The sequence below is a fragment of the Serinus canaria genome, chromosome 3, assembly GCF_022539315.1.
Source record: "Serinus canaria isolate serCan28SL12 chromosome 3, serCan2020, whole genome shotgun sequence".
Classification (NCBI taxonomy): Eukaryota; Metazoa; Chordata; class Aves; order Passeriformes; family Fringillidae; genus Serinus; species Serinus canaria.
Genome location: NC_066316.1, coordinates 7,219,011 through 7,338,913, shown reverse-complemented (window position 1 = coordinate 7,338,913; position 119,903 = coordinate 7,219,011). Strand labels below are relative to the sequence as shown.

The following is a 119,903-nucleotide window of genomic DNA, read 5'->3' as shown; positions in this document are numbered from 1 at the left end:
TTTCCTAGGACCTTGCAGAAGCAATGTTGGCAGACCCACAAGTGGCTCCTGTGCCTTGCAATGAGCAAGCTGAACAGCAGAACTTGCTTTGCTGTAAGTCTTTTGATTAAAGAGTACAGTTTCCAAAAGCTGTGCCAGACTACTTACACAAGGTTGCTGCTTCAAAGTCACTTTCCTGCTCTTAGTCCAACAGGAGTAGGGCAGCCTGCAGTCTGTAGCATTGATGTTATCACCTGTTGAACCTCATCATTAAATAAGGAATGAACATCTTTAAGCTCTGCTGTGGCATGCCACTGCATCTGACAGAAGAATAAATGTCAGGGAGGCAGAGGTGAGCCACTGACCTCAGCCTCTGACAGTGGCCACTTGCCATGACCAGATCCACGTCTCAACTCCTGGAGACCTTTGCTCACTGAGCTCACCAGAGGAGTTCTGAGACACACAGCTGGAATTCTCAACTGTTCCAACTGACCTCTGGTTCCAGGGAGGAAGCCCTGCCCTGGTCTGAAGCATGGAGCTCTGCAAGCAGACACAGATGCACCCACTTAGCACGTTCATGTTGGGAACAGACAGGTTCCACAGCAAATGGGGAATGCCAGAGGCAAGGGTTGTTCTGAAAGAGGAGTTTACCCACGCCTGTCCTGTGGGAAAACTAATGCCTAGTACAATCAGACTCCAGGATGCATTACTTACTCCACTTAAGCAGCTCCAGATAATTGAGGGCAGGGAGCATTAAAATACATGCAAGCACATTTATTCTGAGCACTGCAGGTTATTCTAAAAGCCCTGAAGATTCAGAGCTCTGCACAATGTTACTGCAACTAAAATACTTGGGTGACAGTTAAAATTCCTGACTGATTTCACATAAAGGAGATGTTTTCCAGACTGACTGAATGTCCAGATGTTTCCAAACTGAATGGAACAAACCCCAATAAACAAGTAGAAACACAAAAGTTAACTTGTTCCATCTGAATAGATTTAGAAAAAACAACTGGGTTAACTGTCAGGGTTCTTGATGCTCTTTAGGTTTAATTTGTTCTTCACCAGTTAGTCTAAGTTCCCTCCAACTTCCAGATAAAATGTTTCAAAACATATAATTATACTAACAGCTTTCTGCCAGGTATGTTTTAATTGTATTAATGAAAACTATTTGAGTCCTTCAAACAATAACTAGATGGTCCATGTGTGTTTTTTTCAAAAAATGTTAGCATTTCATGTTTCTGTGTTATGCCTTTGGAGCAAACACCATGACACAGAACTTAAATTCATTGTTCATTTAGAATACATCAAACCAGTCAAGTAGGGCCAGGTGATCCTAATTACTTTTACCAGTGGTTCAGAAATGCTTCTGTTCTTTAGGGAGGAAACTATTCTGGTTACCTTTCAAATGATCTGCTTTTGGCAGTTCTTAATACTGAAGTTGGCTGCTAAGGCTTTTTATGTATTACACAGGAATGCTGTGCCTGAGAAGGGGAGCTACCAAGGCTGCAAAAATCAGACCATTGTTTAGATCCAAACTTCAATCTCACTAGCGCAGATTAACCTAATACACTAAATTGTTCTCCAGTAGGTAGCCAGCAGCAGAGGTTTCAGAAAGATTATGGCAAGCACAGGATCTCCCTCAGAATTTTGCACCATTCAGTACCTCCTGAAGGGAAAATAATGTATTTATAATTTGAGTTGGAACAGAAAATCATTGTCAGAACACCTTAAAACAACAATTGCAATTTTAAACAAGAAAGATGGCAACTTCAGCCCTGCTTAAAAGCAGGAATTCCATTAAGTAGGTAACTAAGACAACTAACTATAAAACTTTTACTCTGAACTCTGCTTATGTTAAATATTCATGTAAGATAACTGAATTTCTTAACTTCAGCTCTTAGCCATAAAACTTTGTAGACACTTTCCATCCGTCATCCAGCTATGAATAAATCATCAACACCAAAGATAATTTTACAAACAAAGAGTGATATTAAATGGTTTAAAAAGAAACTGGTTTGCAACTTCTTAAGCCTTTACAAGTATTTCAACCCAAGTCAGTTTTCCTCTGCATAGGCAGGAAAGGCAATTATTCTTCACAGGTCATCTGTATCACCATTCCATAGAAGGGTCTCAAATCTGCTTTAGAAATACAAAATTTCTCTAAAGCTTAAGTTTTGAATCAAAAATTCACCCAGTATTACTTTAAGCTTTTCTTTTTAATTACATGTAAAAATACTGGACAAAGTCTATTTTGACATTACACTCCACCCTGAGCAACACACTGGCTACCTCACAGGTTGTGAGCATAATGAAGTCACCCTGTAGGTGGCTGGCAGACTTTCATAGCACTTCTATTGTTTAGCCACAGATAAGGGCCCACACTTAAACAAAACACACATTAAAGCAGCACCACAGTCCAGACCAAGTTAAGATATACCAGTAAAATCTTTTCAGGCACTCACCTTTTCAAAACAAACAAACACCCAAAAAACCACCCCGAAATACAGGAGTTGAAGGCATCTAAAATTGAGTTACAGCAGCTACAACTTCCACCTTCCTCAAATTCCATCTTTCAGATTTCATGAAGGACATAGCACAGAGCCACCATTTGAGATTTAAGGGTGATTTGTAGCCAGGTTTGACTGCTTAAAGCCAAGAAGGCAAATCTACTGTGCTGAGGTATTCTTCACTGCCCAGCATGTCTATCTGTTCCAAATGAAAAATTTCCTAGGCAGGAAGTTTGATAACACCACTTCTCACCACATTTTAATATATAAGAAAGATAAGTATTTATGGAGGGTATTGTAGGTTTAGGGGGGAAAAAACCAAACAAGATTATTTAACAACTTTTCTGTGTACACAAATGACTAATGTGCTAACAGGCAGTATTGTCAGTGGTTGTAACTAGACTTGTTTGCCAAAATAGTGTATAAAAGCCAAATTTTCCAGTGAGTGTAAATATTTATATTTGAAGCCACAGTAACAGGGTAATAATTTTTCTTCAAATATCAGAAAACCCCCAAACTCTATAAGATTTTTCCAACATGAAATCCCACATCAGGTATATTAAGTTACCTAAACGCCACCTGCTCACTCTACATGCCAACAGAAGCAGCTCAGGCAGTAGGTGGGACCCTTGGAGTTGACAATTCCCCACCTTTTTTTTTTTTAATAAAGAAGTCACAGAAGCCATCTCAAAGATACCACTTTCATTCTGATAGATTGCTCCTTTAAGGAACTCTCGTTAGAAAAGTTGGAACTTTAAAGCATTGCTTCAAATGACATATTTAAACAAAAGCAGACTGAACATTCTGAACATTTCTGTGCAAATTTAGTTCTTCCAACCATCAGTCTGGAAACATTTTCAACAGAATGTTTAAGTTAACAAATCATGTTAGTTTAGAATTAACAGGTAAGTACAGCATTTTAAAACTAGTCATCTAAATAGCATGTTGAGGGCAGTATAATACATTGAGAACTTTTAAACTGTTATGAGTCAGACAGATATTTTATATAGATTTAACACCTACCAAAGTAAATTCTGTAACAAAGTGATTTTGCATTATGCATATAACACTGATCCTTAGGCAAACAGACATTAAACCAACAAATCTGAGGACTGTGAGGAATGTTATAGCTGGTTGGAGTCTGCTACAAAATCCTTAAAGATGCATTGCTATGTTGCTGTACATCTTAATTCAAGACACAGGTGAACAGCTTTAGCAGGAAACCTTTATACCAGCCACTTTAAAGCAAGCAGACATTTCCAAGTTTTTTGGTTGCCAGAAGTTTAATCTTGCTTCACTTCACCCTTTAATTGCCTTTTCATGCGTGAATATGGGCTGATTGTGTCATCCATCACGAAGTCATACAGTACTTTTATCCAAGAGTTATACTGGGGCAGGTTGTCATAGTATTCAGCTGCTATTTTCTTCACCTGAAGGAGAGATACGAGGTTTATTTACTGGTTATGTTAACATCGGTTATGACAACTTATAGCCCTCAGTGTGTAACCTGGTAATGTGTAACAGCACAGGAAGTTTCATTCCAGAAGTTAGATCCTCCAGGAAAGGTCACTCATGCCACACTGCAAACATTCCTTGAAGGAAAAAGCAATTCCCTAGTTATTAAGTAAATCTACTGTGAAGGTTTTGGAGCTGCCAGAACAAACTCTGCTAACTTTCCAAAGTCCCTGCACTCTGCTACCTACAGGGTGATGGAGCTTTTCAAAGCAAATGGTTTGGTTGCTATTGAAAGTGTGTGACTCAGTTCAGTGCTGACTCACAGATATACAACTAACAGTAAAAAGGATGTTTCATATTCTAGGAAGAGCTGTTTAACACAGCTATTTTTATATATAGTTTCAAATCTCAGTACTCAGAAGAAAAAAGGCATTTTATTTCTGAAGAATATTTTGTTTCTGAAGACAGACTTCAAAGCATGAATTTAAACTGCTTCCAAAGACTCTGTTCTCAGTTCCACATGTTAACTAGACCACTGTTCAAATTGAGAGCAGCAGGTTCAGTTAGGTGCCCATATTGCTATTTAGGGCCAGCCACTTAAAGCCTTAAAAACATGAACAGAACAAAAAGGATTTTTCACAAAATTCCACATCAATCTGTACAAGCAACAAACAAACCCGAGGTATTTACATGGCTGGTTTGAAGGCAAAGCTTGTTTGACCCCTCACACCTATAAAACAGTGCACCTAGGCAATGTACTTTTATTCAACAGTAATAACTCTCACCTCAGCAGTGCTGAGGAATCAAGTGTTCAGTACTTAGGGATCTTTAGCACACACCACAGCAGTCCAATCCAATCCAATCAACTGCACTATTCCAAAAGAAGGCTTTGTTTTCTTATCAGAGCTGTGGATTATAAGTCCTGCAGCAGAACTGGGTGTCTACCCCTAGAATTACATACCTGGAAAAATTCATAGCCTACTTACAGCTAAAGTACCTATCCAAGAAATGAAATGCTGGTTCACAGCACAGACCCAAGTATCAAAGATGAGTTAAAGCAACTTTCACTGCATTTAGATTAAAATCTATTAATAAAGTAATCATCTAGCTTAAAAAAAAATTTACAAACCACTACACAAAGCCTCAGCAAACAAACCGCATGATCTACCTGCCCTGCTGTAAGTGCTAGTGTAGTTATTTCAGCTGCAGTTCCACCACTGACAACAGAAATACCAGTCAAGTCTGGACTTCACCAGAGGGATGATCTTACAAGGTCTCCCTATTGCCAAATGCAATCACAAAGCTCTAAGACAAACACCACAGCTGCTGTCAAATTGCAGATTCAGTATCTGATGAAAAACTGAAGATTCAGGTGTAACCCTGAAACCTGTGTTCCCATTCTTCAACTGGGAAACATAGATACAGTGAGAAAGAAGCTCCTGCCTATAAGAAGCAAAGGTTGAAGTAGAAGAAACTTCACCTCTGCTACTCATGCAGGCATGACAGGTCTAAGTCCTGGCTTCAGACTCCTAATTCTGCCTGTCCTACACTGCCAACACACAGCTGATACTTATTTAGGGTTCAAAGGCTCTTGCCAGAGGAAACTGAAGTGCTGCAGTCTAGAGAAGTTATTAAACGTTTGTCAACAGTACAACAAACATTAACAGTACCTCAAACCCTCTCTCTTCCTCCCCCAGAGGATGTCCCTGGTAGAAGAGACTGAAGGACAAGCACAGATTACAATATGTCCTTAACATTTCAATGACAGAGATAACAAATCTCCAGAGTTAACTACAACCTCTTAACTAGTTTCTTGCATACTTAAAAACAAGAATTCAGAAGGCAGGCTGTAATTATAGAAAGCTAAAGTTAGTGCAAAGCATAAGATTTGTGTTTCCCCCCCCCTTCTTTTATGGAAGAGGACTGAGCAGTAGTAAACTGGAAGCTTGTTCAGGCTATCACTAAAATGCTAAATAATTACCTCCTTTATCACTCAATGTATATTGTGAGCTTTTGTTTTTTTATCTCCCAACTTGCATTCTTGTTAGTGTTCTACCTTATTTTCATGTTAAACTAGGTCTTAATTTAAGAAAAAGTAATAACCTTAGAAGTCAACTTACCAGTGGAAGGCTCTTGCCAGGAATATTGGGGAAGTCATGATGTTCATTGTGATAGCCAACATTAAAAGTGAGCAAATTAAGTGGCCCATAGTAGGAATAGGTCTCATGTCCTTTTAAAAACATGTAGTGTTCAGCTATAAAGTGTCCCGAAATTGGGTGCAAGCCAAGACCAAGTACTGAACCAGCAAGCATGTAAAAAATGGATTTGACTCCCCATAAATAATATATTGCCACATCAAAGGCGAGCTGAGCCAATAAATTGATTATTTCAAGTCGACTAATGGGTTTAGGATTAATGCAGAGAGGTCTAATGGCATAGAAAAAAGGCTGAAGAACAATCCATATGAACTTCCTAAAGCGGGTGCAGAAAAACCAGCCCTCGAAGTTGGTAGGAATGTCCACATCGATGCCGTCACCGCCGAGGTATCGATGGTGATCCATGTGGTATCTCTTGAAGGAGATGGAGTAGGGGAGACCAAGAGGGAGGTTGGCAAATATTCCAAACCAACGATTCCACATGGCTTTGCAGTTGCCAAAGGCACTGTTGTGAGAGATCTCGTGAATAGCCAGAGTCATGGAGTGACTAATGCAGCTTCCAAAAACGTAAGCCCAGAAGACCACCCATTTCCAATCCAAGTCTTTAACCAGGTAGAATGCAGTCAGCTGCGCCAGAACCATCAGCACAACCACCCAGATCAGATTGTAGTCTGGCTTCATCAATGCTTTTATCTCTGGATGTTTAGCTAGATGGGAAAAAAATAAGTTATTTCAAAGCTCTCCTCATAGCCAACTATCCCAATTAGATTACAATTTTTCCTCCCTTTGTCCCAATTAGGAACTGTCTGCACAGATAATGAAAACGCGTGACCTTTCCACTTGTGATACTTACTGCTATAATGAATCATTTGCAATCAAGTAATTTTAGCACTTTTACGTTGCTCAGCAACTAGACACGTACATGGCAAGCACCAGTACCACATCCAGCCTCCTCAGGAAGGAAATGGCTCTGAGCCGACAACCCACCAGTAATTCAGAAGGGCTTACGAAGGCTCAGCCCCGATTTCAGCGCCGCACTCGACGCCGCTATCCGCCAGCTCCGGCCGCGACTCGGGTGCCGCGGTGACCTCTGCGCACAGCGGCCCCGACACCGCCGTACCGCCCGTCCCGCTGGCAGGGCGCGGGCGGGGAGCGGCCCGGGGCCGCCGGGGAACCCGCGCTCCCATTCCGCCGCTCGGGATGGCAGCCCGGGCCGCCGCCGCTCCGCGCCTCGGGCTCGGCCCCCGCAGGCGGCCGCCCCCCCGCTCCTTTCCCCGCTCCTTCCCTTCCCCTCCCCCGCCAGCGCCGCCAAGGCGGCGGCTCCCGCCTCCACGTACGAGGGCCCGGCCCGGCTCCAGCCGCCCCGCCGGGAGGCTCCGGGGGCCCGCGGCGCCCCCCGACAAGGGCGGCCATCTTGTGGGGTGCCCGTGTGCGTCCCCCCCCGCGCCGCCACGCAGCCGGCGGCTCCTCACCCAGGATCTCCTTGCGGCGGTCGGCGTGCGGCTGGTCCGTATAGACCCACTCGAAATCTTCTCTAGCCACGGTGTTCCCCATGGCGGCAGCGCGAAACCCCCTTACCAGCTGGCCGCCCGCTGCACCGCGCCCCCGCTACCGCACTTTATAGCGCGGCGGAGGCGGGCTGGGGCCACGCCCCCCGCGCCCCGCCCTCGCCGCCCATTGGCTGCCGCCGGCTGCTGGGCGCGCTCCCGCCTCAGCGGCGCCCCCTGCCGGCGGGGCGGGGCGGACCCTGAGGGGCTCGGGGAGCGAGGAAAGAGCAGCCCTGAGGGTGGACAGGAGGAGCCCTAAAAGCGGAGGAAAACAGCCTTCAGAGCGGGACAAGAGCAGCCCTAAAGGCGGACAGGAGGAGCCCTAAAAGCGGAGGAAAACAGCCTTCAGAGCGGGACAAGAGCAGCCCTAAAGGCGGACAGAAGCTGCCCTCAGGGCGGAAAGGAGCAGCCCTCAGAGAGGACAGGAGCCCTCAGACAGGACAGAAGGAGCCCTCAGAGCGGGGAGGGAGCAGCGATCCGCCGTCCTAAACCCGCGTTCCCTTGAGCTGCTGTCCTGGTCTGACCCCGTGCTCCCAGACCTCTGCCTAAAGGTACTGAACTGCAACTCCAAACGCCTGTAGCAAAGTCCCCGTTTCCTTCCCTTTTTGTGGTAAGATATTTGAAGAACTTATTTGACAAACTCCTCTGTAAGAACTTACCTCCATTTAATCTGTCACTGCATGTATTTGTCGTAAAACACTGACTGTGGGCAGTTCACTGAGAAAGATTAGCCTGTGTAGAAGCTGAGATACTGATTGCTTGGAATTTTAGTTGTCCGCTCATAATAATCTACATCAGTAGATCAAAAATCCACTCAAACTAATCTAAATCAGCAGTAGTGATAAAAACAATGGAGGCTATTATCACAAAGTAAATTATGCCTTATCTCTTCAGGTAGTATTAGTATCTCAAGGTTATGATTCATCACTTAAGATTTATTAGTAATAACGAGTACAAAAGGGTCATGCCCACAAGCTCCTGGAAGACCCACATGCAACAGGGCTATTGGAGGGAAAATTCAATCCCTACTTGGAAATGTCAGCAATTCTGTGAAGCAGTGGGCAAAGCACTACTTTTTTATCTATAAAACATAGCACTTTTCTGAATAGTTTGGTTTGCCTGCATTTTAATTAGAGCACATTAGGGTGGGATTTAGAAGTGGAAAATGCAGCAAGGAGGTGAGACACGGGAAAGGTTTTGCTCAGCCTTTCCCTCCTCAGTCACAGAATCTGAACTGTGCAGACTGGTGCAGCATAAGAGGCAAAGCAGATGTCTAGATTTCATCGAGGCTCTGTGCCCTTGCCAGGTTTACTTTTTGGTCAGTGACCATTTCACAATAAACCAGGAAGCTCTGGGGTTGCCAGCGCAGCAGCTGACTGCAGAATTGCCGGGGTCACAAGAGTTTCACTCAGCTGCACTCCAAACACCACATGTAACGTTTCTGACAGCGTTCCCTTCTGGTTGGAGTTCAAATATTAGCCCTGCTAATCATTGTGCTAAGGACCTCCTCATCCATAGGAAGGATCCAGGTGACAAGAGCATTGGAGGAGTGACAGCACATCAGGAATTCAGTACACAGAGGCAGGTTTACAGCACCACAGGTTTGTAAATGGCCACCAATTTCAGTAGGGCAATTAAACAGAAGATCCCAGGTTTATAAACGAAACATTCCAGAGCGTTAAACAAGGTTTAAACAACTAAAAAAAAATATTAAAGCTTTGGACAATTTAATTGCCCAAGTGTACTGGAGAGCAAAGTGTCTTCCATATTTATTCACTGCATTTGATCAGTTTGGGTAACATATCCAGATTTATTAGGTCTTCAGCAAGCCAAGAGTTTTTGTATTTGATGTTTTCCATTCCACAGACCGTGAGATCCAGTACCTACTGTGTCTTCAGCTGGCACAAAGCTTGAACAAAAATCCTGGCATGTTCACTTACATGTGAACCAAAGCCAGGATTGCATCCTTGGAACAGGGAAGGTGAGATCCAGGCAGGAGAACTGCAGGAGTGGAGAGCACACAGACAGGCAAGCTGGCCCAGGTACAGTGCAAAGTAGCACAGAAGTGCAACTTGAATTGAACAAATAGTTCACAACTAGCAGACATGTCACTGTAAAATAGTCCAAACTGAATTTAGTAGTTCATGAAGTAGCAATCACTGAAATTTGCTAATTACCCTCTTAAAAGCATCAGGAACACCAAGGAATCAGATAATCCTCTCCTGTGCTGAGACACATTCTACTCTATCCTACATCATCCTATTTTCATGAGGCTCTTGATGCTGAAAATTCCTTTGGCAGCCCTAGTGCTCCCCACAATTCACTGTTAGAAGATCTGAGTAAGAGTAACCAAGTTTCTGTTCAATTCTGTCTTACCTTTTGCATTAAGAAGTTAAACACAGGCATCCTTTGTAGCATTAATGAATATTAACATGCAATGCTGAGTACCAGGAACTGACCAAGTTCCATTTGTTTCCATCTGTTCTTTAATCTGTGAAATTTGCAGGTACTCTTTCTTCCTTCAGCACTTCCACCTGTTACATCCATTAGCCCAGGTCGGGAGGATCCTTACATACTGCAGCTACACAGAAGCTGCTCAGTCTGGGAAGCAAGACCTTGTCACAAACAGCTTTTCCTTCAAAAAAGTACCACTATGGTATCTTTTGATCTTATTTTTACCATGTTCACTAGGTTTACAAATTCATTTAAAAAATCCCCAACCTTGCTATGAAACAAAAAGCAGTTTCTAAGTAAGTGCTATTTTTAGAAAAGCAGTAAAGCTGGCCTCAGTAGTTTTAAGTTATTTTAAGAAACCAGACATAAGACACTTCAAATTGCTTTCCCTGACAGCTCTGACTTTTCTTTCAGTTGTAGCCCTTGACACAAGTACTAAAACTGAAAAGTGGATGCAAATAAATCAATTTTTCATGTAATTTTGCAAACTACATCTCAGTCTCACTGTGTTAAGACTCTCCTGTGAACAGATGATACAATCACTAATCACTACCAACACTACTTCGAGGCTGATACACCAACTCACATAAACATGCACAGGCATTGAGAGTGAAAAGAGATAGTTTTACTTCAGGTGATTCATCAGCTTGTTCAAATATTGCAAAATTTATCCTTTTTATTTAACAAGGGACAATATGGTGTCAGAAATCAATGTTCCAGCTATTTTGTCCAAACAATTACTTCATTCTGTTTTTTTCCATGTGTATATTTTTCTGGTGTACATTCCAGCCAAGAGCCATCTGATGTTTCCCTCTCTGGGATGTAAAATACAAAACACTGGTGTACGTTCATTGTGGAATTTCTTGTAACCATCCCCTCTACCCCTTAAAGTTTCATGGGCCTCGTTCCATTTCACTGGCAGCACACGGAGGAGCAGGATGCACCTGCAATCCTGGAGCACATGATACTTCCTTGAGCTGAAGGGTCCAAGCTGGCACAGTTCCCAGAGAACACTTCCCATAACAATTGGCTGTTGTTGTCCAGCTCAGTTTAGGAACAGCAAGAGATTCCCCAACACATCCAGAAATGCTACTCTGGAGTAACCTGAAACAATTTGTACACTGGGATGGTGGGGAGGGGGAAATTGTCTGCATATTCTAGAAATTAATAAAGAAACTGAAGTGAAAAATATTCAAAATGTATGAATACACCCTTTCAGTAAATGAAATTACCAAGTTTATACTTGTTTGGAAGCATTTAACCACAAGCTGGTAATTAGTCCATTACAGGAATTTTTTTATCACAAATAACCATTCAATTAATTTGTATCACACAGTAATTCTAGCTATCATGCTGACCCTTTGACTCAAAATTGCTTTTTAGAAGTTAAGGTATATGCCAATATTTTTAAGCTGAATAGCAGGTATCTATCTCCAAGACAGAGTTACCTGTAGAAAACATTCTGAGCTGTATAAACCAGTAAAAGCAAATGCTCCTTCAACAGTTTAAGTCTGCTCTCAGACAGCCTTTTATAATTTCCTTGATTATTGAGAAAAATGCCTTTTTTTTTTGGAAAGGACTCAAACTACTCAAGAAGTTTATCTGAAAGCTAAATGTCTGTCAAATATTAGGCATTTGTAATGTTACTTCTGGTACAAGCTACTATGTTTTAGAAGTAAAAACTGTAGCTGAAGTTTCAGGAAAAATGTCAGTTTGCCACAATTATATAACATCTGACCAGACAACTTCTGATTTGTTTGGTGCTTTAAACACAGCCACTAGGTTATGCTGACAGCCATACAAAATGAACTTGCACTTTAACCCACAGCAGTAATTTCAAGATTGTGAACAGCTACAAAATGCAGCATTTGCATTTTCAGTGCCATACCAAGTTGAATTCAGAACCACCTAAAGACAAAGCAGCAGCTGGTTAAAAAAAGAAAACATAAGTCAAATTATAAAGCTACATAGTTTAGTACATTAAAACAAAACCAAGGACAATGGTATTTGTATAAGATTCCAAAAATATACAGATGGCAGGGGGGGGAAGAATCACTGTACACAACTCTGAGGTGGTTAAAGTGACCAGAGAGACTGAACAGTGCAAGACATGCTTTTCCAGTTACAAGCTCAAAACAGAAGTGCAAAAGAAATTAAAGCTCTGTCTGAAGTGATTTACCTTTTAGGATAAGGAAAGCTTAGAATATTGTCATCAGTGTTACAGAGAAATTTCCACCCCAACCCCAACACAGACACACAAAATAGTTTAAGTTTTACCATAATACAGCATTTCACTCCAATGATGTCCCCAGAGCTTGGTGACTCCAGGGACAGCTGGTAGGTGTTCGGTGTTGGCCCATGACCCAAGTGATGCACAGGCAGCCTCTCCACTCTCCAGCTTTGGCTAAAATAGATCCCTGCCCTCCAGGCAGGGCGAGAGCAGCCACACAGCCCGGGCTCCCCAGCCCGCCTCGCTGCGAGGAAGCCACTGTGCTGAAAGCAGAGACTGACTTATGGCTGAGGAACAAAGGAATTGCTTGACAGGTCTCTGTGCTCTCTCCCAGAGTTTGGAACAGTTTCAGGCAAGTGCTTTTGGCAGGCTGACTAAGCTGTACATGCATCTATCCATGCAAATGTAGAATATGGCTCCCAAGACCTAGAACCAGGGTGTGTGCATGTGAAAACTGGATAGAAGGCCCTTCCGTGGAAGTTTACAAAAATATATAGCCAATACTGTAGCTTAAGAAGTCAGTTTTACTCGTTACAGAAACCCCAAAAAGTATTAACTACTTTTCAGACATTCCAGACAAGGTCACTTGTAACAAAAAAGGTCAAGTTCTCAAAAACAAGGTTTTAAAAGCGGATCTTCCCTTCAAGTGAACAGGACATCTGTTTTTACTCTTAACCATTAAGTCAGTTAAGACAATTTATTTAAGATTTCATGTGAACATATGCATAAACACAAATAAGTTTACTTTAAAACACATCTGCACGGAAAAAAAGGTTAACCCTTCAAAACATAACAGAGCAGGTCTGGTTAGTACGTAGCTATTGCAAATCTTAAAGATTCTGTGCATTAGGCCCACCCATATAGAAAGCAGGGGAAAAGTCAATGAAAGAAAATCACTGTTCAAGTCTAAGTGGTGTTTTGAAGAGCCAGCAGCCTAAGTGACACCATGAAGCTGGTCACAGTATCCAAACAAACAGGCCTGCTTGGGCTACTAGAGCAGTGTATCCTCCTGAAGGCGCCATTTCCTCCCCAGTTATTTTCTGTTCCGAAGGCGTTTAGATTTCCTAGGACAGTCTGTGGAATCCACCGCCTTCCTCCTTTTCCTGGGAGATTGTTCATTGGAGCCGGAACCCGAAGAATTCCCTACTGTGCTCTCCATCACCTCCCGCAGCTTGCGCTCCAGCTCGGCCAAGCGGGCGTTCTGTTCCCCAATGATTTGGGTCTGCTCAAGCAGTTTCTGGTCTTGATCCTGGAGCTGCTTCTGCTGCTCCTGCACCTTGACGCGCAGCTCCGAGATCTCCCGCTTCAGCGCCGTCAGGCCCGTGCCGTTGGCTTTCACCTGCTGCTGCAGCTTGGTGACTTCCTGCCTGGAAGGGCTCTGCTTGGAGAACAGCTGCATTGTTGTCAGTGCTGCAGAAGGCCCTGGAACTTCAGAGAGAGCTGTGATTAACTTACAGGTACAAATGGTGTCCCAGTGTTCGTACTGTGCTTATCCCTACTCCCCACACATCAATCTGAATCCCCACTGCAAGTTATAGATTTACAGTCACTTAAGTGTCTAACAAGAACACATGGTAATCTCAGAGCACGACCAGTTTAATTTAAAATACTTACAGCTTTTCAGTAGTCAGGAAAAAAGTTCATAATTCATTTCCTGTATATAAGCCCCCCTCCTTTTGCTGCATCAAAAACTGTGTACAACTACTGTGTTGTCATCTAGACTTAGTGTCACAGATGTTAAGACAAATTCTTACAAAAAAAATTACTTAATATGGAATAGCTAAGACTGAATTAATATCTTTCATTAGACCAGCAAAATTATGCTGTCTTAGCTGCAGCTAAAGCTCTAAAAAATTGTAGTTTGGAACTTAACAAGGTATTTCAGTATAACTTACATTTTAGAAGAAAGGAATTTATTTTCCATGCTTCTTTAGAATCACTCCTCCTAAGCACTAAAACCATACTGGAATCTGAGCTTGGAACTGTTGATTCTAATAAAGTTCCTGCAAATCAAGGAGACTAACAGCTACTGTATAATTTCTTTCACTTTTTCTGCCATAAAAGGTATCTATCACTTTTTCTGTCATTATACTCTTCTAGCAATGCTGTGCAATTAAGGTGCAACTTTAAGTGCTCTACAGACAGAAGAGTCTGGAACAGTCATCCTCCTTTTTTTCCATTAGAATGGCAGCACAGCTACCACTATGGGACACTAAGGGGTTGCTATTGGAGAGGTTATGCCTTTCCCTGAACAAGAGAGAGGCATTTTATGCACCACAAAGCCTTGGCCTTTAAGTTAATTGATATCAACTGTGGGTCTGGGCAATACTTCCTCAGCTGAGAGGCTCAGTATATACTAACATACATAATTAAAAAAAAAATTAAACCCATATATAATTTTAAAAAAGGTATATAATTATAAAAATTGAAGTACAACTAGCAGGATATACTAAAGGCGGCATACACACTTAGGGCTAAAAGGATGGACTAGACATACAAGAAACAAAAGCATCTGCAGTTAGGCCTATTGTTTTTACTTTAAATGTATTTTTTTCCCCCAGTTATCCTAGAGAGTTACATTTCACAGTTCCTAAAATGTGAACATATCCTGTATACTGAAAATTCTACAATTTTACCAATCTTTTGCCTTTTACCATTAGGATAACTTCAGCCAAGAGGCAACTACCTTAGAGTTTGGTTCACAAAAGCTCTGGAAAGTCTGACAGAGTATTTGAAGGACCAGTTTAATGGCTTGTTTATAGACTGTTATTTTAATTGCCTTTCCACTATTACCTGTAACTATTTTGCTTGTTAGTGCATAAACTAGTACCCCCAGTAAAGTGTGAAAAGCCCATTCCAGCCCTCTATGTACTACTACAGCTTAGGCAAATTCATTTGCAGCTTGTCCTAAAAATAAAAGGCATCAAATTGTCATCTCATGTGCCAAATTTCAACCAAAAGCAGCGATAAAGTCTCATTCATTGGTGGCACAAAAGCATTTGTTTAATGAATACACACTATGCATAATTCTAACATACATTCAAGTGACTGTTCTTTTAGTAGCACAAAGGCTCCTTAACTTTCAAAGCAAATGAATTTCAGTTAGCATTCTTAAGAAACAAGTATCATCAATATTTATGTAATAAAGCTCCCATTTAAGGGAGGGAGCTTAGAAAACATACAGTGCTGTGATGTTTTAAAGAACAACTAAATAAAACTTAACTATACGTTGGAATTAATACCTGGGGCAGTTCCTATTAGACGTCCCGATACATCTGACCCAGGCATCTTTCTTTTCAGTATTGGAACAATCTTCTCATCAAAATATTCCATAGCCATGGAGGAAATGTCCCTTAGTTCTTGAAGAACTTCATGAGCTCTCTGAGGAGCTCTTGTAGAGTTTACATATCTTAGCACTCGATAAATTTCATCTATTACCTAAAACATTTAAGAAGAATTAGGATTTTCTGATAAAGGCAAGATTATTTCAGTTTGTTCTAGGAATTCTGGCATATTTAGGGGTTTTTAACCACATAACAGTTGCACACCACTGTGTGTTTTAGTTCCAGATCAGCTTTTTGAAGTGTTGCTCATGATGTATCAGAGAAGCTATTCATTTAATCTATCACAACAGCTCTCTTCAAAGTCATGAAATAATGCTCATTAGGTGAAATTTGAAGTACAGCCATAGTTGGCTTGCAAGTTACATAATCTATACTCAGCAAAGCATGATCATTTCCTTCAGGAGAACCTGAAGCAAGAAGCCCTAAAGCAGAGCAGTCACTACCCCTGCCAGTCATGAAACGAAATTGGAGTAGCAAGAATTAGCATTATATCAGCCTGAAGAGCTGTAAATATTTACTTGAGTCCGCTTCCATACACACAAAATATTGCAAATTCAGATTAAGTCCAAAATATATTCATTTACAAAACATCAATTCACTATTGACAGAGAACAAAACTCTCTTGACAGGTTTGGAAAACAAAGCCCTTTAGTTAGAAGAGATACAGAGAGATGAAGGGAGTCTTACTAATTTATGAATTAAAATCTGAAGCAAGGTCAAGATAGGAGTGCTGGTCTCTAAGCCAAAGCTATACAGGTATTTTGCACAGGATTAAGAATGTTTGAAGAACTCACATAATAAGGACCTTGTAATACAGTTGCACCTTCTGCTCTGATAAAGGAAGCTTAGCTAAAAGTCCCAAAAGCTAGACAAGACCTAAGTTTCTCATCAAGCAACAAACAACAAATGACTGCTCTAATTTCATCCACTTTATATCCTGTTAGCAACAACATCCTCAACATAAAACCTTGCAGCAGTGCTCTGCTATCACACAGAATGCTGAACTTCAAACCAGGATTTGCATACTCTAACACAAATTCACTTCCTGGCAGTTCTATGGTGAAATTTCCTGAGGGAAGCAAAGCAGGTGGGAGGGAAACCACATACACTAAGTGAACACAAGACACAAGTGAACACTAAGCCTTGAGTCTGATTGACCAAAATATTAATTAATGGGTGAGCTGGTAACTGTGCTGAGAGTGCAGCAGTGCTAGCAAACTCACACACTAAGTAAATAACTAAAAAAAACCTGCCACCACCAACTTTTTAGGAGTTGTATCAAAATAAAACCAAGGTGCTTCCAAGCTGGTGCCCACAAGGAAAAGCAAGCTCACCTGCCCAACTCCTGCACACCCCTGGGCAAGGATGAGTAATGCCATTCCCTCTACTCTTCAGAACAGTAAAGCAACATTTTTTTTTTAAGTATCCCATTTACCATGTAAGTATCAGGGACTTAAGTTCATTTGATTTCATTATATAATTTTTTAAAAAATACATGCTATATAAAAGCATAATGTAAAGACATACAAGGATATAATTTAAAATGAATTAAAATCCAGTCATCAACAGAAGCAGAAATAGTTACTTCTTCAAGATAGGAACACATTCCATGCCCACAGTTTATCCTACCACTGTATACATGAATGCCTGCATGCTTCCCCAGAATCCAAGAGATAACTCTTCCATTCATCTCACTGCAATTCAGTTCTCTGCCCACAAAAAAGTAACATCAACATATCTGAACCTTCCATGGGAAGATCAATGAATAGAGCATTAGGATAATGTTCACTGATCTCATTTAATCCCTGAGCTGTATCAGTCTTCCTTTGAGCAGGATTTTGTCAATTCCCCTGTGCACTGGTGATTTCACAGCTTATAAAACATCGGTATCTCCAAGGTACATCTTGCCTGCATAATTTATATTTAATGCTAGGCTGCTATTCTAAAACACCAGAACTGTTCAGTAATGTTCCCATTTAACACACTTTACATTTAAAACTAATTCCACCTACTGTACAAAAATATACCATTCACTGTAATATTGAACAGTGTTTTGACATACTAAATACCTTAATTCAATTAACCTGAAGTACTCAAACCCTTAAGAAGGTGCCTAAAATCATGACTGACTGAGTACCTAGTGTTACATGTAATCTAAATTACTACATTTTCAGATGGCCTGATCACATATTTTTTTCTAAAAGGTTGTAGAAGATGAGTATACCACAAGTCAAACATCAGAATCAAGAGAGAATCTAAGGGCAAATAGAAATCTAATTTAAAATAATTAATATTTAAATACAGCCTGGTTTATTCAATTCAGGCTGCCTGGTAAAACAGAGTATTGGCTTGCAGGTTTATTCGCAAGTATATATATATATTATATATACACACACACAAATATCAATTTTCCCCAGCTGTGCCAGGATAAGTTACACAATCCTATTTTTTAAACACAGATACATATTCACATAATATAGTCTGCATTTTACCTTTCCAGGTATGAAGCAACAGAGATTGGAATCCACATACTTCATGAAAGTCATATTTAGGAGAGAGAGTCTCGTTTCCACAGCAGCGAGGATGTCTGCATGGCGAGCTAATGAATGGTTTCTCCTTTCTGACTCCCGTCTGGAAAACAGACCACAAGGTGACACTCACTTAACAAGGAGTCAAAAAATCTAACTGTAACACTTGTCAAGTTAATTTCAAGTTAAAATCCAACTGTAACTCTTGTCAAGTTAATTTCAAGTTAAAATCCAACTGTAACACTTGTCAAGTTAATTTCACCCTTAAAACCCTGTAACCACTGACATTAGTCTTCACAGAAATAATAGATACTGAGACCCAGCTAGTAACAGCATACTACATTTTCTTAGACAAAATTTGTTCTCTAAGTAATTAGTATATCTTATGTGCTCCAAAAATTTTGTATGTAATTGAGGACTGTTTAAGAACAAGGCTGCAATACTGACTAGCAGCAGACACTGAGTCAGAGGGAATGTATTTATCCCACTCACTCATATGGTCAGTACTTCATTGCAATTGAAATAATAAAAGTAATATATTAGTAGTGAAGTTTACATAGTGAAGAACTACTATGAAATTTAGGTTTGAGCCAGAAACCCTTTTGATAAAGGATCTCTATGCTAAGTAGCATTTAGTTTCTTCACTCTGGCTGGGAAATCTGATAGGACACAGCAGCAGCTGCTCTTATTCAGTGGAAAGAGGAAGAAAGACATTGCTTTAGTGGGAAACCAGTTCCCAGTAATGCTCACATGTCAAATCCCTCTTCCTTGTTCCCACTTAATCCTTGCCAGTGAAAAACCCTGCCTGTGTTTTAAAGCAGAATATTTGATAAATCATCAGTGAAGGCAGTTTTTCTTGAAAAGGAATGGCATTTATTCATTCCCAGGAGTCCTCATTTGATTTGCCAGAAGAGTTGAGTAATACAGAACCCAGACTTCTCTGTTTGAAATACCAGACACACTTCTCACACCACTATTCTGTAATTAAATCTTAAGTTCAAGGTGCTTTTAGAAAAAAAAAATTAAATAAAGGCAAATGTGACTCAAATTTTCAAAATATATAAGAGAATTAGCCAGAAAGGAATTTCTTTTCAATAATCTGCTTAAATGAAGCTAACACAATTAAATTTAATTCCAGTGTTAACGGGTACATACCTTGGAAGTTGAGCTTTAACTTGCTTTTGACACAAGTTGTGGTATCTTTCCACTTTCAGAAATCCCTGATTTAACATTCTCTGGCAAACCAAGTCCATTCGCTTACAAACCTGTATTTAAGTAAAAAGAAATCTTAAGGCTCAATTAAGGCCACAACTGACTTTTACTACTATCTTATCCCTACTTGCCAGGTAGCAAAAGATTCTCTTACTGTTTTTTGCTCCATTACAACAAGCAAAAACTGCAGCTGAGACTAGGGCATTCCCATCTCCACCAAAGATCACAATACTCCAAAAAGGAGTAGCTATGTTTCACACAGTTCAAAATATATCTGTTGATTTTGCCTAACAAGAGACAGCAGGCTGAATGCCACCTATTAGAAAAAAATACAATTTCCTTTGATTTTAATGGAAGTTGCAAATGCCCACATCTGGCTTTCAGCGGTCTTCACAGTCTCAAAAACAGAAACCTTTAAAGACAAGAAATCACAGTGGTTTTCTTCCAGTGTTTAAGCCTTATGTTTTTTAAGTAAACCACAATTAAATTTAAAAACACATGGAAAACATTGCACATGGAACAAGATTCTCCTTTTTGCATAAGAAAGTCTTTTCTCCTCTGTTTAAAGGATTCCTTTATTTGCTGTTGGACACCAGTAGTCTCAGGGTTTTTTGCCCCACAGAGTTAGGAAGAAGGACACACATGAAGAGCACATGAAGAGCTGCAGAAGATATAATAAACTGCTAAAGTTAAACCTTCACAAAGTTACCAGTTACAGGACAAAGCCAACTCATACAAATTTAAAGGAATTGCTGTTCAATTCTGAAGATACAAGAATTTAGTGACCCAACTGTTCTCTGAAATAGTTTTGATTTTGTTGGGATTTTTTAGGTACTGAAGTCCACAGCTCTCACTGTGACCCCACTTGCCAAAAAATACGTTGTCTTTTTTTTAAATAAACACTCCTTTCCTCCATACACTCATCATTTCATAACTTCCAAGTCTATGTAAGTTTATACCTTGAGGAAAAAGATTCTCACCTCTCCAAGAAAAACCTGCAATTACTTTGTGTAATGCCTTCTGTATAAAAAGAAGGAAGTTCTGCTTTGTGTCCCAAGTTCTGTGAGAACTGACCACTTTCAGACAGCCCATTAAGCAGTGACTGTGGATCTGTCTGTGCTCCTTGGTATTACGTCCTTCTGCTTAACCAAGAAGGATCAGACAGGCAAACAGCAGAGGGAGAGTCTAGCACACTCTGCCCCACACTCAGTGATCCAGTTAAATCATCTCCTGTGTATAAGGAAAAATGCTGGCCTTTCCTACAGGAAGGAGAAAATCGTTCTTTCTTCCCTGAGTTCGTAGCAGATTTAAATCGTTTACGTGCAGCTCCAATGGCACCGAATCCCTGAAGCAGGAACCGGGACCTGCACAGGGCTGCGTCAGCTCTGCAGTCACCGGGCACCAGAGGAAAACATCTCCAGGCACGCTCGGCTCCGCGCTCGGAGGCGGCAGAGAGGGCTTTAACCTCGCGCACAGTGACATCTGCCGGCAGAGAGGCCCCCCCGGGGAGCTGCAGCCCACCTCACGGACCGCACTGGGGTTTTGAACCTTCCTCCTCTGCTTGCCCTACACAGCAGGAAGGATTCTTTGCTCCAATTTCTCGACGTAACCCATATTTAGCCAATAATCAGTCCAAATCCCAAACTTCGGGACCACCAGAAATCGAAAGCGTTTGTTTGCAACTTATGTTACCAATCATCTGGTAATTCTCAGCTAGTTCACCACCTGAACCATAGAGCACCTGGATTCATAGCAACAATGTACCTCTTCTGGACCGCACAGTCACATGCAAAGTAGCTTCATTACACTTTTAGGTGTCCATAGCAGTCCAAGTCAGTTTGATATTATGTATTTGACAGATTATAAACTGAATTTCCTTATCTTGTATTTGCAATTTTGGTGAATGTTTTCTTATTTTAGTCACAGGCTGCCTTTCCTCAAAGGTCAAGTCCAACCAGACCCTGTGTTCAATTTTCAGCGTTAGAAAGGTGTTCCAAATCCATGTAAAAAGCAGAAGGAGAGGTTGCTTCTTCATGTGCTGACTTTTATGTGAAAGCAGCTTCCTATGATCCTATAAACGATAAACTAAATTTCCATTTCATTTGTAAACAAACTGACACAATCTACTAACTTCCTTAAAAAACATGTTTTATTTCTTCCAAGCTTCATTACCAGATAACCAACTCCAAAACAAATATAAAATATCCTGGAGTATTTAGATTCAATACATGTTATTTTTCCTAGACAGTACACTGACACCATGCTCCATAAAAATGCCTTTTTTAGGGTAAAGTGGCAAAACGTTTATAACTTCATCAAGAAACCTTAAAATAGAAATGCCTGTAAGTACAGACTGACTGAAACTGGGATTATTAAAGCCATGTCCAAAGGCTATCAGTCCTTACTTGTGCTGTGCAGGAAATAAGCACAAGTTTGCTGCAGAACCTCAGTGATTCTGATGTGTGTCAGAATCCAAGGTAACCTTCTCAGAGTATTCATGGAAGGAGGTTGTGAACTGTGTGATTTTAGTCATGCTTGTTGTAGTAATAGCCTGAATGGAAGTGCCTTTCCAAGCTCAGACACGTGACTGAAAAAGAAACTGGAATCTAAGAATTTCATTATTATCCCACTGAGGTAAAAATTTCAAAGCTTCTGCAAGTCACTAAAAATATCCCTGTAAAAGGAGCCTTCAAAAGCTGGAAGATAGTGAGCTTGCCTGTCAGCATGCACAGTAGGCTTGTACAAAGCATTACAGCTTCAGACATTGGCATCCTTGGGGTTTTCTGTTTCTCTCATGGGGATCATCAGAGGAAGGAGATGAAGTAAATACTCAAAAGGGCTGAAAGCAAAATGCTGCTGCTTTTCCTCTCATTCACTTTGTCTGAACAAAAGTTTGAGGGCTCAAGATTTCCCTCATTTCAGACATGAGTGCTCTCTGAATACCTATTGTTTAGTCTCTGTTCCTTGGATCTACTTCACTGCTTAACCTGTAGGTGCTTCATTTCTGCTTTCACACACAGTGACCCCTGGAATAGCAGAAAGCATTATGCTCAGGAAAGCAAGTGCTTTTTGCACAATGAGGGGCCCACAGCCTTGCCTTGCCTGATGGCAATCATCACAAGCAGGAAACATTCTTTACCTCATCCTTTGGGGACAGAAAAAGACCTCTGGATCTTATGCCTGAGATTATGCTCCTCATTATGCTCTACATAAACAATGCACATTCCTATCTCTATTTCAATCTGAAAACATTCTGGTGCTCTATGTCCTCCCACCCAGCCAACTCCTCAGTCTGCTGTTTTGTATACACTGTAGATCCAAACCCAGCTCAATCCAGAGTTTGGGGTTTTTTATGGATCACTGAGCTAACGTGATCCAAAATAAAAAACACATTAAGACATCCATTCCCTCTGTGCTGGGATCCAGAAAACACATCAAAATTATTGGTTTAAGGAATCTACATATTTTTGTCTAAACATGTATGATCAAACTTTGTCTAGGTCGATTGATGTCCTGGACTTTCCTGCCTTCCTCAAGATGCTTTATCCCATGGAATCCCACATTCTAAGGGGTAATGAGGCTGCTTTTGGGCATGTTTCCAATATGCATGAGACCTGAGCAATTTCATATCTGTCATTCAATTAATGCACTCCTGCAATGTATCTTTAGCACAATACTACTTATTATAAGATACACTCATTCATCTTTGATAAGCAGCTCAAGTCAGTCCTCACAGAAAACAAAAATCTACTGTTTGTGCAAGGCAGCTCTTAGAGCAGGAACAAGCAAGTCTTTCCAAAGGCTATTCACCACCTTGAAAAATCCCAAAGTAATGAAATTTCATTCTGAATTTATGCCTGGGCACTACTGTTTTTAAAGGCTACCTTAATTCTCTGACAAAAGCACCTGGAGCTATGAAGAACATTCAGTGTCTGCCTCTCAGTGAACTGCCAAAAGAACACCTTCAGCTCTGAACAGCCACCTGAAAGACCCAGCTGATCAAGCTTATGGGCTCAAACCAGAAAGGCTTTGATTCTTTACGTTACTGCTGGTTAACAAAAGGCTACTTTCTTCTCAGAAGAATGCTCATAATGCCTTCTGATGTGCTTAAGGGAACAGTTAGGAATTTGATGGGGATTAATTTTCTTGGCTGTCACTGACTCAAAAACTCAAAGTAGGGAAAGACCAACTGAATAGTTTCCTTCATTTTACACCCAGTATTGTTCTACAGGTGTTTCAAAGTTGGTATTTATCAAGTACCACATCTTTTTTACAGATCCACTACCTACTCTCACAGAAAAAGCTGAAGTCTTCAGACTGACAGCAGACTCTAGAAATATTTAGGAACTGGTCTGCTGGAGCAGTATAAATGAGAACAGATTTTCTGCTTGAAAAGCTTTTGGTTTATAGTTACAGTCAGGATGCAACACTTCAGGTTGCTGTTCCAGGACACAGGCAGTCCAGTTTCCTGCAGAAATACACTTGTAATATTATCCAGTTTAGATTAATCGAGTTCTTAAAATAGGAAGGGTACAGTGCATTCAGGTTTACTGAGAGTTACATAAGCTGTGCATTAATTCCCTCACTATTGTTCCATTTACAACCTCGTAAGAGATTCAGTAAGACAGCAGCTTATCGTAATATGACATGGTTTACATCAGGCTCCTTATGCAGACAGTTAAATATTGATATACATTGATTCCCTCGCTGACAGCTCTGGGGTTTTTTGGCATTATGAAGTTCAGAGGTGCAGATACTATATGTTATTAATTACACATCCACTAAGACTGGAAGAAGCAAGCAGTTTTTTTGGCTGTTTTTTTTTTTTTTTTTTACATCTTCTTTTTTGACCCACATTTCTAGATAGGGGAGGATTCTTGGAGCAGCAGGCTCACCACCTCCTACACTTGTAGGCTTAAGCCCTATAAGCAAAAATAAACACACAAATGAGACACAATAGACTACCCACCCCAACCAGTCACTGGGCGAAACGAGCCGCCAGCAGCCCGGTGCTTTCTCACAGAGCGTGAAAGGAATGAAAGAAGTAAGAGCCGGTATAAAGAGCTTTAGGAATGCGCGTATGGAAGCGCACACGGAGAGCGGAGAAGGGATAAAGCCCCATCCCACCCCACCTCATCCAGCCCCTTCCCCAGCGAGCGCAGCAGCCCGGCGGGGGGCGCCGGGGCCGCCGCCACCGCGGCCCCTGCCCCGGGCCAGGCGGGCTGAGCCCGGCCCCGGCCGCAGCCCCGGGGCCCGCGCCCCGCCGCCTCCCCTACCAAGCGCAGCTGGCTCGTCTCATCGTAGGACAGGAAGCTGAGGATGCTCTCGATAGCCACGATGGGCAGCCCCATCAGCGTGTTGCTCTGAGGCGGCGGCTCCATGGGCGCCAGCGGCTCGGCGGCCTCCGGCAGCGGGGCCGGGGAGAGCCGCGCCGAGCCCGGGGCGCCGCCTTCGCCCTCCGACACGAGCCGCTCCTCCGGCGCCGCCATCTTGCAGCCCGTCCTTCCTCCGCGGGGGGACGGCACCGCCTCTCTGTGACGCCTCTTCCGCAGCCGTCACGGCGGGCCCGCCCCGGCATTCCCGCAGGGAGTGAGGGAATTGGAACCCCCAGAGCTGCTGCGGTGCCCGAGGGCACGGGTCGCTAGCCTTGCCCGGGGAGCCGTTCGCGGGCGGGCGGCAGAGGCACGGTGTCCGACTGTCGTCGGTGGTGCCCGAGACAGGACGAGAAGCAAGGGCTGTAGACTAAAACACGAGAAGTTCACCAACCCGAGGGAGAATTTTTTAAGCTGAGGGTGGTAGAGCACTGGCACAGCTGCCTAGGGAGCCCATGGAGACCCCACCTGGACACGTTCCTGTGTCGCCTGCTGCAGGTGACTCTGCCTTGGCGGGCGGTTGGACTGGTGATCTCCAAAGGTCCCTTCCAAACCTAGTGATTCTGTGACTCCAGTGCAGGGTTCCTACTCTCTCCGTGAGGAATTTCTCTAATACACAACCTGAACTTCCCCCGAGGCGGCTGTACGGCATCCCTTCGTGTTCTACGGCTGGAGGCCGGAGAGGAGGGATGAGTGCCTCCCTCTCCATGCCCCTCTGAGGAAATGCCGTGGGAAGGACCTCCCAAACCTGCCTGGGTGCTGCTGCTCAGGAGTCCGGCCGTGCTCTGCCCGCACAGGCACAGTGATCTACCGGGAGAATCTGCTTGGATTACAGTGAGGCAGCTGCACGGTGGAAAATACCTCTGTAGAGCCTAAGCGAGACAAAACCACATCCTCAGTACCAAGTAATCCAGCCTGCTGAGTTTTACCTATGGATAGGCGAGCAGCCCTTCAGTGGTTGGTGTCCATGCTGCCTCTACTCCGGTGGCAGGGGGAGCCACAGCAGGCAGGGCCTTTGGGATCAGAGCCAGCTGGCAAAACCCTCTGCAGCCCAAAAACCACTGCCTGGAACCAGCCATAATCGAGCAGGCAGAACACCCAGAATAAAGCAAACTCTGCTCCTTTATTGCCCCTTTATCCTGTGTGTTAAGGAGGTTTCTGGATCAGATTGCTGGGACAACAGAGGGATGGGACCAAGAGCTGTTTCTAGAACATTCCATGGTGCTTCTGAGAAGAGGCACTCCTCAATTTCATAAGCATTTTAGCCTGAGAGGAGTTGGCACAGCCTTTGAAAAGTATGGTGCCAGTCTCCTCAGTGCCTTCAGCTGCTGCTGCTTTGTTTCTCATCAGGCAGAGTTGGGTGTCTGTGCTTGACTGGGGAACTGGTGCTGCTGAAGACCGACTTGCCAGAGGAAAATCACTAAACAAGTGCCAAGAGTGATGGTAGCAAAGTGTGTGGGAAAAGGATATCAAATATTTAGGGAGAATGAGACCACTTCTTTCAGTACCTGCAGCAAGGTAGTGCTCCTTGAAATATTACAGGACAAAAGAATTAGCTGCCAGCAGCCCCTCTGTACATTTTTTTGTCAGCCATGCTTCCTCTCTTTGAAGTTTTATCCTAACCCATTTCTTTCACTCCCCCCTCTCCTCAGAAACTCATCTGCAACCTCTTTCTTAAAATAAACAAACAAACAAAAACCCAAAACCAAAAAGAGGCATCTGGAAAAGAATTAACTTGGGACCAGGGCAAATGCAAGGGTAAGGCTTTATGTGTGTCATCCTAATGGCACTCCAAAAATGTGTGCTGAAATTAATATTTCCTTTTTAGGAGCAGAACACTGTGTGCCTTGTATGGATCTGGAAGTGTTTTGCTCCCTCAACTCATCATTGCTGCTGTCTTGCAGCAAGGGTTTTATTCTTGTGCATGGTTTTCAGACCTGATCTCCTTTCACATGCACCATCAGCAGTTTGAAACTCACTCAGGAGAATTCTTTATGAACTTGTGACTTGGCACGTGAAGTTTGGGCTGGTAGTGGGTTGATGCTTTAAAAGGAAGTAGGATTTTTCATGATACCTAAGCATATAAAATTCCACATTGTTTCAAGAGAGAGTTTCTCTTTTTTTTGGTCATATAATTTAGATAATTTCAGTTTTTTAGATACAGCTCTATGTTCAATAAATATAAGCTGTATGTTTTTCATATCACCAAACAGAATAAATACAATGAACAATATACATAGCTTAACAGTTAATAAGTCTATTTCAGTAAGTTGGGTAATTCTGCTCCCTTCCAGGTTCTGACTCATGTCCTTCCCCAGTGTATCTGGTGTCATTTTTCTGAGCACGCATCACTTTGCATTAATTTGGAAAAACACAGTTCTCATGCACTTTCACAAAACCCCTATTACAGACTCTCCAGTGGATGAACTTTTCAGTTATTTTGGGATGCTGTGAAGCCAGAAAACTTGATAATACTTTCTGAAAGGGATAAAATAAAGTTATGTAGAATCTGTTTGCATATTACATGTCATGTCATGTATCATCTTGAAATAGTCATCGTTTTTATTTAATCATGTTAGAATTATGAGCATAGTTGGATTGATTTTTTTTTTTTACTTCTCAATGACTCACAAGAAGGTGTTCAGGGAAATGAATTTTTTCACTCCTTTCATGCAAAAATCCACATAATATTTTGATTTATGTTTGGGGGAATGAAATTTGGATATCTCCATACTCTGGGTTACATATTGTGCTCTCAACTGACTGGAGTGTGATGTGTTTTCAGGCTGTGAAATTTTACTGAAATTGTGTGGAATGTTTTGGTTGGGCTTTGTATGGAAGCAAGCCACCCCAAGAACTGGGATAGAGAGAAAGGAGCCTGGCTCAAACACAAGTCAACTTGTATCTATAAGATCTGAGAAAGGAGGAGAAATTAAAAAAAGGGAAGAGAGAGAGACAGAGAAGCAGGAACTAACAAGCAGACATCTGGGAAGATGGGAGTGGTGGAAAAAATTTAGCAGCAAGGGTTGGAGGTGAAGGAAAGTGTGTAAGTAGGTCAGAACTGTCATGTTGATTAGGAATATTGGAGCAAAGAGGAGTAACGTGCTCAGAAACTGATGGTAAGAGCAGAAGTTGGGTGGGAGGAGAACAGATTTGTTTTATTAAGTCAGTGTAATCAATAGAAAAATAAAAAAGCCTTTCCCACACGATATGTTTTCTTCTCAGGGGCAGCAGCATTTTGCTCACTTCATGGATATTAGGAATTTTTTTAAGGAGATGGTAAATTTGAACAAAGTCTGGTCTATTCACACAGCTGAACTTTCATTCAGGCTGCTGGACATTAAGGCAGAGTAAAGCCTTTCTTGCTTAAAGATCTTTTTGTGAAAGGCATTAAAAATGGGAAAAAAGTAATATTTAAATTTCCCTTGAGTGTGTTGTTAATAAACACAGCAGTGTAAATTTGAACACATTAATCTTTCACAGCTGAAACTTTTAATCCTCTAATAGGTAAATGAGTAAATATTGTGGTATGGAGTCAGCTTCAGATATGAATGTAATCCCAGTTTAATTAAATCCATATAAATATTTAACTGGATCCTTTGCAGTTTAATCAGTTTTGGACCCAGTAGTGCTACATGGTGCATAAAAATCTGGTTGAGAAACTGACTCTAAAATCTACATCCACCCCTAATTTACTTGTACTACTGTATATCAGGTATCTGAGAGTAATCATGTGTTGATGTTGAGAGGCAGAAGAATATGATGCTCCATGGGAGGTGAGAGGTAGAAGCAAAAGGAAAACAGATAGAAGACAGGAAAGCAGAAAATACAGTCTCTCTAGAAAATACAGTCTCTCCAGATTTTTCTGAACTGAAAGTGTGGGGACCAGACTAGTCTTGAGTGGTTTATGTAGGCCAGGCATGTTGCACAGTCAAATATATATATTTCATCAAATATATTTTTCTATTTCAAATTTCAAGAAAAAACATAAAATGTTTACATATCCACAGGAAAAAGGGCATTTGTAGACACATACTATATTAATTCCATACTACTAATTAATCACAAATCAGATAAACTGATGTACTTGGGGAATAAAAAAGACAAGGGTTCAGACAAAGACCTTTTCTATTTCCTTGTAGTCAAAATACCTCCCCCAAGGAGGGCTGCAGAATTAGCTCCTGATGGTTACACATCCTCCCTCACACAGCAGTACTCAGCATAACTTTGGTCAACAAGCTTAGATAAAAAAATGAGAGGCTTTCATTAGATAACATGACTTCTGCTAATTCTCTGTATTATTCTCTTGTAGGATGTTTGCCATCCCTAGGGCACAGAATTAGTTATCACCATGAGGAAGGGCTCAGTTGTGATATAAGTTCCAAGGAATTCCTTTAATTTCAGTTTACTAGCACATATTTACACTATGATAAAGATAATTCAGGGAAGACATCAGTAATGTCTCTGTGTCTCAGAGATATCAGCTCAGCTTGGTAAAATACCATAGATACAACAAACTGCACAAGTAGTTTTGATGTCCCCAGGTCTGCCAGGGTTATCTCAAGCAGAGTTTGATATTCTGAGGCACAGGACTATAGCTCTGTGTGAGAAAGTGCAAAAAGATAGATAAATTAACCATAAGAAAAGGTTTACAAAAACATGGTCTGCTCAAATATGATATTGTTGAGGGCCTGATCGTGAAATAGATGTATATTTTCTGAAATCCTTGTGGTTTAATTCTCTCTTGACTCCAGAGGGGCTGCTAGCATGAGCTCAGTCTGGCTTCTTGGCAGCTGAGCAATAGGGATGAGGCAACAGTAAAATGGCAGTGTTCCTTTAACTCTCCATATCCTCCAAACATCCAGCTGGGATGAAGGTCCAGAGTCACTGGGTGGCTGATCAGTGTCTTAAAGTTTCTGGGAAGGAATGGGATTTTGATCACAGAACTTCTGTTTCCAGCAGCTGAATATATTTGTGCTTAATGAGCTCGTGTTTCAGTTCCTTCCCTGTTTTTCCTCTCTGGCCAGCTCCCTTGTGGGGCTGGATGAGTGGCTGCAGGCAGATAAAGCTTTCCCAAAGCACTGTAATTGCCCTAAACAGACGTTTTGTTACAGAGGGTCTTCTGTCAGGATCTGTGCTCAGATAAATTGACAGGAATCCAGAGTGAGTGTAGTGAATATAATTTGGTTATTGAGAAGAATGGCAGCTGTGTGTGATGCATACAAAACACTAATTTGTGCCAGCCTACATTTTGTTGAAGGATGCTGGGGTCTAATGGAAGAGGAAGTTTCTTTCTCCTCTTTTGAAGACATTGCAGACTTGCTTTAGCTGGCTGGTTGTTCAATTACCTGTGAGGGGAAAAAACCCACACAGAATTTAAATTACATAAAAAAGACTTTTGAGTGAGGAAATTAGAATTTTCTTCCAGCAAGTAACTTGAGAAGTTGGAGGAGCTTTAGTTAAATAATTCCTTGTTGATCTGGAAGAAATTGAATACTTCTCTTTAAAGTGAGTGATGCTTGTGATATTAATGACGCTTTCTATTTTTAGAGAATCATCCTTTGAAACTGTATTTAAATGATCAGCTTAAGGCCTGAATAGGTTGCAGCAAAATTGATGCAAATTTCTGAAGTATTTTCTGAAGTATTTTCTGAGTGCTGCTGGCTCTGTACACTTATTAGTTTACTGACTAACATGATTATGTACTTTAAGCAGTGGGTGCATGTGGGATTGTCACAACTTAGATAATGGGGTTAGTTTACAGAGAGGATGCAAGTTAAGCAAGATATAATTTTTAACTAACTTTAAAGTTACAGAGTCTGAACTTTGGTTGTCTGGTGTGATTGCTTATATGCATGACTAGTTCCTACATAGAGTGGCCAATGATGATTATATTTACTTTGTGTAGTAGTAAGTGCTATCACAAAGCACCATCTCTTATGGCCCTGAGTGAGGTAAATGTAACTCAGCTGTTCCTCATGTTGGGAAAATCTAGATTTTGTTTCAGCTGTGGTGCAGGGATGTGACAGAATACAGTTATTTGTTTAGATTTTAAATGGATTTAATCTGAGTGTGAATAAGGAAGTATATGTCCTAACCAAAATGGACCTGGTGTGAGCACAAAGCACACACCATCCAAGGAGGGCCCTGATGATGATGTTGATATTCTGCATTAAGCAGAAGCCCTGATGTGATAAACTCCCTAAAGAGGCTCATTTCAGCTTCCAGACCCAAGTTTAGAGAAGTGGCTTATCTCCAAGAGGAAGCTATGTCTGCTGTATAGCTCCTCAATGTCCAAGAAAACTTTACACTTAGAGAACAGGCTGACAGAAGTTGTGGCAAGCCACTGAGTCTTAATTTAAAGTTTACACTTGTTAAATGCTTCTTGATGTGCTGCTTTGAATGTAGCATGGACCAAAAGCTTTTTCTTTGGAAGCAGCCACTAGAACAACATGGGATGTCCTAGCTGATGTTGTTAGCAAATTTCTGAAAAGATTTCAGAAATCTTACCTGCAGACTTTGGAGCTTGGTCAAGCACTGGAACAGGCTGCCCAGGAAAGTGATGGAATCACTGCCCCAGAAGTGTTCAAAAATGTACAGTTGTGAAGGACCTGGCAATGTTGGGTTAATGGTTGGACTCGATGACTTTAGAGGTCTTTCCCAACCTTAATGATTCTGTGGTTCTATGAACTAGGGCACTTTGTTTTCCAGCTAGGAGATAGACTCAGTCATTGCTGTGTGTATTCCCCCAAACTGTTTCTGCTCTAAGGTCTGTTATCTGATGTTTTGAAAACAAATTAAATTGTAGGAAGGCAGCATTAAATAGTGGAAATGAATCTGACAACAACAAGAAGGCAGCTGGTGGATTGGCAGAACTGTATGTAGGTGCTGAAAGTGTTAAACCATCTGTTTTCTCTTCTTTAGCTGCATTTTCTCTTTGTGAGGAAGTTTGACAACATGGACTAATCGAGGCCTTTGTGTTGAATCACTGCCTGGAAAAGCCTTATCTTGAGCTGAAGAGTAGCTGTCTAAATTAGGTGCCAGAATTTCAACATTGATGGAAAGAATCCAAACTTATGAAGCTGCTGTGCCACAGCCCAATGAGTTTAGCTGAGCAATTCTCTTGGAATGTCCTTTTTCTTTTTTTTTTTTTTTCTTTTTTTTTTTAATTTTCTCCACAGCAATCTCAATTCCAAAGCTTTTCCTTCCTTCTGGACTCTTAAATCATATCCTTGGGGAATTAAGAGCTCAGAAGTCTGACTTGGTGGAGTTTTAACAGTAGGTGGCAGTGGACAGCAAATCTAACCCAGCTGCCCTCCTGTACCTCTTCTGTTGCGGCTGCTCACTTGATTTATGTCAAACACCTTCTGAAATTACTGCCTTGGAAGCAGTCTAAGAAACATATTCAGCTTTTTGCTGAAGAATTGAAGGGTTTATTAAAACCAACCGAAAGGTAAAGTTTTTTGGTTTTTTTTTTTCCCCTTTAAATACTTATGAGTTCTTGCAAAAGGAATGTCACCTGCTAATCCTCCAAATTTTTGTCAGGACTGTAAAAGGGGACTTGTCTGGTCTGCAAGAGGTTCTGGGCAGTCTGATAGAGCAGAGGATGTGAAGTTACTATTAAAATTGCTTGGATACAGCACAGAAGGAATTATGTGGAGTTTTTGAGTTCTAAGTAGTGTGCTGAGAGCATGAAATACAGCAGGGTTTTTCCAGCCCTGTCCTACAGATCCCATTGTATGGGAAGACTAATGACAAGAAGAGATGATGTTGTTTATTTCTAATGATTATCATTACCAATAATGTCTGTAATGTCTCTGCTACTGCAGGTTTCTGTGCTTCAGATCAAGCTGATCTCCTCTGGAAAGAATAATAATTCTGCTACATTTCTGTTTAGTGGTTTTGTGGACTTTTTTTTCCTTTTCTTGGATAATTTTCAAGCCATTCTAGGAGTATGAACTTCCCTTGAGCTGGTGTAGGGGGATACAGTATGGGTAAATGAAGGTGGTATAGAAGGTAATCTTACCCCCCAATGAGTTGCAGCTGGACCAATTACTAAAGATTAGAAGCAGGCCTGACCTTAACAGGCCACAGCTGTGGCCAATAAGAACCAGTGGTATAAAAGAGTGGATTGGTGGGGGCTGCAGTCAGATGGCTGCTGCAAGGACCAGGAACAGTCAGTGTTTGGAGGAGCTGCCTGTGAGGAGCATCAAGGAGGTATGGAGCTCTGGGGATATGAAATCCTTATGCTGTAATGATGTTAGAACTCCTGCTAAGACAACAAGCTGATTCCTTATGAAGACTGACCTAGAAGAAAGACTAGATGGAGTTAAAGAATAGAGCAGGTATTTATTAAAAGGCCTCAATGGATCCACCTTGGGCAGCACAAAAGCCCACCCAGGGCTATACCCCAGATGAATCCAAAATGGACAAGCAGTCATGAGGTCTCTCACTTTTATGAGTTCTGGTCCATTTGCATATTGGAATTAATTATCTAATTACAGCTCCAGCCCGTGAAGTCCCATCCTTTTTGTTTTTCTCTCTTCATTCTGCCCTTGTTTTATGCTCTTGGGCCTGGGATTTGGATCATTTTTCCTTGGTCCCAAGCTAGAGAAGGAATTGTTTTGTCTACCTACTCTGTGAAGAGAGCTTACTGTCCCCTAATATGAAGCTCAGAACTACACACTAAAACAGGACAGAATCTGAAAAATATAAAAGCTAAAACCTGAAGCATCAGAACCTTTGCTGTGATCACTTCTAGGGATCTGCATGTGGCCTTAGTCAAATGCAGCATGCTCTGCTTAGGCCACCAAAGGAAGTGGGAGCCAGGGAAGAAGTGCAGAGCTCCAGCTGTCCATGCCTTTGGCTCCAGATCCTGTGGATCTTCTCTTCCTTTTTCTGACAGCTCTCTGTAGGCAGGACTGGGAACTGCTGCCCCTTGCCAATGCTCCTGTGCATGACTCAGTTATCTCCAACTGCTGACACTCTGGAGGTTGAACCTGTGGTCAGAAACCCTCCCATATTTCTGCCCTCTCTGGGGGAACCATCATCTCTCTGCTGATAAACCAAAATGTCTGTCCTGGAATTAATAGCCTGTTGTGAGAAATTCATGCCATGCTTCTCTAGTGAAATCATGTCTGAGTAGCTGTGAGAGGCAGGAATGAGAGGTGCTGTAGGGAGGGCAAGCAGTGCTGCTGAGATAGGCATGGGTACAAGTGGTTTTACCTGCAAACCTGGCCAGCACTCTCCCCTCTGCTGGAGAGGAGCTGGGATCTTCAGTGCGAGGCCAGATGGCATTGAGAGCCCTCATTGCAGTGTATGAGTCACAGAGCCTGCACAGAACTGGAAATAAATACCTGTGCACCCCTTGGAGCTTCATTTCCTTAGCAGGGATGGAGTTCTGTGTGAAAGATGTCCAAGTTAAACTTGAGCCAAAAGAGACTTCTGTGGATTGGCCTGCAAGAAGCTTATGTTAGCAAAATGTGGCTACCTCACACACACACTCATCTGAAACACCTTTTCTGCTTGATTTTTACCTAAGCATTTCCAGGTTTATTTTTCAGGCTTAAAATTGTTATTTTAATATTCAAATTATTAGAATTATTTGTGTCTGTATTTAGGAGTACATTTAAAGATCACACTCCTGATTTTATCCCTTATCAGCTACTTGCTTCTGAAAATTCAGCAGGGATTTGCAGAATCCTTAGCTGGAGTGTGTCCAAAGAAGGACAACAAAGCTGGTGAAGGGTCTGGAGCACCAAGGCTTCTGAGGTGGGACTGGGGGGTGTTTAGCCTGGAGAAAAGGATAATCAGGGAGACCTCATTGTGCTCTACAGCTCCCTGAAAGGAGTTTGTAGCCAGGTGGGAGTCAGTCTTTTCTCCCAAGTAACAAGTGAGAGGGTAAGAGGACAAGGCCTCAAGTTGCACCAGGAGAGGCTTAGATGGGGTATTAGGAAAAATGTCTTTACTGAAATGTCTTAACTCAAAGGTTGCCCGGGGAAGTGAGGGAGTCACCCTGACTAGCAGTGTTTGGAGGACATGGATATCAGGTGCTCAGGGATGTGGTTTAGTGGCAAACGTGGCACTGTTGGGTTAATGATTGAACTTGGTGATCTTCCAAACTCAGTGATTCTACTACTCTGCGATTTTAAGAATTTCAGTTCTCTGTTGCCGCTTGCTTTGACCTGTAACATTTTTATCCTGTAATATAAATCTAAAGTCTGAGTTTCAAAAATTCTAGCAAATGAAAACTTTGGCTTTCATAAATGGCTTTGTAAACCTCCTGTGTGTAGGCTGATCCATGCATGCGGGCACTGGAGAAGCGAATAGGGAAAGAGCTGGAATTCACAGATCCCGCTCAGCCGGGGGGGAATACCCGCGGGGTTTGGGAGCAGCAGTGCGGCTCTGTGCCCGCGGTCCGTCCGAGGCAGCAGCCCCAGGGAAACGCGCGTTTTCCGCCGGGATAAGCGGGGGAGCCGCTGCCCGGGACGCGGCCGGGGCGGGGCCGTGACGTCACGACGTTGCCAGGAGACACCGCGCTGTGTTCGTGAGGCGCCCAATGGGCGCCCGAGGAGGTGACGTCATGCCGGGGCGGCGCCTCCTCATTGGCCGGCCGTGGTGCGTGGGCGAGGACCGCGCGGAGTGGGGGGCATGCGGGAGCGGCCCCGGGATCGGGACAAGCACGGCCGGGCTCGGCCGGGGTTTTATCCCTCCTGCAGCAATATTGTATCAAACAGTGCTTGCCTACCACCTGGGAGTTCCTGGGGAAAGGGGCTCTCAAAGCTCCTTTAATGCTCTCAAAGTTTCTTTACTGCTTTAAAAAAATAGATGTTTGTATACAAATTAGGTTCGTGTTTTGCTCTTCCTTCATCGGGGAACTTCTAATCCCCTCCGCTTTTATCCTGCTTAATTGCTGCGATGATTTTAATACGAGTAGGAAAAAGAGAGGGGGCTGGTTTTCCTGGCCAGAGAGCCCTGTAACGGTGCCGATTGAATATACTTTTTTTTTTCTAAGCCTTTCGTGAGCTTCTGAAGTGATGCTAGCAAAGTGCCTGGGTTTGAAATGGGTGTCCTGCACACTGCCCCAAAGAAGGGAGAACTTTTTCCCCCCACCTCTTAAGTGGGTGCAAAAGATTCGTTCGGATGTTTTTGGACAGCCCAACTAAGACTTTGTCATCTCAGTGAGGTCTGACTTGATCGGCTCACCAGGTCCAACCAAAAATAACAAAAAAAAAATAAAACGTGCCTCGGGCAGGGATGCTCCATTGACTGCGTACATGAGGAGCTAAAAGGGTCCGTCTGAGGCACAGGGATGGCAGGGGCTCGCAGATCAGGTTAGGGAAGGCTCTGCTGTGACCTTGGCCGGTGGCTTTCACCCCCGCTGCTGATCCCTGCCCTCGGTGGGGCCCCGAAACCCGCGCGTTCCGGAGCGGCGTGCGGGAGGAGGTGACCCCGTGGGGGCTCCCAGGGATCTCGGCTGGTCACAGCCCCCGCGGAGTGCCGAGCCTCGGGAGCTCTGACCTCCCTCGTGGAGCTCCGGGCCGGCGGGGGCAGGAGGTGGGCCGGCCCCTCCCGGGGGTGGGCGGCGGGCGGGGCGCGGCGGCTCCTCCTCGCCGGGCCGGGGTTAGTTTCGGAGCGGAGCCGGGGGTGGAGGCGGCCGTGGGAGAGCGGCTCCCGGTGGGAACAAAGCGGAGGGCAGGCGGTGAGGCTGGGCCGAGCCGGGTGCCTACCGCAACAGGTCGTCCCGGCGGCAGCAGCAGCGCAGCCACTCCGCCCCCCGGGCCGCCGCTCCCCGCTCCGGGTGGCGGGGCCGGCACCGGCCGCCCTCATGCGGTTCGGCTCCAAGATGATGCCGGTGAGTCCCGGGCCGCGGCGAGCGGAAAGTTGGAGCGGGGCAGCGGGAGGGAAAATGGATCCTGCGGCCGTGGAGGGGGGCGGGAGGCGACTCTCCTTCCCTCCGGCATTCCCTGCCCGCCTTCCCCCTCTCCGTCCGGGCTCTGCGGCCGCGCAGGGGCTTCCCCTCCCCCTCCCAGGTTTTCCTTTTCTTCCTCTTTTCACGCCGGGATCAACTTGTTAGACGGGCCCGCTGGAGCCGAGCCAGGGCCGGGGGGGCCGCGGGGCCCCGGCAGCAGCGCGGGGCCGAGGGGGGCCCGCAGCGCCCGGGGCTTTTCCTTCGCCCCGCTGCTGGGGGATACGGCTGGGATAAGGCTTCCTCGCCCTCCCGCGGGCTACTGGGCACTTCGTCTGGATCCTGCTTTCTTCTTTTTCTTTTTTTGTTTGGTCGGTTGGGTGAGTTTTTTAAATTTGTTTTTAATGGTACGAAGTTCTTAAAGTTGGTTTGAGCCGTGCTGCTTCTGGGGGTTTGGGTGGCTTTGCCTGGCAGTGCCCGGGCTGCCAGAGGAAGATGGTGCCCGCGTTGTTTGCGGTTCAGAGTGCCTGCAGCTCCCGGGGCAGGTAGTCCCGACCTCGGCCGGCAGAGTTTCGGGAGCTGTTGGCGGCGGTGTGTGCTAAACCTGCCCGGCTCTGGGAGGTGTCTCTGTTCTAACACTTTCAAAGGGCACACGGAGCACCGCCTCCTCCAAGGAGTTTTACCATAAATTTTAAAACTGCACCGTTTTTTTCAGTTGCAGTTGGATGAAAGCAAAGCCCGGCAGTTTTTCCTTAGTTTCCAGCGGAATATATGGAAAAGCAGTGACGTAAAATAGTTTCCTTTGAAGGTACACCTGCAGGGATGCCCCGTGAAATCCATATTCTGTTGTTCTGATAGACTGGAGTATGTCCAGAAAATCCTGACAAGCTTAATACCTATTTAGTCCGAGCTGAGGGTGCTTTCAAGTGCTCTCTGTGCCGTCCTCCCCCGGGCGATGTGGCCTGTCTTACCGAGTAGCTTTGCACGCATAGGTGGTTCTTTCAACAGCATTCTTGTATTAAAGATTATTTCTAGTTTAACTCTTCAAGGAACTGACTGAAGTAATCAAAAAAGGAGCTGTACTGAGAGGTGAAACTGGGAATCCATGCTGGAAGGATGTGGGTGTTTCAGGGAAGCTTGTTTTGCTATAGGTGTGAGGTTCTTCCTCTGCAATTAGGAGGAAATAATGAGTGATAATTTGATCTCGCCGAGCACTAGAGAAGGCTGGGTGACGATTGCTCTAGCTAATGAGCGAGGAACAGACAGAATATGAACCCATCTAGATTAAATAGCCAATGTGTTGTGCAACAGTGGTGTTGTCTGCCTGTAAAAACAGAAAAAACAAGCAGTAAATATAATAAGGTGTTGATTCAATCCATGTCAAAACTGAGCTAGGTAAGCGCCCTCATATATCACTGAAATCTTCAAGAGATACTGTTGCTGGTGAGTTCCTTGTCACTGAGTTCAAATAAAGGAGAAAACAAACAGGTGCAGATTATCCCATCAGCATTTGCAGGTGACAAGTTCCAGAGTATGCATTGCCCCGGTGGCTCCGACTTCTTTTTGGTTGATGACTCAACTCATTGGGGATTCTGGTTTTTCACACGTAAATAAAGGGATGAAAACGGCCTTTACACATTGTGTTTACTGCGAATAATGAAAGGATTGTGAAGGTTGAAAGTGGCTTAAGGAATAAAAATATAAGTATTTTGAGTATTAGAACTTTTAATTCAGCTTAGAAAGCTTTTCTTCAGATTTCCTCATTGTCTTTTAGGTAATAATAATAATAAAAAAAACCCCTCAATTATTTTTTCACAAAAAAGTTAAAAGTTTGAGGTGGGCAGAGAAGGAGGGAGTGAACAGGACATGAGGGCTCTTTTATTTGTTCAGTAGTGCAGTGTTCATAACTTCAGTATCTTCTTCACTGTTTGAATGAGAAGTAGTAGGCTGGCCCTAAACCATCTACAAAACGTTTTGTTTCTTAAAAGTTTAAGATGTCTTCTTCTTTTCCCCACCTAAATTCATCTGTATATGATTTTTAACTCTCAGCTCCAGGTCCATCTCCTGTGCTCCAGAAGAGAGCGTGGGCAAAGGAGTAAACAACACAGTTTGTTCCCCAAGTGGGAAATGCAGGCAACGTGAGCCCAGCCAGGAATTCACCTCTGAGCAGCTGCCAGGGAAAAGCTGGGAAATTGCTGTAGCAGCATAACTACTCATGCTCTTGGGAGACTACCCTGAATTGGGAATGTTTTCCTTGTGGTAATGACAGATAGGAGCTCAAATGCTGCTGTAACCATATGTCAGGGCAGTGGGATTGAAAGCCTGCACGAGGGTGTGCTAAGAAGTAATTTGTGTGTAGCTGTACTGATGAAGGTAATAACAGGGTTAATGCTGGCAAGCTGTGTGAGGTTGTCTCACCTTTCATCTGTGAAGGCTTGTGGGAGTGTGACTGGTACTGTTAAGCAGTGAAAAGGAGCTGGGAACACTTTCTAAAATAGCATATTTTTCCACAGCATAATTGCTATCTCTCCTTTTATTTTTCATTATTACCCTAAAAGGAGCATGTATTGAGAAATAATTTAGGTCATTATGCATGCTGGATAAATGTTTGGGGTTTTTTTTTTTTTTTTTTTCTGTATAAATGTGGGATGTGGTAGATTGAGCTGCCCTTTAGTACCCAGAGAACTTTTTAAAGATCAACCCCACCTTGATCTAGATAATGATTAATTTCTCAATTTGAGTTATGTGCATTGGTTCCCAGGGGCCTCTTGAAATTGGGATGGATCCAGACCCACAGCTGTATTGTTAGGGACTAACTTGGCAAACTGGAGAGCACTTTAATTCCTTAGTTTTGCTTTCTGTCATCAGAAATGACTGAAATGTCTGACACCCAAGTTCTTGATAACCATGTGTACTTTTCTAATCAGGTTAAGCTTTCAAGAATAACACTACAACTTTGATACCACAATGAGTAGTGCTTTCCTTCTAAAGTCTAACATCTTGTCCCAAGGGATCTTCTTGGAGTTGCCACATCCAGTGAGCACTTCCAGTACATATTTTCATTGCAGAATGCTCACTACTTTGTGGATATCTCTACATTTTCACCTTTTAAAAACCCTTACAATTAAAGCTATTTTGCAGTTAATTAGAGCTGCTGCATGGATTCTGAGTTACTGAGGTAGTCTGTCTCTGGGAATTTTTGTAGGAAGCACTTCCCTGGAAGTTTAACTAAAGAACTTTTAGCAGAAGTGAATCTCTTGCGCTTTGTAATATAAACAGCTGTAAGTTTGTAAACAAACTGACCCCCAGCAGAGTTTATGAGAGGAATAAGTGAGCTGTAGGATCTCAGTGCTGTTCCTGTGGTCTTTTAATTATTTATCTCTGGTCAGGTTTATCAGTCATTAACACTGTTTTCCTTGGCCCCTTTCATGGATTTCAGTGCAGGGATGGGGTTTCAGACTGAGCTCTTCAAAGAGTATGCTGTATATCTTCATCTAATTGCAGGATTTAGTTTATTAAGTGTTCTTTTAACTGAATATCCACTTAATGTTAATAATTTAAAAGTTTTAATACTGTATTCAAACACTTTAATGTGGTACTTAGTGTTTAAGTATTCTGTCTAGAATGCTAAATAAAGCTTAGATGATTGTTCTGCTGTGCTGTCTTAGCTCTAAACTTCTCAAACCTCTTGCACTTCTCTTACAGACTCTGACCTGTTATGCAAAATAGAAAACACTGCCTTTAGGTTCCCAGAGTGCCCTTTTTCTTTTTCCCCTCCCTTTGCTTCATGATATTTTTTACTTTTTTTTTTAATTCACTGAATAATTGTTCCAGGAGTAGCTTTAAATTCATTTATTTTCTCCTATGTCTTTTTAAATACTATAACACTCTACCTGCAATTTGTGTTATATTACACAGCAGTGTGTTAATATCTTTGTTTCTTTGTGTGGCTTTTATCAGACATGGGGGAAGGGCAATATTACAAATTCATACCAGATCAAGCTGTGGTGACCATGGGAATAGTTAATTATGCCTCTTCTGATCTGCTGAACAGTTCAGGGGCTGAGTGCCTCGTGGGGCTCTTGCATTTACACTTTTGAGGGCTAATATGCTGTCATGAAGTTTGGGATGGATGGATAAATCACAGAATCTTGTTTTGTCTTCTCCTTCCTAGTGTTGTCAAATGGAATCTCTGCTTTTTTGGTGAGCAGATTTGCTTTGTGGGATTAATTTACATGCAAGTCAGTTGGACTTTAAAAGAGGCAGGTATAAAGGTTATTTCCACAGAATTAACTAGTGGCATGGCAGTGTGCCTAGCATTCCTTTCAAATTATTGATGGAGAAACAGTCTTGAAAGTGCTCTGTTTGCCTGGCCCCTGTCCTTGTCAGCAGCCTGCCTTGGGGACTGCTTTCTCTTCCTGTGTGTGTTTTGGAGTTGGTTTACTCACTGCACAGTCCTGCCTTGCTGCCACACAGCCTCCCTGGTGGGTAACCCTGACAAGACTGGCTTGAGCTGCCTCCTATGGCTTGGTGGCACAGCTGAAGGAGAACTTCTTGCTTCCTTGTGCCTTCCTTCCCACTGACAACAAAGGAACAGCCAAGATCCTTTTAATGTCTGGGCTTTCACCATCCTGTGAAGTGTAAAACTTACTCAGTGCTCTGGAAACTGGAGAATGCTCCTATTCAGGAGGTAAGGAGCAGATAAAACTTCTCTTTGCTCTCAGTTTTATTATCTTGAGGCCTGGTTTCTGTCAGCTTAGTCACTTGTGAGTCAGGCAGAGTCTTTTTGATGTTCAGTTCCCAAACAGTGGGATGATACTGTGAGTAAAGGTCACCAGAAATCCTGGACATCACGTGAAGTGTACTCAATTATCTTAGTCACTACTGCTTCGCTGGTTTAGAGGTTTCAGACTTTTCTGTGGAACATGAAAGACCTGAAAAATTGTTCAAAACAGTGTTAGATAACTTGCTGCAGTTTGGGATAAGTGTTCATGGAGAGGGAACAGTGAGCTGGGACAGAACAGCAACTGTGACTCTGATGTGTTAAAGGGCACAAAGTTGTCTTCTGTTGCTGTTTGCATTTAGTTAATCATTAATATCCAGGATCTTGCTGCTGCTGTTTAGGGTTAGTCATGCACTTGTACTCATTGGGTATTTCACCAGAGGGATGGTATTACATGGATGTTGACCCCACTGGTGTCTTAGGGGTGAACCCTTTGGGGTTTGTGTCTGTGGTGTTAATACCAAGAATTTTTTTGCTGAGCTGGTAACATAGATTCTGTACAAATTGATTCTGTAGTGCTGTGATGCTTCCTGGTCTTAATCTGATATGAACCTTTGATAGATGGCTGTGTGCAGTGCCCTACCTTTTACTGGTGTTTATTTTAAAGAGGAAGATTAGGGGAAAACTTGGTGCATTTGTCGAGGGTTTTGCATTGTTTTAAAACCCTATTCATATGTTTATTTGATGCTTCTGCAAAGGAAAGCATAGACATTTTAAAATTAAGCTTGTACTGCAGTTATCACTTATTCTATGTGGTTCTCTGGATAAGAGAATTGATTCTTAAAAGCCTTTATCTGCAGTGTAGCTGGGTGATAATACCCAAACTCATGTAAAAACATGGTCATGTTCCCACAGAATTGACAAGAAGATGACTTTAAAGGTTCTGACATTATTGAGTTATTCTGTATCAAACATTTGATCTATAAAATGCAAACTGCTATGGATCATAACTTTGAATAAAGTGAGCAGAAGCTGCAGGGAGGTCAAGCCATTTGTTAGAGGTCAGTGAGCTCAGCCTGGGAGGTGGAGGACCTGTAGAGTCAAACCAACTGATGCATTGTGGTGCAGCTGCAATACAGGTCTGTCATATCCAACATCAGCATTTAAATGATTTGTGGGGTTAATCACAAATGGGGAGAGAGCTCTGGTGGTGATTCATTGTGTTCCGTGCTTGAGAATGGGCCCTGAAAGAGATGCTTCTTCACAAATCCTATAAAATAAATGTTCTTGTTTCACTGTTTAGGATGATTCTTGGATAAGAAGCAATGTGTGAGGTTCCTTTTGGTTTTTTGTTGAATAAGTTAGGAGATTTTCCTTGTCATTTGACAGTTCAATTTTGTGAAATTTAACTACTTAAGGAGCAGTTTAGATCTAAGTTTAGTTTACTGGTTTTCCTCTATTTCATTAGGATGTTAAATCCCATTGTTTCTTTCAATTGAAAGGTAAGGGTAAGTCTCTAGAATTGTGTATTTTTCTCACTTAATTTTCCTTCTGTTATTTAAAAGAGTAAAATCCTTTTTTTTTTCTGTTTTTTGTTTAATATATTTGAGCTGTACCAAACCACAGTAGCTCCAGTGTAGCAGCAGCCTGTGAGTGTGTGAACAAGGAGCTGGAAGGCTCCACATAAGCACTGCTGTAGTTTACCCTTGTATTCTCAAGGTGTGGAGGCTTCACCTTCTACAAGGTGACTGTCCCCTTCCTGAATTTCAGTAGCCACAAGCCTCTTCAGCAAGACACAGGAATCTCACCTTCCTATTCCTTAGTTTTGCTGAACAAAGCTGAAGTTGTGCAACTTGGCTAAGCTAGCAAATAATGTGAATTTAGAGGAGGGCTTTTACTCCCTGTTGCTGGGTCTTTTACTCAGCTGTTTCTGTCATACCTGTGCACAGTTATAACTTGCTAATTTCCCTGCTGCCTGAGGGTAGTGGCTTGTCTAGTGCACTTTCTCTCTCTTTTTTCAGGAGTGTGCACAGACCTTTTTTCAGTCTGCTCTCTCAGTAGGTATTTTCTGTCCTGAATGCAGAATCTTACCTAGGTCACTATCTGAATCACACAGAGCAGTGATTGTTAGCTCCTGCCTGATTTCTCCAGACAAGTGAAACCCTTTTCTGCCATCTTTGGATATCCTAAACCAGGGAAGACCCTCTAAAGGATGGCATTTGTTAGAGCTTCTCTGGTCTCAGCTCTAGTACAGCTGTGTGTCTCTCAACATAAGCAAGTGTTCAGGAGAATCTCATTCCATAGCAGGGAATGACTGATTTCTGGCTGTAGTGGAGTTGAGGGAGTTGTCACTGAGTCTGAAAGACAGAGTGCAAGAGACCAGGCCAAGTGGATCAGACCTCCCAGGAGAATGGCAGGGAGCTGTCCTGTGAAATACCAAGGTGGCAAAGGGACTCTGCCATGGCTCATGTCCAGGCTGTGTTCCTGAAGAGTGTCACTGTCCTGTCATGCTGCCCTGTGGCCTCTCCATGCTGCATCTTCCAGCCTTTTGAGAACGTTGTGCTGCAAGGAAGGGTCTGTGCAGGGAAGCCATGGACACAGCACTCTGTGCTTCTTGCCTCTACACTCTTGTGCCTCTGTGCTGTCTGTAGGTCTTGCCCACAAGGCCCTTCTCAGAGTGATTTACCAGCGTTGCACAAAAAACATTGTCATTTAGGGTGCTTCTCTTGCAAATAGTATTTAGCAGCCTTGGCTAAGAGAAGGTTTTCTACCTCCAGGGAAGCTGAATGAGCAGCCAAGTAGCACCAGGCTGAAAGGGACAACTTCTGAAGCTCTTGAAGCGAGAGGAGCCTGGCATAATATGAATGTTATTTGTTTAAACTCTGCTCTGTTTAATTCATTTAAAATAGGTGTGACATCACCTAAGCAACCACCATTCTGTACAACACTGTCTTGTTCACTGTCATGACTTTGGTAACAACCTATAAAGCCAAAAGCCACCCAGCAAGCTCTGCTGCCTTGCCCTGCTGAACTGTTCTCCCTTCACTTCTCAGCTGGTGTGTCTGCACAGAGCCAGCTATTGCCTGGAGTGAGCAGCACTTAAATAAAACCTGTCAGACTGTGATCAGCTCTACAATCTGCCACCCTTCTGCAGTGTCTGGTGGAGTGCCTGAATGTTTGGGATACAAGTTAAAATGTGTAGAGCTCCACAGGAGCAAAGGTTGGAACCAGCAGGTTGCTTGGGCTCATGGGCTGACTGAAGGGGATAAGATTTCTCCTTCCCAGTTCTGCTGTAGTTTTACATATCCTGTTACTGTAAAGTGGTTGGCTGAGACAGTCTGGCCATTCATCATTTCTCATGTTGGACTAGCCCCACTGATCCCTTTTAACCTGAAAATAACAACAAAGATCCATCTGTCTTGTTGCAAATGCTCAGTGTGTCCTCTGTGCCAACTGAATGGCTGCTGCTTTAGTTACTCGTGACTTCCTCTGTGTTGCAGCCCAGAAGCAGGACAAAACCCCTCCTTTGTGGCTTTGAATAATAATATTAATAAAATCTGCTGTTGTCAAATAGGTGGGATCACCAAGCACAGGCATTTTGTGCTGGCCATCTTTGGCATGGTTGGTGGCTTTGTTGGTTGCCTGCAGTGCTGTGTGTCCTGGCAGTGACCTGCATGTGACAAGTGAAGGTCATTCCCGTGCAGCAGGAGTGTGTCCCACCCAGAGCTGGTGTTGACTTGGGAAGGGCTGCCCTTCTGCAAAGGTGTGGTGTGGCATTACACCTAATGGATTTAATAGTAGGATGCTGCTCAAATGGATGGTCTTGTTCCTTTGCTTTCCATCCACACCCAAAGCCACGTGTCTTTCATAGCTTCCCCTTGAATTTAGTAAGGACTTGAGTGATGGTTTGTAGCAAATAAAGGCAAAAAGGAGCTAAAAACTTCCATGGTGGAAGTGATTTGTCATGGGGCTGTGCAATCAGAAATAACAGGTGGATTTGGGAGGATCATGGTTGTGCCTCAGCTCTCCATTTAGGAGCTGTCAGATGATACCTTATCCTCTTCCTGGATATGGTATTTGCAGGGAATGCCCCAACAAAGCAGGAATGAAGCATCTGACTCCATGTTCTCAGAAGGCTAATTTATTATTTTACTTTATGATACTATATTATATTAAAGAATACTATACTAAAGAATACAGAAAGGATACTTAATGAATGCTAAAAAGATAATAATGAAAACTCATGACTCTTTCCAGAGTCTCGACACAGCTTGGCCCCAATTTGCCAGAGTCAAAACAACTCACACACCAGAATCCAATGGAACAATCACCTGTGGGTAAACAATCTCCAAACACATTCCACATGTGAGCACAACACAGGAGAAGCAAATGAGCTAAGAATTATTTTCCTTTTCTATGAGGCTTCTCAGCTTCCCAGGAGAAAAATCCTGGGTGAAGGAATTTTTTCAGAGAATGTGAATGCCAGATACCCTCCCTTGAGAGTTGGTAATAAGGGGAATTTCTCCACCATCTTTGTGTATTGTCACTCACTGCAGGGATGAGGTTGGACTAACAAAAATATATCATTTACTCTGGAGGTATTTAGAAGATGTAACAAGGAAGCCTCTACATTGTAACAGCAAACATGTAGGAAGACGGAGCAGGTTTTGAAAGTGATAAATAGGCACACTATTGTGCTCTGTGGTCTGAAATTCCTAGTTTGGGTTAGTTTGGTTTGTTTTTTGCTTGTCCTGCAGGTAGATGGCTGAAGTGCACATTCTGGAATTAGAGCATAAAGGAGATGTCAACCCAGGCTGTGATGTGCTAAAATGCCTCTGAATTTGCCATTGTAGTAATGCATTTTAGGGTACCAGACTGGTCAGCTTGCATCACAGAACAGCCCAGTGTGTCCTGTGACTTTTCCTGCACTAGAATTAATCTGTGTGGTTAAATATGTCATTGTTTCAGATGCCAGAAATGGTGTTGGTCCTCTGACCTACCTGTGTGTGTCATGAGTGTTTTGGTTTGGAGTGTTTTATGGAGGTAGGACACAGGTTTTGACAGCTGTTTTCCTGGAGGAGTGACTAATACAATGTGTTTTCAAAAGTGTTTGGCACAGAGCTCTGTGAAGTTGCTGGGTTTGGAGTAAATAAGCGTTCTACACTTTTTTTTTTCTGACTTGCTACATGATTTGTTTTATGTTGCTATTACATCACAAATCTTCTGCTGTCTTGTTATTTTTTTAAATACTATTTTAGATACATTGACTCACAAAAAAAGAAATTCTTCTCCTCTACTTCCATACCCTGCCCTCCCCCATGGGTGCTCCCACCAGCACAGCCCCTGATACCAGTAAATGGAATTTAAGTAATAAATGTGCTTGATGTATGGGCAGGCACTTGCTGTATGATAAATGTGACTTTGCCTTGTGTGTTCTGGTGGGCTGAGGTGGAGCTGCTTCCTGGTGTGAATGCTGATTGTCTTTTTATTGGTGAGATTATTATGCCTTGGCTGAAAAAGCAGAAAAGGAGAGTTTTTAAACCCAGGAAGAGTTGGTGTCTTAGGCAGTGGGAGGTGTGGTGTGGGTGGGAAAGGTGCCAGATCCTGTGATAGCCTGTGTTGTTTAGGTGTAGGTGGTGTTAAATATGCTTTTATCACTGATGCACATCTATTTTTGCTTTTCTCCAGGAAGAGTCTTGTCTTGTACAGAATCTTTTTTTATTACCAGAAAAACATGGGGCTTTCTTTTCCTTGTGAGGAAGTACCTGCATTTTAAAGGACTGTCTTGAGATGTGTAATTCTCCTGAGTCCCCACAGGGAGCACTTACTGAGGCCTTTTTTTGGCCTCTGGCCATGTAGGAGGCTGAAGGAACCATAACACTTATTCCCAATGGGGAGAAGCTCTATTACAGCAAGAACAGCCTGCTTTCTTTTTTATTTTCCTTTATGAAGTTATTACTAACTTTTTTTTCTTTTGTACAAAGACTTCCTGTGAGTTTGACGTAAGTAGAGAAAATTGAGATGATTCAGGCTTAAGCTTGAGTTTATAACCCCACTCATTATGCTTGGATGCTGCCTTGGCTTTAGGATCATTGGGAGCAGCCCATGTTTAGATACTGAAGAATGGGAGGAGGAGCAACTGGAACTCCCCCTGTGATTATGTTGTATGAGTTGGACTGGTCCCTTTTTTTGTAGTATCTATCTGTTGTAAGAATTACATGGTATAATTTTTTATCTGCTTGAAAATAACATCAATTTCATTCTGTATGAAATGTTTATAACTTGGTGCTGAATGCAGAAGATGAGGCAGAGTCTGCCTGAAGGGGCAAACCTCCAAAGATCCAATTCTCCTTTGCTGGCTCCGGGAGGAGGAGGAGCAAGCTGCAAGTAGGACACCAAGAGTACAAGCCCAAACACCATGTGTGGGCTTGCTTTTCTGACAGTCAGCTTGCAGGAGTTAATGATGAAGTGTCCAGCAGTGCAAAAGTCGTGTCTTTGAGGAGCCACGAGGAAGGATTTGGGGAGAAAGGGAAAGATTATTTTGGGGTGGAAGGGAATATGTTGAAGGAGAGGAGCTACACAGATGGCAGTGACAGGGATCTGTGAATGTGCTGCTGTGTGGTATAATATGAAGAATTTATGCAGGGTTTGTTTACTCTGGGTTTCTGCAGTTGTTTAAATACATTGGTGCAAATTCAAGTGGATCCAGACCTGAGCAGAGCGAGCTGTAGATGATTGGTGTTGGCAAATGTGGGTGCTCAGTAAAAGGCTGTGGTTTCCTACATGTGTTACTGAAACAAATATATTTTATATTCTTACAGGCCAATTTGCTTGGTTTTTATCCTTGTATTGGGTTTGTATAGCCAGGTTTTGGTGGGGAGGGGGCTACACAGGTGGCTTCTGTGGGAAACTTCCAGAAGCTTCCTCCATGTCCAACAGAGGCAATTCCAGCCAGCTCCAAGATGGACCTGCTGCTGGCCAAGGCTGGACCAGTCAGAAATGGTGGCAGCTCCTCTGGGATAACATTTAGGAGGAAGGTAAAAAAAGATATCATGCAGATATAGTTATGGCTGGAGAAGAGCAGAGTGAGAACAGGTGAGAGAAACAACTCTGCAGACACCAAGGTCAGCTCAGGAGGAGGAGGAGGTGCTCCAGGCACTGGAAGTGAGATTCCCTGACAGCCTGTGGTGAGGCAGCTGTGCCCCTGCAGCTCTTGGAGGTCCATGGGGATGCAGAGATCCACCTGCAGCCCATGGAGGAGACCCCCACTGGAGCCAGGGGGATGAAGGAGAGGCTGTGAATGGGCTCTGAACCTGTGGGAGACCCATGGTGGAAGAGGCTCCAAGAAGAGACCTTCAGACCTGTGGAGAGAGGAGCCCTTGCTCTGGAGCAGGTTTCCTGGTAGGATCTGTGGCCCTGTGGGAGACTCACACTGGAGCAGGCTGTGCCTCTGAAGCACTGAATCTGGAAGAGTGTTTGTGGAGAACTCTTCTCCTGGGGTGGACTCACACTGGAGAAGTTCATGGAGATCTTTATCCCGTGGGAGGGACCTTTCACTGTGGCAGGGGAAGGACTCCTATCCCTGAGCAGCAGCAGGAACAACATGGGATGAACCGACCACAATCCCTATTCCCATCTCCCTTCACTGCTGGGGGGAAAGAGCTAGAGCTGGAAAGGTGGGGGAAAGGTCTTATTGTACTTCTTATTTTCCTGTTCTGAGTTTTTAAAACATAAATCCAATTAATATCCCTAATATGAATTTGTTTTGCCTGTGACATTATTTGGGGAGTGATCTCCAGCTTCTTATCTGAATGTATGAATCCTTCATTATGTTTTGTCTCCCTCATTCATTTGCAGAGGGGAGTGATAGAGAGGCTTTGGTGGCAGCCTGGCATCTGGCCAGGGTCAACCCACTACAAAGTTTTGGATTTTTTTTTTTCCTACTGAATGCTGGTGTTGCAATAGACACTTGGAGTATAAAAGTATGGGTGGCTTTAAAAGCCACCTTTGTTTGAGATTTTCTTGCCTTGTGTGATACGTGGTGGCTCAGCCAAGGAATGGGGAGTTGGGTTGCTCCTGTGCTGAGTGTTCATCCAAAACAGTGAGCTTTATTTGCATAGACCTTTCTGGTGTCTGGCTTGTGGGAGGACTTCTGCTTTCTTGTGTATGAAAATGCCTGAAGAAAAATGTCAAGCTGGAAAACGTAATTTGGGTTCAAAGTAAAAGTCTCTGTTTGGAAAGCTCTCTGAAAGACTGGGTGCATAATGCTCAGCTGAAAGAAGAGGGGATGTAGGTCAGGAACAGGAATCCTGTGTTTACCAGTCCTGATAGACTTCACAAAATCAAAATTGCTAATCTAAGATAATGATTTTCTACAAGATTTGGCAGGAAAATTGTTATTGCATATTCCTCATTAGTAAGTCTGAGCTGCAGTGCTGAGTTCTGTTGTTGAGGTTGCAGTCCATGAAGTAGAATGAGAGCAAACATCCATCCATCCATTAATTTCAGACAGTAACAATACTTGGCCAGAACTTGGGCTGTTTCCCTTGCAGCTCTTCAGATTCCCATCAGGATGATTCAGATGCATGATAGTGAGATGTAATGTGGCATTTGTGCTACAGCCTTTGCCCAGCTGAACTAGCATATACCATAAACAGATGGCTTTCATTCTGTTCTCTCTACACTAAGGATAAGAGGGAGGAGAAAAAAAAAAAGGAAGGGGAAAGCTTTCTCTTTGCTGCTTGCAGCTCATTTTCCCCATCCCTTCCTCAAAGTGCACATAGATGTACGTTGTATTTTAAGTCCTGGAAAAAATTGACATTTTTGCTAAAGATAAAATACAAATGCATAACAAACTTATTGTTTAAAGTAGAAACTACCACGCCATTGAGAGTAAAAGCTCAGTCTTGTTTTCTGCTGTGATACAATGAAAAGGGAAAAGGGCTGTGCTTTATATAGACTGGGAATAATCTGAACAATCCCATGGTGCTTCCTACTGTACTCCACCTACCTTGCATCATAACTTCCTTTCTCGTATTTATGGCCCAAAGCCAGTGCAAAATAAATCGAGTGGTGTGTGAGGAGATGGCAAGAGCTGAACTCCGTGCGTTCGGGCGTGGCTGGAGGCAAGCACTAAACTTTACTCTGCATTTCTCTTGAACCCTTTATTGAACAGGATCAGGGATAGCAGCCATCCCATGTGCCTGTGTTCTAGTAAGTCTATTATTATCTTTGCTTACCTTAATCTTTTGCTTACCTTAATCTTTAGGCACAATAAGGGAGGATGTTGCCTGTGGAAGAAGGGTTTTCAGGGTCTGAGGAACTTCATGCAGAAGAATCACTGAATTACTCTGTTGTTGTGGTATAGTTTGCACTGAATGGAGAGCTGTAACCATGCACCAGCTCTGACTGCTGCTTCTCAGAACAGGAAAATGTGCTGCTGTGCAGGCTGTCTTCTGTTGTTTAGAAAGTTGCATCAAGTCAGCAAAAAATATCTGTTTTAGCCACTGATTTCTTTGTAGCTATCTGGGAAGGTGCAGCATCATTGCTCCCACTAGGTAAGATGCAAGATTTAAATTTAAAACTCTCTGTGTGGAGGGGTTTTGTATTTATCAGGGAAGACTTAGTAGTAGTTTAAATTGTGGGTAAAAGCAGTTATTTCTCTCACCTGTACTTGAAATGTGATAGTTAATCTATTAATTCTAAAATTTGTGTTGCTAGTTTTTCAGTTAACTAAAACTAGCTTCTAAAATTACATTTTAGTTCAGGATTTAAATTTAGAGAAAAGGATGTAAATTAATTGAAAAGACCTAAAAGAACGTCTTTTAATGCCTCCTTAAAAATGAGAGCTGAGAAAATTTGTTATGCAAGCTAAAATCATTACAGCTGTGTTATGGAAATTATAAAAACCTTCAAAACAGGTAATGAGTTCTTGAAGGGATTAGGTTTCAGTCTGAAATGTAGCTAATAAAGAATGTGGTACAGGATGATGTTATTAGCTCTAATGCAAAGTAACAAAATGAATCAAATTTTCCAGAGGCAGTATGCTTGTTTGGCTATCAAATATGGGATTGGCTCTGCTGTTGCCTCCTAGTGTGCCTCAGTTTCCCTGCCTGTAAAGTAGGAAACTGCTTGCTTGTGTCATGACTTCCTGGCCATAAAGTGCTTTGAAGCTGAAGAATATTGTGTGAATAGATGCCATGGTTTGTGTTGTATAGTTCATGCTGTGCAGGAAGCCTCCATAAAGTTAGGAATCCAGACAATAGTGAAAAAAAGCATTAAGTTGTTATTTTTTCAATATATTCTCTTCTTGATTATATTTTATAAGGGACTGAGTTTTGCTGATTGTTGCCCATTGCTGATGTTTTGTGATCAGAGTTGGATCTTTCCCTAGGAATGTGGGGAGGGGGAAAATGTGTCCCTTTTAACTCAGGTAGTTTCAGGAATTAATTAAGTGTATTTTAATTTACATCATGCCCCATATAAGAGTGTTCTTCTGAATATTTGAAACCTGAATGCTTGAATGCTATTAGTGTATGAATTAGAAAGTATCCAATTTAGCACCCTTTTAATTCCAAAGATGTGTGACATCAGCTTTATAATAACTAAGGAATAAGAGAAGTCTGATCCTTGCAGAAACATCATCAAAGCTGAAAAGTAAATTGCATTTCTATTCCCCCCCCACTTTAATCAATAATTGAGGCCTTCTGATCTAAGGAGAAGAGTGATTCCAGGCCTTTGATGTGAAATGATATCTTGTTGGATGGATGGGAATTATAAGACTTGTGTTTGCTCAGGTTAGTTTTTGGAAATGGTTTCTTCTGGTTTTGGATTTTTTTAAAAAATAATTTTGTTTTTAATTTTTGTTTTGTGTGGCAGCAAAGCAGGAGCCAAAATAGAGTGTGGTCATAGCCTAGCACTTTTAACAGAGCTAGCCATTCTTAAATATTTTACTTTCAGTTAAAAATGTATTTGCAGCTGTGGAGACCCTTTGTATTTAATATGAGTGTAATTGTATGAAATGATCCCATTGAGCTCAGCAATGAATAGGTCAGATTTGCAGGCAAAGGTAAGGCTGTTTGTGCAGGAGAGAGATGGAGGATTATAAAATGGCCCATGATTTGCTTTAATTGATGCCCTCTTCTGTTCTTCTGTTTGGTTGTTTTTCTTACTAAGCTCCCTTCCTGTTCCTGGGTGTGTTTCAATCCTGACTTGGTGGCTGTAGTTGGAGATCATTCATAAATAATAGGAGTTGAAGCAAAATGATAGATTTCGTGCTGGGGCTGCTCAAATTGTACTTCACACCAGTGTAAATTTTTGTAATATTTGTGGCTGAAGTGGCAGGCTTTTTTGAGACACGAGGTCCTTTATGTTCAGTACTCTGCTTTTCCATCCAGTTGTTTGTAAGTCAAGCACTGCAGTCATTCCTTGCAAAAACTCTCCCTTGCTTTATCTCGTGTGACCTTGGGCTTCCCTCTGATGTCCTTGGTGCAGCCGATCGAAGTGCCTCATTTGGTGGCTCCATAACTGCAAACTTCTATTTTCTAAGCTGGAGCAGAGTCAGCTGGAATCTCTGATGGGATTTTAAAAGGAACTGCTTCGGTAGATACACAACACCCCTGGTTTCTCCCAGAGTATGCCAAAGTACTGCAGTGCTTTTGTATTTTAAAGCTTTTTGGTACCTGTAGTGAGCATGGGAAAAGGGAGGGCAATATTTTAGTTGAGACCTTACTTTAGGGATCTGAGTCCTGTTCAGAAAATGCTTGGTGTGTGTGCTGGGCATTCATAAAACTCAGTTTTTGTAAAGGAGGAAAAAACCATCATCCAAGGCTATATGGAATTGTCAGATGTTTCAGTAATTGCTTTCATGCTGTCTTTAAAAAAAATACAAGGTCTGGTTAAAATTCATCTTATTTCTTTTAATCAAGTGCTTCATTTATGCCTAATCTGAAACTGAATTTGTTGCATGTTGGGGTTTTTTTCCCCTCTGACATTGCTGGATGTTTATACAACTGTCTTGACATCTTCAGTTTCAGGGAGGAGGGAGAAATTGTTTTGTGCTCTAGGTGAATGTGAGGATTCCAGCTTATGAACGAAGTGTCCTGAGAGCTCTCATTTCCTTTGTTTCTTGTTGTCATGCAGCAATAAAACAGTGATACAAACTAACTGGTGAGGTGGTTAATCAATGTCACAGTTGAACCATTCCCAAGGGAAGCATGAGGGAGTCCTGGGGATCCCAGGTTGAGGTGGTGCCAGCCCCAGCAGCCACCGAAGGTGATGAGCAGCACTGGGAAATCACAGAAGGCATTTGGTTCACATCAGTTTCTTCACCTCCCTGGGAAGAGGCATCTCTGTGATGGATAGTCTCTGGTCAGCTTGCCCTAGGCTCCAGTGTGTCCAGGTGGGCAGCAGGGTACCTCAGGTGGCCTTGCAGGTGAGCAGGCAGTGGTGGTGACAAATGTGACACCGTTTGGGGTGAGAATAGCACGACTGCTTACAGAACTGGATCATCTCAGCATTGCCCCTGGAGCTGAAGGGAAGCAGGAGGAGATAACATCAGTATCATAACATTTTAGTTACTTTCAAGTCTTTAAGAGTCTAAAGCATGTTTTTTAGGGAATTTTCAGTTTGGTTGCTTTTCCTTTCCTTAGTTCCTAGAGTGTGTGGGCTAGAGGTAATGCAGACACTCCCAAGTCCCAGCAATGGCCCCCACACAGCAGGTCTGAGTGCTCTTGGCTTAATGTATTAGTAATTATCCTGAGCATTGTGGATGGAAATGGCAACTCGTGATCCTTCCTGTGTAGTTGTCTGTATTGCTAAATCCTAAGGATTAACAACTGGATAGAGACAGGCACACTGAAGAGTGAACAGCCCAGCTAGGGTCAAATTAGGTCTGCTTTGTATATAATGCCATGGTTTGTATAATTTTCTTAATTCCCATCTGTGAGCTCATTTTTTGAATTAACAAATGTTATTGCAGACACACAGCCTGTGCCATTTCTCAGTGGCATTCCTGTTCTGAATACAAGGTTTGTATTAAATGTGGAAGGTTGATAAGTTTTACACACCTACATAACCCTGCTGTAAATCTATTTGGGAACTTCCTTTTTATTTTATATTTTTCTGCCCCAGTAATTGTGATGAAGAGGTATTCTTACCTGGCTACACCTGACATCCTTCACTGCCAGGCTTCTCTAGGGGAGTCAGAGACACTGCATCTGAAAGGTAGCATGTTCTGTGACAAAAAAATTAAAGCCAAATGTCAGAGTTCCTGCTTGGAAAGCTTTGTCCCTTAATTTAGGTCACTACCTCCTTGTGCTGTTGACAGCAGAACCTGTTGTGCTCCTCTTCACTATACAATAAATGTGTGTGGTAAACTGATCTTACCTACCTCCACATTGTCTCTCCTAGTTTCCTTCCTTACAAGCTCCAAGTTTGGCTTTTTTGTTTGGTTTTCTTCTTGATTTCTTGTTTTTTTTCCCCTCCATAAAGTGACAAAGAACTGGGTGGAGGAATGGAGCCATCAGGCAGTTTTGAGCTCACTTTCAGCATGCTTTTCCCTCTCTGTGAATATTTGTAGAAGTACTCAAGAATTTATCAGAAACCCTTGTCTTGGGGAGCTGGGCAAAACCAGTGGTCAGAAATTCTGTGTTCTTGGTGTAGTGCCAGGCCCCAAAACCACAGTTTGCAAGTGTTTACACTGCCAGGAGTGGGCCAAATACTTGCAGTCTGTGTAACAAGATGTGCAGAGTCTGGAGTGTTTTTGTTAAAGCTTTTGAAAGAGTGAAGGCAGTCTCTCATACAGGGTTGAAGGGGATCTTGGCACTCAGAATAGCCCTGGAAAGGCTTTGGAGACATCAGGAATGTGCATGTGCAAGGTTGTATTCCCTGAGAATCCCCAGCAGTGGATTCCTAAAGCTGTGAAACAGATGGGGCTGAATTTCTCTTTGCAAAGGCAGAAAAAACTCTAATTCCATAGTATTTACACAAAATCACAAAAATAGTGCATGTAGGTTTTGTTACTTTTAAAAAATGATTATTTAAATTCATTTAGAAGGGGTTTTATACCTCTTCCCCCCTTGTTTGATTTGGCCTCCTTTTTCTCCTCTTTGACCTTTTAAACCATTGCTCCTAAGGATGTATATCCACTTCACCCTTTAGAAATGAGGACAGGCAAGGATTTGTGTATGTTCTTGAGAAAGCACCTTTTCCATCTATGAAAAATCCTCAATTGTATAGGTTGCTGTTGCTTCAAATGCTTAGTGGAGATACTGAAATGCTTTCTGGAGATATTTGACTGATTTTTTTTTTTTTTTTTTTGCTTTGCTGGAGGCCATGTGACTAACAGCCAGTTGAGACTGAGGTTGAGAATTGGTCTCAAGAGAACTGACATTAATTGTTAGCTAGCAGCTAAACTTTGATAGCAATTTAATATTAATAGCATGTAGCTAGATGGTGCTCAGAGGCAGTAATCATAATTTTCTATCAAATATGGCAACTAACTTTAGAGTGCTTGTTTAGTAGTTGTGGCAGGAGAGACACGAGCAAGAACATCTGTGTGGTGTGTGTAAACAGATAAACCAAGGATCAAGGAGCCTTCTGCAGCTGTGAAGAGGAGGCCAAGTAAAATATCCTTGATTTCCTGGATAATGGGGTTTGGGGGGTGACCTTGTATTCAGGCTGAGACTAAGAGCACATCAAGTTGACTTATGTTTCTAGGAACCTTTCTATGAAATATGTTACAGAAATGCAAATTGTGCTTCCACTTCACTACCTATGTGGTAAACTCTGGTGTTTTTTTATACCAGATGTAATTACCATTGTTTTTCCCTCCTGCTGAACTCTAGTTGACTGTTTCTCCTGCTGTGTCAAATGATTGCAGGATACATACACACGTAGTAAGGTGGGAGGAGTTCTGACACATCACCTGAAGAGGGAAGGAAGGAGCACCAGATCCAGATTTAAAACCGAGTAATCCTCTGACACTGTTGAGTCAGGGATGGATGAAATGACTCCATGTTTCAAAAGGTGAAAAAGAGAGACTTTATTAAGAGGTGGCATCCTTTTATAGCCAGGATTGCTAAGGTGAAACCTGATAGGTTTTTACTTGGAGACCATTCACACCACTGGTGAACCATGAATAGCACACTCTGAAGGTACCTATCTATAAACAACACAAACAGAGAGAGAGATCATTGTTTTCATTCTTCCTCTCTAAGTTTCCCAGGCCTGAAGCCTGGGAGAATTCTCTTTGACTGAACTGAGAATGTCCCAATACTCCAGCAATGCGATTTAGTTGAGCAGGGGATGACTTCTACAGCATCTCTCTTGCTTATACCTTAAAGAAATTCGGGCTTGTTTAGAAAATTGTGGCCACTGTAGTTGATAAGATGTTATCTGTGGGAAAGAATGCATTTAACAGCAGGTTGTGACTCCAGGGTGCAGCCTGTCTTTGTGTTGGAAAGTAACCTTGTGCTGTTGCCTTTGTCTCCTGCAGATGTTTCTGACCGTGTACCTCAGTAACAACGAGCAGCACTTCACAGAGGTGCCAGTCACCCCCGAGACAACCTGCAGGGATGTGGTGGAGCTGTGCAAGGAGCCTGGGGAGAGCGAGTGCCACCTGGCTGAGGTGTGGTGTGGCTCAGGTAGGTCAGGCTGGCAGCTGCTGAACTGCTGGACGTTCTCTGCTCCTGGGAAGGTGGCACATGGAGACCTGACAGATGTGACCCTGTCCCAGAGAGTTTCTGCGTTGCCATTTCATTTGTTTCATTTCATCAGACTGGCTGTGTGATAACCCACCTGCAAGAAGGCTCACATGTGCAAAACTGAGTGAAAAGCAAAAGGGAGTTTAAATGTGCAGATGTTTCTGTGTCTGTGCTGCCCTTCTCTGACTCAGATGAGTCTGAGGGGTGTGAGAGTATTTTTCTCTTCCTCCTCCCCACAGTGGGATCCCAGCAGCCTTTATGGGGGTTTTGAGGTACTAGGTATTGGTAGTTCTGTGACCACTCCAAAATAATTTCTTTAACCCCACAGCCATTTCCACTTGCAGTGCCAAAATAAGGTTCCTTTTTCTGATGACACCTTCAGTGTTACCAATTGCATTGAGTGTGGATGGGGAAGGGGTGTGTTAGCAGAAGGAGTGGGAGTTACCTGCTGTGAAGTGCTCTAAAGAAAGTGGGTGACAGAGAGGGTGGAGAAGCTACTTCTGACTGTCCTTCCAAGCCTGTGGAAGAGGGGTTTGTGCATGTGGCTCATTGTAACTTTTTTTTCTTTTTCTATGTTCTTCTGATCTTGGGAGTCCAAATCTCCCAAACTTGCCGTGCTCCATGGGAACTGGAGAATATATCAACAAATAAACTCTAAAATATTACTAATGTCACATGGCTGAAATGGGAAAGGGCTCTGGACTATCTCCTGTCTCCATGGTATTCATTGGATACTGGGAGCCATCCAGAGGCATAAGATAGATGAATCCCTGGCAGGATTTTGAGTAATGAAAAATAATTATGTCTAAGCCAACCTTTTCGAGATGCTTCAACAAGATTATAACAGAACCAGATGATAAGAGCTTATATTTCTCTCTTCCTCTGCTGTTATCTCAGTCTCACATCTGTTAAAAGAAGTCTTTGGTGAGATGGATGTTTGTTTAATGCTATGAGATACCTGAGTTGTCTCTTGATATTTACTTGCTTCTGACAGGGATGTAATGTTTCTAATATTTCTAAGTCTAAAAAACGGAGCAGATTTTTTTCTTCTCCTTAGAAATAAAGAAGCTTTGCTTCATCAATGATAATAAAATCAACAGTTAATCACAGAAAGAGATCTTCTAGGTATGTATTTTAATTGTACATCTTTGTCTGAATCAACACAATACTGAAGTCTACAGTGAAAGAGAAGTAAAATAAAGGTTTAGGTAAAACTGAATTTATAGTTAGTCTTAATGCCCACACCCTGTTAAAGAGCACAAGTGGCTGTGGTGAAGGACAAGGTTCTCCTGTTGGTACTAAAGCTGGGGCTGTGCTAGAGTAGGGAGCTCCTCTCATGTTTCCTGAACCTGGATTCTTGCTGGTGATGTAGTGTTTGCTATAAAGGGCAGTGAGATTGTCCTGAAATCAAAGGAGAGCAGCTACAGGAGGAGGTAAGTCATGTCTGCCAGTACTTAGTGCCCAAACATTCTGGTTAAGCTGAAAAGGGAACTTCTGTGTGAGTGGGACAATAAAGTATGTGGTGTTTTATTTATACCATCCAATTATCTGCCTCTCTGCTAGTCAAGGAGGTGTCAGAAAATACAGAAACATAAAGTGAAGCAGAGAATTTTTTCTGAGATGAGTCTTTGCAGAGACATCATGAGACACACAGGAACAGATATCTAAGACAAAACAAGTTTTGTCCATTTTTACAGTGAAAACCTTGACAAGATCATTGAGCCCAGCCTTTGCCAGAACACCACCGTGCCAACTAGACCATGGCACTAAGTGCTATGTCCAGTTATCACCTGAACATTTCCAGGGATGGTGACTCCACCACCTCCCTGGGAAGCCTGTTCAAATGCTTAACCAACCTTCAAGTGGAGAAATTTTTCCTGCTGTCCAACCTGAACCTCCCCTGGTGCAGTTTGAGGCTGTTTCCTCTTGTGTCACTTGTTACCTGGGAGAAGAGGCTGCAATCCCCCCCGGCTGCAAGCTCCTTTCAGGGAATTGTAGAGAGTGATCAGGTCTCCCCTGAGCCTTCTCTTCTCCAGGCTGAACAGCCCCAGCTCTCCCTCAGCTGCTCCTCACCAGACTCATGCTCCAGCCCCTTCCCCAGCTCCATGGCCCTTCTCTCTCCAGCACCTCCATGTCCTTCTTGCAGTGATGACCCAGAACTGGACCCAGCTCTCGAGGTGTGGCCTCAGCAGTGTTGAGCACAGGAGGACAATCCCTGCCCTGCTCCTGCTGCCCTCATTATTGCTGACACAGCATCTCAGTGGCCTGCTTGGACACGCTGGCTCATGTTCAGCTGCTGTTGACCAGCACCCCCAGGTCCTTTTCCACTGGGCAGCTTTCCAGCCCCTCTGCCCCCAGACAGTAGCACTGTTTGGGGTTGTTGTGACCCAAGGGCAGGGCTCAGCAGTTGGCCTTGCTGGAGTTCCAAATACAGTTCCCAGTTGTACTTGCTAACAAAAATGCAGTTATCTCAATAGCATTAAAAGATTTGAGTACTGCATTCATGCCTGTTGTTTTGGATAAAATATGCCTTTAGCATCTGTGTAGCATCCAGCAGCAAGCATTTGCAAGATGTTTACATATATATTCTGGATTTTTTTTGGTGAGGGGAGGAGGCAGTGGGGAGAGAAATACTTTTAGCTAATCTCATTTACAATGTCAATAAAGTTTTCCATCTTGTTCTGCCAGGATTAGCCACGATTTCTGTTTTGTTTGCATGTTACACTGAACAAATTCAACTGCTTTAAAACAAACATGGTGCAGGACAGCTAACCTCTGGGGGTAAAACAAAAGATTTGTGTTGGAAAATGACTTCTCAGACTTCAGTTATTGGGATCCTTCTTATTTCACTTGTTTCTTTCTTTTTCTGACACTTGCTCAGGAATTTTAGCTTCTATTGTCAGATCTTATTAAGCCTACTTTGAAAGATTGCTGCATGTGTGCTTGAGGCACTTTGCTCCCTGACGGGGGCAAGTTTACCACTCTTCCTGACCTCCTAGTTTTGCTTGAAATTTGGTAAATATCAAGGCAAAATTTCTTGACCTTCCTGTTATTATCAGAATTCTGTTAGGCAGTTACCTTGCCTGCAGTGGAAAGCAGTTAAAAGGAGTGCATCTATAAAGATCTCCTTTTTTTCTGCTATGAGACAGGGAAAAAAAAAAGAAAACTGATTGTCCATTCTTCTTGAGCTTTCCAAATGTACATTTGTTTGGTATTTGAAAATCTCTTTGACCTTCCTTTGAAGCCAGTGAGTGGTATTGACAGAATCCTTGTGTAAAGGGCATCTCCCTTGATTATAGAGTTACTGCTGAAGTATTGCTGAGCTGCTAGAAATCTGCCTCATAAGCCTGCTGTATAGCCTTCAAGACAAAACTCTGCCAGTGGTGCTGTTGATTGTTGTTGTTGGTTTTTTTTCCTTTTCCTTGAATTAAGGTTTAGCAGATGAGGAACGTTTTTCGCTGTCTAGACAAGTAACCGCCGAGAGACGGCATTTTCTGTAACAGTGACCTACTTGCTTATTCTGTAAAGCTAATCTCTTTTGACAGTCACTCCAGAAATTCTCCTTCCTAGATTGCTTGAGCACAGCTGCAGCATTTTCATTTAAAGAAACACTTCTGTGTTGAAAAGAGCTTTTCACATACTGCAAACATGTTAGCAGCTCCTTTTTTAATGGAACTGAAAACATTTATACTTAACGCCAACAATTTTTCCTGCTGAAAAGATGATTTCATGTTAAGACAGTGACTTTTTGAAAGACTTTATTGAATATGAATGAACTACTCTGATTTCTCTTTTCTATCTTTCCCTTCCCCTTACTTAAAAAAATGAAAAGAAACTGCCAACAAAAGCAATGTCAGGAAAAATGAAACTGGTGCAAAAATGGTGGTATTTAATTTCATTCTTTGTCTGCTTGTCTTATTTCTCAGGCCAGGAGCAATATCTTCTGCTTGTCTGGCATCCAGCACAAATGGGTCCAGCATGATCATGAGCCCCAATGCTGTTAGAAGATACTGTGACAGTATCCTGGCTATGTAAATTCACTACTGTGATATATTAACCACACTGTTGCCAACATGTTTAAAATAGGCAAAAAAAATGATGGCCAAATGTCTGGAATAACAAAACAAACTGCTTTTGTGTAAAGATTTAGAGGCTAATAAGTAATTCTAGTTATATTCTGGCTGTGAGTGCCTGGTTGTGATATGTGTAAATTTTTAAAGAATGGTAATGCAGAAAGGGAGGAGTAGTGGTAGATTTGGACTCACACTGGGTTTTTCTATTATCAAAAGGCAGCAAGTAATGCTTAAAAATTACTTATGTGACTGAATCCTGAGCTTGGGGATAGAAGCAGGAAAAGAAATTCAGTGGAATTTGTGCATGTAACTTTTTCATCACAGTTATTTGAAAGGAAATGGCAAGTTCTTCCTGGGCTCACTTTTCACTGTCTGATCCTTTTTTTATTTTGAGCTGTGAATCCAAAGTAGTTCAGCTTTTCAAGGTTTATCAGAAATAGGGCTTTCAAAATGCATCTCGTCTGAAGTTCATGAAATTTGCTGTCCAAAGCAATGAGCTGGGTCTGTGTCTGACAGGAGCTGTGGGAGAACACTTGAAGTGACAGGAGCTGTGCTGGCACACTGAGCATCAGGCCTGCTGGGTACTGCCAAGGAGCCTCTCCAGGCTGCTGAGTGCTCCTGCCTGAGCTTGAATGCAAGGGCTGCCATCCAGCGTTAGGAGAAGAATTCCTCTTCCCTGAGAGTTTATCTTTGCAGCTCTCTTTGTTCTCCTTGGAGTTAGAAAGTAAAGGTGTCCCTGTAGGAATTGTGGCAGCAGTGCTCTTGAGGAGGGGATGGGAGTGCCTAAGGGATGAGTTTGTCTGAGGTGCCACAGAAGAGGAGTGAAAGGTACAACAGCACTCCTGTAAGGTGATCTGCACATACCAAATGAGGACACTAGAACTGAAAGCTCTAAATTCCCTGTTTGTTTTCCCTCAGGCTTTGCCTCAGCTTTTTCCCTTCAGGGGTGGACTTTTCCAGGGCTCCCGTTCTAAGGTGTTGGTTTAGTTTCAGAAGCAAGGAGCGATGCAGTGGCTTCTTGAAAGAAAAGTAGAAGTCTCTTGGGTGAGGGCAAGTGTTGTGTGCACTCACTACACCTGTGCACTCAGTGTTTAAGTGAAAGATGGACAGACATTTTTGGTTTGGTGTTGGATGTTCCAGTTCACTGTTCTTGTATTTGGGTTGCCCCCCAGATGAAGGCAGGAATGATGCATCTGACTCCATGCTCTCAGAAGGCTAATTTATTACTTTATAATACTATAATATATCAAAGAATACTAAACCTAAAGAATACAGAAAGGATACTTACAGAAGGCTAAAAAGATAATAATGAAAACTGGTGACTCTTTCCAGAGCCCTGACACAGCTTGGTCCTGATTGGCCAATGAGTCAAAACAACTCACATGAATCCAATGGAACAATCCCCAAACACATTCCACATGAGCACAACACAGGAGAAGCAAATGAGATAAGAATTGTTTTCCTCTTTCTCTGAGGCTTTTCAGCTTCCCAGGAGGAAATCCAGGACGAAGGGGTTTTTCAGGAAATGTGACTGTGCCACACTTAAAGGTTTTTTACCTTTTCCAGAGCGCCCCATAGCCGACAATGAGCGGATGCTGGATGTTCTGCAGAGGTTTGGAATGCAGAGGAGCGAGGTGCGGTTCTTCCTCCGCCACGAACGCTCTCCCTGCCGGGAAGCTGGTAGGTGTTGATCTCAGCTGGTTCATCTCTTCAAGTTCTGTGTCATTCTTCAAGGCTAGGGAAACAGCTTCTGTGTGTTACTTATTAATGTTCATAGCCAGTAGGTGTTGCAGCCTTTTTTTTTGTCTGACTGTTGGCTAGTCTTTGTAAAGGCTTCATCTTCCCTTGCTATATCTGGGAATAGTAAATCCCAATTGAAATTTCTGCAGGTTTTTCTAGAGCTGTTATCACCAAAGCATTCAAGGGCACACTGTATTAAATATATTTTCTCCAGCAAAATATCTTGAAATCTGTGGTGATCTCTTCTTATAAGTATAGAAATAAAATATAGAAATAAGTATAAATTTTGTGCTTCTCTGCAAGCCAAACTCTTGCAAAGTGATTTGGGTCATTATTCACTCTCTGATTTGGGTCATTATTCACCTGGATAATACTTTACCAGGGTGATACTGGGCAAAGATAGAGCTCTTCAAAGTTTCTCCTACACATTTGTGTTAGTTTTAGGGATAGCATTAAATGAGCTTCCTGGTGAAGTTTTCTGAGAATATAATTCTCATTGTAAATTGAAATGCGAAACCTGTAAAGGAAGTTACTTTCAGTTTTTCAGGGGTTTTCTGTGTATCCCACATTCATCTCTTTAGTAAAATATTTCACTTTTACCTTTAAATCAATCTACCAGATTCTTCTTCTTCCCCCCTTTTCTGTTTTTGTCCTTGGTAGTATTTCTCAGTGTTGGAAATACTGAATTTGTTAAGTGACATTGTACCCAGGATATTTTAGATGTCTGACTGTATCTCAATATTTGAAATGCAATGATAGAATGAGTGCATGAAAAGCCAAAGCTGTGCCATTTCTACCTGCTGAGGAACTTACAGAGCAGTTTAGTTGTCAAAATGTATTTTTCCAAGTCCAGGGTGCCTGTAGTATTAGGATTATTGTCATTTTTTTGGCCACAGCATTGCTAAGCAATGTATTTGAACTCTTGAGTTATTCTCACAGAAATGTGGTTTTGAAATAGGAATCAAATGGGCAAGAAGGTAACAGGCATGGCTTTGTCCTATAGTACACTTATGTTCTACAGGTAAATCAGTGAGATTGATGTTGGGCATCTGAGCACTATTTGCACATGATTTGATGGGAATAAAGTAGGGTTCTAGTTAAGCAGCAGCTTTACTGACACAATGACTGCCAGGAAGAAGAAAAAAATGTGTTTTTAAACTGTGCATCTATAGTGCACATTAGTAGGGGCTGATTGCCTGTTTGCCACAGGATAAATACTGGAATAGCCTACTATTGCTTAAGCTAGTTTTGTTTGTCTGTATTTTTGAACAGAACTGTACTTTAAAATAAAATTTGATATTGAACAGAAATCTTTCTGAAAATGTGTCATCACTTAAATTCATCTTGGTAGTAAAGAACAGGTGTTCAGATTCTACACTATAATGATTATTCTGTTTCTCCTTTTGTACTGAAAGCTATGTCTAAAAGGATAAGAAAAATCTCACATTACCTGACCATCTTTGACTGTTTCTGTCTAGGGACTGGACAAAGGTCTCAAGATCCAGCCTTCAAAAGAAATGGTGTGAAAGTGCCTGGTGATAGAAGAATAGAGAATGGGGTGAGTGCTGGATGCAATGGCTGAGCTGGAGCTCATTTTCCCACAGCAGCCCTCCCAGGGCTGTGCTTTGCACTGGCAGCCAGAAGGGTGCTGATAACACTCCAGAGTTTTGGCTACTGCTGAGCAGGGCTGGCACAGCATCAGCACTGTCTCAACATTCCCTCCATGTGGGGGCTGGCAGTGGGCAGGGTCCTGGGAGGGGACACAGCCAGACCAGCTGACCCAAAGTGACCAAAGGGATATTCCCTGGCATGTGGCGTCAGCTGAGATACAAAAGCCAAGGGAAGGAGGAGGAACAGGGGAACACTTGTTATTTTACAACGTTTGCCTCCTGGAGCAACTGCTTCCTGTGCTGAAGCTCTGCTTCCTGGGAAGTGGCTGGACATCGCTCTCTGATAGGTAGAGAATAAACTGGTTTTTGTCTTTGCTTGCTTGAACAAACTTTTTTGCCTTTGCTTTAGTAAACTGCCTTTTCTTAACCTAGGAGTTGTTTTCCAGCTTATTCTCTCTGCTCTGTCCTGCTGGGAAGGGAAGTGGTAGAGCAGCTTGGTGGGCAGTTGGAATCCAGCCAAGGTCAACCAACTATAGTCCTTTTTGATCCCTGAACTGGGGTGAGACAAAGGCAGTTTATATATATATATATATATTCAAATATAAAAATAATTTGTAGTTGCCAAGTATCAAGCTCCTGTGTGGGACACAGAGTTTGTCAGCTGTACTGCTTATCTGTTTTTCTGAGTTTGGGAACATATTAATATAAACAATGGCTCTGTGCTTTGCCCTCACACTGATGGCCTTGCTACACTGGGGGAGCTGTCTTGTGGGGATGATGAGGGAATACACCTCCCTCTCCCTTGCCTGAGATGGATGTGAATGCTTTGAAAATGCAGGCTCCCATGGTCTTTGCTCATCCATATATAAGCTGTTTAATACTGTTTAATAATATTAATAAATGCTGTTGGCACCCTGTGGGGTTTGTGGAATTCAGTGCCATCTGGGTGTAAGAGAAAACAAACTTTAGGTGAGGAGATAGTGAGATGTGCTCTAAGATATCCAGTTCCTGGGTGGCAGGGTGTGTGGAAGGACTTGGACAGGTGCCTGGAGTGGTTATCACCTCCCATTGCCTGGGGTTTTACACCTGAACAGGTAATCAGTGAGCCCTGGCAGCTGAGAGAAGGGTGCCTTGCCCACCCCAGTGAAAACCAGCAGTGTCTCACCCTGTACTGGGGCCTGGCCTGCTCAGAGCACTGTAGTTGAGGCAGGAACCCAAACTGTGTTTGAGGACACTGTGGCTGAGACAGGCATTCAAACCACCATAATTACCCCAGTGGTGAAAAAAGGAAAAATGGAAAAGGACAAAGTGAGCTGCAGCTCCATATCATTGGTTGGAAAGGGAGGAAGAAGGAGAATTAGGGAGAGGAGGAGGGGTCAGATAAAGAAGCCAGTCCTTCAAAAAAGAAATTGCAAGGAGTGAGACAAATCAAACAGGAGACAAAGTTACTTGGTCCTTGACCTCAGCAGAACTTCAAGAGTTGTGAAAAGATTACAGCTGCCATCCATGTGAGCAGATTTCTGCCTGGCTGCTTCAGTTCTGGGGTAGTGGGGCTGACAGTCAGCACTTGGAAGGTCATGAAGCCCAACAGCTGGGATCCCTTGCCAGAGATCAGGAAATTAAAAGAGGAATTGGAAAACAGCAATTTGCAGTTTCTGGACATGGCTCCTCTCAAGTGTGAGGGCAAGGTATCCATTTAAGGAAGATCCTGTAAATTCCAAGGAAGTGAACCACTGCATGAAGGTGTCTAGTACTTGAGAGAATTAGCAGTGCTGGAAGTCATCATAGTGATCTAAAAAGTGACAATGTCCCCAAAGATCCAGAGGATGTCCCTTGCATAGTGGCCATGTGGATGAAGGTGGTTCAAAGTGCCCCTGCATCCTATTCCAGCATCTAGGTGGTACTGTGTTACCTGCAGATGGATAGACCAGCTGTGGAGGTGCCATCCTCCTGGCTCTGACATGTAGAAGAAACTGGGTACTTCCACATCCCTACAGCCAGCACCCCAGATTTTAGGGGCAGCCCAAGAGATTGCTCCTCTCCTGTTCCAGTGAGGGGGAGGGGAAGCCCCAAGAACAGGCCATGTAAGGAGCTGTGGTTGTTCCTGTGTGAGCAGGGAGAGGACATGAGGCAGTGGGATGGTGAGCCCCCCTCTAAGCTGGAAGCTCATGTCCATGAACTGAGAGGGAAGAGAGCTGTTCAGAAAGGGTCACCCAAGAAGGCTCTCAGTGTAGTTGCCACAGAGAGACAGGAAGGCAATCAGTGATCTCCTGTGGAAACCCAGGGCACTGGGAATATTTCTCTGTCTGCTCTGGGGTGCCCTGATCCCCAGGGCAGCACTGACTTTGACCCTCACTCATGGAGAAAGTTTTCTAGACTTCAAGATAGACTGGAATCCACAATAGTGTGAAATAGATTACAGAGACCAGTGTAGGTATATCACTTGGTGAGAAATGGAGGTTTTGGGATTTTTAGTATGTTGTGGATAGAAGCAAGATGGAGGGCACAGGGGGTTGTCCTGAGTTTCTTCTTTGTGCTGCTTCTTCCTCCTTCTTCATGGGTTTGGGTGGCACTCTGTAATTGGGCAGAAAAGTCCCCATTGCAGCTCTTTAGGATCAGTTATTGGGTTAAAAGGGAAAATAATCCAGGTGTCAGTTATTAATTGGATGGTTTAGTCTTAAAAGACCTTGTAACAGGAGATAGTTGGCCATTTTGTGCCTTTTAAAGAAAAGCTGCCAAACTCATGGTTGGAGACTGTTTTACTGTTAAGAAATAATAAACACTTGAGTCAGAACATGAACTACCATCTCAAGTGCCTTCAATGCAGACCCAGAGAAACCCACAACTGGTACCCCACAACTGGTTGTTTATGTTTCAGACATAAAAGGACTGAAATCATCTCCTCTAACCATGGTGAGGGGACTTCTGCTCTGCCATCACCAAGGTCAGCCAGAATACCCTGACCAGGAATAGGAATAGAGAGTCCTTGCCTTTGGCCAGGAGGAGGAAAGGATGGCTGGGCACACTGGACTGTGTGGATTCAGTAGCCTGGCACATCAGAGCCACCCAAGTATAAAGCTGTGGTAGATAACTGATGGGTGTTACTGAAGCCATCTGGGAGTGACTGGGGGATGCCAGGTGTTGTCTGTAATAGAGGCTGAGGTGAGTTTGACAGGGCACAAATGGCAAAAGCATCCCATGTGACTGGCCCAGAGCCCCCTGGTACCCTTGGCTTCAATTTCCTCAGGAGAGGGTACTTCAAGGATGTTGAGGGGTACTGATAGGGTTTAGCTGCAGCTACTGTGAATACAGAGAAGATCAGTTATCCACCCTGCCTGGCACAGAGAGACCCCTTCATTGTGAGATTGTTTCAGGTTGAAGACCAGCAAGTGACAATTGCTACCAGAATGGTGCCCTGGCAGTAATATCACATCAACTGAGACTCTGTAATTCCCATCCATGAACTAATTGGTTGACTGGAGAGCCAAGGAGTGCTGAGCAGGACCCACTCACCCTTTAGCAGCCCCATATGGCCAGTGCAAAAGTCTAACAGGGCCTTGAGAGACCTGTTCTGTGGTGACATGGCAGCTTGGAGAGAATTGAATCAGACAAAGGGACTCATTTTTGAAATAACCTCATAAACTCTTAGGACAAGCAAAATGGCATTGAGTGAACATATTGTGACACTTGGCACCCACAGGCCTCTGGAAGAATTACCATTATAGTGAAAATGGAGGCTTTCCCTCTTTGGAGATGCAGGTGCAAATAGTGCCATGGAAAGAAATGACAGGCTGGTAATGACTGCTCTAAAACAGACACAAAGCCTCTAGCAGTTACCATCCTGGCTTTCAGTTTCCAGGATGTCACCAGGATCTGTTGGCTGCCATAGCTGTGCTTGTACAGGTGATCTCAGAGCCACAAATGCACCATACTTCCCCTTCTTTCCTCTCATCAAAATTCTTTTCTCCTATTACTTCAATTTACTCCAAGTTGACACCACATTGAATCCATTGTCTACCACTCTTGTTCCATAATATTATGGATATAAGATTGAATCTAGACTCAGGAAATATCTGAAGAGACAACCAATAACTGTGCTGTCTTTGAAAGTGGTGTTTTCCCTCCTGCCCAGCCATATTTAAACTTTCTATTTTCTTCAACTTACGTGGAAGGGCTTCAAATTGTAGAGATAGACCTATGAGCACAGATCTATGCTGCCACATGCTGAGCATTCTGGGCTCAGTCAGTCAAAGCTGATTCATGCTGAGCTGAATTATAAAGAGCTCTGAAATGCCTCCTGGAAATGCTGCTGGGATTTTGCTGCTAGAAACATTGATGTTCCAAAAAACATAATTTTCTGTGAGTTGTTGAATTGGGTTACACATGTGTATGAGCTTACAATTATTTATTTTACCCTAAGAAGATACTGTGCCTCTTCAGTTGGGTTTTTTTTTGAAAGACTTTTGCCATACTATTCTACAGTAGCTCTATTAAGTGCTAGCCAAATCAAAAATTCTAGACTTAGCATGCTTTGGGTTTTCTTTGACAGGTAAGTGCACCAAGGATGGATATGACACTGGCTGAACTCCAGGAAATGGCATCACGCCAACAGCAACAAATTGAGGCTCAACAACAAATGCTGGCTAACAAGGTGAGTTTGGAATTAGATTGCTTGCAGCCAAAAACAAAGGTGGTAAGAGTCATGTGAAGTGGAAGGAGGATTTGGGTTTTTTTCACCCCTTCTAAACACAGGGCTCCTTTTCCTTGGCTGCCTGTTTTTAAATTTGAAAGTCAATGTATGCAAATATCCAGTTGTAAAACATACAAATAATGCCAGTGATAGAAGTGACCATTTAGCTTACTGAAAGGATAGGGCACATAACATTAATATATTGTCATTCATCCTGGTGGCTCTGTCAGCTCTATTTGTGCTCCGTGTGGTGACCAGCAATTCACCAGTTTGATCACTGAACACTGCTTTTGTCTCTGCTGTCCTGTCATGCTATCTTGCCTTCTCCTGATAAGAGTTCAGTGTGCCTGGTTTTCTGGGGCAGCTGGCTGGAAGAGATGTCTTGTATGTGATAAAATAACCTAGGACTGTGATTTATAAAGTGCTTGTAGAACAATAACAGAAAAGCAAATGGAACAGATAAAGCTCCTGAATTGTGTAGGGGAAAAATACTCTGAATGTATCTGCAGGATGGTGGCACAGAGCTCATGTTTTGCTTGAGAGTTGTTGGTACACATTACTCTTGAAAATGAAGCAGAAAATTCTGCTTTTGGCAAAGAATTGTGAAATGTGAGCTTGTCTTGAAGAGGGCTCATCTGTCTGGGTGGGTGCTCCCATGGATTTCAGAATGTGCTTTGCTGGAGAAGAAGGCTGCTCTGGGCATCTGCTCTCAGTACTTTTCCTGTGTCCTCTCTCCCTCTCCCTTTGAGATCAGTTCTGTGTGTCTGTATGTTTAGTACCTTGTTCAGTTCCCTTGGCCCTCAATAATTGTATCTCAGGGAAATGCTTCAAGCCATGTCTTTCTAATAGTTCTGCAGCACCTGCAGAGTGATACTGTGTTCTGACAAAATTGCCAGTAAAACTTTTTCTGCTTGTGGTAAGAACAGGTGTGACTATGATGCAGGAAACTGGTCAATCAACCAAGTGATAAGAAGTTTCACAATTAATATCCACACTGCCTTGTTTAATCAGCCAAAGAATTTTGCCCTCTTCTCAGTTCCAGCTGAGATGTGTTTATATATGAAGAGCCTAAATATTCACAGCTTCTGTTTCACTCACAGGTGCTGGCAATACACCCTGGTCTTATAAATAACACTGTAGTCACAAGAAATAAGAGCACTACTTTTACTGTAAATGATTTAAAAAAGAAAAATATGAGTTTGATAGCTACCCATTGGGTAGGTGTTTGAAGAAGAGTAGTCCTGTGGGTGTCCCACTGGTAGGAATTTTCATTTCAGTGCCTGCCTGGAACAAACATGCTTTCCTAGGTGCCTCTTCAGAGTGACTTTCCATTGCTTCTTTCCTGCCTTCTGAAATCGGATGCAATATTAAAAATAGATTCTGAGGGAGGAAAAATACACTTTCTTTTTAGACATGAGCTGTAATCTCTTTTTTTTTTTTTTTTTTTTGTGACATTTTCCTGCGTGGGAGTGACTCCAAAGTAGTGCATACACTGAGGATGCTGCCTGGTCCTGGTTTTCTCCAAAATGCAGGCTCACTTTTTTGCTCTGCCTTTTTTATTCCAAGTGCACAAAAATCCCTGTTTTCTAAATCTGACTGGTGATTTAGTTTTTTTTTTTCCCGTGGGTTTGGTTTTTTTGGAGGAAGTGTGGATTTCTAATGTTAGTAAACAGTGGCAGTCTTGGATTTTAGTGAGTGCTTGGGAAAGTCTCACTAGTTCTACTCCCCTGGAGTAACCTGTCATCTCCAGAGCTGGATGCCATGTATAATGGCCAGTGATTTAGTGGAATTTTTTGTAGATGATCTAGTGGTCTTATGTGTTTTTCTAAGTCTAAACTAGACATGTGTATGTAGAAATTGAAAACACATTATTTTACTCTCTAAAGGCAAAAGGATCCTCTCCACTAAGGTGATATCTGTTCAAATGAGAGCCAGTTCACTGTAAAGGTTTTCAGTGTCATGATGCATGGTGATCATAATCAGAGGTTTGGTGTGCAGCCGTCCTCCATCTCAAGGAGGTTTTAGCAGAACTAGTAAAAGTACAAAATAGCAATGGAAAATACTAATAATTTATGAAATACCTTCTACATAAAGAATGTCTGATATTCCTCCAGCATGACTTAATTGTTTAAAATGATAGAGATATGTAAAGTACAGGCAACATGGAGAAGGTGGAGAGGAAATAGTCCTTAGCTCAAGAGCTTGAGTAGTGATTAAAACAAATTTGTAAATGTCTTGGAACATAAATGCTAAAATTTTTCTTAGACTTCAAAATCTTTGCCTTGACTGCAGGAGCAGCGCCTGAAATTCCTGAAGCAGCAAGATCAGCGACAGCAACAGCAAGCTGCTGAACAGGAAAAACTGAAGAGATTAAAGGAAATTGCTGAGAATCAAGAAGCCAAACTTAAGAAAGTGAGAGCACTGAAAGGTCATGTGGAGCAAAAAAGACTCAGCAATGGGAAATTAGGTGAGTTGCTGGGGGAAGGTAACCTGGGATTTTTCATGAAATGCAGTTCTTAGAAGTCAAAAATTTCTGGTGATTGCAGTGATTCAGAGGAGTTATTTACAGCATTCCAGGAGATGGTAATCTTAACAATTTCACGTATTGTATTTGCCAAGAAAGCTCATGGCTGACCTAGAACAAAATATATTTTCTTACTATATTTTAAAACATCCTGTAAGAGCACCCGGTGTTTTGAGCCTGGCATGTCTGCTCTTTAATTACAGTGTGCTTTTTTTCCTTACTTGAATACCTTTGTGCACCACAGTAACTTTTTCCATCCTTGATGTCAGTACCCTACACATTTAGAGTGTTATTTTCTTGTCCTGTAACAAAGCTTAGCCTGGTACCCAAGTTGCCTTGTTATGGCTAAATTGGCTGCATATTTGCTTTTTAGTTATATGAATCTGACCAGGGTCTCACTTGCTAAGTACTGGTTGGGTGCTTATTGTTCAGCATGTTGATACAACATTAAGTCTGAAATAAATATTTATTCTTCTGCCTGCCTTTTCATGCTCTCTGTGGTGCAGAACTTGTTATTTCCAGCCTGACTTTACTGAAAACATGAATACATTGCTTTAGTAGGAAGCATTTTGGTTGACAGATAAAGCAAAAGTGTTTTTCTGTCGGAGAAAACCTTTTCTGCTTGGGTTCTGTTGCACAAAAGAAACTTATGTTTAAGACTTGGAAGGATGGTAGAATAATACAAGATCTTGGAGCATGTGAATCTGTTTTACTGCAGCAGGTCTGATTTTGGTACTTGCTTGAATTCTTAGGGATTCCTTAAACTTCATTCTACAATAGAACAGTTTCAGCAGTGGGAGCAGCTGATGACAGATGTTTGTAATAGACCCGAAAAAGCTCTCTGAAGCCTTTGTTTAATGTGACAGCTTGGGTGTTTTGTCACTGAGTTCTTATGACCTAAATTCAGAGTTCCAAGTGTCATAAATATGCCTTGTGGTTTAGTGAGTATCTTCCTGCTGAATTCAGCATTCAGTGAATTTAGGCTTCTCCAGATGAATTCAGTCTGGCATTGTGGTTTTGTTTGTTTCAATACTTCAGAAAGTTAAAAAAAAAAGTTCTCTTTCCCTCCCAGTCAGTGCTCTAAGTAGACCAAATTTCCATAACCATTCTAGTGAGCCTGCATTTGCCAGAGCTCAGAGGAAGAGCTGGTGTGACAGGGCAGTGGCTTTGGCTGAGCAGGCAGGGCGCTCTCTGCCTCCTTAAGTGCTGCCTTGGAAGCAGCCCACGCTGGGCTGTTTCTCAGGGCAGCTATTGTGCTCTGCCCTTCTCTGCAGTGGAGGAGATTGAACAGATGAACAGCCTGTTCCAGCAAAAGCAGCGCGAGCTGGTGCTGGCCGTGTCCAAAGTGGAGGAGCTCACCAGGCAACTGGAGATGCTGAAGAACGGCAGGATTGATGGTTACCATGACAACCAGTCGGCTGTAGCTGAGCTCGACCGCCTCTACAAGGAGCTGCAGGTAATGGGGGCTCGGCCTGTGACCCTCAGCCCTTCTGGGCTCAAAGTTGGTTGGGTTGTTTCTTACCTTGTTGGAAAGAAATCCCGTTGCTCCTGTTCCTGCCAGGGCTGTGTGTGACAGCCTGCACGCTGGATAGCTGTACTGGGTTTAAGGTAAAGAGGGGAAGGAGCACACACTGTCTGTACCTTTCCTTTCTGCAAGATTTGGAGACTAACCAAAGTTTTCTGCGGAGGGAAAACATGACTTGACTTTTTAGAAGGCTTTTCTCTTTCCAACCGTTTCCTGTCCTAGATCCTGAAAGTGAATTTGTTTTTATTTTGGTTGTTTTCCCCTCCTCCCCCACTGCTTTGTGAATTTATTCAGTTGAGGAACAAACTGAACCAGGAGCAGAATGCCAAGCTGCAGCAACAGAGGGAGTGTTTGAACAAGCGCAACTTGGAGGTGGCAGTCATGGACAAGCGTGTTAATGAGCTGCGCGAGCGGCTGTGGAAGAAAAAGGCAGCTCTGCAACAGAAAGAGAATGTACCAGTAAGTGGGGGCTATTTCATAGCTAAAACATTAATTCTGTGTCTTGTCTGTACAGCCTGAAGTGAAGACTTGCTTAGGGGGAAGGCTGTGGAGATGCTAGACTTGTTGTCTTTATCCATATGTAGTGGAAGTCTTGTATTATTAAAGTGCTTTTTGTGGTACATTAGTGTTAACCTACTTACCCGTGTTGTCGTGGAATTCTAGTTTAGATTTTTTTTTTTGCTATTACTACCTCAGCTTTATAATTCTCAGAGCTGTTTCAAAAAAGCACTTTTGATATTGGCATATCATTTGCTACTTATTCTATTCTTTTTTACTTCTTTTTTAAACTCTGTGAATGGACCCTACAGAATAAAATTCTTTATATTTTCATCTTTTTATTTTTTTCCCCCCAAGGTTTCTTCAGATGGGAATTTACCACAGCCAGTGGCTTCTGCTCCAAGCCGAGTGGCAGCAGTAGGTCCTTATATCCAGTCCTCTACTATGCCACGTATTGCTTCCAGACCTGAGCTCTTGGTGAAGCCAGCATTTTCTGATGGGACACAAGCTTTGCAGGTACCTGATGGGCCACTGAAAACACAAACACTGCCCAATATGAGAGCTGGGAACAATTCACAAGCTAAAGCTCCTGCAGGTAATAGCTTACAATTAATATTTTTTCTCCAGACATGTTTTGTTTTCTTACCTAACAGCTCTGTTTTGATGCTTTGTGTTTTTTTAAAGCAAAGTGTTATTTGAGATGCCAGTATTGCTGCTTGCCATTTTTTCTGCACCAGTGAATATATTTTATAAGCACTGAGGTTCTATGATTCAATGTTAAAAATGAAGTAAATCTATCAATGAGTTCTTTGAGTTGTTATACAGTGTGGACTAGAGGAGGACTTTTCTATAAAGCAATTATTTGTTTTAAAGTTCTCCTAAGAACTATCCAACAGTGTGTTTGAGTTTCTAGAGGCAATTCTAGTACATACCTGGTGCCTGGATTTAAAAACTGGCAATGCCACGTTTTCTGGTTGTGCATTTTGGAAATGACACATGTAAAGGATTAACCAACGTGACAAATTTCACAAAGGAGGTGCTTGCTTGTAGCACAGAAACAGCAGTGAAGTTTCTGACTTGCTGGAGAGTGAGGTTTGGCCTCTCCTGCTTGGAGAGTTAATTTGTTGGCTTCTGTCTGTGGCTTTCTCCTCTGAGAGACAATTAAGTTCAGTAAGAGAAGTCTAAAGAAACTTTTAGAGAGTTGTAAATATCTCTTCTGTGCTATCCTGGGAGAAGACTCCCTTTTCAGCTGGGAGAGAAGAGAAACACTGATCTTCCCAAAAGCAAGAAAGGGAGACTGAGCTTGCAGAATAGTTCTGTTTATTTTCTATCTGCCTTCCTCCATCTCCAATTCTGGCAGATACTGCAGTGAACATTGCACAAAAGCAGTTCCAAATTTCTCTTGCTGTATTGGAGAATGGAGGATTGTTTCTTTTTATTTGGTTTGCTCATCCTAAAACTATTGGAGTAGAATTTAAGCTCTAGACCACAAAAAAATTGAATTTTTGCTAGAGGAATGCATGGTGGTTAACTATTTGAACTAAAATATCACTTCTTATTTTTTAGCATTTGGACAAAAGGACTGCTTTCCTAAAGAGAGTTTCTGGTACTTTGTCAGAATGAAATTTTCTGCTGCTGCTTATTATCACTTTTTGAATTTAACATTACTTGGGTTATTTAGAATTTAGTAGGGAGAATTTGGTGAAATACTGAATAGGAGATTGCAGGCATTTTCTTAGTGGTTTTTGCAGATCTCTACTCCAGTGAATGTAAAGATCATAAATCTTTAATGCAGACTCACACACAGATGAATTTTCTCCTGTTTTGGCTATCCCTGGCAGAGTCAGTCTTTGCTTTAAAGCATCATGTTTTTCTTTGCACAATATATCTTTATACTTAACATTGTATCACTTCTAACTTAGCACAGATACTCAAGGCAAGTTTCCTACCAGCTGGAAATTAGCCAATCTAGAAAAGTTTCTTTTTTGAATGCTTGAAGTGCAGATGTGTCCTGTGACAAAGAGTTTTGCTGCTGCTTTTGGTAGTTGTTCTTCAATTTCATTTGCATTCTCTTTTTAAAACAAATGAAAATCTAATGCTAGGTTTTATAGCTGTTAACCTCTATGTGATACTTCTATATTGGCTAGACCTGACTCTTACAGAAAATAACCTATTTGTAATAAGTCAATAAAAACTACTATTCTAGCTTAATCTGTTCCACTTAATCTCTCCTAGGTTCTGTGGTCCCCAATGCAAAACCTTCCCCATCTGCTCCTGACTGGAGTAGTTCAAATACAGACAATCATATTAATCAAGGATCAGCCTTGACTTCAGGAAAAGGAGTTGTGACAAGTGAAGGACAAGGTACGTTCTTGTGTGCTTGGCTAATCTTAAAATTTGGAGAATCTGGTTGATGATACCTCTCTTCTAAAAGCTTCAGTAAATAACTGAGGACTCATTTGAAAGCTCAAAAGAAATATCAAGAACATTGTCATTACTTTGCTAGTGGAAACACAAGGTGACCCCCGTGGCAGGGAGAAATGATGAGGAGGACTCCACAATATCAGAAGGCTAATTAATTACTTTATTATACTATGTTATTCTATATTATATTACACTATATTAGATTACATCTAAACTGAATCTGCACAAGCACCCAGCTCAACTCAACTGCCCAGAATCTCATGACTGCCTGCTGACTGACAGTCTGCACACGTGCTTGGCCCTGACAGGCCAAGGAAACAAAACACCATCACTTTGGTGATATTGCATTCTACTTTGGCACAACACAAGCAGTCAATGAGATGAGAATTGTTTTGATCATTCTTTTTTCTGCTTCTCTCACTGCTTTTCTCAGGCTCAGAGAATGTGAATCCCACACTTTGCTATGGTGTTGCAGGGTTTTTAAGAAGAAAGAAACCAAACCCACAACTTGCATCAGGTGGTGAAGAAGATCCTAGTTCCTTCTTACATGCCCCTGTTGAATTTGCATAATGCAGGATTTGACAGGCCCAGGGGCCCTTAGTGCAGAGAGAGGATGGATGCAAAAAGCATCTCCTGCATACACTCTAAATATTGCACACAGCAGTAGAGGAAAGCAGGACAACCCCAAACATGGGGAGAAATGACGAGGAGGAGTCCATCTTATTAGAAGGCTGATTAATTACTTTATTATACTATTCTATATTATATTACACTGTATTACACTGAATCTGCCAGGCACTCAACTGCACAGAATCTCGTGATTGTTTGATTCATTGACCAATTGAATCTCGTGTGTGTCAGCTGACACACACAAGGATTTAATTGGTCAATGAATCAAAACACTCACACCAGAATCCAATCAAGCAAATTCCTTCAGGTAAACAATCTTCCTCAATGCATTCCACTTGTTCCAAACCACAGGAGCACTAAATGAGATAAGAACTGTTTTTTCTCTCTCTGAGGTTCAGAGAATGTGAATCCCAGAAATATCTCTGGGAAGTTGTGCCTTGCTTTTCTCTGTGAGGAGAAATGTGGCTGCACAGCAGGACTCTCACCCCTACAATTGTGCCATCCCTTTTGAAAGTTGTCTCCTCTCTCTTCACCAGCAGCTGAAGGGGAAGCTCTTTTACGCGACAGAGAGAAGAAGGTGCGTCCGTTCTCCATGTTTGACTCTGTGGAGCAGTCTGCTGGGCTGGGCACGCTGAGGAAGAACCAGAGCAGTGAGGATCTCCTGAGGGAGGCACAGGTATGCAGGGAGTCCAGGCTGCTGCTTCCCATCTGCCAGGCCTTACCCACTGCTCTTCTCAGAGCTTTCTGCCGGCCACAGTAGAAGTACTGAGGTCAGCTTTTAAAAGACTGCTTCTGAGAAAAAATCCCTCTTAGGCTTTTAATGGCAATTGGTAACTCCAAATCATTCCCTGCAGTCACTGTGGTGGGAATCTATGGCTGTATTACTTGTACAAGTGTGTATTTTTTCCCCCAAAGATACAAAGAGGCTTTTGCATGTTTGTTTTCTTTTTTTTTCAAAATCATCTACATGCTTGTTTCACTCTTTAGTGCCACAGTGTCCTTCAGATGTTTGACAGCAGTAAAACTTCCCACCTAAATTTTGGCATGAGGACACAGTTTGATCAGGTGGGGGTGCACTAGCCTACAGCTGGGGATGACAGGTGCTTTGTTGGAGAGCAGCCTCTTGACAACTGAGTGTCTGATATCTCTGGAGAAATTACTGTGCCCTGTCATTGCTCCTGTTTTAGACATAGCTGTTACAGAAGAATGAAAGAGAATAGGCTCAATTTAAAAACAACAGTGATGACAAAAAGTTTCAAGCAGTTTCTTCCTGGTTTCAGTGATGTTGTAAACCTTATTACAGCAGTAGTAGACATAAGATACTGTGCCATACTTTGAGGCCCATTGGTCTTTCATAGCAAAACTCCTAAATAATGTTTTATTGTTTTATCTTAATGAATTATTTTGTCTTTCAGACAACCAACAAAAATGTAACCAAGGTGCCACCACCTGTCCCCACTAAACCAAAACAGATAAACTTGCCTTACTTTGGTCAAGCCAGTCACCTTCAACCTGCTGATACAAAGCTGGATGGAAACCTGCAGAAGCTGCCTTTGGCTATTGCAGCCGTGGGGAACAAGCAAAAACCAGTGGCACAGCAGCCTTCTCATCCTTCTCAGCAGATACAGCAAAGAATTTCAGTACCTCCTGCAGGTTCTTCCTCTAGCCAGGATCAAATTCTTCCTTCCTCCAAGCAGGAGAGTCCCCCAGCAGCAGCTGTGAGACCTTTTACTCCTCAGCCTTCCAAAGAGACTTCGCTGCCGCCATTTCGAAAGCCTCAGACTGTGGCTGCCAGTTCCATTTACAGCATGTACACCCAACAGCAGACTCCTGGGAAGAACTTCCAGCAGGCAGTGCAGAGTGCTTTGACAAGGGCACAGACCAGAGGACCACATTTCCCAAGTGGTAAGCATGGGGCTCTCTCCCTGTCCTTCTGTCTGATAAATGTCAGGTGGATGTTCTTTCCACCTGGTCTGCAGGTATGAAGCTCTTCTTCAGGGACTTAAGTGGGTGAGGGCAGCTGCAAGAATCTTGGGTGAATCTTCATTGCTGTGTAAGAGTGCTAACCAGAAGTGCAGAATGTGTATCTTGGGTTTGCAAGATAACTAATAGTAGATCTGGTTACCAGATAGGTTCTGCTCAGTTTTTTTGTATTCTGCTTCTTTGCTCTACATACAGAATACACAACCTGATTCACCTTTCTTTGTTGTTGTTCTCTTGAACATTTGTTGAGTATTGAGTATTGTTCTCTGAACATGTGTTGTTCTCTTGGGGATTTGTTGTTGATCAGACACTCAACCTTGTTTCCCCTTGACCCCTCTCTGAACCGCTCCGCAGTGTACGGCAAGCCCGTGATGGCAGGAGCTGGGCTGCAGAACCAGCTGCCGCAGGCAGACAACATCTACTCCAACCTCCAGGGCAAGCCAGGCAGCCCAGAGCCCGAGATGGAAACTGCAGCCTCTGCTCACGAGAACCACGAACCAGAGCGGATCCCCCGTCCCCTGAGCCCCACCAAGCTGCTGCCCTTCCTGTCCAACCCCTACCGCAACCAGAGCGACGCCGACCTGGAGGCGCTGCGCAAGAAGCTGTCCAACGCGCCCCGGCCGCTGAAGAAACGCAGCTCCATCACTGAGCCTGAGGGCCCTAATGGCCCCAACATCCAGAAGCTGCTCTATCAGAGGACCACTCTGGCTGCAATGGAGACTATCTCAGCTCCCTCGCATCCCTCCAAACAGGCGGCATCAGCTGCCAGTCCTGAAAGCCCAGTGGAAATCCCAAATCCTTATCTAAGCACGGAGGCAGAAAAGGAAACGGCTGCTTCCGTGCCAGAAGCAGCTATTGCTGAGGAGACAGAAAGCACAGCAGCAGAGCAGAGTGAAGCTGCTCTTCCCCCTGCACCTTTGGACCCTGTACCTGAAGCTGTGTCAGACAGCGATGAACTCACGCAGCCCAAACCAGAAGAGCCAAACCTAGAAGCTCCACTGCCACTGGAGGTGTACATGGAAGAATATCCTCCATACCCACCACCTCCCTATCCATCAGGGGAACCAGAGAGTTTGGGAGAGGACTCATTCAGTATGAGGCCTCCTGAAGTTACTGGACAGTTTTCCTTGCCTCCTGTAAGTATTAGCTTACAACTGGGGTGCCCTGTCAATAAATCATCTCGAGTGCTGCCATAAACCCTGTGCATTGTGTTGTAGAGCTCAGGCAGATGTGGGAGAACAGTCACACAGTCTAGGAGTCTCTCTGTTGGTATCTGTCCTAGTTGTGGGATGCTCTTATCTTCAGACAGTAATGATTAGTCTCTCTTGTCCCTAGAATTAATGACATAATGAAAGGTTTCAAATGGAATACACAAATAGTAAAACTCTACAGAGCTGTAAAGAATCCTTCCTTCTAGAAGTCTGCCTACACCCAGATTTTACTTCCTTTTTAAGAAAAATTAAAGCTGATTTTTTTTTTTTCCCTTGAGGTACAGATAGAGATTTCACAAGCATTTCTTTCCCACTATTGCTAGTATGAGCTGGGGACTAATTTTCTTAATCCTGGATTGCATTTGTTTATCTGACAGTGCCTTTCTTGAAAAATACGTAGGAACAGACTTCTTTAGTTTCTATATAAAAAGCTCATTTGTAGATATCAGCTGTTTGTACTTCTTCTACTGAATGTTTACTGAATTTCTTTGAAATCTGAAATACCATCAGTCTACTCTCAAGTTGCATCAAGATGGAGTCTCTTGGGGCTGGGAGGAGGCAGCATTTTTACTATTTTATTTTGCAAGTTTGTATCTGTGTGGGGTATGATGTTATCTCACTGTTGCAGAACAAAAATGCTTAATGCTTTTGGTTTCTCAAAGACTTTCTTAAAAAAACCTATCAAGAGTAGAGTTTTGATAACAGTTTTCATAACCTGATACATGAAAATGGTTTTTTCCTCTATCACTTCAGTGCAGAGGAGTTAAAATATTTAAATGTGCTTTTTAACCTTGTAATTTGTGCATGGAGTAGACATTTCCTGTGTTCATGCTTTAAAGATTTTGTTCTTGCTCCCTTTTACAAGGAAACTTGAGTGGTAGAATTTCCTGAATTGTGAGAACTCACTTCTGCTTGGTTTTGTTGTAATTCTGCAATGATGAGAAGAAACCAGCTCAACTTCTTGATTTCATATTTAAATCCATGGGTTGTTCTTCTAGCTCACTTTTGGAAAAGCCTCTACTTTTGATATTACATACAAATCTACAGGCAGAAGAGCATTTCTACTTAAATATCTTATCCCCACATGCCTGCTCTTGCAGAATATGAGTCAGTTCTATTCATCTTTGCCGGGACATCTGTCAGAAATTTACATACCCTGGTGAATGGTCTTATTGCTGCTGCCCAGGCAGCTGGGCGAGCGCTGAGCTAACGCGAGCGTGTTCCCTAAAGCAGTGGGTACAAACTCAGCTATAGAAATGCTTGGGAATCAAAGGGAGCATCTAAAGCAATTCTGCACTTGGTTCTGTATTTTCCCAAAACCATTTTCCATCACTGTTTGTTCCTGCTAACCTCTGGTATGCTTGCAAAGATGATAGGAACTTTAGATCAGCACTTACATTAGTGTTCTTTGTGGAGTGTGCTGCTTGGTCTGTCTAACAGCTATGAGAGTTAATGGTGAAATTGTCCAAAAAAACCAACAAAAAAAAATTGCATCTTTACCTGATCTTTGGTAGTTTCACTACTTTGTTGATGTTTGATCAAGGTAACTTCTGTATGAGAGTTGAATAATGACCTTGTCCAGAAATAAAGGCAGAGATCTTTCATAACATGCTTAACCTAATATATTCACAAATGTGTTTGGGGATTGGTAGAAAACACTATAAATTTCCTACCAAACACTTTTCTAGTTGATCATTTCTGCTGTCATTCCCAAATAAGCACTTTTGCATTCATCATCTTGCCAGGAAAAAAGTGCCTGTAACTTGTGTCACCTTTTCTCAGGGGAAGAGGACGAACTTGCGTAAGACTGGCTCCGAAAGGATTGGCCATGGAATGAGAGTGAAATTCAATCCCTTGGCATTGCTTCTGGATTCATCTTTGGAGGGGGAGTTTGACCTTGTGCAGAGAATAATTTATGAGGTACAAATGCTAATTTGTAAAACAAGGAATTTCAATCCTGGCTGAAACTGGGAATTCATAGCTTTTCTGGACTAGTGCAGAGCCTAGATCTGTTCTTGAGGAGATGAAATCCTAGCAGGTTCTAAGTGATCATACTTGGAGGCTGATTTTTAAGTGTGTTAAATCCACAGTGGATATTTAGCATCAAGACTATAAATTTGCAGGACAGCTTTTTCTCAGTTTTTATGTAGTGTTTCATTCCCTGTCTGGCAAGTTACCAGATAATTTGGTAGGCAAAATCCATGTGAACTTTGCTCACAGTTAAATAAACATAGATCAGAAATTTATCGAAAGTACTTCTAGTAAGTTATCAAGATCCTGTTTCTCTGAATCACACTGTTAAAGGGAGAATACAAACTTAAATATGAATCTTGGTGCAAAGCTGGTAGTGAATGTAGTCTTCTTGCTCATGTCCTTTCTAGAAATACATCACAAATTCATATTTCAGAATATTACAAGTGATTTTTGTATGAGAAGAGATGTTTATTCCAGAGAGTTTCACCTGAATGTGATTGTTCCTTTCTGGCTGGCCAGGTGGAAGATCCTAGCATGCCCAATGATGAAGGAATTACTGCTCTGCACAACGCTGTGTGTGCTGGGCACACGGAAATCGTGAAGTTCCTGGTGCAGTTTGGGGTGAACGTGAACGCTGCAGACAGTGATGGATGGTGAGGCTTTCATTAAGTGCCTCCTTAGGGATGTTCTCCACTAGAGTCAGGACTTGGGAGCTGCTGCAGGTCCCTCACAATGTCCCTTGCTTTTCTCCTGTGGAGCTGGTAATGAGTTTTCTTTCCAAAGCAGAGCAACAGCACTTCTTTGTGGGGCATCATATGGGACTGTGCAGATGGGAAAATAGGGAAATTAAAGCAATATTCCCTGCATGAAAAAACATTGTAGGGGTGGACACAGGAAATTGTAGTTGTCAGGAAATTGCTCTGTTTCTTTGATATACTGAAGGCAGCTTATAATGAACCTTATGCTGAAATTCCCAATACCCTCTGTGAGATAACCTATAACTTGTGCTCTGGGCAGTATCTAGCCTGCAAACTCTCCCCAGTTCTTTGTCCAATAATCAGCCAACTTGAAACCAAAATAAAGTAGAAAACCTTCAAACAAGGCTTGCAGCTGATAATGTGTTACAAATCCTTTTTACAAATAACTAGGGAGATCATTTATGGGAGGCTGATGTGGGGATAGTGATTTTACTGTTATTTCTGCCTATAACAGAAGTGCTTGAGGCCTAAAACTGAATAAAGATGCTTGTGCTCCCTCAGCCTGAGGGGTTATCACAATTACAGGCACTTGTCACAAAGTCAAATTTTGAAGTATTATGTGGATTGGAAGAGGCATGATGTCAGGAAGATTTGTGAGTGGGTTTCAATATTGATTAATTGTTGAATTTTTAGTGCCTTAATGAATGTTCCTAGAATGTAATGGATTACAGAAAGGTAGAATAACTGGAGATCTGTATGGAAACTTAGTTTTAGGGCTCAAGCAGCTCTCAGTAGCTCCTGTTACCTGTGAAAAGTGATTGCTTTTGACGTGCTGAGTTAGGTGTTGTGCTGGGCAGCCCTCAGCAGGGCAGGGCTGATTGCCCAGGTCCTGCAGGCTTGGATGCTCTTTGCTCCCAGGGCTCTGTAAGCACTGGGAGTGAAGTGCCATCCTTCTGTGCTTGCCTTGCAGGACCCCTCTGCACTGTGCAGCATCCTGCAATAACGTGCAGGTGTGCAAGTTCCTGGTGGAGTCGGGGGCAGCTGTGTTTGCCATGACCTACAGCGACATGCAGACAGCTGCAGACAAGTGTGAGGAGATGGAGGAGGGCTACACCCAGTGCTCCCAGTTCCTCTATGGTGAGTGCCATCCCCAGCCCTGCAGCACGCCAGGGGCTCCCCTGCTCTCAGGTTTTGTGTTGCTGGAATGGCTCCCAAGGTATCGAAAAGTCTTTTTTTCCAGTCCCACGATCGAGGAAGAAGTTGAGATTCCTCAGCTCTGGTTCTCAAGGTTGTTTATTTTCTCTTCTCTGACCCACTGAGGTCTGTCTGGCAGGTTGGTTTGTGGCACACTGACCACTCTTGGGTGGTGTTAGCTTTTTCTACTAAGAACTACTTGTACTTTATTTACAATAACTTTCCAATACCTATCACCTATGTTAGACAGTCTGTCTCTACTCTAAACCAATTCAGAAGTGTCACCACCTCAGCAGAAGGTGGAGGACAGGAAGAAGAAGACGATGGACAGGACACTCCCAGATTCCCCCATCTTGCCTCTTGAACCCCCATTCTAAATCCCCAAAATTCTACATTTTCACATAGTGATAAATTCACTAACATTCTACTCAAACTCTTGTGGCTTGTAAATCTTCACACAAAGTTGGTGATTTTTTCCTTGGGCTAAGATCAAAGGCACAGGTGTCTGTGACTCTGTGCCAAGGTCTCTGAGCCCCCTGCCAGGGTCTGGAGTCCTCCAGGGCAGCCAGAGGAATATCCTGGGTTCTGACACCCTGACACCTCTCACTTCATCGAGAGGTGCATGAGGAGGGGTGAGTTGCACACTCAGGTTAGGTGCCTGTGCCTCTTGGAAAGAGAGAGGTTTTCACCAGCTTCAGCAGCTTCCTGAATTCCATTGAGATTACCTTCAAAATACTCACCCTGTGGAGGAGAGCTGATAACCAGAAGGTTTCTTTATATTAAAAGCTTTGACTGAAGCATGTGCATTGACAGATGCACCAGTTAGGTGAATCTTGCCACATAAGAACTTCTTTACATGAAAACAAAAGTGGTATGGGGATGTCAGTGGGCAGTTCATGGCTGTTAACTGGTGTCTTGAAATGAGTATTTCCTAATGTGCACCTTAGAACCAGAAAAGGTATTGCCAAGGTTCTGCCTTGATGGATTTTAGTAAGCACTGAGTTTGACTTTACCTTCCTGACTTTTTTCTTCACTTGCATTTAAAAAGAAATCCCATATTAAGTTTAGATTTTATTCCAATAGTAAGGCTACAGAGATGCTATCTTTGAATGGAGAAAACGAATTCCCCCCTAGGGTGTGATGAGTATTAGGCAGTGAGGTTTTACATTACTTTACTGTATGTTTTGTGTGTAATGAGGTTTTAAATTACTTTTCTCTGTTTTGTATGTAGCTCATGTCCCCTAGGCACACACCAGCTGGTGTGTCATCTCTCTGCAAGAGGTTAGAGTAACAGCAATGTAACACAGCAGAAAAAGCTGTAAAACTGCCTTTCTGCTTTTGTGGCACAGCTGAGCTGAGTTTCTCTAAGCTGCTCCTAAGCCAGGAGATTTCAAAACAGTCTGTCCAGCTGTCCTCACTAAGCTTGAAAACTGTGTCTTTGGTGCCAAATATATAATTCTCTCTGTAAAGGGAGGAAGCCTTTTAAACTGGCATCAAAATTTGTAGGCTAAACAAAAATCTATTTGGTTTTGTATCCAGACTCTGAGGGAGGTCATCAACACCAAATACCCAAGGAAAATTGTAGGATTAGATAAAAAAATACTTGTCTAATATTTTAAACTGGTTTTAACTCAGACATGAATTAAGAGATGGTCTATTTGTGTTGAACAGCTCGTGAGGTATTTCTTTCAGGAATTTGTCTAATTCTTAGATTCAGATAAACTGCCATGAGATCCTGTGGAAATGAGGTCCATGGTCTCATTATATACAGCAGGAAGAAATCCATTCTTTTTGTTGGTGGGGTTTTTTATGACCTGCCATCCGATGATTTCACTTGATACTCTGTTTTTTTCTTGAGTTTGGGATCTTCTTGTGTTATGAGATGCTTTTTGATGGGTCCTGAAAGGACTTGTAAGGCTTTGGCCTATTAAGTTTGGCCAGATTTATAAATTGAAACCACTGAAACTATCTCTTGATGGTATTGGCTGTTCAGCTACCAAAGTTCCTTATTATTTCATTAGAAATTATTCCTTTGCTAAGACCTGTTCTGCTTGCCTGTAGTTACTGTAAGTAATTATTCCCTAAAACTGCTTCTGTAAAAGAAGTTTGAGAATCTCTATCTGTTTCTAGAACTGCACTAAAACCTGGCCCTCTAAACTCAGAATTAAGCTTGTAAACCCTGGTGTAATTCATTGATTCACCTAATCTTTTTTGTTGCAAATGATGTCCAATATCAAGTAAGAAATACAGGTAGGTTTAAATAAAACCAATCATCCTTTAGCATTGAGTAAATTACAGGTCCTGAAGTATGGAAATTTTCACTTTCTTAAATGTAATGCCTGCTTTGATGCTCAGTGCTCAATCTTCCCTTCCTTGGGTGCAGAGCATGGCTTTGTCCAAACCTCTAATTATACCAAATGCAAAGCAAGGGAAGAGTTTCTCTGAGCAGAGCTTATCATGCACTGGAAGTAATTTAATGTTATGTGCTGAGCTGGTGTGCAGAAGTGAAGAATTTGGTTTGAGCAGATGCTTCCTTTAGCAGATGTAGGTGGTAATAGGTGCATGATGAAAAGGGAAAGGATGAGTTTTGTGATGCAGTGTGCAGTGTGCTCTCTGCTCCTGGAAATACCAAAGCAAACAAAAAAAAACCCCAAAAAAACAAAACAAAAAACCCCCACCACCCCACAGTAGAATTCAGTGTTTTAAAATAATTACCTAGGAGAAAATCAACTGGTGTACAAACTAAGATACCTTTTCCAGTTTTCTGCTTAGAGGCTGAGGAAATGGGTACAGAAAGAAGAGTATAATCTCTGGCTACAGCTGTAAAATGAGCAAGTTCTGAATAACCCTGCAGGGTGCATGTGTGCACTCCAAAACACCTTGGTCCAGAAATCATTTAACAGAATTGTGTTTCTGAAGGCAGTGTTTAAAACAAGAAAAAAAATAAAAAATAGTGTTAGAAATGAAGAACTGTTGAGATAACCAAAAGCAGCTGCAGAGAAGCAACAGATCTCTCAGGTATAGGGCTGATATGCAATGTGCTTTAAAGTTCTAAAATAAAATGACCCAGGTGGCAAATGACACCACCAGCATCAAAATGACAGTGGTGGTCAACCCAAGGAGGTATTGCTATCTGTCTGTGACAGAAGGAGATTACTGTTGCACTAAGAGTACAGAAAGTGTTTCTTGCTTATCACTTAGGTCTAGAAAGCGTGGACACAAAAATAGAACCTTTTATCAGTCAGTGCTGCTCTCCCCATTTGCCTTGTATTTTTTGAGCATGTTTAAGGAAGGAATGTGTCTGCTGTAACTTCACAAAGCCACTTCTTCCAGGGCCAACTCTGAGTAGGAAATATGGTGCCAAGTCAGTAGGAATTTTGGGGTTTTTTTTCCTGGACTGTCTTCCAGTAAGAACAAAGGAATCTTCCCTCCTGTCATCCTTTTTATTTCTATCTTTTCTTCTCACTTGAGCTGCTCTATGTTTGCCATGTTGCAGGAGTGCAGGAGAAGATGGGGATCATGAACAAAGGAGTGATTTATGGGCTGTGGGATTATGAGGCTCAGAACGATGACGAGCTGTCCATGAAGGAAGGAGACTGCATGACAATCCTGCGCCGCGAGGACGAGGAGGAGATCGAGTGGTGGTGGGCACGGCTCAATGACAAGGAAGGCTACGTGCCCAGAAACCTGCTAGGGGTGAGTCCTGGCTGCTTCCAGAGCCAAAAAAACAACCCCAGCCCTGGATGTGGAGTGTAGGCAGCGCTGTGTTCCCCTTGGATCTCTTGCATCGAGGTGCAGCTTTAAGGGTCCAGAGGAAGGAGGTGACATTTTCCATCTTTATTTAGGGAGTTGAATGCCTTGGCAGAGTGGGTTAACAGCCTCTGATTCAGGTACTTAACACAGATTAATGGGTGCTATAAGAGTGTGCCCCCTGTGGATGGAGTGACAAAACTATCCTTTGTCTCTTTAAGAAGGAAAAAAGCCCAGAAGTTTCCTTCCTCAATTAGCAAAAGAGACACCTCTAGGTGTGTCTCTTTTGGGGACTTCATCTCAAACTTAAGGATAGCCAATTGGACAGGAGCCAAAAAGTCCCACCTAAGCAATTTACTAGAAAAAGAAGACAACAAAGGAACTAATGGCTTTTGTGGGGTGTTTTACCAGGAGCAAGAACCTCTTGCACCTGGCTCAGGTTTTCTCTGTAAAAAGTTTTGTTATTTTGCCTATAATTAAAACTTTTCTGTCCAACACCACCACAGAAGCCATGCTGCTGATTTGATGCCTTCTAAGGTAGCTGAGCTATCTTGGGTGTGATATAAATCTCCAAGAGCTTATGAGACCTGGCTCAAGGAGATCATATATCAGGGTGCCCATAAGAACAACATCTATCACCACCCTGCTATACACAGCAGGCCCTAATACCAACCTTGTTTTCACCATTTTAGAGAAAAAAACACCCCTTTTATCCAAACATGTTGTGTGAATAAGGCTTTCTTGAGCATGCTTGTTACTGTAGTATTTTCTGAAAAATCTCTTTGCCCAGGATTTCTCTCCTAGGAAGCTGAGAAGCCTCAGAGAAAAAGGAAAACAGTATTATCTCATTTATTTCTCCTGTGTTTTGCTGCTTTGGAATGTGGTTGGAGATTCTTTATCCAACATGTGAATTGTTTTTACTTATTGGCCAATTATGGCCAAGCTGTGTCAGACTCTGAAAAGAGAGTCACGAGTTTTCATTATTATCTTTTTAGCCTTCTGTCTGTATCCTTTCTGTATTCTTTAGTATAGTTTAGTATAGCATTCTTTAATTTAATATAAATCATAATAATTCATGTTCTAAGAACATGAAGTCGAATTCATCATTCCTTCCAACAACAGGGGTCTCAGAAAATACCACACATGTTCTCAGGCACATGGGGTGATTTTAGGGCTGTCCTGTGGAAGGCCAGGAGCTGAACTCAGTGATTGCTTGGAGGGTCCATTCCAACTCAGGATATTCTATGACTTTTTGAGAATTTTCCCCATTTCAAAAAAGTGATGTACTGGCACAAAGGGCCTTCAGAACTGAAACTTGCACGAAGAGTGAGTCATGAGTCCTTCCCTGTGTACACAGGGTACCTTTTGATCCAAGGAGATAAACACTGCAAAAATCTAGGTTATCTTCTTTTCTGGTGTTGGAAAACAGATTACATAGCTCAGTAAAGGCAGATCTTTTTCTCCTATGCTTTTAAAGTAACATTTAACTATATGTCTAAGGCCTTACATGAATGGCCTCTCCTTCTCTCATCGCCTTTTATTAAAAACAACAGTGTACAAAGAAAATACTTTCAATTATGTTCCCTGTATTTCTCCTCATAGCTGAGTTGCTAGAAAATTATGGCAGATGGACACATATATAAAAATTCCATTAAGCTTTTTTCTGCAATTCTAGTTGCCCTGGTGCTGGAGATAAGAGGTTCTCCAAGATTAACCACTGTGAATTTTAGCTGATTGATGTATGATGCTTGAAAGAGGCTGAGCCTCCTTCCTCATGCAGATAATCCTTACTCTTAAACTGCTTGGATTTTTCAGAGCAACTCTATCTAATGCAAAATCAGTTTTCATGTCTGTATCATTTCCAGGTCAGGCCTACACATCATGTACTCTAAAATCCTGCCTAACATACTGCTCCTGCTCAGTTTTTTCCTCTCCAAAGTAAACATTTCTAAATTGAGAGCAGCCATCAGCCCTGCACAGTAAGGTTAAAATGGCAGCTTTTTGATTTTTGCCTGCCCTGGGGTGAATTGTGCATGTAGTGCTTGTTCATAAGCTTGTCCTTTGAGCCTTAGCACAGATGTGTAAGAACACAAGGAACACCTGTGCTTCTAGGGGGGAAAAAAAGCACAAGGTAGCACAGCTTAAACTGGAGATCAGAACTTACCTTTGTAAGCACAATCCCAACAGAATCTTTGGGGAGAACTACACAGTATTTATTAACTGTGACACTCCTGCCACTGAAATATCTTGTGGTGACTCTCCAAAGCAATTACTGGCCTTTTAATGTAGCAGCTGAATTCTAGTCTGTGATGTTCACCAAAGAGGAAAACATCTGGTAGATTAATATTATTTTTATCATAGTTGCTTTTATCCTTTTGCAGCTAGGTGTATTGAATAAAAACAAGGATTAAATTATCTGTATCACTGCTCTACCCTTATAAGTGACTCCCTGGCTCCCTATGCTAATAAGATAATACTGTCAGGTGCTGTGGTACTGTAACTGGCTGGCTTCATCTCTAAGAGTGGTGAAATCACAGCAGGCTGAGACAGACCTTGTGGTGAAGTCATTGGCCTTGTCTTATCCCCTGAGAAAAGAAGAAAGTCTGATTAAAGAGAGAAGGGGCAGCTTTGAGGAGAGCTGTAAGCTGTGATGTAGACATGCTTCAGTTAGAGCATGGAGGATTCATCTCTCCTAACTGGATGAAGTGTATCCTCCTATTTTCACATGCCAGTGGCCAAGCTGTGCAGAACAGCAGCTGTTCCCTAAGCCCTTCCAGGTGCAAGCCAGCAGCTCCCAGGCATCTTGTCTATTGTATTTGCTGGGAATGTCCTGATGAAGGCAGGAATGATGCATCTGACTCCATGTTTTCAGAAGGTTAATTTATTACTTTATGATACTATATTATATTAAAGAATACTATACTAAACTAAAGAACACAGAAAGGATACTTACAGAAGGCTAAAGAGATAATAATGAAAATTGGTGACTCTTTCCAGAGCCCTGACACAGCTTGGCCCCAATTGGCCAAAGAGTCAAAACAACTCCCAGCAGAATCCAATGGAACAATCACCTGTGGGTAAACAATCTCCAAACACATTCCACATGAGCACAACACAGGAGAAGCAAATGAGATAAGAATTGTTTTCCTTTTCTCTGAGGCTTCTCAGCTTCCCAGGAGAAAAACCCTGGGCAAAGGGATTTTTCAGAGAGCATGACTGCCACACTTGTCCCTGCTGTGTGCTGTGCCAAGCTGTGTCCTGTCAGTTTTCCCCTGCACCCCTGTGTGTGTGTGACCAGCACGTGGCCCAGTGGCCACAGGCTGGCAGGGACCAGTTTCCTGCTGGGAAGGTCATTCATGCACCACCCACCCTCCACTCTCTCAAGCTCCTCCACTTCCATAGTCCTTCTGCAGACAGATGTTTCCAGCTTGCCCAAAGCTATGCTGCCATAAAAGCTGATAGGTGAGAGAAAGCAAACCAGACTTCACCTCTCTGGTCCCATTTATAAAACAGGGAACAATCCCACAGTTCACTGACCTCAGAAGTCTCTTGACTTACAAAGCCAATGCTTTTCCTGGCCCACCCATCTGGGTAGAGCTGAAAGTCCTCAATTATGTGCTGCTCAATACCTTCCTTTTGTACTGACACAGTTAGTATTTTTTTAAGCTTGCTTAAGACTGCTAAATTCATATTTATCAGTGCCCTGGGTGGTTTTTATAACCATGCTTTTGCTACTATGGGTTACATTAGAATTGTAGCACCAAAGAGAGGGGTTTTGTGTTCCTTTATTTTTTCTTTTAAAAATAACCTTTTAAAGTACTAAATTTTTAAACCTCATTTCTGTTTTACCCTCAGCTGTATCCAAGGATTAAACCTAGACAAAGAAGCTTGGCATGAAATAGTACAGAAGCCAGATTCTTGAAGTACTAATCATGGATAACTTACAGAAAAAAGTCCATTTTGTGTTGGTTCCAACATCATGAGACTTATTTCAATGACAATGTAATTTGAAAGCTATGAAAAATGTGCTCTGAAAACAAATGAAGGATTCATGCATTAGCAAATGGATGAGGGCATTGTACACGATGAAATAATGCTTACAAGCAAATGAAATTCTGCTGCCTTTGGTCAAATCAAGCCATTATGTTCAAGTACCCACCCAGCTGTCTTCAAACATGGCAGAAGAGAGTTTCACTTCTTTTCTGCATTAAATACAAGGACCTTTTGAAATTGCCATTGAAGGAATCATCATGAAACAGACAACTTGGCTTTGTCCAAATTTATCCCGAGGCTTTTTCCAGATGGGAGAAATTGAAGTATGTGCACAGCACCCAACTACTTATTGCTGGAAGCAGAATGTTTGTTAAAAGAAGCTAAAAAAACTTAAGTGCATCTGAAGAGTGACAACCACATGACCAATCCATTAAGCAATAACTTTTAAAAAAGCTGTAGCATCTTAGATATTCTATGTATTCAAAATATCATGTGCTGTAACAAGAAACGTAGTTTTAGATTCCTCTTTTTACAAAGAGCCTCATGTATTTATTGTATTTTGTACTTTGAAGACTAAGTGTAGAAACTTTCTGTAGTCCTTGACAATGTACTTGTTTTTACTCTGCTTGTTTACTCCACCATTAAACTTTTGTCTCCTCTTAAGCTTTAACTCTGGGTATTTTAATAGTGATTTTTATTAGAAATGTTGCTAGTAAAGACACACTGCTGTTGTACATTACACTAACTTTCAGCTACTTTCTGTATTGAACTGAACCCCTCCTGCCCCAGTCATTCAAGGTAGGTTTTCTGCATTTAAAATTGAGCTGAATCTGTTAGTGACACATTGTTAACCTTAAAAGCTAAGGGACATACTTAAGGAAAAAACCCAACTTGGCACAAGTATTTTCCAAATAAAGCCTTTCCAATTGAGCTATCCTTTCTATCTCTATTTGGCAATAATTTGATACTGAACAGTATTTAACAGAGGAGCAAATAATTCCTTAAGGCTATTTAGGAAGTGCCTCACCCTACAGGATCCTGTTTTCCTACTAGGTAAGTCCTGCTGCTTTGTGAAAAGGTGCCCATAAGGAAGAAATAGTTTCTAAGGAAGAAATTTCCCCACAGTTCCTCAGGTGGGGAAGCTAAAGGCAGCAGCAATTGGCTCATGGTCACAGCCTCTGATTTCAACAGTCTTGAGTGTATATAAGTATCAGTTATCTATCTTGGAAACCTTGGGCTGTTCAAGCATTAATCTTTAAAAGTATCAGCTTATCTAACATTTCATTAACTGCCACACATCCACAATCAGCTTCAGCATGCTGGTTTTCCCCTTTAAAGGGCAGCAACTTCTGTTCCTGGAAGCAAAAGGCCCTGCATGTGCACTGTGATGATCTATCTCTAAGAAAAAAAAAACAAAACCAAAAAGTGCTTATTTTCAGCAGAAATAACAGTCTGGCAATTTTTATTTTTACTTTTTTTTTTTAATTTAAATCATTTCTTGTATTGCAAAGGAAGATAAATAAGATACAGGAACTCAAGATTCCACCTGAAAGCATGGGCTTTCTCTTGGAAAAATCTTGTTGCCAAGAGCCTCCTGCTCCAGGCTCATCAATGCTCACTTTGGTCAAAGATGTATTTGCTACTCTAATTCTTTAAAGAATATTTAACTAGGATAGGGGGTCCAAGCCCCATAACTATCTCTGAGTACAGGTGTTTAGATATGCATTGCTATCTCTTTACTAGGTTCAAATATGCAGGATGTTGTTCAAAAAGCACTTTTTAAAACCAGATTGTCAAGCTATAATGAGCTTTTCCTGCTGAAGTCCTGTAAAATGCCTTAAATACAAAGATATTAGCAAAGCAGTGTTTTCAAAACTTGCACTGAGGATTGATACTAAATTAAAGCCTTTGTCCAGAGGCTGTGTGATAGTAGGCACAGACTGTCAGACCCATAAAAATGGGGTTGCAGGTTTTTCTGTGGGAGTAGAATGCTTTTCTTCTTGCAATTGCATGCAGAATCTGCTTGCTTTGTGTAAGTTAAGGCACATTCATGTTTGCATATTACTTGCATGGAGCTTGATTATCTTCACCTGCCCATGCTTTTGTTGAGGTCTCAGGCTGCTGCCAGTGGCTCAAATGACAGTGAAGCACAGCCACTGTAACAAGAAAGAGGAAAACAAAGTTAAATTTAGTAAAAAGACCTGTAGCAAGCATGCATAATTGCATTTCTAGCACATAGTCAGCCTGTTGGTACAGAAGTAATTTTAGGATCTTTCCTGAGCGATTTAAATTTATATTTCACTTAAATAAGTTTTGGGATTCTCAGCTTCAGAATTAAGTTATGTTCAGGTAATAAGCCAAGTCAGACACATGTGGGAGGGTACTTTTCTCCAAACTTAGTCCTTTCTACAGGGCACACATGAAAGGCAGAAATAAGCAGACATGAGCAAGACCTTCACTCTTGCCTACACAGCTGCACCTGCATTTTGGTCTGTTGACAGAAAAAGCAGGGAAGAAGCCAAAATTACTGCCAGCAAAGGGATAAAGGGCTTCTGGTGCAAGTAACTGTGTCTGTTAGAGAATATGCTGTGATGTAGGTACATTTTTTTTTAAAAAGGTAACTTCTCTAAGGCTGCTTATGTAGATAAATCCAGCACAAATGTGAGTACTTATAACCAGCCATCAGAATGGAGCAGGACAGACTCTAAATTTCCCCCCCACCCCAAATAAAAATTAAAACAAATGTTTTAGAGCTAAATGAACTTACATTAACAAGGTTCAATTCTATTGTTCCACTTTTCTCAGTATCCAGTTTTCTAAACATTTCTGTGGTTGGAGAGAGGTGACAGACAAGGGTAAATACAGGAACTAATTTGAAAGTCTTCCCTTTCTTTGTGCTTCAGGATCAATAAGGAATTAAGTCCCAGAATCTAAAACTTGACAGTGGCCTACACCCCAAATCATTGTGCAGGAGCAAGACTGAACATTTTTAATTGCTGTCTAGTATTTTTTAATTTTTTAATCAACATAAGAATTGTTTGCACGGAAGACCATCTGTGGTTCAGCAGCCTGGCCTAAAAGACTGATTCCTGGATCTAGGAGGAGCCAGATTAATATCTCAGGTTTGAATTTGTCTGATCACCTTATCCTGGGCTTTTGGACAGTTCTGCCTGGACAGTTTTCCTGCTGGAATCCCCAGGCAGCAGAGCCTGCCTGGTTACTGAGGGTGCACTCACTGAACAAGGTTTCGAGCCGAATCAAACAGCGCACGAAGTTGTCAAAGTCAATGACGAGATCCTCGTCAGCAAAACGAGCCACGATGACCTGATGTAACTGGCAGTTCAGTTTGAACCCTGGAAATACAATGCCAAGGATTTAAAAGACTCTTTAAGACTATTAAAGACTATTTCCAAAGAGTAAACAAAGGTACAGAATGAAATGCCTGATCCTGCCTGGTGGCAGGAGGGGAAGGCTCCAGAGTGCCCAAAATTCAGTAAGTTAAGATGGGACTGTATGGCTCTGAGCATCTCTCACCCTGCTTGAAACTGATGGAATCCTCTGAAGAGACAGATCAATAGAAATACCTGCTGTTTCCAGTGCCCTCCTCATCTCATACGAGTTCATGGTACCCGATCGATCCACATCAATTTCTCTGTAAATTTTCTGCAAAACACAAAACCCAAAGGGAAACCTTGGCAATAATGCAGAGTGTGATTTGGCTTCTGGCAGAAGTGAAACATTTTGAAATGCAGCCTTAAAGCACTTTGCAACATTGATGAATGTAAGGACTTGGTACTTAGATTCATTTCTTTTAAAAGTGACTTTAAAAAGTAAGTTTTTTTAATGCAGTAGCCAGAGCAGATAAAGACAAAACCTGGGGGACTACAGACACACAGTCCCTGCTCTGGGAAAGATGGCTCTGCACATTGTATGGCTCAAATCAGGCTACAGCCACTTCTACATGTGATTGATTGTTCTCCCAAAGGGGTTGTGTCTTACCTGGTATTTCTGAATCTTTGTCCAGAGGGTGTGGAACTCCTTCAGTCCCAGTTTGCCACTCCCATCATTCTTCTCTGAGTTAAGGAAGTTTCTTCAGAGTGAAGAAAAAAGGGGTTTCCTCTCCCTCTGCTGGGTTTACTTACATGGGCAGTTATGACTTAAAAAAAAATTGCAAACAGAAGAAGGATTCAAGTCTTCTCTGAAGGACTCAAACTCTCTCCAGGACTCATCCTGTTGAGTACACAGTTGTTGTCCAAGCTATCCATCTAAATCATTAAGATCATTAATTTAAATCGTGGCCAGTTCACAAGCTCTTTCTGCACCCCTGCTGCAGGTCTCTGTCTTTCCACTACAAGTATGAACGAGCCAGGATGATTCCATTTTGTTCTGCATAGTGGGTTCAACACCTGCAGGTACTGGAGCACAAGTCCTGGGTCTGGATTGTAAACAGGAAAAGCCACAGCCAAGCCTGCTATTTGGAGACCTTCAGCTCTAGAGCAAACAGCTAACTAAAGAACCTGGTCATGGCACTGCTCCCAAAACCTGCCATGGAGTGCCTATGGACTGCTGTATTTTACACCAAATTAGAGAAAAGTATCACCTTGTGCTGGTAATTTTCCCTTTTTCCAACTCTGCAATTCAACTCCCACTGCACAGAGAAGCTCAACACAACTATTCTTAGACCTGATACTTTATCCTACACTTTTGCCTGTATCTTAAGAGTAAAGGCTCCTAAAATCCTGCATACTCTCTGCTTCCTGTATGGCATGTCAAAACAAAACACTGTTATTTGTGTCCCTCATTTTCCATTTCCTAAGTCCCCGTGGCTTTGTGATGCTCTTACCAACTCCAGCCAGATAACAGAGAGGTGAAACAACCCTGCAGCCAAGGCCATCCTCACCATGCTGAGAGCCTTTTCCCAGCACAAACATCACTTGGTCCCCAGCTAAACCAGAGCACCCAACAACTGGGAAGGCTTCCAAGCAGACTTTGTTTGATAATGGATTTTCCCACTGCCTGGGATAACAACAACAAGGGAGTGGCTTTCCCAGGGGAATCAGGTTAAAGCCAGCTTCTCCACCTCAGGAGCCATTAGTACACCAGGATGGACCCACCAGGGAGCAGAGGCAGCTGGCCTGCTTCAGCACAGGAAGGGGAATGTCATCTAGGAAGAGCTTTAAAGGATACATCTAACAGGTCAACCATTATTTTGCATGTCTCAATACTAAATCCATCAGATTTAATATCTTGGCCTGTAAGGAAAGAGCAAAAGACAGGATTATCACTGCATGCTGTACCACAGCACCTTCCTAAATAGCTCATGATCTCTCCAACCAGCTTTTATTTGCTTCCAGAGGTGCCATCCTTTGAGCTGGGATGTGTCCCCAAGCAAACAGCCTGAGTAATCTGGTTTGTGGGCATGCTGCAGCAGCAAGAGACAGAGACAAAAGCTTTCCTGCTCTTACTGTCTGCCTGCAGAGTGGACTTCTGTGGACAACCTGGACTTCCAGCTTAGGAAGGTCAGCAGGAGGTGGCTTCATGAAAGGCTGAAGATGAAGCCAAGCTTGGTAGGCAGCAACAGCTCATTGCTGGTTACTGGCTGCTGCACTCAGACATACAGCACAGCCCTGACCACCTGCTAAGATTTCACTCTGGAAATTAAAGAGACACTTATTTCTCCAAGAACTTGTTTCTTGGGCACTGTTTAGTGGGAAGGAAAATAATGCAGAGCCAAGCTAGGAATCTCTTCACAGAAAGAGAAGCCCAGAGTTTCAAAGTTTCTCCTCCTCCTTAGGGACACCCCAGACCATTGGCTGGGCTACTGCTTGAATCACTCATGGGTGGTTCAATACTAAAACAGCAGCAATATCTCTCTTGGTTATTATCATGGATTATTCAAATCCATCCATCCTCCTGGCAGCCAATTCCCAGTGGCAGATGCTGGGATAAAAGACACCCATCTGTACCCTGCCAAAGCACACAGCTTGTGAGACACCTCCTAGGCTGGCACAGCCCCAGCCTTGCTGCAGTCCCCTGAAGCAGCAGAGAGAGCATGTGGTCATGGCCATGAGGAGAGCCAAGCAGCAGGTCAGGGGCAGAGCCCAGGCTGTGACCCTGCCCAGGCCAGCAGTGCCCTCTGTTCTCCCATGGCCACTGTGGAAACCTGCTGGTGGCACCTGAAGCTGCTGGTGGAGGAGGGCACTCACGTTTAGCCAGGATTCTATTCAGGATGCTGCGCAGTTCAAAGGCAGAGATCTCTGCATCCTGTGGAAAAGAGGAAAACAAATTTCCCACCCTGAGCTGCAGACAGCATCTGCAGCCTCTGATTCCTTCAGGTAAGCTGGCCAATTTCTAACACCCCTTTGAGTTCAGCTCCCTTGAATGGAAGCTCTCCCCACCTCCCATTCCCAGGTGCACCACCAGTTCCCAGAGATTTGTGGCAATCACATTCTCTGAAAAAATCCCCTCACCCAGGATTTTCCTCCTGGGAAGCTGAGAAGCCTCAGAGAAAAGGAAAACAAATTCTTATCTCATTTGCTTCTCCTGTGTTGTGCTCATGTGGAATGTGTTTGGAGATTGTTTACCCACAGGTGATTGTTTCACTGTATTCTGGTGTGAGTTGTTTTCACTCTTTGGCCAATTGGGGCCAAGCTGTGTCAGGACTCTGGAAAGAGTCACCAGTTTTCATTATTATCTCTTTAGCCTTCTGTAAGTATCTTTTCTGTATTCTATAGTATAGTATAGTATAGTATAGTATAGTATAGTATAGTATAGTATAGTATAGTATAGTATTGTATTCTTTAATATAATATAGTATCATAAAATAATAAATTAGCCTGCTGAGAACATGGAGTCAGATGCATCATTCCTTCCTGTCACAGGGAACCCTGCAATTACAATAAGTGGGTAAGAGAGATGCTTCCCCCAAGACAGAGTTTAGCTCTTGTGCAGAGTGGGCTCTCAAGTGTGTGCACAATTGTGCATCCCAGAAGCTGTGCAGTCACCCACCTGCTCCCACAGAGGATTTCTGAGCACTCCTGGTGAACAATCTCTGCTCCTTTTGAACTGTGAGCTTGACTTTCATCTCTGCAGGGCCGGAATCCTGTCCCTGGGCAGAGCATATGGCTGGGCTGGGCTTCTCCCCAGGCTGCTCTTGCCTCGGGCACACCTTGCTGCTGGGTGTGCTGATCTCTATTGTATTTGCAGGGATCCCCGTGGCAGGGAGGAATGATGAATCTGACTCCATGCTCTCAGAGGCTAATTTATTACTTTATGATACTATATTATATTAAAGAATACTAAACTTAACTATATTAAAGAATACACAAGGGATACTTACAGAAGCCTAAAAAGAGAATAATGAAAACTCATGACTCTTTCCAGAGCCTCTCCACAGCTTGGCCCCACTTGGCCAAAGAGTGAAAACAACTCACAGCAGAATCCAATGGAACACCCACCTGTGGGTAAACAATCCCCAAACACATTCCAAAGGAGCAAAACACAGGAGAAGCAAATGAGATAAGAATTGTTTTCCTTTTCTCTGAGGCTTCTCAGCTTCCCAGAAGCAAAATCCTGGGTGAGGGGATTTTTCAGAAAATGTGAATGTGATACCCACTCACCAGGGTGCCAGTAAGATGCTACCAGAAAAACACTCACATTTCCTGCTAGCTGCCCAAAAAGCTTTTTAAAGCTGGGTTCGATGTCATCTTCACTGATTTCAGTCTAAAAGACAGAAACAGAGAATGTCAAAAGGGAAAAAGTTTCTGAATGAGAAAGACTTAATGCATTTCCTTGCCCTTCGTGAAAAATTCAACTGGCAAGGTTGAATGTACAAATTAGTTCTTACTATGATTTTATTCAGTTTTATTTTCAGGAGCACTTCAAAATACTGGCATTGTAAATGCTGGAAAAAACAGCCACTACACATGGGGTAGCTGCATTAGTAGGCAAAGCATCCCCAGCTCCAGCAAAACTAAACATATGGTGAGCCACTAGTTACTCCTGGAACAGCATTACAGGCAGAAAGAGCCCTGCTGCTGAAAGCTCCACTCCTGGAGTCCTGGAGAACAAAGGGAATTTCCTGTGGCTCCAGTTAACTCTTGAGATGTACCTCTGCCTGGGAAGTCCAAGTTCTAGACAAAGGACAATTGTTTCCATTACATTCCTGATGATATTTCCATTTGCTTGACACCCAGATATGGATATTGAGAAATCTTTTCCCATTTCCCATAGTGGGACAACATTTCTTGATAATGCCTATAGAAAACATCACTCTGCTCAGGGAACAGGCACTCTAACCCCCCCTTTACAACAAAATTATCTCAACTGAAAACATTTCATTTGATGTACCTCATCAAAATTGCCTTCAATTTCATCATCTATCACCCTAGAAAGAGAAAGAAATCAATATTCAAATCAAAACAAATCACGTTTATGACGCTTTTCCTTCAAGCTTCAGTTAAAGAGAGATTCCTTAAAATATGGAAATAACAATGAGCATTTAAAAATTACTGGATTAATCAGCTGTGGACACAGCACAGCACAGAGAAAGCTGTATTTTGCCAGCTGTGGCAACAAGAGTTTGAAAAGACACTACAAATTGTAGTGCCACAGACAGGATTTTGGGGCTCACATAACTCTTTGGGTCTTTTTTTGCCTACTTTGCACAGGACCTTGGGTACCAGTCAAACTTTGTCTAGTCATTTCTTCTTTAAACCAGCAAAAAAGTGAGACCCCTAAGGTAATTCTGATGTGTCTCATGCTGAGGGAGCACCAGACCTACAGATGGTACCCAAGAACTCCTAAGGGCCCATCAAAAGCTGAATAATGAATTATTCAATCCAACAAACACCCCGGGATTCCCACTGCTCTAGGAATATGCAGCAAAATATTACAGGCTAGAGGAAGGTTTCTGCTTGCTTTGAATCAGGACAACTCAATCCAAATGAGCCCACAGCCCTTCCTCAGGCTTTAGCCCAGCTCTGCTCTTTAAATGTGACATGTCTAAGCCTTTTAATTTTAATTAAATAGGAACTGGGATAACAAAAGCAACAAAATTATTATTATTATTATTATTATTATTATTATTATTATTATTATTATTATTATTATTATTATTATTATTAGTATTATTATTATTATTATTATTATTATTATTATTATTATTAATCCCCCACGTGCCCACTGCTGTAATATGGTCACCACAAGCTACCCACGTGGAGTTTGCATTTTTTTCAGAGAAGACCCTGAGGCAGAAGTCTCCATTCTTGTCGGGCTCAAAGGTGGAGGGCACGATGATGTATTCCCCTGCAGGCAGCTTGAAGCGGTTCAGCACCTCCCGGAGGTTGATGAAGGTATTGGATTTTTCCCGGGCTTTGTTGGTCAGGAAGAAGTTTTTGCTCAGATGAATATTTGTCTGGCCAGAAAACTTAGGAAAAGCAAGGAAAGGGAGAAAAAAAAAAAACCAAACCAAACACTGGAGTCTGCATGTGTTCACATTTACAAATTTAAAATAGCATAGATATGTCTGGGGAAAAGAAAAAAAAGATGTCAGCTTGACAGAACTGCAAAAGAAGAGAAAGGGAGTGGGACTCCTGAGATGTGGCTGCAAATATATTTTGCAGATCATTGCAATAAATCATTCAGGTCATGCTTTTGGTTTTGCAGATGATGATGGGTGGCTGAAGATATTGGGCACATTCTTCCACCAATCATTTTTCTTTAAATTGAGATGGTACATGAGCCATGTCCCTCTGGTCCCCAGAGCTGGTGCCACCTGCAGCTCAGCTCTGCCTCCCAGGTCAGAGCAGAGCCTGCTCATGGAGGGCTCCAAGAATTAAAAAAACCCCACAATAATAAAATAAAATCATATTTGGAGTGAAACATCTAGTGAAGGGGGTTGGAACTGAGTGATCTTTAAGGTTCCTTCCAACCCAAACCATTCTGTGATTCTGTGATCTTCCAGAATGAACTGTTTTTGCAGAGTCTTACAGGTGGGCTGCTTCAGCTCTAGAAACCAGCTTCAGGAATGTGCATCTTTCAGACACCTCCTCCTTCCTGTCCTCCCAGATTTTTAAGAATGAAGAAAGAATTTGAAAAACCTGTCAGACCTGCTGCATAGGGAGAGATAAAATCCCACCTTCTGGGGGAAAGAAGAGTGAGAATCAGTTTTCTTATGGAAATGAAATATTTGGACAACTAGGGTGAGTGACAGAGTCCTGCTAAGGCATTAAAAAAGAACATAAGAAGTTTAATTAACCAGCAGCACCATTTCTTTTCCTGATGAAACCATACTTTACATAAAAGCCACTGGTTTGGGCACAGCCTCAAGAGCCACAGGATGCCTCAGCTGCTTCACACAGACCCTCACAGGGACAGCAAACCCAGTAATGAGGTTACCCAGGGGTTTTGCTGAGCTTCACTACGTCCTCTGAGGAGCAACAGCTCAGAGGCATTGCTGCATTGCCACCCCTCTGTGACCCCCAGGTAGAAATAGAGAGAAACCAAAAGAGGTGGTGCTTAGGGAAATGAATATAAACACCTCCTTGGAATATTATTCATGAGGCAAACATGAACTCTGTGCAAACCTGGAAAAAGCAGCTGTGCTCTGAGGGAGCAAGTGTGGGGCTGGGCTGAGAGGAGAGCCACAGAAGAGTTGCTTTGGGGAGTTTTTACAGCACTGAACACTTATCCCAATACAGGACACTAAAAATGCAACATGATCTCAAGGCCCCTTCCAGAATCAATGGCCTCCAGCTGCAGACTCTGTGCAGTCATGCTGTCCTGCAGTGAGGTGCAGAAGATCCTCTGAACCTCTTCTTCCCACCAGACACTGAGCCCCAACTCTGCACCTCGACCACCAACCCATGGCACATACCTCTGGGGGCACCTGCAGGGAGGAAAGGAGAGAGTTAGTTGCTTGTTGAGTGGTGAATGGCATCTCCATGCCCACATCACCCAAGGCCAAGGGCTGGCTCAGCTCCCAGCTCCATCCCTGAGGCAGGTGAGGCTCACCTGGGGCATTGTGGCCACAGCCAGAGCCACAGCCAGGCTGGTTGTGGCTTCCTGCTGAATCTCCTCCCTGCAGCCCACCAGGATTTTTATTGTAGGCTCAATTTCTCTACTATTTCTCCCCATCTCCTCTTTCTCACTCCTGGCTCTCTGCCCTTTCCATCAGCAGGAAAGGAGACGGGCTAAGCAAGCACGACACAGCTTTTTGTTTCTTTACAGCCTCCTTGCTGCAGCTGCTGTCCAACTCAACCCATCTGAGTTTTGATGGAAAGCCCAGCATGGGAACTGCACTATCCCATTTATGGCATTGATTAAATTAGGTTTTCCCTTTCCCTTCCCAGTCCTGTCAACCTTCCTTGCCTCATAAATGGCAAAGCCAATGGTGTGCATGTCCTCGCCCATCTTCCTCTGCCTCCGACGGTGCTTCTGGATCAGCCCAATGAGGAAAGTGCAGCCCCCCTCAGGATCATCAGGGTCCTCATCTTCTTCCTCCAGCTTGATCAAATACTGAGGATTTGTCCAGAATGTGTCTGGGAAGAGGATTTAACAAACTACTCAGGGGCTTCTTGGATAGCAACCATGGTGATATTTAAACATGTCAGGTGTGACAGATGTGTACTGCATTTATCACATGGGGTGCTATGTACTGTATTTATCAAATGGGGACGCTATAGATACTGCATTTATTACATGGGGGTGCTACAGATACTGCATTTATCACATGGGGTGCTGTATTCTGCATTTATCAAATGGGGTGCTATAGATACTGCATTTATCACATGGGGTGCTATAGATACTGCATTTATCACATGGGGCGCTATGTACTGTATTTATCAAATGGGGGCGCTATAGATACTGCATTTATCACATGGGGCACTACAGATACTGCATTTATCACATGGGGCACTATATACTGCATTTATCACATGGGGCGCTATAGATACTGCATTTATCACATGGGGCACTATAGAGATTGCATTTATCACATGGGGCACTATAGATACTGCATTTATCACATGGGGGCCCTATAGATACTGCATTTATCACATGGGGGCACTATAGATATTGCATTTATCCAATGGGGCACTATATACTGCATTTATCACATGGGGCACTATAGATACTGCATTTATCACATGGTGGGTGCTATATACTGTATTTATCACATGGGGTGTTATATACTGCATTTATCACATGGGGCGCTATAGATACTGCATTTATCACATGGGGCACTATAGAGACTGCATTTATCACATGGGGGTGCTATAGATACTGCATTTATCACATGGGGCACTATATACTGCATTTATCACATGGGGGTGCTATAGATACTGCATTTATCACATGGAGTGCTATAGATACTGCATTTATCGCATGGGGGTGCTACAGATACCATGTGATAAATGCAGTACTGCCAAAATCAGCTGTTAGAAGAGAAAACCAATGCACTGCCCTGCTCATCCCCACCCCAGCCTTTACAACTACAACAGAGTCTCATCACGGAGCCACATTTCCCAGAATTTTTAGAGTTTAATCCTAGATATCCCATTATTCATCCCAAACCATCTCCTGGAAGCTCCCAGAGAAACCACAACCTCTCCTGCCCTGCCAAGAGCTGCAGTTTCACTTTGTGTGACCCACAGGCAACCCCAGGCCTTCCCTCCCTGGATCAGTGGCTGATCCATCTGTCTCTGGAATTGGTTCCCAGTCAGTGCAGTCATGCACCTCTGTGCTTATTAGCGTCCACTAGGATGGACAAGTAAAAGATTTCCAGTTTTTCTTACTTGGGTAGTTCCTGCAGCCCCCTGCAGTGGCTCCTCTCCTCCAGTTGCCATCCAGCTTCTGCAGGCTCCACTTTTTGTACCTGTCACTTGCCAGGGTGTCTGGAGTCAGGTTGCAGATCTCCAGGCGGGAGTAATGCCTCAGGAAGTCGTTGAACGCCATCCTGCGGGAGACAACGCTGCTGGCAATCTCTCCTCAGGACGGTTTCCCATCCCACCTTGTCCATCCTCCCTCCCTGCCACTGGGATTCAGCACTAGGGCTTGGGGTGAATTTGCACACTCCTCTTGGAGAGCAAACTGGGAGAAGTTGCTTTGCATGAATAAAAGCAGAGCAGCTGACATTCCCTGTCACTGTCATAGTTTCTGAAAAATCTCTTTGCCCAGGATTTTTCCCCTGGGAAGCTGAGAAACCTCAGAGAAAAACGAAAACAATAATTATCAGATTTGCTTCCCCTATGGTTTGCTCCTTTGGAATGTGTTTGGAGATTGTTTCATTGGTTTCATGTGAATTGTTTCGACTTAATGACCAGTCAGTGCCAAGCTGTGTTGGGACTCTGGAAAGAGTCATGAGTTTCCATTATTATCTTTTTAGCCTTCTGTGAGTATCCTCTCTGTATTCTTTAGTATAGTTTAGTATAGCATTCTTTAATATATTCTAGTATCATAAAAGAATAAATTAGCCTTCTGAGAACATGGAGTCAGATGCCACAGGGCACCCCACAAATGCAGCAATTCCCTTCTGCTGGAATGTGACGCTCACCAGAATTCCCCATCCTCGTGTCTCCTGGTCAGTCGCTCCCGCACCTCAGGGTCAACACCACTCCAGTTTGGGCAGCTGGAAGAGAAGCCCACATCAACCACAGCCCATGGGAAAGGTGAAACTCTAATGTGCACAAGGTCTAACTTTTAGCAGTTCCAGAATTCTCAGATCACTGCAGAATTAAAAATAGATGCACCTGGCACATGAAATACCTCACTTCTCAAATATCCAAGGTAAAGGATGAGAGTGTTATTTTTAGAAAGTGCAATGTCTGGACTGAGACAGAAAAAGGAAGAGTCAGAATAAAAGCTGCCCAGCCACAGAAGTGTGTAAACTCCAGCTTTCATGGCTAACAGCAGAAATGGATTTTTAAAGCCCTTTTAGAAAGTGAGTTTTCAGAAGCTCACCACTGAATCCAGGCTGTTAAATAAGCAGACACTACAGGGAGTTTTCTAGGATTCACCAACCAAGTCTCTGCATCTTACACAAAGGCTGGAATTTGCATGAAAGGCACCACGTACTGTGCTGGCTACAAGGGAGATGGCAGCAAGGGGATGCTTCTCCCTGAAACAGTTCCACGTGAACACCACCTCCAGGCAGGACTTACAGAGGAATTTCAGGTAGGGAACAGACAGAAAAGCACAGAAACACGGCTGCACCCCTGCAGTAAAGGGCTAACAAGGAAGGCATTGACTCACTTGTCATTCCATTTCCCAGTCCACTCCACTTCTCCCCAGGGATTTCGGATTCTGATCAGCTTCTGCACGGTTCCTCGGAAGTTCACCTGATGGGATCAGAAGTGAATGGAGAGGCACCAGAGACTCAGCACCACCCCCCCTCCCTCATCCTCTCCAGTAATTAAAAACAAAACAGCAGGTACAGAGACATTTCTCAAAGTCATCACTTAGGTATAAATTGTCTCTTCACATTCAAATGCCTTTTTACCCCTGTGTTTATATGTTGGAGGAGCCTGTTACAACAGCCAGGACACTGAGACTGGCCACAACCCCTCTGAGCACACCAATGCCCCACAGAGCAGCAGCCTCAGCCTCTCCTCTTGTCATCTGCAGGTCTCTGCAGTCCAGAGATGACACCCCAGATGAAATATCCTTACAGAATCTGCACAGACCTCCAAAGGAGCAGCCTGGCTAAATCATGCCCACTTGTGAATTAAGGTGAACAAGCTCCTTCTTCCCTGCTTTTGCTGTGAGAAGAAGACCAAATGCACACCCACAAACCAGCACAGCGTGTCAGCAGCTCTCTACACCTCACCCTGAGCTTTCAAAAACTATTTCAGAAACAATTCCCAGTGAACTAACCACAACCCACTGCACACATGGAAGGATGCCATGATCTGCTTCCTTTGTTTTGTCTTGCCTTCACCAGCCTGCTCTTGGTCAGGCCCCTTGTGCTTGAACACCAAGCCCAGCTGAAAGGTGCTGCTCAGCAGCCACTTTGGGGACAATAATACATGGGAGTTTTTGGTTTGTTTTTTTTTTTTGTTTTTTTTTTTTTTTTGCTCAGGACACTTCTTGCTGTGCTTCTAAGGTAAAAAAAGTGTGGCCTGCTGTACAGAAATGGACTGAAGGGCCTGGTCACCAGCAGAGGAGAACATGCCTCCTGGACAGAGCTGCCCACCACCCTGCTCAGTGGGAAATAGCCATGCTCATGGAATAAGAGGGGTTTTTTTTTGGTCAAACACCCAAAAAGGCAAATCTGTGTATATCCAAAACATACCAACTAATTAAGCATTCCTTCAGAAAGAAGAGACTCAAACCCCAATTGAGCAAAATGGGTGACACTTAGGAATTGGCAGTGCTGAAGATGGGTTTGTGGTTGCCCCACACAGACCCTGCTGCACCCTGGGGTGGCACACCGACCTGCTCTGCCCCGGTGACCGAGTACGCGTGTCCCTTCACCAGCTTCTGGGAGGTGACTGCTTCTGTTTCTGCAGCACTGGTGATCTGCAGGGCAAAGGACATCAGTGATTGCAGCTTCCCATGGGCAGGGGATCCAGCAGAACAGAGCTTCCCCCTCCAACAGAGCTCTCATCTCGCTGGGAGGCTGCAGGAGTGGTTTGGCTGCTGCACAAAAGCCACAAGTGTGCCAGAGCAGGGAGAGGGGACAGCAGCACGTGGGGTGGTGCTGGAGCCCCAGGGGGTTTGCCACGTTTGTGGCATGGGGTGCACACCAGAAGCCTGGCACTGCAGCAAAGTTCCCTCCTGGCTCCAAAACACCCGGTGTGGTGCAGCCACTCTTGTGCATCTCCAAAGGGGATGCACTCAATAAACTCCATATTCTCAAGGGACCAGGAGAAAAACAGGGAGTGACTGGCCCGAGGCTCCACTGGCATCACACCCAGCTCCAGCAAATTTCAGGGTCAAGGCACCCCCTGCAGCTCCAAAGCAGGCTGGGAGGTTCCCCTTCCTTTCCCCAGCCCTGGGATCTGCCCTACAGGGCAGCAAGGGAAGAGGCTGAACTCTGGATGCCATTCCTACCTGAGGGCACATCCCTCTCAATTTTTCAGAGCCACTGCTTGGGCAGTCTGGCCTTTAAACACTGCAGAGAAAAGTCACTTCTTGCCAGACAGTGAATGTTTAACCACCTATGAAACGTGGCTGTCACTGTCTTTCTACCATTTCAGAAGTGTGTGACCTCTAAACAAACATATTTGAAGCTTAAACAGAGAGGATTGGCTGGAGCAGGCAGGATTCCTGCTGTCAATTACTGCCCAACAGCACACTCTCCATTTAATGCCTAATCTCTGTGTCCCTATTTCTCTTACTGAAGAGAAGGAAAGATTTTATTTACAAGCTTTTTATTCTTTTCAAAGGATAAACTCAGCAACAGTTAATTTACACTACAGAAAGTGGTAGCACTTATCAACAACATAATATATTTACTCTCCCCTCCCACCCACCCAAGGGATTTGTATAAGTCTGGGGCAAAAATCCAGATGTCAGATTCTTATCTAAATGCAAACGAGTAAAACAGGCCTTGAAAATACCAAAAAGTCAAATTGACATTAACCAAACACTTTTCCTGCTGTGAAGCTTCCCTCTCCTGGGACTCTGATTTAACTTGAAAAATGGGAGGAAACATTTACATTTATATTATGAATGGAGTTTTTGTAAACAATTTACCTTCCCTTTAGACATAACTAAGATGCAATCTCATTTGGGAGGAGGGTGATTACCACAATAACAATCCTTAGACTCATTTCAGTAAGGCTAAAAGCAATGCTGAACCCTTGAAGGCAGGGCCAAAACTCCTCTTTTCATTCCCATGTGGGTCCAGCTTCTGACAACGTCTTCCCATAAAACCTTTCAAAGGTCTGGCAACAGTCTGAACCTCTCTGCTTCCAGAGCAGAGCCCAGATTTTTTTGGGAGCATTCCAGGTACAACTTGTGCAACAAAAAAGGCTGCAGCAAGGATGGACATTGCACCTCTGAGCCCCTGGCTGCAGGAGCCATTAGCAGCAGCTCTCTCAGCCTGTGCCATCCTGCTGCCAGGCTTTCTTAGGAACACAGATGCCCATCAGCACCCCTGACAAGTTCCCTGTGTGATTCATTACCCCCAACCTACCACACAGCAGAAGGTCTGTCTCATGGAAGAAGCACAAGGGAGGGAATGAACTTTTCACATGAGCTAATGAAGTTTAGCTTCAGCCTAACCCCCATGGAGAGCACATGTCAGAGTCACAGCTGTGGGTCAAATTCTCCAGGCACAAGGCAGAGCAAGGAGCCACAGGCAGAGGGCTCTGGCATGCTGTGTGCAGCTCCTGCAGCTCCACCCCCAGCCTGTGTGCACAGCAAGAGCCCAGAAACAAACCCTGCCAACTCACATCAATGGAGCAGCCAAGGAGAGAGCCTTTCTGGAGTGCCTTCTGAATGATCTTGAAGAGGTTGGGGGGTGGCTTCTGCAGCTCGTACCACTCAGCAATGCCACCGGTGAAGTCCTCGAAGCCTTCGGTGGTGGTGCCACCAGAGAGGGACTCGTAGGAGCCATTCAGCCTGCACAAAATGGGGGACAGACACAACCATCAGGCTCCCTCTTCTCTTCTTCTCACAACCATCAGGCTCCCTGTTCTCCCCTTCCTTCAGGACAGGCACTCAATGTGCCAGCTGTCACAGCACTGCTGCTTTCAGGAGCATTACAGCAGCTACAAACGTGCCCCTCCATACAGCTTTGCTTCTTAGACCTCTGAACTTGGAAAACCCAGCCCAAAATATTAAGCAATCATGCATCCACCCTGCAGGTTCAGTCATATCAATGGCAGGAATCATGAACACTATCTGAAGAAAAAAGAATATATTAAAAAAAATGAAGACCAAACAATGTGTCTCTCTATTTCTAAGTCTTTAAACACCTTTAACAGTTATGGGTCTTTATCTTTAACCCATAACTGTTAAAGATCCACTTCAGTGGATCTAAATTCCTTAATTCAAAATAGTAGAGTTAGAGGGTAGAACTCCTCTCTGGCCAACCCAAAAATGGAGATTCAGATATGAGCACTGAACACAGACCTGGGCACATGGACTGATGTGCTTTGCATCAGCTGCCAAGCCCTCAGAGGTGCATAGAGCACATGAAATGGAGCTTCCCAGGCCCTGGTGACAGCAGGCTGCTCCAAGAACAGCCTCACCACGAGATGCAAGTGCTGCTTTTCTTGGCTAGCAACAATTCCAATGCTTTTGGCTCCTTGTCTCCGGCATCTGCCAGCAAAGCCATACCAAAGGAGCCATTTGGGGGATACCCCAGAGGAGATCCATTTTGTGGGATACCCCAGAAGCTGCAAAGGCTAATAAGCAGGCTCAGAATGCAGAGTATCCATGCAGCTGGGGGTGCTGTGGGGGATGTGAGTGGGGGAAGCCTGGCCCCTGACTCACTTGGCATAGGCCTTCTCCAGCAGCGCGCTCCAGAACTCGCTGCCCTCCGCCGAGTGCACGAAGAGCAGCTCCCCGTTCTTGGTGGGCAGCCTGTCGTCCACCACCACGTCCACCCACTCCCCATACTGCCAGAACTGAGGGAAAGAGAGCACAAACATCCATCACCACCCCGTGCTGGGGGATGATCACCATCCCATCACAGCCATATTTGTCTTTGAGTGTGGATTTCCCTGGGGAAAAGCAATGCCCACGTCCCAGCCAGCTTCACCCGCCCTGTTCAGGGATGCACATACTCACATACCCTTCCTCAGGGAGGGAGCACCACAAAGGCAGCCCCTGCTCCCAGATCTTTGATTAATGGCCTTGTTCCTTCCACCATCCTTCTTAGATGTCTCCTTGTTTCTGTCTGGCTCTTTGACATCCCACAAAGCCATGCCAGGAAACATCACACATGGATACACAGCCAGCCACATTGGCTCCTGCCCAATAGCACTGAGAGGAAAAGGCTGTTTTCCACATACCTGGAAGTGGAAAATTCCTGCATATTTATCCTGGAAGCTCTGGTCTTTGGGAACAACACGGGCCAGAATTTCTTCATTCAGGGTGAGAGAAGCAATGGCTGCCAAGAGCCAACAGTCTCCTGTAAAAAGAAAAGGGAAATGAGAAAAACCAGACAGTTTTCAGTATTCAAACTTTAGTTTTTGCACTGCATCAGGACTGTGCATTATAACCAATAATTCCCTCAGCTGGGATAGGATGATCCCTCCCATCACTTCATCTCTGATCAAATACCCTCCAGATCCAGGCAAGTGTTTCCTCAAGAACAAAGTCATAAAAAAAAGTCAAATCAGGCTTTTTCTGGCCCACCACCACAGTGATCACCCATTCTGGCACTGTTTGAAAGAAAACTTAATATTCAGTGGGGTGCCTGTATGATAGGAAGCAGCACAGAGAAAAGGCAAAGAGCCTGTGGCACACACTGGTACTTAGGGGTGCAATTCCTCCTCAGAGCTGTTTTCTCAGGCATAGGCTGCATTTTTTTCCCTTCTCCAAGTTTAATAAACAAGTTTAATAAACATGTTCCTTGCTCTCCAGAGACCTGTCCTGTGGGCAAGCTCCCTTTAAGGTCTCTTGCCAGCCTCCCTGCACACAGGAGCTCCTTTCACCTTACACATCTCTGGAGGCTTTTGCTCCAGCCCTCTCTGTTTAGTCCCATGTCTGGTCTCCAGCACAGTCACCAGAGAGCCAGGAAAGGCCTGAAGGCAGCCTCTGTTTCCCAGCCCCACACACCTCCTCATCCTGCCTGGGATGGAGCCAGCACCCTCCAGCCCTGCACACCACAGCCTGCCTGGACAGTGTTTTTCCACACCATCTCCTGCCACACAGAGGGAGGAAGAGACCTCAGCTCTATAAACATTGCACTTCTACTTTCTGGAATTCTTTTCAGAGCCCAGTTTTACTTTCCCAGAGCAGGTACCCTTCTGCTCAGCCATGGGCCTCCTGCAGCCCCTCAGTGAGGTGGGCAGAGATTCACAGAGCCAGATGATATCAATGCAGGGAGCCCCCAGCATGGCAAATAATGAGCTCTGACTCCATGATTTCAGGAGGCTGAACAAATGCTTTCTTGAGCTGTATTATATCACACTAATACCATACTATATTAAAGAGATACTGCAGAAAAACCCACGATTGTCTGGAGACAGTCAGGACACTGCCTTGGCCAATCAATCCATCACCAGTGTCCAATTAACAAATCACTTTGGTTAAACAATCTCCAGAACACATTCTACATCTGCCAAACAACAGGAGCAGCAAGTAGACTTAAGAATTGTTTTCTCTTCTCCCTCTGTGCTGCCTTCCCCAGGAAAAACCCTGGGGGAGAGAATTACATCTCTCTCTCTGTTCAGAGAATGTGAATGCCACAAGATGATGCCCTGACTGCCACAGCCTGACACAAAACTCCTTGTTACCATCCCCAGAGCTGCTGTTCCCTTGCTTTGTGAACAGAGGGCAGTGGGTATTGCAGGTGGGATTCCACAGGAGAGTCCTGCAGGGTTGCAGCTTCAATGTGTGAACCTGCCACAGCTGCCAACAAGCAGCAGCCCCTGCACAGCCACCACTCTGCCATGGGAAAAGGCTCAGAAGCTTATGGGTGAGAATCTGGGATCCAAATGGGACAAAGTCTCAGGGTGAATGAACTCTGGAGCAGCCCTGGAGGTCCAAATCCATCACTCAGGCCCAAATCCATCTGTGCTCAGACAACACCAGCAGGAGCATGGACAACCTGCAGCTCCCCCCAGGCTGCCTTGGCTTGGCACAGCTGACCCCCAGCAGCAGCTCTGAGAAATACATCTGTCCCACACATCTTTTCACACCTCAGGAAAGGTGGAAGAGGTGAAATTGCAGAATAATAATACTAATACTAATAATGATACTAATAATGATGATACTAATAATAATAATAATAATAATAATAATAATAATAATAATAATAATAATAATAATAATAATAATAATAATAATTTCGAAACCTAAGGTGCTCACACTGCTTCACAACCTGGAGGGGAAGAACCAAACATAAAACTTCCCCTTCAGCCCTGCCTCTGGCTGCTTGTACTGCAATGGAAAAATCAGCCTGTCAGAGAAGTTTTCCAACAGGAAAGTCACCTTGCTATTCCCCTGTGACAAACTATGAAGCCATGATGGAATTCCCCTCCCTGCTCTGTCCCAGCACATCCAGCTGGCCCTGCAAAGTGGGGGCTCCTCTCACAGCCTCCTTCAAGGTGCTGAGACCCTCCTCCCTGGGAGCTGCATCCAGAGGCAGCACTACCCACTGCAAAGGTGTTTGCTGGGAAAGACAGGGCCAGGAGGAGAGAGTCTGGCTCAGAGGGCAGCTGTCACACCATTCTTCCCAAGAAATATTAGTATTTCTATTCCATAGCCAGGGCAGGGGCTATGGAATAGAAATACTAATATTTTTTGGGCAGGCAGGGAGCAGCACAGGAAGAACAAATGAAGAACTCAAATGGCCACAGCAGCTCAGGAGGGCTGGCTCAAGAAGCTGATCAGGCCTCCAGATGGTGAACATGCACTTCAGTGCTGTGACACATCTTTGAGTCATGCTTCCCCTGGAGGTAAGAAGCAAGGAAATTCCAGGGGAAACACCCTCCAGGGCACCTCCACACCCACAAGCAGAATTTATAAAGAATTTCTTTGACTTTCTAGCTGTCTCATCAAGGCAGACTGAAATTACAGCCTGCTGTAAAAATCTCTGTTGAACTTTATGCTGGTTTCTAACAAGAATTTGGAGTCAAACACAAATCTTAACTCTGACAGCAAGGTCCTGAGGTTTAAAAGCAGCTGCAGCATATGTGGAAGACATCCTTTGGTTTCCACATTTAAAAGTGCCCAACAGCCAGGATTTCATCTCTACCTTGTGAGCAGCCATCACTAAAAGCCCACCTGATAACTCAGACTCTGGATGAGAACAGATCTTGTCATTCTACCTGGAGTTTGAGCACTAAGCAAGCTTGAGCAGGGTCTTTACCAAATAGTCTGAACTTCCAGAACTGGGGCTTCTGCAAGGTTCCTGGCAGTGATTTTCCTTTGATAGAGAAGGAAAGTCCAAGGAGAGGCTGACAGGTTGCTTAGAGCCTGAGAGGAGTGTTAGCAAGGCTACATTCATCATAAATGATTTTTGTAAATGAACAGTAGGCAGGACAAGGTTACCAGAAAAGGGAATATTCTCAGGCTGTGAGTTTATCTATAACACATATTATTAAAAAGTAATCCTGGCATGATTACTTTTTCCTGCTTTCAGTGTTTTACTTGTAATTTCCATATACCCATCTCTGCATTTACCTAATCTCCAGCTCTAAGAAGAATGTTTAGGAAAAAAAAAAAAGTAATTGCAAGGCAAGCATAAATAGCCCTAAGGGCTTAAAATTAGCCATTCTGGAAAAAAAAAAAGGCAAAACACACCCATCAAATGCCTGAAGGGCTGTAAGCAAAAGGCAGCTCCTCTGGTCACTGCACAGCTCACGTAAGAGTGTGGGGGAAAAGGGAAAATGTACCTTCTGCCAATCACAGGCTCATCATTATTTTAAAACAGTCTTAGATGAACAGCTACTGGATGTATTTATATTAATCCACAGCACTCCAGAACATTTTCTGGTTACAAACACGAGGCTGTGGCAATCCACTGGCAGTGGAGTGGCTGTCAGCATGAGAAAACCAAGGGTCTGATTTTAGAAATTCAACCTCTTCAATCTGTTATTATTTCACATCTTTGTTACATGAGGAGGAGACACCTGCATCCAAACAGCAGCTGGGGGATCCTGTGCTGTTTACACCCCAGTGTTGTGGTACCATGGTGACATCCACTCCAAAAAAAGGTGGCTAAGGGTGAACCAGGCTTCCCTGGCTTTGGAACCTCCCCTCAGCTGTAATGAGTCACCACATCCCACGTGCTGTGCTGCCATTTGGAGCCAAACACCATCACTGACTTTGCAGATCTGATACTGCAAAAACAACTCCAAATCCTCTCCTTCCAAAGTTTCTCCTAAGGAAAAAAACCAAAAACAACAACAAAACCCAACAGCAACAGACCAAAACAAAAAAAACCTCACAAGGCCAGAATAAAGGATAATCCAAATCCCAAGGGGCAGAACTTTGGTGTCTGGAGAAGCTTTTGTGCACTGATGATCATGCCTTACATGGATCACAGTTTCTTATAGTGCAGGTCAAAAGCAATTAAACAGATTTATGCACCAGGCCAAAGACTCCTGAGCTGAAAGAAACCCTGCTCGTTAGCTGAGCTGTTTGGTGACACATTCCCTGCCAAGAAGCTGCCATGCAGATGTGCTCTGGATGCCCCATCTGTCCCTGCAGCACTCCCAGATGTTCTGAAGGGCCCAGCAACAGCAGTGAAACTCCCCATGGGCACAGGTCTGCTGCTTTTTGATCAAACCTTTTGGGGGGATAAATGGGACTACAAAAGTTTCCTATAGAAAAGAAGCAGCCTAATGAAAAGTACAGGTTTCCAAAAGCACCTGACATCTTCCAGTGCAATCTTCTCTAGAACATCCTGAAACGTGATGGGACATGAACATTCAAAGTAAATACAGACCTCAAGTAAATGTAAGCTTAAGCAAATTTCTCAATACAAATGCTGGGGTCAGATAAGGCAGTGGAAAAAAAGAAAAAAAGAAAAAAAGAAAAAAAAAAAAAAGCATTTGTACAGTGCATCTGCCAGCCCCATTGTGTGAAAGAGCAGAGATTCCATCCAGGCTCTTAGGAACTCAGTGGCTATACAGAGATAAGACCAAAAGCATCTGAATTTAATCAACAATTGTCGCACAAGACCAAAATCCTGCCCAGATTAATGAGAAGGCAGGAGAGTCATTGCAGTACTTAGTGACAGTGAAAGAGGAGATACAAACAAGAGCTCTGACAACCTCTGATTCAGATTCAGTCAGGAGTACAAAAATACCAGCTGTGAGTCACTTCAGATCCTCTGGAGATACCATAAGCCCCATGAGAACATCTGACTGCTCCAAAGACAACTAGGGCAGCAAATGCTTTCATCAATTTAAAACCAGAGTTTGGTATTTGCAACAGCAATTTCACAACTTGAAAATGAAGCTTCAGATCTTTCATTCCCATGCCCTTGCTGCCACAGCATCTGCAGAGAAAAGCTGGAAAAGCAGAAGGCAGAAAGCAACTAAGTGACTGCAGAAATGCCAGATGTTGAAATGGCATTACAGTAAACTTTAACTCCAATTTCAAGAACTTGTTACCAGAAAGTTTGACAATAAAAAGAGATAACAGATGTCTGGCATGGGCCATGCTTCATGCCAAAACAGTCATGGTGGGAGACATGGTATTGGGTGGAGAGAGCACAGGAAGGAAGGAAGCTGGTGACATGGCAACACCCCAAGGCACAGCAGAGCCTAACCCACACCACCAATGACACTGGGGCATGAGCAGAACCAGGTTCATATCTAAGTATTTTTACTGTCATGGATTTTTTTAATACAAATTGCATCTGGTTGTCAAAGCACTAACCTAAAAACCATATTTTTCTGCATGAAACCATAAGCACAAAATATAAGCTTCTCTGCCTGTTCCATTTTTGGACATGAACCTGCAAATAGCAGCAGTGGGACTAGAAACTAAGAAGTCGCTGTGTGGTGAATATTTGAAAGCAAACAAAGAGAATTTGGTTCCTTTGCCAAGTGCAGCAGCACAGCACATCTTGTGTTAGTCATGTTTCCTGCAGGAGAGCTTTCCCTAACCACATTATCTGTCTCATCCAAACTCTTCTCACTACAGCTATGGAGTAGGAGCCTACTGCTGCTTTCACTTTATTTCTTCTCCTCATATCTCTGCAGACATCCTCCACCTAAACCCCCTCCTTTCAGGCAAGGCAGGAGAGAGGCTTCCACACTGGGATAGCTGTGCCCTCACTGCCAGGCTAAGCCATTTGCTCCCCACTGTCCCCTGGCACTTCCCTGCAGCTCCCAGAGCTTCCCTGGAGAGCCCCACCGAGGGGCTGACATTGCACAAACTGAGCAGAAGCCTTGGCAAAAGCAGAGGGCTCACAGGCTGGCTCCTGAAACACCCAGTTTAATCTTCCTGGAGAGCTGGCCACCAGCAGGGAATCCTCCATACAACTTCTTTTCTCTCTACAGCATCTCCCCAGGTTTCAGGAGATTCCTCCTGCCCAGCAGAACTTTCTCCCACTGGGGAAAGAGAAGTCCTGCTATGCACACAGGTGACTGTTAAAGGCAGAAATGAGCCAGGCTGTTCTCAGGCACATGGATATGGATGAGAACATGAAAGGAGCTGGCCAGGGTCAGAAAAGCCATCAGCAAAGCAGTGTGTGCCACCCCTGCCTGGTGCATGCAGAAAGGCTGTGCTCAGTAACCACACACGTGCAAATGCCCAGGAAAGGTGAGAAAGGTCTGATTTGAAATGAAGGGAGGTGGGAGGAGGCAAAATTAGGTATTTACAGCCGTGTCTAAACCGTGGTGCCCTGGGGCAGCACCTGCACAGAAAACTCAGCTCCGTGCCCCACCTTACCTAAGGCCCCTTGGCAGATGTCCGTGCGAGTGGCTCCTCCCGCTATGAACTGGGGCTTGGAACACAGCTCCTGGCAACAAAACAAGCCCGGCATTACACCTGGCCGCAGGTGAGGCAGGGAACAAGGCCACACTCGCAGCAATTTAACCAAACCATTGACCACAGCAGGTGAGCACCACAGAGATGGAGCAGGGCAGGAACGGGTGCGGGCACCAGACACAGCAAGCACAGTGAGAATCACACTGGTGACCAGAGCTCGTGTGCAGCCAGCTCAATTCACAGGATGTGCCGGGAGATGCGCTGCATTTTCACATACACAGTGCACACACTGCTCTGCCATTACCTCCCCAACACTGACTACACCGAGGTCTTTCAGAAGTGCCTGGAGGCACCCCGGAGTCCAGCTGACCCCATGGCTCCCATGGGTCCTTCGGGAATAAACCGCACTGTGGTCAACTCTGGCTCTGCTGAAGGAAAGAGTAATCGGAAAGGACAGCCCCAAGCGCTACCCAAAGCGATCTGTCCACACGGGGAATTCTGCATGGAGAGCAAAACGACTTTTCTGACTTGTTTGTTTTCCAGGCAGAGCAAGCCACGCTGCCAGCCTGTCCCCGGAGCAAAGGGGACCCTCCGGTGCCCGGAGCATCCGCAGCCGCACGAAAGGAGCGCACCGCGGGGAGAGCTCGCACCGCGCCCCGACCGCCGCCCCCGCACGGTTCAACCCACCCAAATTTAGGGGCTGGGGGAGGGAGGAAGCCGGGTGATACTACACAATGATGCTACCGGGGATCCCCGCACTCTCCCGCCGCCCTACCGTGGGTCTGCGCCAGACGACGCCCTGTGTTTTGTGCGAGCGGGGCCCCAGCTCCCGGTAGCCGAGGGCGCTGGGGCCGGCGGGGAAGGAGGGGTCCTGGAAGAGCCTCCCCTCCTGCAGGCACTGCTGGCGCAGAGCCCCGAAGCGCTGCCCCAGGTAAGGCACAGCCCGGTCGTGCCGCCCAGCGCCCGCCGCCACCGCCCGCTCCTTGGCCAGCGCCTCCGCCATCCCCGCCATCGCCGCCGCCGCCCCGCCCCGGCTCGGCACGGCACAGCCCGGCTCGGCACGGCCCGGCCCCTCCTGTCATCCCTCCCCTCCAGCCGGTGCCGCGCCGCTGCTCAGCCCCGCCGCACCCCCGGCGTGGCTCTGGGCCGGCGGAGAAATATCCCCTCCCGCTCTGTCCAGCTGTGGCTCCGTGCAGGAGCATCTCTGCCTCCCTGGGCGCAGCAGCAGCTTCGCACCTGCGCCATCCCTGGCTCCCACTGATCCACATGTACGCATCAATTCGAAAAGGTTGGAATTTTCCGTGTAAAAACCAGAATTACCCATAACAATTCTCTACGTTTAGGGGAAAAAACAACAACAACAACAACAACAACAAAACCAACCACCAACAAAAAACCCCAACAAACAAACAAACAAACAAAAAACAAAGGAAGGGAAAACCTAATATGGTTCAAATCCTACTATGGTACATCTGCACCCCCTGTTGTCACCTTGTCACAAGGTACCATAGCGGGATTTGAGCCATAACATCGCAAGTAACAGAGATCACTTAGAGCTCGATTTGCTGGTGATCACCACAGCACACAGGACCCGCTTGCACTGCCACAAACCACAAACAGTGAGATTCCCCCGATCCTCCCCAAAACACAAACACGCACGGTGTGGGGGGAGGGAGTGTCTCCTTTTTGGCAGTGAGTTGCTGCCAAGAATGGCTGAAATGCTGCTGCTGGCACCCTGGCTAGAGCAGCATCTCTCCAAGGGAGAATTCAATTTGTTTCATATTTTAAGCCTGACTCAGGATGTGCTGGAGCCAGGCAGTGTCCCCTGGGCAGCACACAGAGGCTGTGAGCCCTTTGTGCTGCACCCACAGTGGCTGCCCAGCTGCCCTGGAAGGACAGGCACCTCTTCTTGCACATTGTTTTCCAAGTCCTGGGTGCATGAAACAGTGGTTTGGAGCCATCCAATCTGACTGAAATGAACATTACTGCTTGAAAAATGCTCAAAGAACCTAAAATTACTGGCAGTACTGTTTGCTGAGATGTGGTGGGAAGTTTTCCTTCATTGCTGGTTCATGGTGCTCCAAACCATTGTGTACCACTGCCTGTTTGTTTGCTAGTTTTGCACTTTGAGAATTTATCACTCCTCTTCCTAAGCTCAGCACAGGTCCTGCTTGCACAGCTCATGGGAAGCCATTGCCATTAAACAGGAAAAAGAGCTGAGCATTGCCCATTCAGTTCCCAATGTTCCAGAGGGGGCCCCCAAAACCTTTGGAAGTTAGACATGAATGGTCTGAGCAGCTGATGTCTGTGTAGAGCATGGCCAAGCTAGAAAACAGCCCTGGTACCATCTGGCTGTCCAAACCTGGAGAGGCACAGCCCAACTTTGCTTTGAAGATGCCTCCTGTCCCCTAGGGCTCAGAAAGGCTCTCTTTAGGAAGGGACTAATGGTGTTTTTAGCAGCACATGGGGAATCAATTGCACATGGAGAGCTGGAAGCAGATCCAGTCATGTTACATGCACTCAGCTGAGGCTGTGCTTTTAGCCAAGCTCTCCAGCATGGCTGTGCTGAAGCTCGAGAAGGACCCAGAGTGGCCCTGGAGGATGGTTTTGCTCTGGTGTTTAGATTTGTTAAGCACTGCTGGGTTATCTCACAGGCAGGGCCATCTCCTGGCCCCGGAGACAACAGGGAGTTGAACTGGCA

The 119,903-nt window shown here is 43.4% G+C and overlaps 4 protein-coding genes and 1 long non-coding RNA gene across 8 annotated transcripts; 2 read left to right on the top strand and 3 right to left on the bottom strand.

Annotated features, from left to right (window-relative positions):
- Positions 1–3,176: 3,176 nt before the first annotated feature.
- Positions 3,177–7,743, bottom strand: DEGS1 (delta 4-desaturase, sphingolipid 1). The gene is made up of 3 exons (XM_009093756.4): positions 7,573–7,743; positions 6,065–6,807; positions 3,177–3,919 (listed from the first exon to the last, which is right to left on the bottom strand). Exons 1-3 carry the CDS (start codon positions 7,652–7,654, stop codon positions 3,773–3,775), a joined length of 972 nt encoding a protein of 323 aa, XP_009092004.1. The 5' UTR covers positions 7,655–7,743; the 3' UTR covers positions 3,177–3,772.
- A 3,005-nt stretch (positions 7,744–10,748) lies between these two features.
- Positions 10,749–24,944, bottom strand: FBXO28 (F-box protein 28). The gene is made up of 5 exons (XM_030235975.2): positions 24,692–24,944; positions 19,359–19,468; positions 18,168–18,306; positions 15,574–15,769; positions 10,749–13,759 (listed from the first exon to the last, which is right to left on the bottom strand). Exons 1-5 carry the CDS (start codon positions 24,902–24,904, stop codon positions 13,365–13,367), a joined length of 1,053 nt encoding a protein of 350 aa, XP_030091835.1. The 5' UTR covers positions 24,905–24,944; the 3' UTR covers positions 10,749–13,364.
- An 11,498-nt stretch (positions 24,945–36,442) lies between these two features.
- Positions 36,443–92,569, top strand: TP53BP2 (tumor protein p53 binding protein 2). 3 transcript variants are annotated; one of them, XM_050972194.1, is made up of 18 exons: positions 36,443–36,641; positions 56,915–57,062; positions 62,762–62,875; positions 64,414–64,493; positions 69,095–69,196; positions 71,528–71,702; positions 73,034–73,215; positions 73,579–73,743; positions 74,140–74,377; positions 76,018–76,146; positions 77,376–77,512; positions 78,252–78,741; positions 79,174–79,955; positions 81,813–81,950; positions 82,524–82,657; positions 83,673–83,839; positions 87,393–87,592; positions 91,502–92,569. In XM_050972194.1, exons 1-18 carry the CDS (start codon positions 36,615–36,617, stop codon positions 91,541–91,543), a joined length of 3,450 nt encoding a protein of 1,149 aa, XP_050828151.1. In that variant the 5' UTR covers positions 36,443–36,614; the 3' UTR covers positions 91,544–92,569. The 3 variants fall into 3 exon arrangements, with proteins under 3 accessions (XP_050828151.1, XP_050828150.1, XP_050828152.1); XM_050972193.1 differs by having other exon boundaries at positions 36,444–36,641; positions 77,373–77,512; XM_050972195.1 differs by lacking the exon at positions 36,443–36,641 and adding an exon at positions 50,500–50,631 and having other exon boundaries at positions 77,373–77,512.
- Positions 92,570–93,617: 1,048 nt separating this feature from the next.
- On the bottom strand, positions 93,618–118,214 carry CAPN2 (calpain 2). The gene is made up of 21 exons (XM_050972196.1): positions 117,978–118,214; positions 117,164–117,233; positions 110,602–110,720; positions 110,081–110,214; positions 109,036–109,204; positions 107,072–107,155; positions 105,890–105,975; positions 105,192–105,266; positions 104,434–104,594; positions 103,010–103,179; positions 102,516–102,527; positions 100,855–101,066; positions 99,989–100,025; positions 99,296–99,361; positions 97,846–97,903; positions 96,827–96,891; positions 95,639–95,707; positions 95,224–95,302; positions 94,876–94,992; positions 94,407–94,465; positions 93,618–93,795 (listed from the first exon to the last, which is right to left on the bottom strand). The coding sequence occupies exons 1-21, from the start codon at positions 118,212–118,214 to the stop codon at positions 93,772–93,774; spliced, it is 2,103 nt and encodes a 700-aa protein (XP_050828153.1). The 3' UTR covers positions 93,618–93,771.
- LOC108962564 (uncharacterized) lies at positions 97,901–103,101 on the top strand. 2 transcript variants are annotated; one of them, XR_007777090.1, is made up of 4 exons: positions 97,901–97,974; positions 100,877–100,992; positions 102,340–102,431; positions 102,991–103,056. It is a non-coding gene; the product is annotated as an uncharacterized LOC108962564 (long non-coding RNA). The 2 variants fall into 2 exon arrangements; XR_001991237.3 differs by lacking the exon at positions 102,340–102,431 and having other exon boundaries at positions 102,991–103,101.
- Positions 118,215–119,903: the final 1,689 nt, after the last annotated feature.

Bases quoted from the DNA above. Each gene is read 5' to 3' on its own strand.
- FBXO28 (XM_030235975.2), bottom strand. From the start codon at position 24,904: ATGGCGGCGCCGGAGGAGCGGCTCGTGTCGGAGGGCGAAGGCGGCGCC. The intron at 15,770-18,167 runs GTAAAATGCAGA...TAAATGTTTTAG, and splicing joins GTTGCTTCATACCTGGAAAG to GTAATAGATGAAATTTATCG. The intron at 13,760-15,573 runs GTATTAATTCCA...CTCTCTCTGAAG, and splicing joins TCTAATAGGAACTGCCCCAG to TTCCAGGGCCTTCTGCAGCA.
- CAPN2 (XM_050972196.1), bottom strand. From the start codon at position 118,214: ATGGCGGGGATGGCGGAGGCGCTGGCCAAGGAGCGGGCGGTGGCGGCG. The intron at 95,303-95,638 runs GTAAGACACAAC...TGTGTTTTGCAG, and splicing joins CAAAGATTCAGAAATACCAG to AAAATTTACAGAGAAATTGA. The intron at 93,796-94,406 runs GTAAGTTCATTT...TTCTTGTTACAG, and splicing joins TAGAATTGAACCTTGTTAAT to TGGCTGTGCTTCACTGTCAT.
- DEGS1 (XM_009093756.4), bottom strand. From the start codon at position 7,654: ATGGGGAACACCGTGGCTAGAGAAGATTTCGAGTGGGTCTATACGGAC. The intron at 6,808-7,572 runs GTGAGGAGCCGC...TTTCCCATCTAG, and splicing joins CCGCCGCAAGGAGATCCTGG to CTAAACATCCAGAGATAAAA. The intron at 3,920-6,064 runs GTAAGTTGACTT...TCTCTCCTTCAG, and splicing joins CTGGCAAGAGCCTTCCACTG to GTGAAGAAAATAGCAGCTGA.
- TP53BP2 (XM_050972193.1), top strand. From the start codon at position 36,615: ATGCGGTTCGGCTCCAAGATGATGCCG. The intron at 73,216-73,578 runs GTAATGGGGGCT...GAATTTATTCAG, and splicing joins GCCTCTACAAGGAGCTGCAG to TTGAGGAACAAACTGAACCA. The intron at 81,951-82,523 runs GTACAAATGCTA...CTGGCTGGCCAG, and splicing joins TGCAGAGAATAATTTATGAG to GTGGAAGATCCTAGCATGCC.